The 144,179-nt window shown below is 38.9% G+C and overlaps 1 long non-coding RNA gene across 1 annotated transcript; it reads right to left on the reverse strand.

Moving 5' to 3' along the window:
• Window positions 1-21,034: 21,034 nt before the first annotated feature.
• LOC135314183 (uncharacterized) lies at window positions 21,035-72,199 on the reverse strand. Its single transcript, XR_010373634.1, has 4 exons — window positions 72,043-72,199; window positions 28,110-28,233; window positions 24,360-24,563; window positions 21,035-22,627 (listed from the first exon to the last, which is right to left on the reverse strand). It is a non-coding gene; the product is annotated as an uncharacterized LOC135314183 (long non-coding RNA).
• Between the last annotated feature and the right edge of the window lie 71,980 nt (window positions 72,200-144,179).

Below are 144,179 nucleotides of genomic sequence, written 5' to 3' on the forward strand. Positions count from 1 at the left end.
TAACTTCATTTTTTTTTGCCATGCCTTTTTTCCCCAAGTACTTCTCACCATGAACCACATGATAACACATTATCTGACATATGCTTTGTATCTAAATCAGTTATTGACTCATGGAACACAAGCACAGAAACACCTCAGGCTACAACCTGCATGTAGTCAACAGAGGTTAGCAACCAGCAGAGCCACCAGCAGAGCATCACCAGGAGCATGCCTAATGTCACACAACAGTTTGACAGGGTCAGCGCAAGAATTGTCAAATTTTGGCTTGCAGCTTTGTGTGGTTCCATTAAAAAAAAAAAAGATATTGTTACTTCATATTTTTCAGCTGATAGAGGCAGAGCCAATAAAAATGAGACAATCCACTTTTCCATAAAAGCAGAAATATGCACTCCCTTAATGCAGCTATACTGTATTTGCACTACTCCCATCCCAACCATTTTTTTAAGATGATGCACACTGCAAATAAAAAGAAAAGGCAGAATCCTAAAATTCACCATCAGCTTTTGAAGGCATAGCACATTATTCTTACTGTTTTTTAAGTACTGAGATGTTAGATTTGCTCACAATAGATGGATTGTGTCTTGTCAGAAGTCTTGGTCTACTTTTAAAAACACTGTTGATTAGAAAGGGACGACTTTAGGTTTTGCTTCTAGAATGACCACAGCTGTGGCCTAAAAATTAAATTAATTTTTAACATGTTTCTTTTCCATCCCATCTACTATTGAAGATCTCCTTTCCATTACACCATCCTGCTCATCCTGTTTTCTCCATCCCTAATTTCTTTCCCCATTTCCTTTACTGTTTTTTCTCCTCACAACATCCCCTTCTTGGCTAGATAATCACCATTTCATTTCTCAGTGACTATTTCCCTGAACATTCGATGAGGCGATATGGTGAAATTCTCTTCCCAAATCCTTCCCCCTGGGCTTTGAGCCACTTCCACTTTTTTTTTTTCTTCTTCTTTTCATACTGGCCTTCTCCTAAACCATCTTCATGGCAGCACTGATTACTTAGTCTGTCCTTCCTAAACCTTTCCATCAATCAGCCTTTGAGCTGTCCTCAAAGAGCAAACTCTATAGTTGAAGCTTTTTTTCTGCTTCTTTCAGGCTTTATATCTTGTCTGTTCGTCACTGCTTAAGGCAGTGCTTTCAACTACATTTTTTCCTGAACTTCTATGCTTGTTTCAGCCCGGCCCATCAATTTTATGCAAGTAATGTAAATGTATTTATAGTCCTCAACTCAAACCTGGTCTATGTTATAAGTTGTGTACACGCAACTAAGTTAGTTCAGGAATGTAGGAAAGTGAAGCTACAGTATATTGTCTTTTGCTATAAAGCAGTTAAAAGGTAGAATATTCTCCCTAATTCTGCTACTACTTTCTTCAAATAAGAACTCAGTTTTACTACTTCAGGAAAAATCACAAGACACAGACCTTACCAGGAAAGACCACATTTTAACAAAGCAAAAGTGGGATAAAGTCCCATGATGGGGACCTCCACTTTCCTTTTGCAGTGCTGGATACTGCAGGTTGGGAGAAATGGCAAAAGTCCCATGTCCTGGATGAAAGACGTGAAACAATCTGGGAGTAAATACCCAATCCAAGATACCTAGTCATCTCACCATGCTCCTATATTTTTATTTCCCACGCCCCCACCCATCCCCTGCCACAAGGCTTACCTCTATTTTCTATATTGCCACTATGACTCTTGCTCAGACCAGGATTAATTTTATCTAAAATGACCCTTTAAAGCTACCTTTCTTAATTTTTTCTTCCTTCACACAGTTTAATCAAGCTATGCCTTCAAAGCCTCTCAGTAGAAACTCCCTGTTTGTCACCAGGCAGGTGCTATCACAAGATTTTTACTTTTCCATTCTTATATTATTTCTCCCATAAGCAACAAATTTCAAAGTATGCTGTTCAATCCCGATAATACAAATTCCTGTAATGCAAAATATTATTTAGTACAAAGTTTCCTCACCGTATATATAGGAAAAGCTTTATTCTTCTACTGTTGACTCTTAATAGAAGTTAACATTAACACAAACCTTATACATACACCCTTCAAGTGTATGGAAAGTGTGTTGTTCTGTCAGAATTGCTCTGTATTTATATTACTACTGCTTTTAAATTACAGCTCTGTCTTGTCTCACTCAAGTCCAACCTCTGCCTTGCTTGCTATCTATATGCAAGTCACTTTACACAGTTCTGTAAAGCATTATCTCATTATTCTGTCTCTCACTGTTGAGCATTTTCAGACCCTCTGTGTGAAAGATGAGATATAAAAATAAATTGAATTGGAATACATGATGCTAAGTCCTGAACTTAAACAGACTACACTCACAGTGCATATGTAATTTGACAGCTACAGGCTATACTTTCATGACATGCATCAAAAGGATTAATGCAAGGGAATTAAAATTCTAACCATTCTGGGTAGTCTGACCTAGACATTAGACTCATGGCCATATAATCCTGGGTTGTTATTAACCAATCTGACAAAGAAAAAAATGGGGTGATTATTACAATGATTACCGTTACACTGTATGCCAGAGCCAACCTTCAAAGTTCATTGCTTCTGTAAATGTTCATGTCCTCTGTCCACCATATCCAGGTAGCATCCAGGCAGCTTTCTTAGCTGCCTTCATTAATACAACATAAGAAAGCATGTGTAAACTTAGAAATTTCTGTCAAATAAAAAAAAAACCCAAAACCAACAAAACCAAACCAAACCCCCCAAAAGCCCTTGCCCCCTGCAAATCACCACCACAACAGGATGTTTTAGAGCATTTCTAAAAGGAAAGCTATGTAGTAAGGAGCTTTGGGTGTCAACTTTGATAAAGCTGGATTGAGTAAGGGAGAAACAATTCAAATTTTCATTCTAAGGAGAAACAGGAAAGATGGAAATACTGAAGATGTAATTTGACATAAGGAAAAAGGGAAGGCTGTGTGGTTCTTAAAAAATCCCAAGAATTTTCTCTTCTCTTTGTTTTCCATTGGTATTTCAACTCACATAAAATAGGGAGAACATAGAGATATAAGAAACTTCATGGATCAAATCCTGCAAATATGGTAACTTCAACAATAGAAAACCAGAAAGTTTTACACCCCATATCAATATTTACAGATTTAAGATTTATAATCATTTCACTTTGAGGCAAAGCAGTAAAAGAATACATCATGCAATCAATATAAGTAATTCCAATTGCTCTAACTTCAGTTAACTCTCTCTGTGCAAATGCTGTGGCTTTTAAACTGCATTCACGGTACCTCTTTTCCTGCACTGACTGTAATAAGATTTAAACCTGCATGCCTGCTTATTAGTCTGCTAAAATTCAAGCCCTGAGATCTACATTAATTCTTGAGTATAAACTTATTTTTTACTGCAGTGAAGCTCAGAAATGTAACTATGCAAGGATTTTTTTATTTTTAAACACTGTGAAAAAACAATATTAAGAAAGCCTTTCCTTAGTAGAGCTGAGGCATGTGTTGTATCTCCCCAAACCAAGCAGCCTTATGAGTCTAATGACCTGTTGCACACGGTGTGGTCCTTCGTCATTTCATGTAGATCAAAAAGTATGGTTGGGAGTTATTCCATTTCAGGATTTAGATTGTAAAACAGATATTTTTATGCAGAAAAAATCACCTGTTTCTAGTTCTTTGTTCTTACTCAACACAGCATCAGCTAGTGATGTTTTGTTTTTGTTTTTTTTTTCTCCCTCTAGACTCCCGTAACATAATATTGGTAAAGCTGTCTAATAGTGTAGGAGGAACTTAGCTAAAAGCAACAACCATTTTGAAGCGGATTCAATCTTTCATTGAATCTCCACTAAAAATAATTTAACTCAGGTAAAACTTGACATTTTACCTCAAGCCTTCATTTAGAAGTTAGTTACCCACAAGCACATAGATTTGAAATCCTTGTGGTATATATTGGACAATCTGAAAGAATAAATGTTTTTAAAGAGAAACAAAGGAAGATTATATACAAGCTGGGAAAGTAGGAACATTCTAGGAATATTTATTGTCATTACCAGCCAATTTTATGTTTTAATGATCTAGCTTTAAATTAGAGAGAAGCATAGAACACACGCTATAAAGAAGCAATTCCATTTATTCCACTAATAAGTTGCAACCTGCTTCCGTTTTATGAGCATGCACATAAATGTATTCAGTTAACATGAATTATGTATGCATGCCTGGATATTCACGAACCATTCCTAATGGCTTTAGGTTATTGCAAATCTGATACCACAAAAGTAAGATCTCCGTAAGTATGTATGGAAGCAGCAAAGTCAGCCCTGTTTGTCTATTTCTGCTTAAGAGTGCCAAAGCAAAGCAATTTGAAACTTAAATCCTGGTGCTGCAAATGGGTGGCCTTTTAGTTTGCCCAAGGGTTTGTCTAACCAAGATGGGACCCTGTCTTCAGTGTTATGAGTGCCACTGAAAAACCCGTCCTGCCTGCTGGATTTACATAACCATCCGACAGTTTCCCACAGAGAGATGACAGAATCTGGGGACACTTAGATAAGAAGGAAAGATGGTCTGGGGAAAGAACATGATAAAGAAGCGCTATGATGCTTGGATTAATTATGTTAAAATATGCCTGGGATTTGTAAATAACAAAGCACAACCTGAACTAGTTAGTTTCTAACCACAACGTATTATTATTGTTATCATCACCATCATCTCCCTTTTTAAAATTCTGCATCATTTATTTTGTAACCTGAGTGCTGAAAAGAGAAAGTTTAAGAAATTAATCTCTGACATACGCATTCAAGACAATTTACACATATTCCTAGTCCTCTACAATGACTTGGGAGGTAACCCTAACCTTAGTTTTGCTCTGTGCTGCACACACCTTACTCCCATTCACAGAGCTGCTCTATCCTCCAAGAAGCAGATTGACAAGAAGTGTTCACAGGTAGCACAAACCAGAGGAATACTATTTAACAGTAATATTATTAACAAAAGGCAAACTGATCTAGATGATATAATGAAGCTATATCTGAATGAACACAGGAATGACAGTAAATTACCTGGATTTACACCCAATCTGTGGCCAAGCCATCACCTCCTGGGAGTAACATCCCCACACCCTGGCAACTCCCCACTGCAGAAGAGGTGGGCAAGCCTCAGCTCCCATCTCTCCTCGCACCCCAGACACACTGGCTGGTACCAGTCACCGATCAATTACTGCTCCCATGAGCAAAGTTGAAGGAGGGAAAGATTTCTGTCAGAGGCATTTCTCTGGCTTTAACTCTTCCTGGACCTTGACCTAAAGTCATTGCCCCCCCCTTTGTTTTTTTTATTTCACACTCTGATAGGATGAATAGTGGAGTGTTTTCTCAAAGCTAAGAAATACCCACTCACTCTCAGACAATGATGAATACAGAAGTGAAAGTCAAAAAGTATCAAACAAACAGTTCCCACTGCAATCCTCCTTGCATTCACAAAAAATGTGGGCATGGGGAGTATCCCACTTCTAGAACTTTTCTGCACAACAGGTATGTTTTCTTACGGCTTGTCCACATAATATCAAAAAACTTATCACTGCTAATGAAATGGAATAGCAGTACAGAATAAACTACTGGAGATGCTATTGCAACCAATGTGCTTCCTTTAAAACACAAGAGCCAACTCCTTTATATATATATTTAAAATAAAAATATTTAAAATAAAACAATAAATAAAAAGAAATTTTAAAATAAAATACATTTTTTAATATATATTTAAAGAAAAAAAAAGAGCCTTGATCCTCCTACACAACTTGTCACAGGCCAAAACAAGAATATAAAAGAATAGTCAGGAATTTGAATTATGCAAAAGATTATTTGACTGGTGTGTGGGTGTGACAAAAAGGACAACAGAAATGCCACAGATGGCAGAATTTTAGAAAGAAAATCCAGATGCAGGCTGGGCAAATGTGGGATGCAGCACTGAGAAAATCCTAGACAGAGCTTTGGAGTCTGAGTACCAGCTGAAAGCAATCTCCTGTTGTTTGATCCTCCTATGCTCAAGGAAAAGGTACTTGGCACATCTTTTTAAATAAACAGGATTACAAGAAAGACATTTGTCTCCAACATTGAATTCTCCTTCTAACTGGAACAAACTTGTGAGACTGAATGCTTGACTAACTCAAAAACAGTTATAATGTTTTTCTGAAAAGCCTTTCAGTATTCTCATTCATGACATATGCACCCTGGAAATAGGTGGTCACTGTGTTTTAGCAGTTCAAAAACATAAAATTTCAAATTACAGTTTTACCAGGAAGCAGTGAAAACACCCATTTTGAAAGTAACCATAAAGTTTGATAACCCATTACACTAAATAGCATTTCTGGGGGGTTATCCATGCTGGTGGCTCAAGACAGACATTCTCTCTCCTGAAAATCTGATTTCTGGCACTGGAAATAACTGCACAGCTCTGGGATATACTGACTCCAGTATTAAATGTCAAGAACTTTGAACACAAGATCTCAGTTCTAATCAAGCAGCTTTGTATGTTTAATGTAATTCTATCTCTCTAAAGCACAATCTCTCCTTTCGTTGAGGAATTTGGATGAAGGAGAAATCCAGAGCTATATTCTAAGGAACAACTTGTGATACTTCTGTGTAACATGATGAATTATATAACCAGATTTCTGAATTTCTTGATCACATAACATGAAAACAGAAAGCATATTTAAGGTCATGAACTTTTCTTGAGAGGTCAGCTAGCAAAATGTGCTGGCAGGTGCATTTTACTATGTAGAGAATTTCTCCAACCATCTAGCTGTTATTTTTAATTACCGCAACATGCATATGAATGAAGACAAATATAAGAATTAATATCAACAATGCTAATGCCTGGGAGAAGACATGGCTTTATGTGTTTCCGGGAAAAACACATGACTAAGTCAGCAGCAGCAGCAATGCCAAACTTTGTCAGCTTAGTGAGGGCAAGATAGGAACCGCCTAGCTGAATAATACCGAAAGTTCACCTAATTCATTTCCAGTCTCCAGCTAGGCCCATGATCATCTGCTCTGGAGGAAAAGATGAGTATCCTGGCTAATTTACTTTCATGTTAAATCTCATCTTCAAGTCACATAATAGCCAAGAGGAATGACAGCGCCCACACCATACGTATCTTCCCTGTTGAGCAGCCAGGGTCCTCATTACACTTTCCAATGGCTGAGCTGGACTCTACTCCACACAGCTGCACACATTCCTTCCTTTTTCTCAGCTTCATATTTCTATTTGATTTTGTTGACTCTATGGAAATGGAGCCAACATTTCTGCCAGTTTTAATGGATTTCACCCTGAAATCAATTGAAAACTGCCCATCTATAAGAGCTGCCAATTTAGTTCCTAATCTGTATTATGCCAGACAGGAAGTTTCTTTGGCTCTGTTACTTTGAGGGAAACAGTAGGAAACACAGAAATGAAAAAGGGCAAGATTTATCTAGGCGGTGGCAGCAGCTAAACTGCTTCAGCTAATGCAGCTGCTGACATTTCCAGCCATTCAGTGCATTCCTCCCTAGGGAGAATAAAGCTGAAAGAAACTACTTAGTATGAAACTACTGGATGTCCATTAAAAATCATTCTAGTGGTGAAGATGAAGAGGCTCACTAGCAAAATACTCCTTTTATAAATCTAAAAACAACATTAAAAGTAATCCAAAAAGCAGGCAGTTAAATAGATTCTTTCACACTGAGAACTAGCAGTACGGGGGACTAAAATGGATTTTAGGAAAAAAAATTACTTTTGATTTAAACCACTGATGAAGAGATTTCCCAGTCAATGTCTGCATAATGCTGAAGAGAATGATCTCTTGCACAAAATCCCATGAGATGCTAGAAAATATGATTCAAAGAAAAGCTTTAGAAGGAGAATTCAAAGAATTTGTGGGGATGGCAGATCACTTTCTTCTATTACCACCTGTTATACAGGATAACAGAAAGAAAAAAGCTTTATTCTAATGAAGGATGGGATTTAAAGGTTCTCTCTCTATTCAAACAGTATGGAAATTCTGGGATCTGGGATGGTAGCAACATCTGATCCAAATGAACTTATTAAGAAATTAATGGAGCCATGGTCATTTAAACTAATCCAGAATGAAGTTTCCTCAAAATATTTTGAAAATAACTAACCTATGAAACATGGTAGGTAGTTTTAAGAAAGGAAGCTTTATGAGGTAGCTGCTAATGACCGTACCTTACTCCAGTGAATGGGAATATACCAGATATCTCTCTGGGCATAAAACTCCCTAGAAACATTTAGTAGTAATTCCATAATCTTATTTCTTTGCGCACACAATAGTTCTGTATGGTAACCCCTCAGGATCCAAATCAAAGCCAATACTTCAGTGACCCAGGCTCTGTGCAAAACAGGTTCTGTACAAAATAGTAACAATTCCTGCCCCCAGGACTCCAAACTTGCAAGCAAACCTATGTATTAGTCTTGTTTGCAGTTTAGCTCTGGGAATGGGCAAAGACTGCATGAAATAGGAATGGACAAATGCTCCAAAGAAGTCCTAATTAACTTCAAAGCAGGTCAAGTCTATAATTCATGTGTTTTCTCCCCTCTAGATACTATAGACACAAACAAGGCAAAGCATTCCCTGATTTAAACAGATTTTCTAAGGGTATGGTTTTATGTGATGCTCACTGACCTCCCTCTCATTTACGTTCACTGCATATAGTAAGGTTATGTGAACTTCACCGTTAGATTTAACACTTTTGTTTCAGATTCATCTCCTCTGTTCACCACCTCCATAGCTTGACAGAAAGTCAAGACTTTTACCTCATTACAAAAGCTGGAAAGAGAGAGGAGTCTTCTACCTTGTTATATAAGCCTAAAGTGAAAAGCCAAAAGAAAAAGACATAAAAACTAAGTGGGAATCTTTGTCAACTTCTGTGAATGCCATTTAAGAAAACTGAACAGAAAATAGACGTACATGGAGAAGAAGGCTAAGGAAAACATTTCAATTCATTTTCAGCAAATCTGGTTTTCTACTTTTCTGTTGAAATGAAAGCACAAGTGGCAACAACTCCATGCCTACGCTTGTTATTGCCTACTCAAGAATCAAGTGCTCTTTCAGTCAAGACTTGATTGTTGGAAAGAAAACTGTCAACTGGTGAGGCTTGTTATCAAGCTGGAAAGTGAGAAAGGGTTGCTTGCTGCTGCTGCTAGTTTTGGGATTTCATCAAAATGGCTTTTAGAAGCACATTCTTTTGCTGTAATTCTTGAAGTAGTTCTCTTGGAGGAATAGGTTGCAATGAGGTCAGAGTCAAAGAGTAGCCCAGGCTTGGTTTTCTTCATGTTCTGATCCCTGTAATTGAGAAAACGTGGTCCAGCAGAGAGAAAAAAAATGGGATTCCAGAAGCTTCAGCTGTTCTTTCAGCTCTTTAAGTACCCTGTTTTTACACCATAGGAAAGTCACTTAATCTTTCTGTTCCTCAGTTTTCCCATTTGTAATTCACAACTGATATTACCCTTTTAATGACACACTAGGAAGTATCAGATTTCTATTTATGCAAGATAACTTAGGACAAATTAATTTGGTATTTGATCAAACCTCACGTTCTCTGAGCTGTAACCTGCTTCTGTTTTCTGGGCAGCAGTTGCTCTCTGTGTTTTTCACAACACCAAGTCTAGGATAAGATAAATGAAGAGGGGGGTTGGGTTTTTTTTGGTATCTCAAGTTTTCACACGTCACCATATTTGTAGCCTTCTACAAACATTATGAATGTGCCTGATTTTTCTGACACTGTGCAGCTTTAAAGACTCTGTGAGGTTTCCCTACGTGTTCAGAAAAGATCGTACAAGAAGTGTTTCCTTCGGCTTGACAGTCTTCCAAGATTTTCAAAAGCGAATGCTAAATGTGGGTATTAAATAAAATCTAGGTAAACCTCTTCCATGCTTCCAGAGGTGACGGGGGGAGGGCAATACACCCCCTAAAACAAAAGAAAAAAATGCAGAAAATCCCAATTTCTACACTTGAAACACAATCTTGGTCCTGCAAAGTGGGCTTGTATAAGTGGCTGTCCCAACATTAACAGAATGAAAGGAGTAAGAGAGAAACACAAGTACAGGCAGCTCCTGCAGTCACTCATGAAACTGCATAACGAGTAATTAGTCTTAGTAATCATCTGAGTTACCTTTTAGAAACTGAATACCTTCAATCGCTGCAATTTCTTCTCTAACAACATAAATCAAATAAGCACACAGAAGACATCAGAACCAGTACCCTCCTGTAGCATGAGTTCACAACATATACTTTCAGAGGAAATAAGTTAAAAAGAAAAGGAAACAGGGGGAAAAGAAGGAGGGAATGAAATGGAAATAGTCCCAGAATTAAGAAATACATTCACTCTCTTTGATGACTGAATTAGAGCTGGTTAGGGAATTCTAACGGGACATGCCTTCATTGGGATGTGCCAATTTGTTGAAATAGAGTATGTCATGCAAACATTGATTTCAAGAAATCTCTACTGAATAACAAACAGACACAATGGAAGACTGTCTGATTTTCTACCAGATGACCTCTCTGAGTGCTGCAAATCTTGAGTTTCCATGGCCTTAAACTCTGGGATTGCCCTATTCTGCAAACAGCACTATGCTTACAGACCCTATAGCCTTTGGGCCAAACACCAGGAAGCTGGGTGCTCTGGGAGCTTCAGATCAATATGGGATTCATTCATACCAAACAACAATGGACTATTACCTTGATTCCTCAAGGATCCTCATGCTTTCCAGACTCCTGGGACATAGAGTGTCCAAGAAGTCAGGATAACTAATTATTCCTTTGAAAGAAATGACATATTTTTATTTCTTGTATTTTCAAAACACTGGATTCCCCCTCCCCCTCAACAGGAATGTAAAATTCTGCATATTTTGAGTTGCTTGTAAACAACCCATTAAATGTAGCTAATGCAGTAAATATACCTGTATGACTCCAGGTTTGTATGAGCAATTCTCCAAATTGATTCACACTAGAAATAAAAATTTAAAATGGTATAGATAAGACTAATTCACTTTGCACCAGTAAGACTGCTAACCCATATATACTAAACATACATAGGGAAGGGCAGATATTCTCCAAGGAATAACATTCAGAGGAAATGCCACCCAAACTTTAAGCTAAAGATAAGTTTGCATGCAGAATGTTAAACAAAAGCTTCTTGGCCTGCTAGAGACTGCCACACGGGTATGAAAATCTTCTCAGGGTAAACCCTAGAAAAGCTACAGAATGCATACAGCATCCCACTGTGCTTACCACTTAGTTCTGCCTCTCTCAGCAGTACTTCAGCAGGAGACTACAAATATTGCTAATATAAAGAAGGCAGAGCAATGGGGGCTGGAGCAGAAGCTATTTTGAGTGATGCGACTAATAACTCCAAAAAGATCGTAGAAGTTCCATTATACTTCACTTAGTTGCCTGTGGAACAACCTTCAGTGAGACCTGTACAAAAGGGTCTGCATATTAGTTAATAATTTTCCAAGGTTATACTAATACTAAATACTAAAAAGAAGCCTTCTAGATAATTAAAGGTAAATTACCTAGGTAGGTGTTCTTATTAAACATCTACAGTGAAACACTAAAGGATGATTTGCATAGACCAGATTAACACACGTAGTATGAACCAGTAACAACATAACATGATAGACAGAACACATTGCAGAACATCACACTGGGAACAAAGAGGCATAACTGTACCACTGGATTTAGCCCAATAGATTGGGTTTTATGCATGTGATTAAGTAATACTGTAAATGAAAGAATAACGTATGCAGAAGTTAGAATTCTCAGGCTAAATTTAATCTGGTCTACAGTATAGACACTTAGTGCAGGCCCTTATTGTGTAGTTCAGCAAGAAGAAAGCCATACAGCAGGCTACATCACAGATTCATTTAGCCTGGTATCCTGTCTCTGATAACAGCTAAAACAGATGCTTAAGGGTATGAACACGGGACAAATACAGGGATTCCCTGCCAATTCTCAGCAAACCTGCAGTTTAGAAACTTCCTGAGCTGGAGGCTGGCCCTATATCAGTGTCTTTAATGGCTCTTTATGAACTATTTTTCCATGAGTTTATCTAATCATTTTAAGAAACCATTTGTATTTTGGCATCTCCAACATCCTGTAGCAATAGCTTCCACAATTAAATTATGTGTTGCCTGATAATTTCACTTGTTTTTTGACAAGTGAGAAATAATAAATAATGACCACCTTTTCACTTTCTTCATGTCACTCCTGACTTTATGTAGCCCCAGTATATCTTGCTTCCTCCTTATTAGTCACATTTTCTTGAAGCTGGAGAGACCTAGGTTACCGACCCCTCCCTTGCACAGAAGCCATCAGATCCCTCTGATCATGTCACTTTCTTTTGTACTTCTACAGCTTCCGTCATATTCTTGAGATGGGACAGCTGGAATGGCACGAAGTATTCAAAATGAGGTTACATCATTTATTTTATTCTAAACATGGAAAACATTAAGAACATCATTTATCACCCCTAACGTGTTTTATAGCATGCCCCAATTCCCCCTATTCAATTGGTACAGTATGTCTCTCTGTTCTTTACGTGTTTTGTCCTCAGCACAGCTCTATGCTTTCTATCATCCCTGCACCTATGCTTTGACAGCACCACACCTTTCTCCTCCTACCCAGTTTCTTCTGACCTCAAATATTAGACAGCAATTTCCCTGACCCTTATCTCTGCAAAACTGGAGGATTTGTGGATCTTTCCCCATAACCAAGCTTCATGTACTTTCCAGACTTACCTGCTGCACAATATCTATTGCTGACTTCCTTTGTCCTGCCCCTCTCTGCCTTAGCTTAGCAGCTGAAGCCAGAATTTTAGCTTCAGAAAGATTCTCTGCACACTTTTCAGATATTTTAAGACAAGTTTTTATATATCAAAATACCACAAGACATTTTGCCTAAAGAAGTAAATCTAAGTAAGACATACCTTGTCAAGTACAATCCTAAACATAGCTACATGAATTAGGCTTGCAAACTGTGAGTCTAGTCATAAGCACTGCTCACAATGATGTGGACAAAGAAAAGTTACCTTTGGGGCAGGTTCAGCTCATGCAAGGGTCAAATTACCCTTCAGAGATACTTATATCTCATTGACTATATTGAGAATCTAGGACACATATGATCCTAATTTTAACATCTAAGTTAAGTGAGATGACTCTGGGATTTCACATTTCTAGGACAAAACAACCTGGGGTTATATGAAAACAGAACAGCAGTTAAGAATCCAAGCCAGACTCCCTCCACCCCAATATCCTAATCCCTATAAACAATAGCTGAAGTCTTAAAACCACTTTTTCCTAGGTAGATTTTGCATAGCTAAAGTCAGGCCATACAAAATTTGTAGTGGGCTGTGCCAAGAAAAATTCCCAGGGCGTTGGTTTCTGGTGGGAATAACTGCCAAATGGTGCAATTCACTGAAACTTCAGCTATTAGGTTTCTTGCTTTCCCTATAAACTTTTACAAAATGGGCATTTCAAAATGGTCTAATTCATGTCCAAAATGCTTCTTCATGGCAAGTATTTCTTTTCAGCAGCACACAGTTGGAGCTCCAGGAACAAGCAACAAAACCACAGCATCTGCAAACTCTCTCCTTTTTCTGAATGTTGTGCAGTCCTTACATTTGAATTTCCTTTCTTTCCTTGGTTTCTCAGTCTTCTACTGTTACTTTAATGCAATTGCCTAGTTGTTAGCAGAACACTTATCGCCAACTTTTTCCTTGAACCAGCCTCATGCTTCAGACTGACACAGTAAAACCAAACCTCAAGACTCTCACACGCAAATGTGCACAGAACAACTGGCTCCGGTTAGTGCTTGCTTCATTTTTATTTTAATTTCATTTTTTCATTATAACTGTAAACCAAAATAAACCAAACAAAGGGAGTGAAACCACAAACAGCAATGTACATGTAAGACTTCAGTTGATGTCTCCAAGAAGCAAAAGTACTGTTTCTCAGGGGAACCTAATCTTTCAACCACATCTCTATAATCCCACAATAGCAGAGAATGCATTTGTCTGCAGAATTTTATCTATGGATCTACAGTATTAGTTCTTGTATAAGGGTGAGGATCCATAGCAAAACTAAGACACATTGTTTATATCTCCCCTGTAAACAGGGCATGACAGGAAAAGGATGAAAAAAAGAAGCCTAAACTGATCAAAGCAGGAATCAAGGAGCTTAACATTGCAATACTCTATTTTGGAGCACAACAGTGTTCAACATAACTTAAAATCAAAGCTATTAATTGAAATTGCTTTTGTGGCATTTATGGCATTTTATGGCAAATGCTACATGAGAATGTTTACTTTTCCTGTATTTTGGATAAGGGTGGACAACTAATTTATTCCCTAGCTACTCTAGGACTACCCTTATCCATCTGCTACTTGTTTATATTGTAGGTCTTCTTGCCATTACCATGTGCTCCACTTGATTTACTCAAAGATAATTACCATACATCCTAAAACTTAATTCAGGAAAAAAAAAGAAACCCAAAACCTTAATGTGTTTCAACATTCCTTTCCCAAATAGATTTAGTTAATTTTTTATTCTACTATTGCTTTTTGCCAACGGAAATTTGTACTAGAAATGTGTATAGAAAAGAGACTGAATTATTCAGTTTATGCATGGAGCGAGCAATTGCAATGCAAGCTTACTCACTACACCGATCCTATGAAGACACTTCCTCAGTGCTTCTTCAACTGCCCTGATTGCTGTGACAACAAATGGTCGTTCTTGTGACAGGTGCAAACATTTACTAGAATTTAATTCAAACTTATCACATCACATTGCATATTAAAAAGGAAGAAAGGCAACATTGCTGGAAAGCACTACCCCAAACTATAATATATTTATTAATGTTTCCATGCCATCAGACATAAAACAAGATAAGCTTTTCACTCATACGAAAAGACATTATTTGCTTTGCTAACTAAACTACCGCTACAGTGGCATTTATTTTAGAATAACAAATATGATCAGAAGAGAGACGTGAAAGTGTGACTCCAGATTTTCTCTGCATTAGTCAGAAGGGTGAACACAGAGACCAAATGCCAGAGAAAAAAAATACTACAGGCTCACAATAAAGGCCAACTATATAGGATACCTCTGAATAGGCAATCAATGCTTTGTTGTAGAGCATGTGTGAGGTAATCAAATCTGTGATTTTTACAATCAAGCCAGAAGTGCCTTAATATGTTGGACAGGTAGCCCTGTGCCCTGTACTCAGAGATTCAGGAAATGAGGAGAACTTGTTCTGGGCATTGAGGACACGTATGATTCCCCTGAGTAACAGCAAAGAAGCCAAGGTTGCCTCTAGACAAAAGTGTTGCCTGAAGTGGCTCTTCTTTTAACAGTAGAAAAATAGTTGCTTCACACAGTAATTGTCAGCACATATTCTTCCCAAGTAATATCGGTATATGATCTCACCTCTTGGACTCTTGCCTTCACCCTGAACAAGAGGGCACTGGGACCACAAAACAAAAGAGGAAGCGTTTGCCCTTTTGTGAAGGTTGTTTTTTTGCCCTTTTTTTTTCCTTGATAAGTAAATAAATAACAATAATAGAAGCAAAACCACAGAATCATAGAGTCATAGAATCATTACGGTTGGAAAAGACCCTTAAGATATCGAGTCCAACCGCTAACCTGTCACTGCCAAGTCCACCACTAAACCATATCCTCAAGCACCACATCTATCCTTCTTTTAAATACCTCCAGGGATGGGGACTCCACCACCTCCCTGGGCAGCCTGTTCCAATGCCTGACAACCCTTTCGGTGAAGAAGTTTTTCATAATGTCCAGCCTAAACTTCCCCTGGCACAGCTTGAGGCCATTCCCTCTCGTCCTATTGCTTGTTACTAGGGAGACGAGACTGGCCCCCACCTTGCTACAACCTCCTTTCAGGTAGTTGTAGAGAGCGATAAGGTCTCCCCTCAGCCTCCTCTTCTCCAACCTAAACAACCCCAGTTCCCTCAGCCGCTCCTCGTAAGACTTGTTCTCTAGACCCCTCACCAGCTTTGTTGCCCTTCTCAGGACACGCTCCAGCACCTCAATGTCCTTCTTGTCCCAAGGGGCCCAAAACTGAACACAATATTCAAGGTGTGGACGCACCAGTGCTGAGTACAGGGGCAAGATCACCTCCCTGCTCCTGCTGGCCACACTATTCCCGATACAAGCCAGGATGCTGTTGGCCCTCTTGGCCCCCTGGGCACACTGCTGGCTCATGTTCAGCTGGCTGTCAACCAACACCCCCAGATCCTTTTCCTCCAGGCAGCTCTCCAGCCACTCCTCCCCAAGCCTGTAGCATTGCATGGGGCTGTTGTGACCCAAGTGCAGGACCCGGCACTGAGCCTTGTTGAATCTCATACCGTTGGTTCTGGCCCAATGATCCAGCCTGTCCAGGTCCCTCTGTAGGGCCTTCCTGCCCTTGAGCAGATCGACAGTCCCTCCCAACTTGGTGTTGTCTGCAAGCTTACTAAGGGTGCACTCAATCCCCTCATCCAGATCATCAGTGAAGATATTGAACAGGACCGGCCCCAACACTGAGCCCTGGGGAACACCACTCGTGACTGGCCACCAACTGGATTTTACTCCATTCACCACAACTCTCTGGGCTCGGCCATCCAGCCAGTTTTCAACCCAGCCATAATCACTTCCATTCCAGTTTGGGCAATTCAAAGCCTTGGCAGAGCTAGCCTAAGTTGCAAGGCATGCTATTTTATGGGTCTTTCTTCCTGCCCTATGCCATCACTGACAGCCTCTCTATTTTAAGGTATTTGTTCTCACTCAGTTTTTCAAAGCAAAAAGATCTCTCCTTCTCCTTGCTGTTCCCCAAGTCCCCTGGTGCCATTATAACAAAATCTTGGGAAGACACTGTCTTTCCCCTCAACTTTTCTTGGCAGGTTGGCAATACTTTAGTCTGTTTAGCTTTTGACAAACAAAACATGTTCTTCCCATTTGCCACTTTGGAAAGGGGTGTTTATTTGAAGGAATAGAGCCAGAGATGGTATTTTATGAAATGGCTGCTCACGTGGCTGTAGTATAAATGGTTCCTTCCTTTATTTACGGACTTCCCACAATCACAGTGTAACTGGCTAAACAGATTTGGACATGGCTTGACAGGTGTCTGCATTAGTGCTGGTCAACATTATGTAAGTCTCACCCCTCCCAAAACAAGCCAAGCAAATTCATTTCTCCATACTCCAAGCCCCTTGTGGAAGAAGTATAAAGTCCTAGCCTGAAAACACAAACTCTGACACGCAGCCTTATTTGCTGCTCTCACAAACGAGGTCCTCTCTCAACACCACACACCACTAGACAAAAGCTGGATTCTTGACTGAAAACAGAAATTAAGTTTTCAAATCAATTCCCCATCTACACTGACTCAACTATCTAAATTTAGATTTGAAAAAGCTTCTCAAAGAGAACTAATGAAAATTATGTGACTTTTTACACAATCTATTGATTTGCTCTCTTTTTATCAAAAGGCTGTTTCAAAAATGGCTAGGGATAAATTCCAAGAAGTATAAAATCCTACAGTAGAAGATATGCAAGGATAGCACAAAACATCTTCTATAAAAAGATTTATAACTGGGAAGGTAAATGTGTCCATTTACCAAACACACTAAGCTTGCAGATAAAAGGGCCTTACTAAAATAATTGAACATGTAAGCAGCATGACAGAGTTTGGAGCAGAGCTTTGGGCACGCACTCTTCACAATGATTACAGCCCTGGAACTGTGCCCATCATAACAATAACTGAAGTCAGATGAGGGATGCATGTAGACAGGCCTGCTCCTACAGCCTGGCTCTTGCACGCTGCAGTAGATATTCGTTCTGATCTCAGCGGGAAAGCATGTGTTTGCAGAGCTGGCTTGGGCTGCACAAAGTTAAACTCTTTATTAAATTTTCTAGTTGGCAGTAGTCAGCAACAACTTTCAAGCATGCTAAAAAAGTTTATTTCTGAAATCCAGATTTATACATTGGAGTACAGCACATGTTTTCTGCATCAATATTTCCCCCTCCTCCTTCCCTGTGGATATCAGGGCCGCAATTTTTCCAGAGCTGTTTAAGATTAAGACTGTAGTCCCCCTTTCAGAAATTCCAGTTTTCAACTGGCTATGATCCCTGCAGTGTAACCGTTTACTACTACTGGCACTGTTCTCAGTCTAAGTTTTTAGTTTAGATCGGTTCATGGTCAAGTGATACTTCTAATTCTGGATGAAGAGGTCCTACTTCATAAAGGAAAGGTACAAGCAAAGATCTGAGGCTAAAGCTACTTAAGGGCAGGCTGCTAGGGTTAATTATATCTACAGAAATGTTAATTGTTTCACATCCCTAGTCATTTTACATCAGAAAAATATCTAACTGGAATTCATTATAAAAGGACATTTGCATGACAGAGGCATTCAGGTTGCAATGCTTGGGCCAAAGTCTTTTTGAAATTGCCACACTGGGTAAAGGAGCACTCCTCTGTGAAAGCAGCAAGGCTGCTCTGTACAGGCACTGGCTCTCCCTGACACTTATTGATTTTCATATTATTTTGGTATGAAGGCAACAAAGATCTGGCCTGTGGCAAATAAAGCCACACAGGTCATAGTCCACATGGCCTGAAGGCAGAGGAACTAATCAGAGCCTTGGCAGGTTAGCTTTTTAGCTCAAATTTCAATGAATTTATTTTGTAATTTTTTTAAAACCATGAAAATTTGATTTTATTTGGAAACAACCAGAACTTCCACAATCATTTTGCCTACCTCAAAAGCAGCTTTTTTTCAAATACCTGAACACCATAAATTTTTAAACTATCATGAAATGTCAAATTCACATTAAAAAAAAATATCCAAAAAGTATTTACCTTACTAACTGGATTAATCAGTAAAAGCATAAGCTAGCTCTTACGACACGTGAAAACCACAGAATGTCTAACTTCATAAAATATGGTGTTAATTGAACTTTTGAAAGCTCAGATTTAACTAGCTATTATCTAACTGTAACACACTATGCATCGATAAAGCCAATTTCTGTCACAAAAATAATGGCATACACTTACAAGTTAACAAGAAAATCTTTGGCAATGGTGTATTTTAGAAAACACTGCCATGCAATTTTGAAACAAGCTGAATTAAAAATAAATCTCGGAAAACTTGTCAGCACCTATAAACATAGACAAATTGACCTTTCCACCACCCCCTGCACGCATTCTTGCCAAAAGAAAATTACACGCAAAAATGAATCAACTTTCAAAGCTATCTGCCAAACCCACAAGGGGAATTCAGATCACTATTTCTATCTATAAATGTCCATTTCAGCCACTAAAGCAGGAGCTCCAAATATAGAACATTGAATGCCAGTGTCAACTTTTAAAATCAGCTCCATAATTTAAGAACTCTTTCACTCCACTGCTCAATTATATATTGCAACCAAATCCATTTTCAGCTGAAACCCTGTGCATCATACTGACTCTTTTTTGTAGGCTGGGACACTGAGACATTCCTGGTAAAGAAAAAGGAAGGACTGTTGCTAGAGTAGAATGAAGCACCTATAGCAAGCAGCCAATTTAGTTTCCACACTATAATTTTGTAAGACAAAAGTGTTGTCTTAAAACACACAGCTTATGTTTGCAGTTTGATCAATCATGAAGTGACAAAATATATTGACAAGATTTTCAAGAAATCACTTTTCATAGCTGTGCCCTACTGGGTTACACAACATAGTGACACAGCGTGAAGAGCTATAAACTTTACAACCTTTTAGGTTGAATGCTTTCTGCCAAGCACCACAGCAATATACCAGAGAAGAGAAAGAATTATCCCTGCTGCTTGTACAATGTTAGTGTGTCTCTCTGGAACAGTGAATCTCCTCTGTGTCTCCCCTTTTTTCCATCACAAGGAGTGTGATTAGATTAGTATTATGTGCAATCATGTACCTGACAACTTAAATCTCACATTCATTGTACTCAATGCCCCTCAGGGTGAGTTTATGGCTAACCTATGTAAGGGAACACTCTTCTCTTGTGTGGAAATTACTTTATGCAATACACAGACTTTACCAATGCACTGAGAAATAACGGAAGAGTAAGTGAGACCCTTGAGAGGATACTTCATCGCCCTCCCAAGCACCATGGAAAGAACTATTTACTGGTTTCTTGGACAGTGCTGATACATTTCCTGCTCAGAATAAAACAAACTAAGGACCTAGGCCCTTACTTTCAATCAGGACATCCTTTAGTTTGCACTAAGGAAAAAAAAAATCAGGCATAAATGATGAGCTGTATTAAATCAGTTCACAGTTGAAATTTGGTTATGGTTACATAACCAGTGCGAATGGGGGAAACAACCAAGATGCTGAGAGCACAATTGAAGAACATTCATCTGAAGAAAAAATTGCAAACTTGGAAACCTCTTCCAAACTATTTCAACTGTACATATTTAACATTCTACATGAAAAACAAAAATCAGAAAATAATTCCAAAGTAATTCTTCCAAAAAGAGAAAATAAAATAAAGTAAAATTAAGTCTCTACTGAATCAAGTCTAATTGTAGCAATGAATCATGAGAAAGGAGAACAGTAAGTTTTATATTATAAAATTTGGTTGATTTAAAATGATTTAACACTCATGTAGCTACAATAGAATGCTACTCTCACTGGATTTCCATTGCACTTCTGCAAACTTTTGCATGTAGATATACAAAATAGGAAGTGTTTTTGGATGGAAAGCATAGCTTTTCAGTTAAAGAAATGTAGGAAATTTTCATTAAAAGAGAAGAACTTGTGATAAGTACAGGGACTAACATTTGGAATCAACGTAAATATGCCAAAGTGTCAATGACAATGGAATCAGTCCCAGAAAATCCCTTTTGCTTATGAGAGAGTATAAGGGGCTCCACCTAATACTTCATTTGTAGAGAGCTGATTTCAGGGTATATCTCTTTGTTAACTTATGAAAAATGAGCCTTTATGAGAGAAGTACTATGTTAAAATTTAGCCTTCCCTTTTGTGTCTTTATCACTTCCTAAATATGAATAGAGGATGCACAAAATGTATTTGAAGAATGAACATGGTGAGGCAGATGCATGGGATGGGATCCTCTGCTATGCCACCAATGCTTGGCAGTGGGTTTGTGTGCAAAACATTCTTAAAATGGGAGGAGGAGGACCTGGGATGTTTATATGCCTACAGGGTGATTCTTTCATGGCATAAAGGTATTGCATCACTAGGAGGATACTGGACTCGTTGCCAGTCCTTGCATGACTAGGTATCCTGGTATTGTGGTTCAGCCCCAGTTGGCAACTAAACACCATGCAGCTGCTTGCTCACTCCCCCCACCCCTGTGTGATGGGGGAGAGAATCAGAAGAGCAAAGGAAAAGAAAACACTTGTGGGTTAAGGTAAGAACAGTTTAATAATTAAAACAATAATGATAATAATAATGATTATGAGAAAAACAATAATGATAATATAATAAAAAGGAAAAGGGAAAAAGAAAAAAAACAACACACAAATGATACAGCCACTCACCACCCACCAACTGTTGCTGCCGATCCCTGAGCAGCGATTGCTGCCTCCCTCCCCTGGCCAGCTCCTCCCAGTTAACATACTGGGCATGACATCACATGGTATGGAATATCCTCTTTGGCCAGCTTGAATCCACTCTCTTAGCTGTGCCCCCTCCCCTCCCTGCTTCTTGTGCACCCGGCAGAGCATGGGAGGCTAGAAAAGTCCTTGACTAGTACAAGCACTGCCCAGAAACAACCAAAACACGCGTGTGTTATCAACATCATTTTCATACTACGTCCAAAGCGCAGCACTATGCCAGCTGCAGTGAAGAAAATTAACTCCATCCCAGCTAAAACCATGACACCTGGTATTCTCACTGCCACCAGGTCCTTACTGGTCTTGGAGCACAGACACCAACTTGAACAAATCCAGATCCTCACTCTTGCTCCAACCCTCAGAAGAGGACTGAATCTGCAGAGTCATTCAGATATCAAAAAAGCAAAGAAGGCCTACCAAAAGCCTAGTACATCTAACGTGTTTTGTAGTTAAAACTAGGAAATTGACATCACAGGGAAGATTCATGTCCTCACCAAGGACCGTCAGCACCAATAATTATCTAGCAAATAACAATGCACTGAATGCACAAGAAGGAAAAGAAGGACAAAACAGAAAAAGAAGTCTTTAAAAACATGTAACACCATTATCTTAAAACCTTCTTTGCTGCACGGGACATGACTATGGATTGAACTTTGAGGAACACCCCGGGATTCACAGCACATTCATCTTTTGTTGCCTTACATCACACTTGAGAATGTTTTGAGGGATGTTTTATTTGCAATGTCTTCACTTGAGATCATCTGTCTGTGTGTACCCCTGCAAAGCAGCTATTTCCAGGAGCTGCCAGCACTGTCCACAGCCAACTCTTTTCAGACTAAGTGGATTTTCCCATGTAGTATATCTCCTCTTAACATATAATTTCTCAAAATTCATGGGAAAAAAAGCACACACCACACACTATGCAGACAGATTGCTATTAAGCCAGTGGGTGCAGATAAGGGCAAAAAGCAATTAATGCTACAAAGTATCCAGGCACCATGTTCCATATTTTCCCCTAAAAGAAGGAAGAGGAGAGGTTAAAAACAAAACACACATAAACCATTACTCAAATACACATTATGCCTGCCCATTTATCCTAGCATGAGTAACTTTTCAAGGAGATACAAATACTGTAATATTTAGGCATATTTTCTTCCTTGGCACAGGTGGCTGCTGGAAACTAATCAAGTAATGAAATGCTCCAAGTTCTCCTGCCATTCTGGTGGTTTCTTTTATTTTTCCCTTGCCCTTAATATATGCTTTAAAAAAATTAATCCAACAATTTTGAACTAACACACGTCTACAAAACAAACTCTAGAGTTGGCTCATAAGTAAACCACTGCAATTACCTCTGTGAAATAAGTTGTTGAATTTCTCTGGTCATATTTGAAATATAACAAAAAAAATATTTCTCTGAAAACATGCTACTTCCCTACTTTCAGGAGAGGAAAACATTTCTTGGAAACTCTGATTTTTGTTGGTTATGTATGGGCAAATCCAACAGAAGCCAAAGAGACTCATGAACACGGCAATCTATCTGCTTCTTACAGAGCAATTTTTGGGATAAGAGCACACAGTGGGAAAGACAAATGACAGAAGTATACCATATTAGCAAAGATATAGCTGATCAGAGGCATATATCTCATTAGAGACACACCAAACTATCAGACTGTGAATGTTGTCAGAAATAAATCGGTATGACCTAAACATTTCAGAATCAGAGGTGGGACGACACCATTCTGGAACCTCTCAACTACTTCTGAGTAGGGAAGCATGGAGTTCAGGTTCCAGTACAGTGCCATTGCTTGGAAAACAAGCTGTAAAACTCCTTTAAACCATTCAGGTTTCTTCTGATTGCCAAATTCAAATGGAATTTTTACAGGGAAATACTTTCCAGTCTCATTGACATCAGAGACCAACTTCTCTAATGCTCAAATAAGGGTGGTGATGAGCAGGGTATAAAATCTGAGAAAGGATTAGATAGGCCAGTCTTGCATAACTAATAACAAAACCTCCTTTAATTTGGTGCCAAAACCAAGAGAACCTGAGGACCAATGCAGTCAGGAATATCATAAGGAACAACATTTCCAGAAGAAAAATAGACCTCCTACTTCTTATTAAAAACTAACATATACAAAAAGAAGTATTACAGCATTATTTCCTAAAACAGCAACTAAGACTGCAGAAGGTCATTTGCTTTTAAATAGTTTTATCTCTTTGGTCCTCTGGGACTTCCAGACATATTGATAAATGAAACTGGTCTGACTATTCTGGCATCTTAGCATGTAGTCATTTAAAACAGAGACGCTTCCTAACTTGTGCAAAATTGAAACATTTGTTTGAGAATAATTAGTGCCTTAGCCCAACAATGCTTGGCAGACTTTTCTAATTAGTTGAGAAGAATGATCGAGGCAGGCAAGCAAGCAAGCAGACTTTGTCAAGCATTCTGTGAAAATAATTTGGACCACACACTTGGCTGCAGAGCCAGATAACGTATGTCATTCTTTGCTATCTTAACAGGTAGGATTAAAAAAAAAAAATACAAGAAGAACAAGAAACAAGCATCTGGCACATGAAAACTGAATTGAGAGGACTTTTCACATTTCCTAGTGTAGCTCTTCTGTGTTCTCTGTGCGAGCCACAATGATCAAGTCATACTGTGTTAGGGCCCAGCAAATTACTTATTTTCTTTTGTATTTCCTATTGTACAGTCAGAACCAGAGCTGAAAATATTCATTGTGACTCACAGGCTGTGCAGGTCCCAGAACAATATTTGCAGAGTATTCATGCTGGGATAGCCAACTGTGCTTTCCTTCTCCAGGGACATTTTAACGTGCAGAGCGTGTTCAAGGCAAACCAGATTCAGGACAATATCAAATCACCACATGGTTTTGTAGGCTGTACAACTTCCAGACATGTTTCCTTCTGAGATCCTTCCAGAAATTAGCGTACTAGCAAATGAAGGCAAAATTCAAGGTAACTTAACTATACCAAATTTCACATAATTAATTTAATAAATATGAAAATGTAACTATTTGCTATTTCAAGGTAGGCATTCATACATTAATGTAGCTAAATTAGACATATGATATAGTTAAAAGCTTTCTGACACCCAGGCGTATCAAGAACTTCTCATCTCTGTATTTTACATTATTTCAGTTTAGGGAGCAATGAAGAGAAAGCAAACTACAAGTTTTAAACATTGATTCTACATGAATCTATAAAACAAATCAGCTGGTCAAACCATTAGATGTAAATGGATATGCTGCAATTTATAAACTTAAATTTATCAAATAATTGCATTTGCCAGCAACATTTACATATTTCCCATGTCTGCAGCCTTTAAGTGGTAGCCATTTGGCCTATTATGCTTAGATAACCACCTGGAACTCCTCCCTGGGAAAGTTCCCAAGTCTAGACACTAGAAATCACATATGCTTCCAATTATAAGAAATAATTACTATAAGGCCAACATAAATCTCCTACATCAACAATCAGTTGCCAATTATATCACATTCCACAATAAGCCTTCTTACTATAACTAGTTTATGGAATGCTTGGCTTAGAAAAAAATCAATAAAATTAAGAAAAAGGGAGAGGTAAAAATATCAGACCATGACATCAGGGTGAACATTTGAACCCAAATATTAGTTTGGTGAGGCAAAAAAGCTGCAATGAACTGGATCAACAGAATTATAAGTTGTACAGTATAAAAAGCTTCATTGTGCAAACAATGATGGCTGTGTTCCCCATGCATTCGTCACAGTCATTCCTGCATGATGCGTACAAGATTCTGTGAAAAATATTTAACAAAGATATTGCTAAATGTTTTCTTCTTTTGCTATGCTACGCATCCGCTACAGAAGAGGCCAAAACTGCAGGAAGGCTTTTTGAATAGTGTAACAAAATCCAGCGGGATGTGTTCCACTTTCTGTTGATAACTTTTAAATGTTTTTGCCATATGATTTTAAATAGCGACTGTGTAAAAATCAGCTGATTTTTAGGAAACTCTAGAAAACAAAGATGATGCAAAATGAGATTAGTAGGAAAACAGCCTTTACCAAAACAAAATTGCATATAGGAAAAATCACATTTTATACATACACACAGAGAGATCGCAATTAAAAGGACTAGTGAAAACACCTCAAAGTCATCTAAGCCAGTAGAGCATTTGTCCTTTGCATTTCCCACTGAGTGGAGTGACTGTATTAATCTGCTGTCTATAACCAAGCAATATTAGCTTAATATTTATCACTATTTAATTTAATTTAATTTAAGTGCAATAGAATTCTCTATGGCAAATGGCTAAGTGTTTAAGTAGAAACACCATAATTTGCCGTTTTAAATTGTGAACTTGCTTCTAACGATGATCATTTCCCCCACTTTACAGAGGGAAAAAATAACCAGCAATTCAAGGATTAAAATCTGTGTTTCCAGGACTAGTGACTTCTGAAGATTACAGCCTCCCTTCCCAGGCAAATCAACATTTTCAGGTTAGCAGTTCTCAAACAAGTTGGTCTGGTTTTTTGGTAATATCTCAGAAAGAAAGCACTAAATGCAAGCAACATAAAACACTGCTTTTTTTCCTACTTGTCATTTGACATTACGTTTTTTTCTGACTAGTAAAGTTGATCAAGAATTTTTGTGTCTATCAATTCCAAAAGGAAATTCCCAGGTCCAGCCCAGGTATCTTCATGACAATATCAATTTCAGCACAAAGTCCAGCAGATATTTGATCTAAACAGGAACAAGAGCTTCAGGACCCTCCTTTGCTGGATTCAGATTCTTTTGGTTGAGACCTGTGCAATGTTTTCTACTGGAATGTTCCCCTTTGCACAAATAACCAATATTCAGTAATGGAAATAATAGGTCTGACTACATAAACGAGGGAGCTAGTGCAGTCAACTTGGATGTGGGAAGCCAAGGCTAAACTACTGACTGAACGGATATTAACAAAATGGAACATCCTAGAAGAAATGCAGAAAGTCAGGCTCAGACTCCATCAGCCAGTAGGTAGGATGCTTAGGTCACCTACCTGTACAGCGGAAGTCCATGTGAGAACCCTGGTCAACAGGACACTAACTAACCAAACCCTCCATTTTTCAACTGAAACACTTTTCCAATACTTCTATCCTTCTGATATTTAGAAACCTCAAGGGCATGAACACAATTCCTCTCTCAGAGTTTTCCTAATGCTAGAGATATACACATTTTGGCATATACCAAGATCAGTAATTTGTTATTTGTAATACTGTTTTGCCATAAAGGACAGCATTTTAGGATTACCTCCACAGTACAATTACAAAGATACAGATGACAGTGTATAGACCTGTAATTGAAGGAAAAACATGACAAAGGTTAAGAACTTGAACAATCATTTGAAATCTAAATGGGACTATTCCTGTGTGTTCCTCTAGACCTCTGCTGCTGTACTGCTTCAGCATCGACTGTTGTCATCACTTGTATAAAAATTAAAAGAAGAAGGAGAGCAAAACTTTATAAAGCTGTCTCTTGAAATTGCCACAGAAAAGTTTAGTACGTGATTACATTTATTTAAGTTCAACAAATTCTTGGCATTCCTACAACTGTACAACATTCTAGGAAAAAATTTATAGTTGCTAAATTACTTAGAGTATTTTTGTCTAAGTACCATGAATTGAAGTGAAAGTTGGTCAGAATTTTAATTCCAGCAACAGTTAAGAATCAGAAATGCTTCTGATAGTTGGAAAATATAGCATTAAGACTGAAGTTTTTCTCCCTCCCACTCATTAGAAGTTTGTTCCTTGGAACAAAGGAGTCACCATAATAACACATTGGCTAGGAATTACCTGTCACAAGACTTAAAGTCATAGTAACAGGAAGAATATTATCTTCCATTATGAGATTTTCCACAAGTTAATATATGCAGCAAAGCACACTGGTGTGAGAAAAAGGGAATTTTGGCACAGGAGACTCAAGGTCAGTCTATAATACTCCATATTTGAGGTCTTTAATCTTCAGAGCATGGAGGTACGGCATACACATTTTATTTAAAAGGTGCATCAATAGCAAAATACCGAGTGTAGTCATCCTCTTTCATACCTCAGAACTGATCTACATTCCAAAGAATTCTGGACAGCTCAAATGTTGCTGAGACTACAATAATAATGCAGTTAGATACATTGTGCAACCATTAACTTTGGAACAGCACACATTCAACCTGGTCCTCCATTCTTCCTTTTAAAATGGAGTACGTTATCTTCCATGTTAATGTATCTAGTTGCACAAGTCAGTGGCTCATTCAAAGTTTAGCAAAAAACCCCTAGAAAAACATAGATGCAAATGAATCATGTCCAAAAATTAAACTATTCCCCCAAACAAAGGACGGTTTAAAAAGCCACAGCTTCTCAGTATTATTGTCAAATTAAACTAGATATAATTACAAATAAAACAATTATCAGAATAATTTCATGGACAGCACATTAATTTATCTCTTTTCTAATTTCTTAATTACTCACCTTATAACACCAAGTTATGTTACTCTCTTCCTTTAAGCAATTCCCAAAAAATACATTGTGTGAGGCAGAGGTACTTTGAAGTGGTTTTGTTGACATCTTCAAAGAGTAAAGATTTGGCTCAGTACTGAAAAAGAGGGAAATTCATGCTTAGCCTGAATTTTTTTTATTTAATCATTCAAAAGCAAAAAAATACCTGGTTTTTATTTTCTTAAGAACATTATATACCTGACAGTTTTGTACTGATGTGCCTCACTGCTGGAAGAGCTTAAAAACTTTATGTACTTTGAGTCACTCCAATTAACTTTTTTCAGGTTTGGGTTCTAGAGAAAATCCCCTAAACATCTGAACAAAACCCACTTTTCTGACAAGCGGCCTAGTACTTCAAAATTATTTTTTTAGACTTATATAGTGCTTAATACTAATACAAAATCACTAATAGCTAAATCCCATTAACTTCCAGTTAAATACAGGCTTCCCACCTACCAGTTACTTTCAAAAGAATACAGATATCCAAAAATACAGATCAGTACCTGGTTGGACTTTCAAAAGTACATTATGGTTTAGGCCCTGGTTTTGCTACATTTCAACAGAACCTAGACACTTTACCTAGTTAGATCCATCTGAAAATCCCAGAAGATGCCTGCCTGCTTTGAAGGAATTTTAATCCTGATGCTTCCTAACTCTAGAGTGCTCAACTTACATGCAATTAGCCTTTAAGCACTATTACTCATTTTTTGAGCATTTAAATTTGTAATTCTACAGTACAGATGTCCACATATACTGTATTACTGCTGTACTATGCACATGCGATTCATTAGTTTTTTTAATATATATGAAAAATTAAGTCATGACACACAAATAAAGCAGCAAAATCTCAAAAGCTTCCATTGACTTGACAGAAAGAACTGTTGAAGGCAACCAGACCAACAATCCTTAAAATAAAATTCACAAATAGGCCATGATGTAATACATGCTATCAACTGAATAAGGCAATCCACTCAACTGGGTCAAATAGTCTATGGATTCAGGATCCCTAGACACTGTACATTACAATGATGGGCAAAAACGATGTGTAACACAGCTATCTTTGCAGCAACTTTTTCTAATAAATGACAGTATACAACTTGCCATAACTACAGGGCAATTTTTCTTTTTTTTTTCCCAAGATGTCAGAGACAGGTTTAATTATAAAGCTGCAGTGAAATAAATAAAAAAAAATAAAGACACACAGAATAGACTATCTAAAAAGAATATAGGCTTCTTAGCTAGGATTTGATGTCTCTGTGTATTACGCATGGCCTGTATTGCAGTTGGTAATTTAATTGAGATCAGATAGTCTGATATATTGAAGAATTACAAGCAATCCCATAATATAGTCTTTGAGATGCTAACATGACAAGGACTATCGTTACAGCTCAAACACAGATCTCTGAGAACAATGACAGCTTGTTATCTAAGCATGTTACATCCATACAAATGCCATGAGTTCTCATTTGTGGGTGCAAGCAATAGGAAAGAAAATCTGAGAATAAGAGATTGAGGCAAAATGAGCACTGTGATGTGTTACTTGAGGAACAGGGAGCTCCTGATTACATGGTGAAATCACACCAAGAAGTAAGATAGTTACTGTGAAACGCAGGATTTTTCTTTTCCTGAAGTAGGTTCCATCTGCATTACCTCTGTTATTGAACAGTTTTATTTCTTGCTTTGATCTCAGGAGTAAAGCCCATAATCTTACTGAAAAACCAATACAATAAAAAAGAGCTAAAAAAATTGGGAAAACAAAAGAACGAGAATTGTTTTACCTTTTTGGCCTTCAGAGCAGCAAGGACAAACAGTAACCTTGGCAGCCTGTCAAATGCTTTTTAAACTAATATTGAAAGAGAACAGCAAAAGTAATAGACAACAGCTAAGGCAGGGCATGGAAATACAGTAGCAGAGGAAAGCTCTCACACTCACACTGTTCCATGGTCATTGAAATGGCACGACACTGTCCCAGAAAGCTTGTCCAGATAGTTTTCAGTGACAACAGTAATACTTTATCCTCTGCTTCAGGCCACAGATATGAAAAACTGGAGGTACTTGAAACTTCATCTCTCAAGAGTTTAGGGGGATGGAGGGCCACAGAAAGCTGAGGGATCATGAAGAGATAGAACTCTTTGGCCAGATACTTCTTTTAAGGTTTCCATAAACATCCACACCCTTCAAGCTGCTGGCAACCGCCTCAAGTTTGAGGCCACAGGGCCACTCAGCTTATCCCACTACTTCTTGCTTCTTATATCTCCCCCTGTCTTATACCATCCTCGGACTTCAACTAGACCAGTGTTCCCACATAAGTCTGCTGCCTCCCTAGAGCTTGGGTCAGAGATGTTACTAGGAAACTCCCTGGTCTGGTATGGCCCTCTGATTACTACCTGTTATTAGTTGTGCAAGTGGGCAGTGATGAGGTTGTGGAGAGAAGCCCAGGAGCAATCAAAAGGGACTTCAGGGCACTGGGGTAACTGGTTGAAGGATTGGGAGTGCAGGTAGTTGTTTTCCTCAATCCCGTCAGTGGCAGGGAATAATAACACTGAATGGAACAGGAAGACTCATCTGATTAACACATGGCTCAGAGGCGAGGCTGGTGCCATCAGTGGAATTTTGGATTTTTTCATCATGGGGAGGTTTACATGGCACCAGACTTGTCAGGCTGGCCTTTGTACTGGGGAAGGTTATGGAGAGGTTCGTCTTGAGTGAGCTCACCAAGCATGTGCAGGACAACCAGGGGATCAGGCCCAGCCAGCACAGCTTGATGAAAGGCAGGTCCTGCCTGACCAACCTGATCTTTCTATGATGAGGTGACCTGCTTAGTGGATGCGGGAAGGGTTGTGGATGTTGTCTACCTGGACTTTAGTAAAGCCTTTGACACTGCCTCCCATAGTATCCTAGAGAAGCTGGCGGCTCATGGCTTGGACGTGTGTACTCTTTGCTGGGTAAAGAACTGGCTGGATGGCCGAGCCCAGAGAGTTGTGGTGAATGGAGCTAAATCCAATTGGCAGCCAGTCACGAGCGGGGTTGCCCAGGGCTCAGTGTTGGGGCCGGTCCTGTTTAATGTCTATCAATGATCTGGATGAGGGGATTGAGTGCACCCTTAGTAAGCTTGCAGACAACACCAAGTTGGGAGGGACTGTCGATCTGCTCAAGGGTAGGAAGGCTCTGCAGAGGGACCTGGACAGGCTGGATTGATGGGCCCAGGCCAATTCTATGAAGTTTAAGACGGCCAAGTGCTGGGTCCTGCCCTTGGGTCACAACAACGCCAGACAATGCTACAGGCTTGGGGAGGAGTGGCTGGAGAGCTGCCTGGCAGAGAAAGACTTGGGATGTTTGCCAACAGCCAGCTGAACATGAGCCAGCAGTGTGCCCGGGTGGACAAGGCGGCCAACAGCATCCTGGCTTGTATCAGGAATAGTGTGGCCAGCAGGAGCAGGGAGGTGATCGTGCCCCTGTACTCAGCACTGGTGCGTCCACACCTTGAATATTGTGTTCAGTTTTGGGCCCTTCACTACAAGAATGACATTTTGGTGCTGGAGCGTGTCCTGAGAAGGGCAACAAAGCTGGTGAGGGGTCTAGAGAACAAGTCTTATGAGGAGTGGCTGAGGGAATTGGGTTTGTTTAGTCTGGAGAAGAGGGGGCTGAGGGGAGACCTTATCACTCTCTACAGCTACCTGAAAGAAGGCTGTAGTCAGGTGGGTGTTGGTCTCTTCTCCCAGGTCACTAGTGAGAGAATCAGAGGAAACAGCTTAAAGTTGTATCAGGGGAGGTTTAGATTGGATATTAGGAAGAATTTCTTTACTGGGAGAGTGGTGAAGCATTGTAACAGGCTGCCCAGGGAGGTGGTGGAGTCCCATCCCTGTAGGTATTTAAAAAACATGTAGATGAGGCACTTCAGGGTATGGTTTAGAAGACATGATAGTGTTGGGTTGACGGTTGGACTTGATGATCCCAGAGGTCTTTTGCAGCCTTAATGACTCTATGATTCTATAACTTGTCTCCTTTTTCCTCTCTATTAATCCTTCAGGAGCTGTGATGATCCCAAAATAAAAGCCATCTCCATGCCCCGTGAGCATACACAATAATAGGAAAGGTAGTAGGCATGGGTTCGTCTGATGAGGCGGCAAAGGCGGTTGGAAATGGGGAGGGAAAAGCACAGGGAAAGATGTTGGGGCTGAAAAGCACTAATTCTGGAAACAATCGTGTCCTCTCATTAGGGGGTTACTTTTCTGACTGCATCTCTAGAACCTAAGACACAAACCTATAGCAAAGGAGCAGGAAGAAAAGTTGTGTGAATCCAGTAGAACACCCCTCCTTCCCTTATCAGTCAGTTATCAGCTAAGAGCAACTCCAAACTGACACCTGGAGACAAGTAAGGTTTGAATGTTATTCTTCAGAACCAATCATTATATTCAAGACACAAAATCATGTATTTCATGTTAGCTATATTTTGTGACACCAAATATGCTGCCAAAACCAGTGCAAACCTAAAAGCAGACTGTCAATTTTTAAAACTTCAGCCATGTCTTTCACTTGTTCAACAATAGCATAAAATAGCAGTAACCTCATTCAACATACTAATCATCACCTACTATAACTTAGAACAGAATTTTTCACTTTTTAATAAAACTAACAAAAGCATTGGCTCAGTATAGTATTCACAGAGCAAACAGAATTCTCACCATATACAAGCATAAAGCATACCTTAACCTACCACAGAGATTTGTTTGCCTGATTATGAAGTTAAGCAGTGAAAAGCCATTTAAGGGGTGAAAAGCTAGAGTCAAGATAAGGCACACAGATTTGATAAAGGATAATAATAATAAAAAATCTACAAGGAACAATTACAATTTTACAATTTTTCTACCAGAGAAAAGCAGAGAAGGATCTCTTGACTACTTTTCAAGTAGACTTGAACTACTTTTGCTCTCATTGCATTTTTACACTGTGCCTTAAAAAGGAGGCATTGATGCAATTTCTATATCTAACTCATATTGGGAGGCTGTTGTAAGGTTGTTCTGATTCTCTGAACCCACAGAACTGCAATATTTAGTAACAGCATGCGACAATTGCCTTGGCAGTATTTCCAGAAACTGCAAACATGCCCATACCCCACCCGTTGTGTCATACAACACACACAGCCCTCCATCCTCAAGTGTGGAGAAAGGACCACAGACAGAGACAACTCTAAGGATTGATCCTGTGCCCAGTGGAGGCAGCAAGGATTTTGCTACTGAATTACATGTAACAGAACCATTCACTGCGTTACCTGCAAGAGAGAGGATAAGAGCTGTTAAAAAGAAAGGTGGGATGAAATAAAAAAATACAGCACTAATGCATACAACAGTAACATAATACAACCAGGGATAATTTGTGTCCTAAATAAGAAACAGAGGTAGGGACATAAATTTTTGAAGTGCTGTGTGAAACATTAGGTGTGCACCTTATTAAAGATTATGGGATTTGCGTCTCTAATTTGGCCTGAAGTGCACAAAATGTCGTATCCTTAAATATTTCTGCAAGTACATTTTTCAAGTTCTCCACAAGGGAAGATGAAGAGGAGTACTGATTACATGGCCTGGGGTGAAATGAGCCATTCATCAAGCAGGAAAGGCAGATAAAGTTAGCTAGAATAGGGCATAACTAGCAAGTAAAAAGATAGAAAAAGGCAGAAAAGGTGATGGTAAGGATACAGAGTTAATCCAAGACAATATGAATAATAAATTGGGGGAGGCACAGACTATAAAAAACAAAAGTGCCATTCAACAGCAGTGACACACTAACACACATTTCCAGGATGGATGGACTCGGGGATCAGATGAGGCTCAAGGAACAGCTGCATGTGTATGTTATTGACAAAACAGACAGTCTTTATAGAGATGACAAATGAATATTGTCCCAACATTAACAGAGAGGGACAGATGACTGATTCCTAAAATAGAACTATATCTTCCCAGAGAAGAAACTCAAATGCTGTGGGAACTTTGACTAATATAGCTGCAGATGCTGTTTTATTCTAAGAAATGATACAACATCCTAAATTCTCAACAAGAAAGAAATTACCTTCCAAATCTGCCAGAAATTAAGCTGGGGAAGCAAACAGATAGTAACATTCCTGGTTAGACTCGGATGCGCCTAGGATGAGAGTGGTAATGAAGTACAGAGAGGCTCCTTTTTCCTAGAGCCATATCCCAACTGAAGATGGACACATCACACTTCAGAGACCTGCTTTGACCCAGCAAGGAAAACAAGCAAATCCATATCTTTTGGAAGAAAGTAAAATTCTAATGAAAAATGTAATGTCCAACTCTTCTGGTTTTCCATGTCTTGCAAGTAAACCTCAACACCTCAGCTACTAAAACTGTCACCCCTAGGGCACTCCTGTAGCATTGTTATGGCTTAACGCCAGCCAGCAACTAACCACCATACAGCCACTCACTCATGCTCCCCTGGTGGGATGGGGGTGAGAATCAGAAGGGCAAAAGTGAGAAAACTCGTGGGTTGAGATCAAGACAGTTTAATAGGGAAAGCAACAGCCACGCACACAAGCAAAGCAAAACAAGGAATTCATTCACTGCTTCCCATGGGCAGGCAGGTGTTCAGCCATCTCCAGGAAAGCAGGGCTCCATCACGCGTAATGGTTACTGGGGAGGACAAAATGCCATCGCTCTGAATGTCCCCCCCTTCTTCCTCCTTCCCCCAGCTTTATATGCTGAGCATGACATCATATGGTGAGGAACATCCCTTGGGTCAGCTGGGATCAGCTGTCCCAGCTGTGTCCCCTCCCAACTCCTTGTGCCCCCCAGCCTGCTCGCTGGTGGGGTGGGGTGAGGAGCAGAAAGGCTTTGACTCTGTGTAAGCACTGCTCAGCAGTAACAAAAACATCTCTGTATTATCAACGCTGTTTTCAGCACAAATCCAAACACAGCCCCATACTAGCTACTTTGGAGAAAATTAACTCTATCCCAGCCAAAACCAGCACACTCATCAAGCCAGCAGAAGTCTTAATGGAAGAAAGCGAGAAATGTCCCATCTAACAGAAAGCAGCAGGAGCTAAGGACAGATGGCCCCCAAGTCACTAACATGACAGAGGTGAGAGAGAAGGGGACTTTGAACCACTCCCAGTTGGTGAAAACAGCATCCAGAGACCACCACCACCCAAGGCTTGGATTCAGTGCTGATTTCAAGAAGTGGTATGTAGCTTTCTGAGTGGCTAAGACATGTCTGTTAACTTCCATGTAAAATAAAGAGGTAGGCAACCCTTTTAACTGTCACAGTTGGAGTTTAGCAGTGGGTGGATCAGGCTACACGCTTAGAGAAGGGGAAAGCTAAAGGCAACAGCAAATCACCCACATACTAACAATAAGAAAAGCTGAACTCCAGAGATGGGTCCATTTTCACCCACCTTCCCTAAAAAACAGTCCTGCAGCTGGAAGTAGCTATCTGAACAGGAAAGCAGCACCAAAATGGGTACCACTCACTAGAAAAGAAGCTAGGGGACTAGTACATCTGACCATTGTTGACAAGTGAGGTAAGACAGGGTTTAATAAAGTATGAGATCACAAACCTGCTGGAGAAATGGCCTGATAAAATTAGCTTCAAATGGTTTAAGAAAGCAAATATTCTCACAAATATCATGATATTATTATTATATTTCTTTTTATCAGGCTAATTGTCTGAACAGGCAAAAGTAAAGCCATGAGCATAACGCTGTTTCAAAAGGTATATGAATTTGCTGTAAACATAATAAGACTTGGAAGACAAGCTGGATGCCATCTTTGATTGGAGTTGGTGGAATGAAAGAAAGTGGTTTCCAACTGCTAAATGTACCAGACAGTTCAAAGGAAAATTAAATGTGTGTTCGGTAAGAAAGCACTGAAGGGCCACATCAGAGAGCTCAGAAAATAAATTGTCCTGTTGCTGAGGAAGCTTGAGGTTGGACCCCATCCCCAAATACAGCTATTCCCTCCTGGGCACCAGCTTCCCCAGGCATCAGCTGGAACAATTGTCCCACTTCCTGACAGCAAAGACAGCGCTTGGGCAACTGACACAAAAGTCCCCCCCCCAAAATCCTCTAGCCACTGAGCCCCCAGGTTGCTTCCTGAAAATGAAGGACAATCCATACCTTTATATGAAAAGCATAAGGAGATGGGTATTTTTTAGGACATTGTAAGGAACACTGAAAAGGAAGAAGGGGAAATCATGGGGCAAACACTGGGTTTTATTAGAAAGTTGTAAGTTAGTATAGTAAGAAAGTTAGAAAGTTTAGTAAACTATATCAAAATATAGGCTTACCTTTTAATCACCAATAAGATGTACAAATTTGAGAGAACATGCAAGTAAATGGCTTTTACAGCATCCTGTATCTTCCAATGCCCTTTTCAATTGTTTTCATTTTAGTGCAGAAAATTTCCCAGGCTCTGATGGAGTACAGGTCCACCTTTCAGATTACTATACACAGAAAAAAACCCCAAACCCACCTTGTTTCAAACACCCTACAGACTAAGGAAGACAACAAACAGGCAAACAATAGGACCACAAATAGATGCACCAAGCAGAATAACTTCCCCAGAGTAATGCAGCAGGTTGCACCCCTCCCCTTCCAGGGAAAAGGCCTAAGAAGTCTTAACTTCCCACTCAGGGAACTGCCACCACTAGATCAAACAGACATTCTTGACATACTCTGTATTATTCATAGTCAGATTAGAAAACTTCTGGGAAGAGATGTGTATGTCATTTGTCTGTGAGATCCCCCAAAGACTTGGGTGCTGACACCAGAGGAATGTGCACTGAGCACTCAGCGTTGGCACATACGCTGGCAGGCTAATTGGGTGGAAAAGCAAATGACACTAAGAGAAAGGACCCCACTCAAATGCGCTTTGTCAGGTTAAGGCTCAGATGTGAGTTCATGCAGTTCTGAGATGGGTGCAAATGTCTGTTAGACACAACGGGTTCAACTCACTGATGGGAGGCAGCTTCTTTAAACTGCTCCAACACTGTAAAACGGTTTTCAGACAAGCTTCAACTCTTCTAGGAGAATTCCCCAAGGGTGAAGAGACCATCACATGACATGTCATGGTATTAGATCACCAATTCACTAGTCCTTGTCTGGCTGTTGGTACAGGAGGGTATGGCAAGAGCCAACACTTCAGTACATGAACAATATCTCAAATAGCTAGAAATACACTACTGCAGCTTTTCATCAGCTCTATTCTTATACCAGGATGAGGCATGGACTGTATTTAGCTGAGTATAAAATGGCCGACAGGAATTTTTTCCTTCTAAACTTGTATGTGCTAGATAGTCTGGACTGGAGATAGAATAGATGTTAAGGAAGTACAGTGCAGGCACGTTCTTTAGGCAGGATGTACCTACTATTTACAGGAATTTGAGAACATTTTGAAGCTCAGGATGGGCCCTGTAATAATCCTTGACATCTGGTTCTGTCTGAGAGTCCTAACATCACTGAGGTCTCAGCCACTGGGATTTTCACAAAGCAGCTGCAAAATATTGTCTGGCTGCCCTCCAGCTACTGAGGCTCTGAGGACTGTGTCTGGCAGGACAGAAGATGTGATGTGTCTTCACAAAAATGTGTTGCAATTATGAGAAATCACTCACAAGGTGGCAACATAAGAGAAACGAGGAGACATGCCAGGACGATGGTGAGTTTCAGGACCATATGAATACATTCATCAGGATAAGGAATGAGCTTCAGAATTAGTACAGACAAAAAACTAAAGCAGTCAAATTATAGCAGGAAAAGCATCATTTCAGCTGCTATAATGAACTTAGTAACAGCTCTCAGGTTATAATCATAGAGGATGGGTGAACAGCTTTTGATATCAGCCATTACACAGATCTCTCCAGGTGAAGAGTTTCTTATCTCACGTGTTCCTGTTTGAGGGATACATGCCAATAAATTGTGGCAAACATTTCCATAATCCATCTTGCCTTTAAGCACACCTGAAAGGCCAGTAAAGCTAAAATTAAAAACAAAGAATATAGATACAGTCATTCTTTAAATTTTACCTGCTAAATCTGTCTAAAGTTAATGTGTCCACCAACATCTGTTTAATCTTTGGCATTGAAAATGCTTCTGCAATTTTAATTACTAACATTTAAAAAAATCAGTGACAGGGAACCAGACACTTTAATTTACCCATGAATGCAAGTAATGGGCAATAACATGAAATAATTTATTTCAAGCTTAATCCTAGGGGAAACATTTATATGAAAAAGAACAAAACCCATAAATTTTAAATTACTGATATTTACTAGTGAGGCAGTACAATTTAAACATGGTTAAAAACATAGACTGAAAAATATCTTGAGCACTATGAGGAATTCAAAACATTTTTTCAAAGACACCCAAGCTCACTTAGAACTTGCGATAAAAAATTGCCTGAACAAGTACACTAGGAAAATATATAAAAGATAAATTACCTTGTCAGCCATACTCTAAAACTAAAGCATGAAGGTTGTTCCCAGCTTCATCAAAGGGGGAAGGCTAGAAAACTGCTGCTCATGTGGTGTGGTTTGCTCCAACAGAGACAGTGCGCTCAGCTGTGGCACAAGTCCCCAAGCAATTGTTGAAGGCTAAACTTCCAGGAGAGAGGAACACTATGGGACAGAAAAGGCCCAACACCTTTTCAAGGCCAACCTGAGAGAAAGTATTCTTTTGGAAAGTACAGGCAATGGTATTTGCCATTAGGATTGGCAGTTAAATAAAATGGTGCTGCCCAGTCATATTTGCTTTAAAAATCACTAATAGTGACCAATATCAAGAGCAGGTTTGCATACTTAGCTCCATTTAATTTCATGTTTCCATACCTGTTCTTTTCTTCTGTCACTCTTACTAATTACATCCTTGAGAATATTCTTGCCAGGATAATGTTTTTGTCTTGCTGCTCATCTCCTTTTGGCCAGGGAATGTTGAGTAAATTCCTAATGCTTGGCTTGTGCTATTATGGTCTTTCTTGGGACGTCTCTCCATTGTGAACAGATTCCTGCTGCCTCTCAGCCTGAGCACACTTCCTTGCAGGCCATGGGAGGAAAAGGCAAAGCAGGATAGTGAAGACAAACAGTACCATTTGCACAGAAGTAGCAGAAGAAAACTTCTTGACAAGATGAAGTGACCTCCTTTTATTTGGGGGGAAATGCTCATACAAGACAAGCAAGCCAATTTCTGCTTAAATGGGCCTTGGCAAATGCGTAACATGAGACATGTTTTAGAAACACAGACCATCTGAAAGGTAAGCATTTAAGTCACCAGGGCCTATTGATTTCTTGCTGGAGCCTCAGTTCTGCAGGTGTAATGGAATTATAGTAACTCACATTTCCTCAAAAGCCTGATGCTCAAAAATAGATCCTTTTGTGAAGGATCTGGACTTGGCCAACACCTGCAACACCTGGCATGGCTGAAATACTTAATGTTTATTGTTCAGTTGGGTTTTGCCAGTAAGATGCAATGCAAGCATTTTCTAAGCATTTGTAGTACGTGCTATTTCCATGAGACCCCTTGTTTCAATGAAAATAAAAAATAGATTAAAATAAAACAGAAAAATATTTTCCTATGCCATTTAAAAATTGTTCTGATCCTTGCTATTTACCGCAACAGTTAGGACAGGCGTTCCAATTGCTGGGGAGGCGGACTTTTTATTTTTTTTGTGCATGTGTTTTGTTTTGTGTGGAGTTTTAGGTTTTGAGGGGTTTGTTTGTTTGTTTAAAGCTGATCTCATTGGTTTCCTGTGCCAGAAAGGTATAGCACAAGGTAGAACTAACTCTATCAATCACATGGTACTACTGCAGTTTAATCACACTGTAGAATGCAGATAAGAAATGTGATAACAATCCTCAGAGTCAGCTTATCAAAGTACCATTTCATCTAACATACATTAAACATCAGCTACTGCACATAAATTCGTGCTAATTTCAACTTAATTGGAATCACATTGCAAATGCTGGCTTCTCTACCTTACTACAGGCCTTCTAGCTACAAAATGAAAGCTGCAGATAAGTATGTTTGATTAATCAAATACACCAGAAGAACAAATACGAATAGGTCCTACTCTGCCCAGAGCTCTACATGGGTAACTCCCTGCTGAAGAGAACAAGGGCTCTGGGCAGATGATGAAAGTTGGCTCAATGGACTGTCCCCCCAAGATTGTTTACATATAACTGGATAGACAGTTCCCAAGTAACTGGAGCCAGTATTAAAGACGACTAGATCTTCAGGTGACATAGTCACATTGCAATTTTCTTTGGTTTTGGGTTTGCTTTTTTTTTTCCCCTGATTCAGTGTGAGGCTGGTGCAGTGCATCAAGGTCAATTCACACAACTGGAAAGGAAAATATTCTAAAATACTCTGGTGGTATTAAAAGAAAGAACACTGATTTATAATTCATTTAAGTAAACATGAGTTGAGAAAAATATATTTAACACCTCAATCTAATTACAAAATTAATTGAGTGTATGAAGTATGTTTAGAATTTCTCAAGGTTTTAATAATACATTTTTTAGACTCTATATGAACTCTCTCACCCAGGAAAGCTGAAAGTAGTGCACACACCATGAGAACAAAAGTTAAAAATGGCTGCAAAAATTCAGTCAAATATTAATTTAGTACTAACTACAGTATCACAGAGTAACATTAAATTCAATTTACCCTCTATACAAATAATCCTAAAGGAAGAGTCACTAAAACTGCATCACTGAACAACGTAATCTGGATATATCGCACAAGTTGGAGTCAGCAATAAAATCAAACCTATATTGATTAATAATAATTAAAAATAATAATGGGCAGGACCTGACCTATCAGAATTTATCTTAGAAAAATTCACCTCAACCTAAAAGATCGTTCTTGTTTCCTTCACCTGTACTGATGTATGAATACCTAGAACTGTCCCGCAGACAGAGTGAACTGCAACAGCACAGAGCTGACATCCTGCCACCCACCCCAGCTGACTAAAACCTCCTGAAAGAGAAAACTCAAACAATCCCCAGGAATTTCCAGGCGCACTTTCTAAATCTTCTGTGATCAGGCCCTTGGTCTGTTGGGGTGGCGATTTGTGATCTTAATGCCTGAGAGTTATTGCAAGTCGTTGCATTTGTGACCTAGCACAAGTGCTTATTTAGGACCTGCTCCAAATCAGTGAAAATCCTAAGGAGTTACACTGGGTACTGTCTGAAAGACTAGGAACACAAGGATAAAATGAAGTACATTTTACAGTGCATTAATAACGTACTTAATTAATCCCTTATAACACAGTCATATGCGCTAGCCACTGCTTTCCAGTATACATGCCAAAGAAACTAAGTGTTACTAATAGGCTATTTTACTATTGCATCTGGTTTAAACCATTGCTGGGAGGCAGAAGGAAGCTTCTAATTTTTTTCCTTTCCATGAATTATAAAATCTGCAAATTATTAGAGTGCAAATTAACAAGTTTCTACTGTGTCTAGTTTATGTACACTTAAATCCCACTTTATTGGCACTTAATTAAATACATATAAGGAACCTTAGTTGGAAACACTACCACACTGTCCTAAATTCCTTCATTATTTTCTCTTCACAGTCCTTTTCTGATTTCCCATTTCAAATTGTTTCCTTTGTGAGCATTTTAAAACTAACTTTTACAATACCTACTTAAAACTAGTAAAGGGCTTCTCTTATTGCAAGCACTCCAAGATATTAATTTATCCTAATAAAGCTCCTTTGCAAGTATTGTTTTTAAGTACATGAGACCTAAGGTGAAAGGCATACAGAGCTTGTTATATACCATTAAAGAAGCTTGCATTAGAAGCAGAAAAGAGCTCAGATGGGAAGGGAATTGATGGCTTTTTGGTATGTTTGTTTTGTTTTTGTTTGGAGAAGGAAATGAGTTTCTTAGCTATGAAAAAAATCATGTTCAAATCAGTCATAAACTATGGATATAATTTAGTTCCAATTGAACAGACAACTTTGGCTTAAGAAAAACAATGAAGAAAAAGGCTCAGAAATAACAATCATTAAACAATATTATTATTTCTGAAACACCTGCATTCTTTCAGGCTAGACTACAAATAGATGTTGGTCTCTTTTGTATAATAGAAGGCTTCCTACACTCTGCCCTAATTGCCCAGACACTCCAAGGGCAGGTGAGCAGGGCTATACTGTGTGCCAGGATTCACATCCCACTGAGCCAGAGTCAGAACAAGGTGATGAACACCCATAATCTTATTCCAGCTGTAACTGTTGCTTCAGATCTGCTAGTGAAGCTGCTTATGTACATAACCATGTAAACAATTCAAATAACGTGGTTTTGCCAATCTGTTCAACTTTGCTGGAAATGGATTGAGGAGTGGCTCATGAGGAGCTCCTCCAGCAGCTCTAAAAGGGGCATAATGTCCAGGCAGGGGAAAGGGACAAGGCTGCTGGAAGCAATAACGTTTTCAGCCAGCAGAGTCGCAACTGTAGGAGGATGTTTAAGGACGTTCACCTAGAGCTTTGGTATGACTGCACAGATCAGCAGCTAGGAGAGTGCACTCAGAGATACATACTCTGTTTGCAGGCCTTGTCCTAATGAATGCATACTTTATTTTCTGAAATAGCAACTGCTAAATTTGGTAAATCTGTATGTCACAACATTTTTTTTTCTTGCATTTCATGGAATTGTTTTTTAAACTGGAGAAGATAAGTTATTTCATGAATTAAAGCATTATTCTATTCCTAAATTATCTATGAACAGACTGATTTTTATAAACTCATGGATTATTCATGCATAAAAATCCTGTATGCAAATATGTTACTGCCTGCAGTCTGTTTGTTTACTACATGCTGCTCTTACAACTTCAACTATTTATGTCATATACAATTGTAAATCACATGGTATTGTTTCTGATCCAGGGCTGGATGAATGAAAATGTTATAAAGGAGAAGAAAAATGAGGGACTTTACAATGAAGATGCAGCATGTTCAGAACCTACCTTTCAGAGAAACTATACACTTAAAGTCTCATATAAGCAAATATAACTCAAGAGAAAGTCTAAGGTAGGGTAGGAAATCCTCAATCATTCAGACACCATAATATTAAAGTTTTTGCAGTATTCATTTAAGTCCAACTAATTTGCATCTTTCTAGCAGGGAACACATATGTTGAAATAAGCATAGTAAAACCTAGGTCCCTAGAGCTCAAATATAAACCCTTTACAAACAACAAAAATAAAATGGAGACAGAAATGGGAAAACTGCAGTCTGTTCGTGGTTTGCAGAAGCTTCTGTTCAATTCATTTACTGAACAGTGAATCTTCTGCACTACGGCATTAATAAGAACAGATACAAAAAGCTTTCAAACTTAAACAAAGAAATGGCTGCTACTTTAGGGTATTTTCAAGCATTTTCCCCGAGATTAATGTATGAGGCAGATACTAGAATACCAGCACACAATACTTTAATTTAGTTCAGTATCTCTGCAGGCAGTGGCTTCTCTATTACTGTTAGTTCCCAGAACACAAGAGAATGTTATTGCAGGGCACTTTTAGATTAAAATCCCCAAATAAGCTGTTAGACTTTACACACATCAATCTTTTGTAAGTACAATAAGGCAAATTTAATTGGTTTTACTTTCAGTTTATAACAAATGTTATTATCAATTATATAAGAAAGCTATTTAAAAAAGACCCATGAAAAGGATTAGAAAGCAATTCCATAGCGTTAAAGTAGGGGCAGAGAGTTACTATGGAGGAATGTCAGCAAGTGTGTAGCTAAGGTTGTTTACTCAATGCCAAATAATCACCTTTGGAAGCTGAAATAATATAAACTTAAATAGTTTCAAGTTAAGGCTTGCAAAAAATTGAGGAGTTATTGAAGAAGGAGAGAAAATTGGAAAAAAAAACGTAAAACAATGCCGCGTAACAAATATTAACATGCTGATGACAAATGTTTTATCTAAGCTAGTAGGATGAATAATGTCTGGCCAATAACTTGGCTGGCTTGATCTGTAAGGCTCAGAATGGAAACCAGCTTCATGGAAACTGAGGTATTTGAACACATGGTGCCAGTTTGAACCCATCAAGCCTGAAAAAACATTTACAAGCTGTTCGTTTTCCATGAACATCAGCTTCAGATGTTGTGAATTTTTAGAGTTAGAAAGGATGTTTGACAATGTGGATGAGTGAACATGGAGAACATTCAATCTTATTTACAGCTGCGTAATTATTCAAGACTTTTACACAGAACTTTATCCTGCTGTACTGCTAATGCCCAATACAGTCTGTATTTGTAACAATACCCACACATCTACCTATAAAAATACTTCAGTTCAAAGCCTCAAGCACTTCACCTAAGGAAGAAGGTCTGTCGCCTCTAAGTGACCTGTCCTTTTCCCCAGAGGGGCAAATAATACACAGGCAGATATATGCATGCAGCCCACCAGGCTGCATTTTTGTTAGAAGTGTTTTAACCTTTTGTGTGTTTCACTGTCAGTTACAGCTTCTGAGAACATTTTCAAGTGGAAAGATATTAATTTTAAAAAAAAACCCAAACAAAGAAAAAACCAAAAACCACAAACAAAAAAAAACCTAAAGAAACCCCCCCAAAACTGCCAAAACCAAACCATCAAAACCCAAACAAAAACAACAAGCCCCCCCCTCACCAGTGTTAAAAACAAAACTGTATTAAGAAGTAGTATACATTTCAACATCTTTCTACCAGAAGGTTTTCAAGCTTTCCAGCAGGACTGCTGGTCAGGTCCAGAATGTGCATGGAGATGACAGGACCTGAAAGTCTGAGCTTTTACTTCAGTAAAGAAGTTTCCATATAATTCTGTTTCACCTAATTGAAGACTTCGGGCCCAATGCAGAAAAAATTAGCATAGCTCTGTAACTTATTGGAGAGCTGACCTTCCAGTGACCTACCAGAGCAATATAGTTTCAAGAGTGAAATTTTCTACACTCAGAAATCCATTAAAAAATAAATTAAATTCAGAAGGCTTCATCTACATGTGTCCATTCTGTGTCTGAAATTCTGACAATATTTTTAAATTTTTCACCTTCTGAGGCCTAACATAACTTTTGCTGACTTCTGTGTCTCTGGCATGTTCCTCTCCCAAGCCAAATGGGTCACCTCCTCCTCCTCGCAGAGCTTACAAAGATGTCTGTGCACACTCTTCCTCCCTCTTTGGCAGTTCTGCTGGGTCTCATTTCCATAGCAGGAAACTCACCTCACTAATAAATCAAAAAGCTCTGGAAGAGGTGACTCAACACCTTCCTGTAAGTGGTTAAAATAAAAATGGACTATGGTTATTTCTGTGGTCTCCACTGCTCTTTAAGCTCTACTCCCTGTACCTGCATGCTGTAGATTTTATCATCTCCCTGAGTGATTTTCAGCTTTTAGGACAGTATATTACATCTTCTCTGCTTGCCTTTGTCATGTCATTTGATCCTGCTTTCCCCATGTGCTGCATTCACTGGTCTTCAGTATCATTAGTCTCTTCCTTTATTGCTATCTGACCAGGGGTCACATCACAGAATGGAATGTCACCTGGAATGTCCCTCTTTATTCAGATGACCAGATTTGGATGTTTTATGCAATAAAACCCAAACATCCCCAATATATAATGAATTTTCTTCCTTCCTTATAACAGAAATGCATATGCTTCCAGATGTGAGCCTATCACCTCCAAAGTGCATTCATATGAAAGGTATGAATCCATAGCAGGCTGTCAATCCTGTACCATTACATGCATGCATATATGCATACTATTATCAAACTGTCACACAGCTATGGGAACAGAATTGCTTTTTGGTCACGTTATAGGCATAGGTTTATAGCATCTGGCCCTTGAGGACTTCCAGAAAAGGTTCTATAGCTGTAGGCAAAGAGGGCAGGCACCACTGTTTTACAGAAACAACAAAACAGCTCTGTATTTCTTCCATAAACATAACTCCATTTAATTTCCAGATTTAAAATAGAAAGCAACTTTTTTATTATTATTTAAATACAAAAAACCAGCAGATTTAACAAACCATCTTGATCCCGTATTGACAAGGCAGACTCCTGAGCTGCTTCACTGGCTATTTAATGGCCCCAGATTCTCTCAGAGTAAAGCTCTGCGACTACAATACCATCTGCTAGTGCAGATACACCACAAAAATTCCCCGGGAAATTAGCAGAGCTACCTCCAAACACAAAGCTCTGCGCTCATGGATTCCCGTGCAGAGTGCAGCCTAAGTTTGCACTGAGCTGCGTACAGGAGCTTTGATGCACTTTCTCATGGTCAGGCTCAGAAGAGCAACATCATTAGCTCATTTCCAGCATACAGACCCCATGTTAAAGCATAACCAAACAAAACTCCAGCATATAAAAAGGGAAGTTTACAACAGCACAGCAAAGATTTTCTGCTTGTTTGTTTTTATTGAACTGAGATCAGGATTTTGAAGTTGAAACATTGTTTTTCAGTGAATGAAAGCCAAGCCAGGCAGAAGAGATGTTCTTAACAATAGAAGTTATGGGCCAAATCCTTAATGCTTCTTGGCTTTGGATTCCAGGAAAATGAAACATATCCAGCCAGGCAAGGCTTCACCCCCACCTTACTCAGTTTAGCCAGGACATTGCTACCCTTGGTTGTCTGTGTTTCCAAACAGAAAGCATGACTGCACTGCGCAGAGTGGTCTCAAGAGATAAGGGTGGTTTCCAGGAGCCAGAGGACAACAGGCGACTTAAGCAGGCCTGGGACTGTACTAGCTGTCATGGGGCCGACTTGCGGCCTCAAAGCCAAGGGCACAGAAAAGCAGTATGAAAGTACACCTGCGCCCTTCATTATGCAGTGCAAACTCCCTGTTCAAACCAGGATGTGTCTCTCTGCATCCAGTCCTGACACTGTTGGTCCATCCAGGTTCTCTTTGCTTTGGGGATTTAGCCAGCCCTCTAATATTTCTTTGATCTGTGCTTTTAAAGCAATACCTTAGCATTCCTTTCCATCTTTCCAGACTTGTAGGGTTTTTACTATTTATCTTTTCCATTTGATTAACCAGCTGAAAAGACAATAGCAGTGCATTTTATCATAGTTTCAGGGGAGCCCTCTGTTGTGCTGTGCTGCTATTTTAGGAACTAGAGAAGTTTGTGAATCTATACAAGTAGTTTGGCAACCTGCTCTTTCTCCCTTTGCCCTCCCTTTTGTTTTGGACACAGCACAGGAATCTTTCTGTGGCTCTGCATGGTGAAAATTGATATAAACCAGCTTTGGTCAATTTTATATACTTATCTTTTTTTTTTTCTGTTCAGAAAGTTAATACCACAGAAAAAACTGGTCAGGAGGATCAAATGTTTATGCAGAACGTCATGCTGCTTTGGTGTGCCAACTCTCCAAGAGTCTACAAGGAAGCAAGCCAGACGGGCTCTGAAGCCTGTGCCCTGACCCCAGTGACCTCTTAATTTTTCAAAGTTTATCTAGCCCCATCCCAGCAGTACTTGCCTTGAAACTGATCCCCCTGCTCCTGGATTTTTGGCAGAAGGGGACTTCCTTCATATGGAAAAGAGTTTAATACTAATTTAATGGTCTGTCTAGCCACTGTAAACCCCCAACCCCCTCCCCGAATCTCCCACTGGCAAGAAACAGTGAAATAATATGCTCGAAATAGCCCTAATTCTTTTTCTCAGTGTGATAGTTGTTTTTCTAATAAGCAATTTTTTGAAAAAGCCATAGAAGAGAAACTAGCAGCTACAGAGTTGAGTGACATCTTTAATAAATTCCTTTTTTTCTCCATAAAAAAGAAGTTTTGTTCATTATCTCCTCACTTATACATTTGCACAGTCAGGAATGGGCAGAACCAAAAAGGCATCCATTTTAAGTCACCAGACTTGCTAGCACCAGAAAAACAAATGACATTTATGCAAATCCACTTTTATGCCAAAAAAATCTAAGTAACAAGTTTATCTATGGTTGTAAAAAGACAGACCTTCTTGGCACAATGCCAACAAAAGCCTAACAAAGTTGCTAATGAAAAGGAAATTGAGAGATGCCATGGTTTTCCTAAAGCAATCAGTTTCTTTGTTACTGTAAGAATGGTGTGGGTTCAAAGGAAGCTGGGACTGTTCTTTGAGATACGGAAAGGTCTGAAACTTTGCAGCAGGATGGCTGTGTCAGGGGAGAAAGTACAGTCTCATGCATCCCCTAGTGTCAGGACAGGGAGAATTTCAGCTGTGGAGCAAAATGGCAGGCCAGAACCAAACGACAGATGCAACAAGTTAGCTTGGCATGACACAAATCTTTGAAGAGCTTTAACATCATTTCACTCAAGTCATTACATTAGAACAATGCACCCTTTTACATCCACAATACACTTTATGGATGCAGTTAAAAAAATTATAATACTGATTTGACTTCTTTCTGTCTTAAAAACAAAACAAAAAACTCCCCCAAACCTCATTCCCCAATTCTGCACTCCTTCAAAGGTGAAAAGCCTGTGAATATCAGCTACTTCCTGCACCTTAAAAAGAAATGTCAGAGAAGTCCATCTGAGAAAACACGAAGAAACATTACAATCTGCAGTCTACACATACTGCCATTTGAACTTAAACCACTTAATTTTCTAGGAAGAGGAAGGCACATTTAGATTGGAACATAGAACAAAACCCCATCGTTTAATGGCAACAAGCTGCACTGTGTTGTGCTGAAATGCCACAGGGCAACATTTTGCATAGGGCTATGAAGGATTCTCTGTCTTACACTGCTGCAAAAGGTAATCTCCATTACCCATTTGCAGCAATACAACATATAGAAAATAATGGAAAGAAGAATGAAAACATTCTTATGGATTCTGTTTATAACATTATTTAAGTTAATGTTTTCTTGAGTAAATAAAAAAAAAACTAACAGAAAAGATGAGTCTAGATTAATCTAGAATGACTGCTGATTTTTTCTCTCTCTAGAAATACATGTTCTAATAACTTCAAAAGCCAGAGTGTCTTGTGCTGCCAAGTCAAATAACAGCAAGGGAGGTACTAAGTAGGATCTCAGATAAAGGCTTACAATTCCCATCACCTCCTGCACTGCCACCCCACTAACATCCATGGCACCTTCTTGCAGTTGAAAAAAATCCCATCAGTTGACAAGAACAAATGGTTGCACTCCAAAATATTATGTTATTGTGCCACTTTTTCAGCTCTTTGGGAGTGGTCAAGAGGGAAAAGTACCATATCAGCCAGTTCCATAGCAGTCCCAGGGCTGACATCTAGCCCACTGGACTTCAGTCTGAGTCCCAATCTCAGACTAAAGCCCAGGGATCAAAATAAATATTATTCCCTTTCATGTGCTGCCAGAAGGGAGAACATTTTCAAAAGTAGAGGAATTAGAAAGATGGGAAAGGGAGGAGAGCATGAAGAAACACAAAGTTCACATGGAGCTTTCATGGGCTTTCTGATGTCTTCAGAGGACATGTTCTACACAGCCCTGGGGAAGGCCAATCTTCAGCTCTAAGATCCACTGCTGTATCTCATGGTTTTGAGCTCCCAAACAGTGCCAACACATCAGGAACTCTAGCTTTCAGGAAGGAACTCAGACTTTATTCCTTTGGCAAAAACCAATATGCTCATCCCTAATTCCCTTTCTATATACCACACGGTGGCACAGCCCTAGAATTATGTCAGTCTCAACACACCATATGTGCTGTTAAACACAGCACAGCTCACACACACTGTAACCACAAAGAGTCTAAAGAGATGAGTGTGGGATCTTTTCTGAAAAATGGCTCTGAATGACCAAAGAAAATCAAAGTTTCTTTGGAAAAAACAGGTTGCGATACATCATGATGCAAGTTATCCAAGACTATGAAAATACCCAAATAACTCTAGTTGTGCAACTGTGTCTTTTGGAATTTCTTAAAGTCCATTGTATTGGGTAACTAATGAAACAGGAGAAAGGGGGTGAAACATTATGCATGAGGGTGGTTTGGAAGCTTATAGAAAAAATGTGCAATTAATTATCATATGTTTGTTCAATACTTCTGAAACATGGTTATGGTACTATGTAATCATAACTACTATGCTCGCTTCTTTGGGGTCCTACAATTTAGCTCACAAATAGTTCAGCCAGGCAGTTTTCCCCACTCCCGTCCTTTCACTCTTAAGTGCTCTTTTCTTACCCCCAGAGATCAGAGAGACATTTCTGTGGTTTCCATCCACATTCCTGCTCCCTCCTTCCTTCCTCTGCCCTCACAGCAGCACATCACCCAGCAGCCTCAGGCATGAATCACTCACACGAATGCACACGCACACAACAGCTGCCAGAGTTCGGATGAACTCATGAAGCCGGTATCCTGCTCTCGATATTACCTTGCTTTTCAACAGCTCCCTAGCTCTCACTTTTGGTGCACTGAATTCACTACTAGCTTGGTAATTTGTGCCTGGGTGTTTGTCTAATTTTAAGGTCTGACTTTGATTCTAAGTCAAATCAAGTACCTTTGAGTACTTGATAAAACAGATAAAGATTAATCTAGTAGGTAAATGATAATTTAGGGAAAAGTCTCCAGATTCCTTTTTTCCTGGACTCTGCTGCCACCTCATTCCCACATTGCCTTGGCAAGGCTGAAGTTACTTGTTTGATCGGGTCAGAACAGCAGTTTTGTTTTCCAAACCAGAGGATTCCGGTGCCGCTGGGGAATAAGAGGACTCTCTTCATTTTACAGGGGCATCAAATACAAAAAAACACTTCTCAGAGTGGAATATCCTCCCATTAGGCTAATTCAGGGAAGGTTTTACCAAACACTTTAAAATAAATGGGTTATAGCTTTTTTTCCTGGCATGTTACTGGATAATGGTCAGCTGAGAACTTGGATCAAGACCACCTACAGCAGATCATGAAACTTCTCACCTATTGCTTCTTTTCTTTTTATCCCATCACACACAACAGGCTTGCACACTGTCAGAAGTTTCCATCAAAACAGGTTTGCACACTTAGACGTTTCCTTACAAGCATTTTTTTTCCATGCATTAATATATAGACATCTTCTGTACTGTTTTGCCTATGAGGTTAGCCGGTCAAAAAATAACATACTCTAAGCAAGATATTTGTCTGCCTTTTCAGGCAGGTTGAATGATTTTTTGAAAGGCACAATTAAGTATTACTTGTAAACCACTCCATAAATAATGGAATACTGTGCATTGCAGTATTGAGTATTCAAATTCCCAGCTATTCTGGCTGGGCTCTAGGGTACATGGTATGTTATGGGCTTCCCGAGAGGACAAGCAGAACCTTCAACTCCATGGTGAATATTCACAACTGCATATTTCAAATTCAGTCACAAATAAGTCTGTTATATAATGCTGTTGATTTTATGTCAAAGTAAACGGCAGTATTGTGACCTTCCCTTGCATCTTTTTAATGCAAAATAAATTTTGAGGAAGGAGACAGAGGAACAGGGTTAAACAGAGCTAACGGTTAAAAATATGTATTTTAAATATCAGATTTTTTTTTCAGCTTTTTATTAAAAATACCAGAAAACTATAGTATGTACGAAGACAAGGACAAATAACTCAGAGTATTATCAATAAATAAACAACTGAGTGTGTGTAAACATCACCTCTCAGCCCGTGTGGAGAATACATGACTCTACTTGACATGAAGAGGCTTGATGAGAATACAGTCACTCCCGTTGGAAGTCCTTCAATTCTGCCTTCAGGATTTTTCACTTTACAGGAGATGTGGATAACATTGTCCTGCTCTACAGCTTGCTTGAAATTGTTTACAGTGTATTATTACTTCACTGCTAATAAAGGACACAGTAGAAGAACACTGCCAAACAGTATTTTAGGTGGGGCAGAATAGGCCTTAATTACAAACATATGGGAGGAAAAAAGAAAACAAGAAAAAACCTACCAAGGGACAGGTTTATTTTCCCAAAGGAACATCTGTTACTAACACATCTAATGAAAATACATATATTAAACCATAAGTCCGAAACAGAACCTGTCTTCAAAAACTGCTCAATAAAAGTCTACGATCCCTGGAAAACCTCTTTAAAATCCCCAGCAACCCATAGGCTTGAAGAGACCATTTCCTCTGTATACAGTTCAGCTCTTCAGAACTGCAGCCATTTGGCAGTGTGTTTGCAAAGCCACAAAAGAATGGGAATTAGCCATGTCAGCATCTTCCCTGGCTGCTGAATGTAGTTGAGTCCTTCAGCCTGCCAAAAATTAGTTGTAAAAGCCAGCATGACAGCCTAGAGGAAGGTAATCCTCGCCAGCTGTTTCTGACTGAAGCCAACCACATCAGTAGCACAGCAAGCACCAACATGCATCAGCTAAGAAGCTACCTGAGAAGTGGTAAAGATGAAGTCTGATTCCAGGATCAATAAAATGCCTCCAGGATGCTGACAGTATTTAGTTCACTTCGGCTGGCTGATTCAGTAGGGATTGTTGCACTGTGCTGGCCACACATGGCAGCAGGTTACTAAGGCCTTCAGTACTGGGAATGGGAAATTCTCAATCAATCACTTTTGGAGAGTGAAGAAAAAGCCTGACTATCCTTACACAGAACTGCTACCTAAAGTAGCACAGCCTAAAGAGGTTTCAAACCTTGGTTAATCAGCAGATTTTATTAATAGGTAGGCAAAAGGGGTCCAGGTTTTTTCTCCCTTCTCTTCAGTATGTTTCAGCTTCTACCTACCCACACATACTACGAGGCATGTGCAGCCTGTAGAGAAATACTGACTGCGGCACAACAATTCACCAATAATTCACACCATGTTCAGTTAAACTTGGAGGGGCTGAGACCAAACAACCTGTCATGTCTTTCCAGTGCTTTTGCTGATAGTAACTTTAAGGAAGTCAGATCTGTTCTTACTTGTTCATCTTAACTCCTTCCTTTACACATACTGAACCAACAAAAGAGTTCTGTAACATATGTGTAGAAATGATGACGGCTTACAGCTGTCATCTAAATATTTTTGTTGAAACTATAATTAACTGTTTCTAAGAGCTTGGCTTTACTACAAAGGCAGTAAGTCAGAATAAGAGTATTAAGTTTCCTCTGTTATCAATCAGCAATTTCTGTTCTACTGCTACAAAGTGTACCTTTGAGGCACCCTCTCTTTTTACTGCTGTTTTGCTCAAGGGAAAAAAGTGATGGCTTTTTATTCCGTTATACACCATTACACAACACAGCTTAAGCTACATGCTTATGCTATACTAAATGCACCATTCTGCTAATCTACACAGATAACTAAATTTAATTACGTTAATAATTGTTGTGGTTTAGCATGGTGCCAAAATTTACCTCTTAGCTTGTTAGGCCTACAATTTAATTAGTAGCAGTGAATACAATCTTAAATGAGTGATATTATCTAAACAATTATTTAAGAGGTTTTGCTGTTGTTGTTTCTGCACCATCTACACAAATTGAGCTACTTTCACTGCACTTGTGAGAATAGCAGCTGTAGCCCAGACACATGTGGCATGAAGAGTAGATCTCTCTGCCTCCATTGACATCAGTCTTATGGTCCAGCTACAGCAATATAGTAATTTCAATAAATGCCAACATTCAAGGTTCCTGGAAGTTTAGTTTTATCTGATTTGCGCTAAATCTCCATTAGTCCGCATACCTCAGACAATGTCCTGGGCTGAACGTGTGTATTTACCAACACTCGCTCTTACCTTGAGCTTCTTGTTTCTGATACAGGACAGACAGAAGTCTCTGTCAGATTCTTTCCTCCCTAATATAAGAAAAACCAAATCTCCTTAATTCATTTAAATTCAAACTAAATCCTCTTTGTCTCAGACATGAGGATGATAATGCATGCTTGTCACCCCTTTGCAAACAACACAACCTTAAGCACAAGCAAGCCCTGATTTTATCCAACAGATAATCATTATTCATTCCTCTACATTTATTTTAACTATATTAGCCATATTTAATATATATCACCCTTACAGCCAGGAAAAACAAACAAGCAAACAAACAAACAACAACAAAAAAACCCAAAATAAACCACCACCAAAACACCAAACTCACGAAGTTCCTTAATCTCATCATTCATCTGATTTTGTTTCTGTTGGTTTTGTTTGTGGGGTTTTTAATTTGGTTGGTTGGCTTTTTGGTTGGTTGTTTTTTTCGGGTTCTGTTTGGTTGTTCTTGGAGGAGGAGCGAGGTGAGGGAAAGGGTACCCCTATTGTAGCTTACAGACCTATGAACAGCTTATAACATCTTCCAGGTTAAAAGATATCTGTTCAAAATGTTTACCAATCATCCTTATGGCACTACATCGTGCTTATGAATGTTTTCAGTTTTGCAGAGTGAATAGTCTGTAGAATCAATAAAGCAATCCACCATGAAGCTTAATTAACTGTCTCTCATAACTGCACTTAAAACAACATCCATGCATCAGACAAATAAAACTAAAGAAAAAAAATCAGCCTCAAATGTTCACACCAAAATTTATAGGAGTAGTGAATTACAGTGAAGTACAAAACTAGTATTCTGGATATGGGCAAAAAATAGATTAGGAATTGTTTGCTATGCTTAAAAAGGAAATGTATTGGAAAACAAATAAATGGTACAAAAGCAGCCATGAAGCTCTCCACTAGTACGTGTAGGTGATATATGCCTGAACCACACTGTTAACGTCTCTCCTGTAAGCATGCTTCTTTGATTCCTGCAGTGATACCTCAGTTTGTTTCTCAAAGTGAGACTTAGTAGGAAATAAAAGGAAGAAAGAAAAATGTTCTTTGCCAGCAGAACAGTTGTGATTTCTCACTGTGCCAACATCACATTAGCTAATATTACTGCAAGTGGCTTTTCAGTTCTTCATTGGCATTAATATATATCTGACAATAGAAAAATAACAGAAAACAAAGCCTGAAGCCCATACGTGGCAAGAAGTCATCTTACTCAAGCCAAAAGGAGGCATGCTCGCCAAATTAACATCTTGCTCTGCCTCAGCTGCAAGTAGTATGTCATTTCTGGGAGCATTTTAAAGAATATATGTAACTTGCACAATGGTGGCTGGAAAACACAGCTCCTGTGCTTTTTGCATCATATCCCGCTACAGCCCATACAACAAAGCTATCTGGATTGCTACATAAAGTAATGACAAGGATATTGAACATCTGGAAGACTGCAGACCTTGCAAAGGGTTGACATATTTTACATTTCAAGCTAATGACCTGCAGTTTTATGTGCTCTCTTATAGCCACTACCTAATTGCTAAAGACAGAAATACGCCATCACCCAACATGCCTCACCAGTTGTGATTATAGGAGGATTTCTCAAAGGAGAATTTCTTAAGATCAAGAACATGATTTATTGAGCAATTACAATAAAAAGTAGTCTCCCTATTTTCAGGTTTGAATTCAACAATGTGTTATTTCTTAGTAGTGAACATTCAGTACTAATGATGAACCTCTGAGGTTCCACAGAAATCCTCTTTTCAGAAAAAGATCTCAGCTGGCTTTGAAATCACAACCTTTTAATATATCTTAAGTTGGACAACCAAATACTACTAGACGCTTCTGAAAATCTTGTTTCAGTTTCATGATCACACTCATAAATAATCACATCCAACTGCTACCTCATACTGTGTAAACAAAATGATCATTAGTAAAATATCAGTTTCAAATCAAAACAGATCAGAAGTAGTATTCTTATAAAAGTAAAACAACACATGAGACTCTATGCTTCTCACAAGGTTAAAGACTTCTCTCATCGAAGAGGCTCATCTGCAATTTAAGCAAGTCAGCCAGTTGAAAATCTTGTACTGGTTATGCAAAAACTGTCAACTTTGAGAAAAAAAATGCTGAAATGTGATGTGCCTGAATAATTTACATGTTAGAATCTGGGGATTTATTTAAGCTGCAACTTGCACAAAAAACTAAAGGAATGCAAAATCACTCAGGTACCAACTGCAGGATGAGTTTCAAACAGGCCTCTGAAAAATAACATTACTAGAGTGAATCATTGCCTAAAGCATACCATTGAAGACAGGGCAAAAGGTAATCCATGAATCAGTAAATCTCACTTGAATACCAATTCCATGCACTTTGTCCAACTCCTACTTCTTTTTCGAAAAGGAAAGTAGGCTTATATGTAATCACAGTCACTGCGCAGTATCTCACAGGCTTATCCAAGACACATGTTCTGAGTAGACCAAGCTCATTACAAAATAAACATACAGCTGTGGGTACTCAGCCTGCCTTTTACCATAAAAGCTCAACTCAACCAAAATACAGTAAAGGGAACTAAAAATTCAAACCCAGGTGTATACCTAAATGCAATCCTGCTTTTTTTTTTCTAATGTGCTTAAAAACTGCATGTTGAATGTTCTTGGAATCCAGATGAGCAAACATATATAGCAAATTTTGCATTTTTGCACTGTCTTAAGTCCGTTTACCAACATACAAAATTATACAAAGGTTTCTCACAACCCTCTACCACACTGAAATATGTTCGGTATAAAATTCAGGTTAAGCAGCTACAACTCTCATTTAATTAAAGGAATTTCTTTTCTTGCAAAAACTAAGGTCTGTCAGTATTGTTTGGATAGATTTTCCATACCCCCACAGTGTTACATTAGAATAGCTTTCACCATTTTAAGTGTGCCATTTACCTCATAGAGTTAAATAAATCCACCAACACACTATTTAATTAACAAGTTTTCATTATTTGTGCCTTATCTAAATTGAAAGAAAAGCCAGTGTAATGAGGATCAGCTGCTGCTCACTCCACTTAGCTGATCTTGTGGACACTATTTTTATATTCATTCTTACACCTCATTGTATCACTGCAGAGCTCAGATACATGCAGGTAATGTGCAACTGCCAATATTCTCAGCATTAGTACAGTGGCAAAATTGGTATTCAAGTGTTTCTCAACAAAGGCAGAGCAAAGAGATGATTTTGACTGTATACTTCTTAATTAGAATTGGATCTCCCAAGGGAAAGTACAATCCCCGACATTTCACCTGAAGGCAAATTCCAGGATCCTGTACAGAAAAGCTCATCAGGGGAAATGAGGCACATCCTGTTTACTTTTCAGCTCACTTAGCTCATTAACAGCCACACACACACACGCCTCTCCAAGTTAGGGGTGCTTAACGTATTTCTGCAATACAGGTTTGTAGCCATATTAATTAACATAACTTTTGGGGGTTCTGGGGTGTTGCCCTGGGTTTCTCGTTTCTTGGCTTTTGAGGGTTTTGAGGTTTTGTTTTGGGTTGTGAGGTATTTTTGTGGTGGGTTTGGGTTTTTTTCTTCAATTTAATGCCTATGCTCTTTAAATAAGTTTATGTCTCAAAAGAATATGTGATTGTTATTCAATAAAAGGTTTAAACCACAAATGAAATGTGGAACTCAGAGGAGTGAAGTGGATGTTGCAACACAGTCCTTTTTCTAATATCCCTCTAGATACTACTGACAATAAATGACTTGCTTGTAGCAAGAATTCTATCTTTGTTTGTTTGTTTTTAAATAATGATCAGTTTCAGGGTATTTTTTTTAGTGTATCCTGAAGAGGCACATAAGAAACTAGGATGCTTTAACATCACATTAGTTAGTGCAACAAATCTTGGTTACATTCCATTTTAAATCAATGGCTAGCCCAAGATCCAACACCAAAAAAAAAAAACCCAAAACAACCAACCCTATGAGAAAGATGATTTATTACATCTTTTCTCCAGAAGCAGTAGGCCCCTTAAACATGTCCTTCTTGATCTCAATTCGGGCAAAAAACTCAAACAAAAACCCCTTTTGAAAGGAAAATATAGCAAACACACAAAATTTAATTATTACTACAGAACTAACACTCAGTATTTGAGCACCATCAGTTTAGAGATTATGTACTCCTGGACTATACCTCAATCCTCTCTCTCTTTTCCCTTCTTGTAGCCCTAGTGCTCTAATGAAACATGGACAATTACAGAACTGAACATACTCACGATTTCATTTTACCCAACAGACATGAAATATGTAACTGGAATCACTACCCTGCTTCATCAGTTCAGACGACACACGCAGTGTTACATTAAAACCAGCTAGTGCAGCAGAGCCTTGGGGAACACGCTGCCTGCATTAAGGTCACTGAGACAGCTGACAGTAACATGCAGTGCAGCACTGTGAATAACAGGTTTTGTAAACTGGTGAATAAATCCATTCACTAATCTGCCACCATGTAAATTTTTCTCAAAGCTGAATGAAGAGATGCTTTGCTTTCCCTTCCCATCAAGTTTTATTTTGCTGAGGCCCACAGCATACTCACTAGAGTCTCATCAACAGCTGTTTTTTCTTTCAAGCTTGCCCTGTCACTTTTAGGATGTGAATTTTTGCTGATAAAGTATAATAGAAGCTGCTTCCTGCTACACCACAGTGAAACAGATGCTGTTAAAGTTGTGGTAGCCCTAAATCTGCTCTCTGTAGTAAAATCTGTTTCAGGCTAACTTTTCTTCTGTCACAAAATTATACATTGTTTCTGTGTTTCTACTGGTTGAAGTAGGCATCAAATAAACATTTTAATTGAGATTTTTTTTGGTGAATGGGGCCCGCAGAAAGCAGCAGTGTGATAATGAAAATACAAACTGCATATCAAAGAAACTAGGTCAGGAAGGTGCTCAGGCACCCCGAGTTCACCTGACTACTCCCAGGCACAGACATCACTGCCTATGGCACTCCTGGCAGGTGTTTGTCAAGCCTGTCCTTACAAAGCTGAAGTGATTCCATAGCAGCCCTAAGCAATCTATTCCAGTGACTAATTATCCCCACAATTGCAAAGTTTCCTCTCATATCTTACTTCTAATCTCCTTTGCTTTAATTTAGGCTCATCAGTTCTTGTCCTGTCCCCAGCGGACATGAAAAACCAGATTATTCTCTTCCTCCAAACAGCAGCCTTTCGCCTGCATCTTCTCAGCCTTCTTTACTTAACCTCTAGACTGAACAAATCCTTTCAGTTTGCTTTCGTAGCTAATGTTTTCTTTTACCATCCTTATTGCTTGCCTTTGGTCTCTCTCCATCTGATGCACGTCTTTTTTGCTGTGTAGCACCCAGGGTTGGACATGCAGTCTAGCTGACGCGTGAACCACCAAGTAGAGTAAAAGGCTTTCCTCTTGTATTTAACATGCATTACTTCTGAAACTCATGTTTTTACAGAGGATTCTTATTGACTTTTTTTTCCATGGTTTTCATTTGGACACAACTAGTCCAAGATTTTAAGCTAGCTGAACCGGTTAGATTTGATGTGCAGCTGAGTCAGAGCCTCAGTGAATATTCCTGCTCTCACTGCAGGTACAAGAAGCCTGTGGACCCCACCACATACACAGGAAGTTTTAGGGTCCTAGAAATCTCTGAACAATATGGAATCTATTCTCTACACACACACTTTTATTTATACATATTTCAGTTCTCTAACACATGTTCCACTGTTCTGTTCTGCCACTGGAAACAGCCTTAGTACACTCTTGCAATCTGCAAAAATAACCATCATTTCTGTATTCTGGAGGCCTAGACCTCAAAGGAGCTCAGCACTTCCAGCTTCTTGGTATGCAACCACCGATTTATGCTCAGTATGGGCATAAAACTTTTTAACTATGGCTTTATATAGGCAGATACATTCTCACACATTGATGAGTTACATTTACTAGTATACATTATTTTTCCTAGCTTACCCACTTTGGGATGATTCCTAAATAATTCCCCAAGATGTTGCCTAGTATCTCAACAGCTGGTGAGCTGATACTAACAAGCTTTTCTTACCAACATTTTTCTGTATCTGCTCCTCTGTGTTCACAGTACTCTTGAGATTCCTAGTCCTATTTCCAATCACTTTATCTTCCCACAGGGTATTCCACAGTAGTCAAAAAGGTTAGACTCTCAAGGTCTGACATTTCCTTATCTTGTCCTACTCCTTCCTAAATTTCTCTCTAAACCGAAAGCTTTGGAGAGGCTATCACATACCACGTTGCACATCCTTGCGCTCTTCATGTCCTCTGCTTTGGCTTTCCCACTGTTATAATAAGGTTTTCTGCATCAAATGTGTTATTTGGACACATATGCACAGTAGACCTTCTGGGCTTAATTTTAAGAAACGTTGCAAGTTCTACATGGAAAGCAAAGAAAGGATCCCACAGCAAGAGCTGTCCTTACAGAAGAGAAATAGCTGCTGACCCATGGCAGCTGTCCACTCTGAGTGACCAGATCTCCTTACCCAAGCAGAGGAACAGCATCACCATGAGGGCAACCTCCCATTTGGGATCCACTATACCAGCCAGCCAGAGGTGGATGCCTGCCTGACATGCTAAAATAAAGGAAACTTTTGAGCAGTACGGTAACAATTCATGCAGTCACAGAGCCCTTCTTTTACTTTAGAGGGAGACAAACTCTCAAAATATAGTCTAAGTGCTGGAATAAGCAGGCATCTGGATCTGAACATCATAGGAAAAACTCTATTTCTCAATGCTGTCTTAATAACTTCAGGGAGAAGCCCCTCAACTTGTAGTGACATAAAAGATCAGAAGACGCTAAACAAGTACGTGGCACATTTGTTGTTTTTAAGTCATTTGCATCAGCATAGGTGCCCCATGAGAAAAAATGCATAGCAATGTGCATTTGGTATAATCTAAGTCGTGAACCAGGAAGGACAGAATTGCATAGTTCCATCCTGATACAGAAGTGGAAAATAGACTAGTCAATGAGAAGAAATTCCTAAATTATAATTCAGGACCTGAAATGACATCTTAATGTCTGATTGGAGAGATCAGAAAGGAGGAAAAAATGCAGCTTAGCTTATCCTAGAACTGGGAGAGCCAGCCAAAGCAGGCATCTTCTAAAGACCCTCAAGAATCATCTCTGTTTTCCTGTTTATGCTTCATCTATTTCATTCTCTCCCTCTTCATGTTCACTGTTCTTGTATTAGAGTCTTGCAGGTGAACCGCTTAACTCATATATGCTGTGCATATTAAAGCAAGGCTGCAATTCCATCGCTGTCATATTTTCCACATGCTTTCTCAAACCATGGCATGAATAAGCTTTTTGCAATCATTTACTGTTAAGAGAATTAATTTCCCTTTATAACCAAGAAAACAGAACAAGAATTATTCATCTGCTTTCACATGCCAGAAAAATGTTTCAGTAAGATATCCATCTACATGAATCAGAGATGGAGATTCTTTGAAGATTTACTGTAAAAATCTGCACCATATCACACTACAGCTAAGTGTAAGGCCTGTCAGACATTGTTACCACTTTTGAAAAAATATTTCTGTTACAAAAAGTCAGTTACCTGGTACAGTGTTCCCACCAAATACTTCTATTGAAACAGCCTCTGTTACAGAAAATAAACAATTACATAAAACTGAGGATAAAGCAAACAATTCATTAATCTAATGCATTGACATAAAAGGTAACATGAACAACAATTACAAGATTTGTAGTTTGTAACTCAAAAGACCTTTGACAAAATACCATGCATCCCTATATATGGCATATACATATATATTATGGCAGGTGGGTAATGAGGTCCTATTTTTATGAAAAAGAACAGACAGCCTGTGACCTGTGAGTGTACTAGAGAGACCAAAGGGCCTGTCTTTGCTACTTTTCAACAACAGGAATCGTAAAACACCCAAAGGCTGTATGGCAGGAGGTAACCAGAGCAGCCTGGTGAGCGTCCAGCTGGGGGGAGTATTCCCCCAGCTGTGTGACAACGTGTCTTTATAAATGACAGCCTTTCATGAAGTAATTACAGCAAAAATCTAGTCTTGCTGGAACAGTCTACTACTGTAGCAATTCCCGAGTAAGATAAAGAGCGCTAACTCTACTTATCACTGACACTAAAACCTTGGTCTAATTAGAGCAGATGGACTAACACAGATTAACACAATTGGATCAAACTTATCCTGTGGAAAGCAAGGCCTTTTAGAGGTAACATGTGGTTCACTTCCAGGGAACAACATGTAATTAGACATAGCACACTAAAACTGCTAATTTTTCACCTGACAAGGGAGTTCTGGGTTGAGCACAACATAATTTTGATGTACACAGGAAGAAAAAAAGGGGTTCTCAGGATATTTACTACTTAAGTCTGTGTACATAATTTTTTCCCAAGTCCTTAGTTATTTTAAATGATAATTGTATGTTTCAAGAAAGTTTTAAAGAAGGCCACGTAAAAAATTAAATAAAAAATTTGTCCTCTCATGTTTAACTTTTTTTTAGATATACCAAAACTACTTAAAAATTGTACACGTAGAGTGGAAAATAAGATCAAGAATACCAAGGCATTTTGGTTAGACTTTTCAAGGGCAGATTTGCTGAGAGATACAAAACCTTAAACAAAGAATTAAAGGATTGCAACTTGGATGCAACAGATCCTGCTCACAGGTTAGTAAAGGCATTGAATCTGGTACAGTAATCTATACTAGCTGCAGTCTTCTCCCTTTCTAAGACACTTTACACTTGTTTAAAGCACTTCTACAAAGCCTCCCTTAATACTTTTGCCAGTGAACATGTTACCATTGGTGCCAACAAAAGGAATTCCTTCCAACTTTTCTAGCCCTCAAGGTAAAGCACACCAGTGTGCCAGAGAAAGCATATGTATAAAAGGAGACTCAGCCATCCCATGAATTATCCAGGCAGTATTCAATGATAGGTTAATGTTCACCAAAAAGTCACTGGGTAAAACCTGATCTTTTCCTCATTCTCTGAAGTGCCACTGACTTAGCAGCCATTACAGGCACAATTTCAGATATTTCACATGAAGGAAGACTATCACAGTGTTTTCATGTTGTACTGTGAACCTCTTTCTTCAGGGTCTCTCAAAAAGAAACTGGGATTGAAGATTTCTTTCATGAGGCTACAAAGATCTGTCTTCCAGCACTGACCAGGTGGCCTTGAGAAGTATTAAGATCATTCTGACCTACTTGCCAATTTTTATTTTATTTTTAATTAACAATCCACATTTTTCCGGACATATCACAATTCTCTTGAAAGTCATGGGATTTACCGTCAGGCATTAACTTGGGCAAGCAGAAGTAAAGGGGCTGATTAACAATTATTTCAGTTTTAAAATATCGAGGAAAGTATGAGTTGTTAAATTCTGAGATCTCAACACCCACATGGAGACCTGTCAGCCTTAACAGGGCTTTGCAAACTAGGTAAGAGGAACAAGTGCTCCCCTAGGCACAGCCACTTTCAGGTTGTGTCCCAAGAAATGACAGGTTTCTGAAAACATTGGTTCTGCTCAGACCTGCTGTGCTTTTCTATCTTCTTGCTCATTTTAAATTGCACTTAAAATTTTAGCTCAGGTTAAACAATAAACCAGAACCCACTGTTATTCCTTAATAATGTGGACAATTTCGGTCATTATAAAAGTGATAGTCTAATACAGGCAATGGCAGCCAGGCATAGCACAAACAGGCAGGTGCTGAATAAGTTTTCTACCATAGGCAGCTTTGCCAACGTATATCTGGCCTGCAGTACCCTTGCTATTTCTGTCCGGAATATCTCTGGAGGAATGACTGCCAAGCAAAAAGTACTGCACCAATTTGTGGCGTGTTTTTGTGATGTGCATAAATGAGTTCTTGGATAGGCTTAAATTCATACTGACTTGTGATTTAAGTGCAAATTTAAATTCTGCTGTGTCTAAAGAGGAAAAGTTTGTGCATGGCTATGTAAGTCTGCCAGCTGGCCCCCACTGTGACTTTGTTCCTTTGTTTTTAAAACTAAAACATGAAGCTTAAAACGGTTGTTTTACTATTTAGCATTATAGAAGGTCATGTTCATACCAGGGCCCTGGAAAGAAAAGCTTTGGAGCAACTGGGGAAGTCACTAAAAGTAAGTATATATATGACAGATCAATTACATTACTTTTGTATCTCACCTTTAATGACAATGCACTGGGACCTGTCAGGCTTGGCCAAAGACTGATAAAGAACAACTGGTACTGAAAATTAAGTTAAACATTAGATATTAGGTTGAGTATATGAATATTCTTTGATAAAACAAAGGAGCAAACAAGACAGTAGTGGTCCCTTCTAGCTTTAAAATGTTAAGGTGATTTTAAAGTGGAAAATTAAGTTCCACGTGCCAAACACCTGATTCTTATAACTGTACAGCTTCAGGGTCTTGTTACATATAACTAGTTGAGCATTTAGCTACTAGGTAATACACACCTTGCACTTACTATGTTGGATACTTATCTCCTAAATCCACTCTTACAAATACTTCCTTCTTCAATAGTCTGTCATCTACTGCTTAAAACTGCCAAAGAAAGCAGAATGAGCAGTATTAGATGTCAGTCACTATATTCATCCTAATGTGGCTTTGTGACCACAGAAACTAGATGGAAAATTCCTTCAATGCCCATGTGAACACATGTCACACTACATACCTTGTTACTATAATGACCCAGGTGATGATCCTGCAGAAACTGAGAAATATTAACCCTAGTTTCCCCATAAAGCTGGTTTAACAGCCACCTGTGAAGCAATAAACAGACATATAGCAGGATAAAATAGAAGCCAGCTGAACTTTCACTCAATATTTTTCAAGATTAGTACAGCACACAAGAATGGTTATTCTGACCAAATATTATATAAGATGTTAAAAGGCTCTAAAGTCAGAGGCACTTGTTTTAAAGTGCATGTAAATATTTACTGTGTATGTTGTGACCTCTCAACTTGGTGCTTGGCTTGGATCTCCTGTAACAGATACGGTACTCTTAACTCTTGGAACATCTGCCAGAGCCCAGGTTCTCTACTCTTATTGGAAGGAAGAGAAGTTAGAACAAAACCACTCAGCTTGTACCACAGAGTCATTCAGTTGGCTTATTGCTTCCATAAACTTGCATTAACTATAAGAAACAAGAAGCAATTAACTATTCCCCACTACCAGACTTTTTTTATTTAATTTATTTTGGAATTGTAGTCTCATTTTCTCTCTCAATAAATCAGGAACAGGTTAAATTTCTTCCCAAACTTCCACATAGGTGTAATCCACTCTCCTAGTACCAAATTAGCATGACAAGCTATCTTGATATGGGGCATGTTAACAGAAATGTCTACATGCTTGCTTAGTAATGAAAACCTGCCCTTACTGTTGTCCTAATAATCAGAAATTCCATCTCTTCCTAGCCAGCTGCCAAAATCCTTCTTTCCTTAAAATAAATAATGTCTAACCTATACTTGTATATTATACTTCTAGATCCATGCCAAAGTTCATGTCACAATGACCTTGTGATTGAAATGCATCATGTGAGCCACAGCACAGTAACAAAGCAAACAGAGTAGGAGAACAGGTTTGAACATGACAATGTAACAAATGGTTGTCTAAGAAAAGTTTGGAAGAGGATTAGGAAACACACACTGTTTCCTAAGGCCTCTGTTGCCTTCAGCTGCAGTGGCTATTTCTGATTTGTTCTGCTGTGCAAAGAAACACTGAAAAAAACCCATGTTATTAAAATACAGATGTGTGGAGAGAGCTTAATTCCTTCTAAATATGTCAACATAGCCTTAGCTATACCGTCTTTCTCACAGCCATCAGGAAGGCTGTCTGCACAGCATCCACACAGAAATAGCTCCTGCCCTACATATGGAAGAGAAGCATTACAATTTTACTGAGCTGAAGATAATCTGCGCTTATCCAGAAACTTGATAAATGTAACTGATCACTTGAAAATGTGAAAAACACAAATTTAGCAAAGATTTATTTTCCCTGCTGATCCACTGGTAACAGCTACAAGCAAAAATCCTCCTCACTGGAACATGAATATGCAGCGGTCTTCTAAGAAAACAATCCTGTAACCACAGTTGCTCAGACTGACGCAGAGTGGCTGGCGATAGATAATGGGAATATTAGTGAACAGGAAGGTGAGTTATTCTGTGCTTGCTCAGCATATCCAGAGCACAGACATTTTGTCTCCAAGAGTTTTGGCGTGCCACACAAGTTGCAAGGAAAGAAGAATATGACTTTAAGCATCTTTTCCACTTAATTACAGAACATTATAGTTACTTGCAAGGCCATTTAATTTGCAAGATATTGCAACACCTTCTTCAGGCATTGAAATGCTAAACACGGCCACTTTACCTGTGGAAAATATTGTTGATACTTCGTGCCACAGCACACTTCATAGCTAATTGGCTTATACACGCAAACACTAGTAGATTGTTCAGATTATAAACAGTCAGTGCTACCATACCTATTCCTGAAAGATAATGGTGGAGACAGATAACAAAGACTTGCATACAGTTCCGGGTCACCAGTGCTATGCCAGGCTCACCTAGGTGCATACAGCCATTATGGAAACCCTACTCAAGCTACCACATGGCTCACTGCTGTTAACCTGTTGTACAGGTGTTACAAAGCACATGTATTCTGGTGTCCCCTTACTCCACAAGTACAGTCAAGGGTGGTACTGAGCAAACATAACCACTCTGACAGCCCCAAACCTGGGCTATACTACAGTTACCATCTTTTGTTGAAGTGATTCATGCACAAAACACAGGTTTGTAATACTGCTATATCCTTCTTCATATTATGTTTCTCCTTCTTAGTATGACCCCGTGGTTCAGGTGTTCTCCAGCAGGCTACACAACAGGCAGCTGCCTCCAGAGTAGAGCCACATGTTCGGCAACTGGTGGCACTCCTGTCGGACTGTCCTGAGCAGATCTGGTGAACTGTGGAAAAGTCCCCCACAGAACAGTGAAAACCACTGGAGGACAATCAGCATTCAAACAGCTAACCCTGTTCCTTTGCCAGCTAAATGAATTGTTAGCCTAGGTAGCTCTCATTTCTTCTCCCCAGCACCTCTGAATGAGGAGAAAAAAAATTAAGTTCATGAGCAAGAGTTAGGGACTGTTCTGAATTAAAAATCCTGGCTAGTGTTTAAGAGCAGAAACTTAAGTTACCATCTGAACACATGAAATGTAATAACATACAAACACAAGTCCTAGTGAAACATAACACAAGTAAGAAGAAATACTTCAATTTAGTTTGGTACTTTTCTAGTTCACAAATAGTTGGTGAGCCAAAAGAGCCAACAAATCAAGCCAGAGCATGATCTAAAGCCCAAAAGACAACCAGAGTTACTAAAAATTACTAGTAGGAAAAAAAACTCCAAATCCTTTAAAAGGCCAGAGCTGTTTTTGACATCCCTTTTAAAACATAGAACATGCAATGCTCAGGTATCAAACGCTTCTTTTCCATTTCATTTTTTTGTAACTGGCCACTCACTTTTCTTTCCTACCATCCACAATTGTAACTACAAGAATACCCAATGAAGTTCACTCCCCCCTAAGCACAGAGCCCCTACTTCAAAACAAAGCAAAAATCTGGTTTATTGAATGTAGAACACAACAGCAGCATTTCAGACGTCAAACATCCTCATGTTAAAATATGTATATCCTTGACAAACTGATTGTTTTTCTGTGGCACTGTGACCTAGACGAAGTCTGAACCTGCTCTGAAGTCCTGATCAGGGGGCTGACAGCAGGAAGAGTGATGGATGGCAAAGGCAGCCACTTGCTCTGGCTGAGCAGGCTCCACTGTACTGCCCATCCATCACTCTGACAGCTAAAGAAATTCTGTACAAATTTATCTACAGGGCACTAAGCAGGCAGAAGGCAGAGCATATATCCCACCAGCTGAAAGGGTAGATAACCAGAGAGGAATATTAGGCCATTTAGTTTCCAGAAGTAAATTGGTAAATATCATTTGGCTTCACTGACTAGGCAAGTGAGAATATGCCAGGAAGAAACACCATGGAATTACAACTGTGAAAATGATAATGATATAATGACAAAAAAAAAAGTTGCTGGAAAGATATTTTCCCCTACCTGCCTCCTTGCTTTTATTTGAAAAAAAGAGCACAAGGAAAGAATAAGACAATAAAGAACAGCCTTGCCACTGTGTGTGATGTAAAGAGGAAAAGATGAAAGGTCATAACATAATTGCGTCCTTAAATACCGACAGCTGGAACTTTAAATCAGGACTCAACTGACACAAAGATTTAACCATCTCTGTCAGTTTTTCAAGCTATAAATAAAGCAATACTCTGCATTATTTTGCTGAGGTTGATGACAATATTCTCTTTTGCACATACACTCCTTCCCAAGCTGACACAGCATGTGCTTGTATCGTATCCATCACATGCTCTCCCGTTAATGCAATTCAGCAGAATCATCTTTGCCTCATCTAATAATAATGCCTTTTAAAGTTCCATATCTAAGGATCAACAAAACTGGCGTTTCTGTTTCGTACTTAGAGAGGAAACAGATTTGCCTGGGGCAGGTGAAAGGATGCATTTTAAAATAATTAAGCTGTAAGTCAAGGCGGAGTTAGGCAGAAGAAATTTAGACCCCTCAAAGACGTCCTTTTTATTGCCTCTGCCTTTCACTTTTCCTGTTTGAAAGGTAGCAGACTGCAGCTTGATTGTACCAAAATATGCCACGGAGTATTTATCTTGAAAACTTCCTGCAGGTGATACAGTGATTTTCTATAGATTTGAAGATTAGAGGAGAACTAAATACTCATATTAAGTGAACAACTGCCTGTCAGACTTTCAAATGTTTTCCTGCAATAAGGGGGAGAAGCGTAATTGCCCAAATTGCTTTGTTTGCTTTTCTTTGTAAATGAACATCCTGCTTTAATCAATCCACACTCTCCTTTAATTAGCAAATTGGTGATGTGAACAACATCTCTTGCTGTATTTTAATAAATTCCTGTAATTTCTGGTGCTGCATCCACACACTATGCTAAGTAAAGATTGTAAGGGTGTTCTCAGAAACATCTCTATCCTTTTACCATTATATAGGCATTGACTTTCAAGTTAACAGCTCTTGAAATAAATATTATTTGTTCCTAAGCATTTCCTTTCAAGAAGGCAGATATTAAAAAAAAAAAAAACAAACCCCAAACCAAACCACAAATGAACCTACCTTACCTTAAGTTACAAACTTTTAAACATGTTCTTTTGACAGTGCAAGAACACAGACCCTGGTAACTCATCTCAAAGTCACCGCTTGTGTTCATACCAGCCAAATTCCCACTGGCTCATGAAGCAGTTTTATCAGGCACAGAAAGAGTGACCAATACAGCATTACAGTAACTGTAATGATGACATGCACATCTAAAACCAAGATGTCAGTTTTACATTTGAGCACTTAAATAGCTGGTGTGGGCCATTTAAAGAATACCTGACTGCAAAAACCTTTTAACTCTTCTGGCTAGCTAACTCCTAAATCCAGAGAGTCACTGGTTACTTTTTAGGGAAATTAATTCAGGAAGTTAAAAAAAAAAACAAACCAAAAAAAACCCCAAGACACCACCACCACCACAATTTAATTTAGCCAAAGAACTTCAGGTCCTCTGTAGAAACATAATTAGCATTTCTACCCCATGCTCCCTGAAAGCTCCAATCCTACTGTGAGCTTACTTTTGTAATTTCCCCTGAAAAAGGAAGTAGTAAATCAGAATGTTATTAAGGCAACCTTATTAAAATTCCCTAAGCCTTTCTGGGTCAAACATCATTTAATTAAATTATTTGATTTCCATTCTTAAGTTCAGTGTTATTATTCAAAATAATCCTTGCTATTATATTAATAACACCAAAGAAGTCACACCATGCAAAAAGCATTTGGTTTAGGAAAAGGTTTTGACCATGAAGAATGGTAATCAAAGAAGTGCACTGGCATTCAAGAGGCAAGGTAAAGAATAGACATCTCTTTAATACTGCTTAAACTGTCTACTCCAGATCACAATGCTAGTGTTGTTCTTGCTTGGCTGACCATATGGAAATTAAGCTTTCCCCCCATTCTTCACTGCTGTTTTCCTAATGTTGGCTTCTGAGCCATTTAATTACACTCTGTCATAAAACTGGGTGCTCAGTCTGACAGGAACAAGGATCACCTAACTGCTATTGTGATCACCGGAGCACTTGTATAGGCAACGGCGGTGAAAACTTTTACACTTCAGAAAGAGAAGAAAATGCATTTCGTCAGTCACAACACAATGGCTCTTCTAAGCCTAAACAGTTGCAAATGTACAGGCTCACGGACATTGCCATATTCACAATAAGGCCATTCATATAGACTTCGCTGAGGCAAGTTAGGGCAAAAGGGTCAGAGGGCTATGAACTTTGATCTATGGTTTCAAATTTGGCAGCCCTTAAAAAACCTCCTGCTTCAGTAAGTTTCTTGATTAACCTAATAAGAATTACACAAGAAGTGCTGTGATCTTAGCACTGCATCGGATTAACTGCCTAGACGGTGTTCTGTGAAGCCTAAAAATCTCATCAAGAAGCATAATGAGAAATAGACGATGGAAGTGTTGAGAAAAAGGTCTCGAGTTTGTGTTTTAATTAGGCAGGCAAGAAATTGAAATGAAAGTTACCTGAGAGCTGCGTTTTCTGAAGAAACAGGGTATTTGTATGTAGAAAAATATTATTTCTTATACTCTGTAGAAAATATAATTAACAAAGAAGAAAGCTCAAAAGTGTTTTCAAGATGAACCTTCAGTAATCCAGAAACACTTTTTCCTTCTGTCATCTTCCACACAATAGAATCTAATACCAATATTCATATTTACAATAAATTACACAAATTAGTTCAACTAAAAGTGCCACCATAAGCAGTAAGAATCTCTACAGCTACCTTATTAAAACCACATCAGGGAAGGAAGAAATGTGAATTGTTACAAAGGCAAAGGCTTAGCAATTAATTCCTAAATTAGGCCATTAGTATATTAAGAATTTTGTCCATTTAATTAACTACCACTGAGTGAGACCATTTTAGATTATATTACAATCTAATTAAATTTATTAAAGTAATCAAATATAACTCATCTTTTGGATTATCAGCATTATTCTTTTGCTAGGGATATGTTTTGAAAGACACTGCTAACATATAAATGGAAATCTGAATAGCCACAGCAAGCCTACTCTTCATAAATACTAAGAATTGCATGAAAAGAACTATATGATTAAAACAAACAAACAAAAAGTCATAATCCAGCACATTTAGCCCATCCTTACAACAGACCTGCAGACTAGGTAATTATTAAAATGATCAAGTTTTTGTGTCCTGGCTTATAGCGACTCACACACATGTAAGGAAAGTCAGGCCTAGAAGCTGATTAAAGCAGGAGAGTTCTCTGTCTGCTCGCTTCTGGATCAAGCGCCAGCAAAGGCAATTGGGTGCATGCCTTTAAAAGGAATGGGAGAAACAAGTCTTCTGCTACATGATTAATAAAACAAAACAAAACCCACACCACCATCTCACTGTTCTTTTTTAAAAGACTTCTGGTCCCATTTACAGTTTTGAGCCCCCCTTTAAAAGGAAGTGCTACCCAGGATTGGGCCCCCAAGTTTCCATGCTGAAGCCTGGATTTTAAAAATCCAGAAACAATTATATCTTTGAGCCTCACCCAGCTCCATGGACAGGAGTTGTTCAGAAGGGCACAAAGCACTCCTGTAAGAGTCATGATACACTGCAAAGTGACTGTGTAGCAACACTAGGCAGCTGCATTAATCATTATGCTAATACTTAGCCACAAGTTTAGATATATCTTTAGCATCTTACACTGCATGCTCACACATCAACAGCAAAATGTTCCCCAGGAAAGTTTCCAAAATTTTTTCTTTGAAAAGTAAAGTTCATTTGTGGGTCAATGGGGTAATTATGGCAGAATGAGCCTCCCTAGCTCCAACAACAGTTTCACATTTCAAGAACGCTCCTTCCCATGATCCCAAGCTACTAATTTCTCCTATTCCATGTGCTTCTCTGCTTATGAAAATAGTAACAATAAAAGAAAGCTAATCAGTACTATCAATTAGGAATCATCTCATAGAACAGGATTATACTGTGAAATTGGAAAAGAAAAACATTTTAAGTCTGCATTGGGCTTGCTAGCATTCATATTTGTATTGCTGTTTTGCCTAAATCCTCCTATATCACTTACCTGCTGTGAAGAAGGCTGCAAAAATGCACAATGAAGAAATTCTTTCAAGACAGTTTATAATTCTCCACATCACTGAGTTTTCTGTGGAAGAATTTGAAAAAGCCTGATATGATATCTTGTCTATATATCAAGGAGCCAGGAGAACCAGGAGGGAAACTCCTCCAAGAAGCTTTTAAGACACAGTAAAATGAAACCGGCTGCCAAGTCAAAAGCAGCATGTTGAGTTGAGTTGCTGATCTTGCTAGGAAGCCGTTTACATATACAACCCACACTAATTGCAAGATAATAAATTTGTTTATCTTCAATTAAGCAAACCTCATAGAATAAGCTTACATGTCATTTGTGCTATCTTGCACACATTTTTTATTACTGTTACAAGAACATTTTTCCAATCAAGTACGTTAACAGCAAAATTAAAATGTAACATGAGTAAACTATCCTTTATAGTCAATAAAGCATAGGAAGAAAGTGCCAATGATTAAAAAAAAATGTGCAGCACGTTGAAAATAATTAAGAAATCTGTGTGGTTTAATAAGTGGAGGAGTGATGTCAGCTCTCCATTTGCTGTGCACAGAAACAGAAAGCTACGACCAGCGCAAACACAGCTACAGACACAAAGACATGCCCTGCATGGCAGTCCTGTAGTCACTTGGGACAAGGAACAGAGTAAGGGTAGAGCTCTGGAGCATGCTGTAACAAACACAAAGTAGCCACAAAAACCCCCAAAAATTCACTGACATGGTAACAGAAAAACCATAATCAAGCCTTGGAGTCCTGCTTGACTTTTCACCTGTGTTTTAAGCTCACCAGGCCACCCCCGAGGTAGAAGCTGCCCAACAGAGCCCTGTAGGCTCAGCATCGATATTAGCCATGGGTAGAACAAGCTCATAGCAGCTACACCCAACCTACAGAAAGTCCGTGTAAGTGCTTGATCATGATTTCTCTCTGGAGGTTAGTTAAAAACTTTCACACTACCAGAATTGAAGTTTGACCCCCAAAAGACAGGACCAGGAGCATTGGCAGTAAATTGCCCAGGGTTTGATAATTCAATCATTACTTATCACCCAGATGTATTTGCCTTCTGGTTTGTTATATATATATTTAGTTCATTAGCAAGTCTGAGCAATTCTAAACAATTAACTACACAAATTATATTTAAAACTCAGTTTGACATTATAGCTCAGCTGCCACAAGCAGAGAATGATAGGTCAGAGACATGAACTGCCACGCAGTTGTGGAACAAGGTCTACAAGAGAGAAAGAGTTTCAGTAAGTTTTCCGTACACCTAGGAGTATCATACTTACAAGTCTCCGTAAACTTGCACACCAGGGAGAAAATTACCAGTGTGGTAGAAGAGGTCAGCATCAGCTACAGCTTTAGTTAAAACCAGTAGTGTTCTGCTAAATCCATGGTCTCAACCTTAAAAACCTTAAAGGCCTTAAAACTGGTCCCTTCTACCGAAAAAGTACAGACATGCTGTAAACTGACAGATAAAGTACTTCACCCAAATCAACAGCACACAGACTTGCTTTCTAGGTTAACTGGAAACACTCAAACATAGGGAATGGTGAGGCACAAAGTCGTGGTAATACAGCTCTTCTGCTTCCAGACATGAACCATGTATACCCTTGTACTGTGCAAAAATGTCAGATTTAGGCAGAGCTTGTGGGGGAGAGAGGTCTGGGGTAGCATTCTCCACATAAAATTTGATTTAAGGTAGCTTAGATATTTTCAATAAAACTGAAGAAAATAATACAACTTCTTAAGAGCAGTGAAGTGAGGTTTGCAAAACTTTCTGTCAAGTATGGGATAAACATTAACCATGGTATTAATGTGTTATTTCTGCTTAACAATATGCTCGCTGCCCAACAATAAGTTTGGTGTTTAGGCGTGCGTATAAACTTGATTCAAAAGCCCAACACTTTCATGGGTGCTGCACTTTGGTTATCAATGAGAGAAGAAAAGAAATTCAAAAGATTAAAATCCATCTGAAAACAGTTTGTCTTGCAAAATAAATACACAGCAAGTAATACAACTTTTGTATATATTTTGAAATTCAAAACCTTGATCCTGAAAAGATTTGTCTATATACTATCACCTAACTGAAAATGTTTGTTTAAACTCTCTATCAAGCTGCACTGAAAATTACCCAGAAAGGTTTAATGTTATTTAGCTATAGAATCATCTCAAATGCCTTCAGGAGAAAATACTGTGAAGATATTTAACAAGAAAAGGAGACCAGAATCCTTTCCTTCCATGCAGGTATGAAAAAAACATCCATTTAGAAAAAGATAAAGCCTATATTCACTGGTTTCACTTCTATTATGACAGTACTTCCAGATTTATAACTACTGAACTGTTGACTAAACTGCTTTTGCTTCCTCCTTCACTAAATACTTTAGCCTAATCTTACAGTGCCTTCACAGAACTGACACCCTGCCAAGCAATGTCTCCTAAATCAAGATTAATCTTCAAATAAGTGAGCATAAGGAACAAACGTGTCTGCAGCATCTCAACATCCGTATGAGAACAGTTCAAACACATTTGAGGCATTAGGTTAAACTGTCTTGGCAGTGGTCTGTACCATATCCCCAAGGCAGATGCATCAGTCATGAAAACCAGTACGTTGTGCCTATTTACCTAGAAACACTCCAATTTTAAATCTAATGGTCTAACAGGATGGCAGGAGTTGTGGCTGATAAACAGGCAATTTGATTCTGAAAGCAGAACAAAAAAGTCAGTTCAAGCTCTGCTTGTTGTATGTCCCTCCCTTTAAAAAAAAAAACAACAAACAAGGCAGGGATTTTGCAAAGATTAGTCATCTAACTTGTGAGGACTACATGATGTAACAAGACTGATTTATTGCATTATCACTAAGCTTCTCACAGGCTCTTTAGGAGAGTTACTAAAGATGGTTCTCAGTTTTGGCATGAGAAATGCAGCTCCCAAGTAGGAAAACATGTGCTTATCAACAACTCGGCTTATCTGAAAATATTACTCAGTTGGAAAAGACTATTTCTGTCATTTGCACGTAATATATATTTTAATTTTCAGCCACATCATCTTCTTACTCTATACATGATTATTCGTATTATTTGTGTTATGCCTCAACTTGGTGATTGTAGCCATGAGCTAAGAAATGCATGAATTCATTACAGTACCGTTGCTAAAGAGCTCAAATCTAGACTTGAAACAAGAGGCAACAGATCATATATGTAGACAGACAACACAAAAACACATCAGCAACCAAATCAGTGTCCGCTTTCTGTCAGTATCTGGGAAAAGACAGTTCCCATTTGAAATTTTCATTTAAATCTTTGAAAATTATTGCCCATATGCATCTTTTCCATTAATACTTAATATTTTAATATGTACAAGCACATTTATTAGTATTATCACACATTTATAAGTATTATTGTGAAGTTGTTTAAGAAAAGGCAGAGGAAATATTAATATATAAGTTCAAGGGCATGCTCAAAGCAACTTCCTCTTCTGCTGGATTTATATCAAGGCATACAAAGAGGTATACACCTAGTGCTGTGCTGGTCAAAGAGGCATTCCAACAGCTGAATTCAAAAAGAGGTTATAACACAAAAGCTTTAGCTTAATTTTACTCAGTGTTAAGAGGTGAGATAAAACATAATTCACAAATTCAAAAAGATCAAGTAGGGAGGAAGATCAATATGAAAAGAATTAGTGCATAAGTTTTCAGAGAGATGTGCCAGCATGTTGCTTGGATTTATAATTATAAAGCAATTATTACTTAGCTCAATAATAAATTATTAGCTGCCATGGCAACTACTGAAATGCAAGGCAAGCTATTAAAGGCAATGAGATGGTCTGCAAGAGACAAAGGGAGAAGGCAGTTTATTTACTGGGCAGACTGTGCTCTCTCTCCAACTTATGCTATCACATACCACTTTGGGATTGCTAAAGAAAAAATTGCAAGATGCTTGGACTTACACAGAGCCAACTGTCAGGGTTTAGCAGGTTTGGTGTTTTGTTTTGTTTTTTTTTTTTTTTCATTAAGAAGATAATTTATTTATAGAGTCAGATATTTTTCTGGTGTAATCCTAGGGATATTGTACATCTCATTTTACCTAAGCAACTAGTTGAAGCAATGATTAGCAGTTGTCTCTGAGCACTTCTGGGGGACAGGTAAGGCCACTGAAAAGCAGAAAAGGATAGAGTTAATGCCTATTATCAAAAAGGATAACTTGAGGTTCAAGAAAATTATAGGCTGGGCAGCTTAACTGCTGTTTCCTGGAAAAATCCTGGAACAAACAGATCATTTGCAACCACCTGAAATATAACAAGGAGATTACGACCAGCCAACATGGATTTGTCCAAAACAAATTATATCAAACCAGTCTAATTTCTTTCTGTAACAAAATAAAAAGCTCTGACTTAAGGCATTTAATGCTGCCATGATGTCCTCATATGCAAACCAGGGAAGTTTGGTCTGTGTCAAACTACTATATGAGAGAAGCAAAATTATGACTGCAGATTAGTGACCCACATGCTACCAAACTGGAGAGATGTATCAAACAGGGTTGCACATGACTCTTTAGATGCAACTGCCCTTAAAAACGACCACTGATGACTTGCTAATGGAAGAAAGTGTGCTATTAAATGCAGGTAATGCAGATTAGAGAGTCTGCAACTACTTTGGAAGACAGGGTTAAAATTCAGAATGTTTATAGGGGAACCCAGAATGAATATGAATAAACAATGCTATTCTGTACTTTAAAAAAAAAAAAAAAGGCAAATATGACACTTGAAGCATAAACAGGCTTCAAGATACATGGATACATGCAGCAAAGGTTTAGGTCCATCCCCATCCCTTTCTTTTTTGTCATCTGTTTTGTGTGCTTGACTTCAAGACAGATAGATCTGGACCAAATAGAGAGAAAGCTATTAGAATAATCAAGCACTGGAAAATGTGATCTATGAAAACAGGTTAAAAGTGGTTAGAGTTAGACTTTAGGGAAAAAACTTTCTAAATTAAGGACAGTGAAACATGGGAATGAGTTGCCCAGGGAAGTCCTATATAGAGAACCTTTTCCTGGAGGTCTTTCAGAATAGGTTACAGAAACATTAATTAGGAATGTTGTAGGTGTACCTGATATCATTTTCCATCCAGGAGGCATACCGGATAATATCTTCAGGTCTCCTGTAGTCTTATTTTTCTAAGAGTTTACAATACTTGTTTTTTTCCCCCTTTCCTAATCTCATCTGGATGAATTGTAAGGAATTTGTCTGGGGTTTCCAGACATGAGGTAGCCTTTTCCTGGCAAAAACCCTAGACTGACTGCAGACATGCTATACCCTCACAGGGCACATATGCAATATATTGAATGCTTCTGCCAAGGACTGTTCTATATCCAGAAATCAACAGCACATGTATAATAATCCATCACTTTGGGGGAAGAATCAGACTTAATTGAATAGTCACAGCAGTGCAATATCCAGGAAAACTGGCACAGGATTACTGAAGTCCCAGAAATCCTTCTCCTCCTTGAACACAACAGGAATGAAACAACAGGAGAAATATTCTTTGGTCACAACTCTAGGCCATCCCTTTACCAAACAAGTGCTCACTCTCTCAGCTACACGTTTCCCTTATAGTTTTGATACTAGAGCTTGACTGGCTGCATCTATGATTCCTTTACTTCTCTGAAACAAAAAAATTCCAACAATCTATGCTGCAGCTTTTCTGTTTACTAGTCTCCAGAACAACTCCTTCCATCACACAGCTGAACCCTAATACTTATTAGCCTTCATAACAGAGCACAATGAGCGACGGGGTGGTAATTTTTTCCCAATTTACCTTAAACCAGGGAAAGTGGTTATATTCTCTGCTTTCAGAAATACTTTTAGCAGCATAACGGTATTTTCTTTAATGCTTACATAATTCATAAAAGCAAAGATCTGCACCAGAAAAATCTCTTTAGGAATCTATCCTAAATAAAAAGAAATAAAGGAATGTTACTGGAGGTGGTTGCCACAGGACAGGAACTGCGCAAATAGTTATAAGAATAAAGAAAGAATTCAAGGATGGTAAAGTCACTGAAAATTCATCCTGAACCATCCTAGAACCGTTTAGTTCAGAGCAGATAATCAAATCAGCATATCTGTTCAAATTACAGCCCTACACTAGCAACAAATGCATTAGGTGACAATTCAAGCTCAGACAGCAAGCAGTAGTTCTATCACTGCTTTTGCCACGCTAAGCAAAAACATGGAAAAAATCTGTGACTAATTCCAGTAAATATGGTATATTATAATTACTGTAAGCACCCTGACTAGTAATATAATACAAAAGAATTGATAATTGAAGCTCCTGAAAGAAGTTTCCAATTATATTCATCCCAAATCTACCAGCAGAAATCAGCAGGTAGGTCTGCATTCCAGTCTATAGGAATGGATGGTGTGCACTTGTGTGTAGCACCCTGAACTCACGAGGGTCCCGTAAATTCTCAGAGAAGGATGGGATCTAAGTTAATATAGTCTCATCATATGCCTAGATCTGAATGTATTTGATTTTTAAAAAAATATGCTTCCCGTGAAGATATCTTGTCCTGTGCAAACAATTCCTCCTAGAATTAAAACAAGCAACCCTTCTATGTATTTGCCAAAGGCTTTCATTGGCTGCTTATAGTCAAACCCATGTTTGTTTACTTAAGATATTCTTTTCCTTCTCCTTTTATGCTGGCCAACTGAGTTTGAAAACAAAGAAAAAAAAAAAACAAAACAACAAAACAACCCCAAAGACAGCCCACCTTGTTGCCCTGCACCAGCAGGAATTATCGTTGCGTGAAGTCCTACCTGCAGAGCCTCATCACAACTGCTTTCTGCTTCTCACAACTGAGACAGACAATATTGCTCTCCACAAATAACTCAAAATGCTTACTTGCACACATAATGCAAGCTAATGCTTCAAAACAATATAAATATTTTGAAATAGGGAATCTCCAGCCCTGCAGCTCTCTCCTATTCTCTGCCTTATGGCTTTTTCCCCAAAGCAAATATCAGAGTACTGTACAGGGTACAAACACAAGGAAATATGCTAACAAAAGCCACCAAGAGGGCTGGTGCATTTCTATTAGCACATGGTCAGGGTGCTTTGGTTCAACATGGCTAGTTTCAACACGCAATTGTTGTGCCATCCAATGGCAAACATGAGCCCAAGTGGATCCCATGGATGGGCTGGTAACAACTAGTAGCCCTGACACTAACTACAAAGTAAAATTCATCTCAATTAGCATAAAATCACTTTATGGTATAAGATATCTTTCAACATGAAAAAAAGCATAAGAAAAGAGATGACCAAGCAGAATGGAGATCCTTGTCTTTCAGAAGTTCCTTTTTTTCCTGGTTATTAAATTGAATCTGACCATCTTCTAAATTCATTTTATCATCTTTTATTGAATTTTTATATAACATTTTCCATGGCCATATTACTTCAAGTTTTTCATTATTGCTGCCCTATTTTTAACCTTAGTCTTCCCAGAACTTGGCTCACAGGTGTAATGCATAAATCACAAGACTACTCTAGCTAATCTTGTAACAAAAATATCATTTATAATACTTTGCATAGACAACAACAACATTTGCCACAAATGCTGTAAAACTGAAGTATTAACAGCCAAAGATGGGGGGAAAGCATGTATCTTATCCTGCTACTAGTTTGCTATGTGACTTTGCAAAGACTACAGTTTCCCCCAGACTCCAGCCTCTCCACAGATAAAAAATATTTAATCACCTCAAGGGGAGCACTGTGCAGCTTGACGCATTAACGTATTTCTACTGAAGGTATATAACACAGTTATGCTAGGGTGTAGATACGTGATAGATAAAACAGTTTAAAGATTCAGCGTTGATCTGCTAGTTTAGCAGATAACCAGTCCTCATAAATCAAACAAAATCCAAGCAAAAGATAACAGCCCAATAAGTGAGCCTCACCATTTCTTACTGAACTCTATTTCACATTCAATTCAAAAGACTGTTACTCTAACACAATCCAATTGTACAAGGTTCCAAGTTCAAGTCAGAAAAAGATGCCAGATGTCCACAAACTTGCTGACACAATAAACAATAAAGAAGGTGCTGAGCACTTTACCAGATCCGGGTGTTAATCGTCATCTTTCAGCTCCTACAGACATCGTTTGACAACTACATTCCTTTTATCTGAAAGCATGAAAAGGAGGTAAGAGGAAGAGCATAGCTCAAGTTGCTACATTAAATAATGCTTTGTGCCTGTAGGAGAGAAGTGATAATATTGGACAATTTGGACCATTTTGAAAACATGCTATCCTATCATCATGAGACAGAGCTAATGTGGACAGATAATTAGCAACCTTAGATTTACACTGTAATTCCAGGACTGCTTTATCTCAACAGCAACAAAAACAACCTCACTAAAACCTTTACGAGGCATCAGTACTCTGATTTGCACTGCTGCCTGCTTTACAAGCAGATCATCTTTCTTAAATCACATTTTTTATAAAAGTGTATTTTTTTGATGAGCATTGGGTAATATCTGTAACACATTCTTGATATGAAAGATGCGAAGCATCACGATTTATTGCCCTCCTCCCCCAGCCCCAGTAGGAGTGACAGATCTTCGAGCTGATGCATCAGCTCAGGTTACATTTCATTTCATTACACGGCATAATAGGCCAATATACACAGTTCCAACAGGCCCAGGCCAGGAAATTCGAAGTGCTGCTGCTTGTTAAATATCATGCCAGAAGCATTAAAATGCAAATAAATACAGTTGGGTCACTGTTTAGACTTCTTCTTAGCTCTTCCTTAAAGTGGTTTGAGAAATCTTTTTGCAAATACCTCAGTGAAGCAGCAAAGTTTCTTTAGAGATATTTGCCTTTGAAGATCCAGCTGCAATAGGATTAAATTTACTTCTGCGGCAGCCTGTGGTTACAAAAAAACATCCTCCCAATTGAGAAGTGTATGATACCTAGAGTGCATCCTAACAACTTTCAAATCATTGGAGCCAACCAAGACAACCATCTGTATATATATATACCAAGGGCGGGGGGGAAATAAAATAAATTTTTTTTTAAAAAAAGTGACAACAGCTTTAAGGTCCTCCCAGCATCCATCCTATACACAGAAAAGGTTAAAGAAAATGTATATTCTGGTTTCATCTCTGCTACCTGCTGGAAGCTGGGGATTAGATGCCCTCTCCCCAGGCCACATCAGAGTATGGGGGTGAGGGATGTTTATTTTTTTCATATATTTGCGTATCTTAGACATATGATCTGCACCTTAAATGCAGCTTTATTCCAACTGAAGTTACTGACATGTCATAATTTTTAAAATACTTTATTTACAAAAATCGAAGCCCAGGGCTGTGCGTAGGGAAATACCTGAGTGAGTGGGAAGCAAGGGTATCATTCCTTTGAGGTTAAAAGGCCCTTGAAGATAATTGCACCCTGTCCCTTCACAAAGAGTACTGATGGCGGAAGTATGGATCCCATCACAGGTACTCAACAGATTTGCACATACTAATGTGCAGAGAGCCTTTGATAAAGTACATAATCTGGGTAGCACAAATGTTTGTGCTGTTGTTTTTACCAACAGAACTTTTACCCAGTAAGTCCACTGTTAGACAGGCCTTCCATGTGGGACAAGTCAGTAGCAAGGTTTGCTCAGCACTGTGAAATCTCATGATTATTAAGCTACAGTAACTGCCCTTTAACTAATGCTAAACGCTGAGTGTGTTTCCAAAAATGCATGGCTCATTATTTTAGCATGGTGCACACTACATTTAACCTCTGCGTAAGATTACAGTAAAACAACTTAACCAGGTATTCTGGGGTCAAAGAAATACATTCTGACCATGTAACGGATATTTCACGTACCCTTTAAAGCATCTATAATACATTCATTCTTGCATTTAAAGAGAGGTTTTAATAACAATTTCATTATGCCTCATTGTATCTCTGAGATTAATATATCTGGAAAAAGCTTAGAAAAGTGCAGGAATGATATTTTCATTTATTTAGTGCATTCCTCGAATAAGATATCGCAGCTCTCTCTGAAGTCACTTTATAATTAGGTAAAGAAAATGGACCACAAGGAAACACAAAAAGCTCAAAGTATTGAGCCGATGCCCCCAAAATCAAGGAGAGTCTTTCATCAAAGATAATGAGCTTCAGATCAAACTCTGGAAAGAGTTCAGTACCTCCACAATGTAAGCTAGAGGTTCACATGGAGTGAAGCAAAATCATGGATCCCTATAAATTAACATAGCTTTATTTGATCTTTACCTGAATGCCATGGAGAATTGAACAGCTCCTTGTTCCCTATTGTAGAAGATGTCATGCTAATAAATAAATGGGGCACCAGCAGGTCAAAATAAAATGGAAACTTCCTTGTAGTGTATTCTCAGGTGTGTGTGTTTGGACAGGGACAAAAATGTGTTGAGAGCTAGGCTGAAATAAGCAAAATCTTTGGGTCCAAGGCCTGGAATATAATTTTATCCCCACCTGAAAAAGTTTTTGACATTTAGCAATGCTTTTTTCCTACCAGTAGGACATTTGGCGTTTGAAATTCAGCTCTGGTAGGCATCACACATGTGATTTCAGAATTTGCTTTCCATTAACATCAATGTCAATTCAAAAACTTAAATGTTTATAGAGGGAAAACAGGCACAACTACATCAAGTCACTTGAAAGGAAAGCATGTGTGTATTCAAACTGTTTTTACAATCTCACCCCCATTCTGATTTTCAACCAATCAGCTTCACAGTGGCTGTATTTTATCTGTCTCTACAGGTATACGCTTTTTATTTTTCTATCACTATTAGCATTCTTGTTAAGAATTAACAATTTTAGAGGTTCTGTAATGACATTTTCATCTTGAACGTGTTAAACCACAGCTGCGGAAGTCAGCAAGACTAAATCCAGTACAGTGGGTTTTTAGTCACAGCCAAGAAGCTTTAAACAGCATGAAAGACAGAAGCTTAGAGGTTCAAAGCCAGCTATAAAAATTCTCATTTGACTTCTCAATACAAAGTTAAACAGGCCTACTATAAAGAAATATGCTGCTGCCTTGGATTTCAAGTTGCCTTTTAATTTCCACAGTGTACTCTCTGGTATCACAAAACATTTTCTTTACAAACTGTCTCAGTAATTCTGTGCCTCAGTTGGATGATGATGGTGCAGACGGGTAGAAAGAGCCATACAGATGTGTCTGTCAAACTCCATGTATTGAACTATAAATTTAAGAATCCAGAGCTTTTTGAGGTAACTTCTGTAAAGCAAACAACATACTTCTGTGAGGAAAGCTGATCTGGGAACAGATGCACAGAAAGTAGAGATTAAATGCAATTGCTCCAATAAGATCTTTGAAAAAAATTCTTATAAGAGACAAACATAGCAAATACTGCCTGATAATTGGCTTAAACAAAAGTATTTATTTAACCATTTAATCCTTTTCACGTAAGAATTGCTCATGGCAGTTCATTTCTAGAGGTACAGTAAACACACTTACTCATTCAAATGAAAAGAGAAACAGAAGTAGAGAAAAATATGTGAGAGTTGCCCCAAGTAACACAGTGGTGAAGCTGCAAGGTGGGGAGGGAATCTATTGAAACCTGTTCCTATTAAAATCAAAAAGAATTTTAAGTTGACTTAAGTAAAGCCTGGGCTTTACTCAGGACACCATGATTCTTGCAATTCTATAATCCTTATGCCACTAGTTTTCAGCAAGACTTGAGGTGGCTGTCTGAGCCCCAAAGGCCAACAAGACAAAAGCCTCTCTGATTTTCCCCCTTTTGCTTCCATCCCAAATTCCCTGTATGTTTAGGTCTGATTTGTGACACAAAATCATAAAAGTAATCTGCAGGAACACTTGCAATATTCCCTGTTATTATTATAACCATTTGACTGCAGAAAATCATAGGATTTTTAAAATCTTTCTTTTTAAATCTTTTTAAATCTTTTTAAAATCTGTCTCAAGTTCTAGCATTTGCAAAACCGTAATCAGGCCAGCTCACAAATCTAAGGGCGCTAGAAGCCTTGGAATTAATCCCTTGTACATTCAATACAGTTCATGATCCTGTTATATATGTTTATTCATTTGTTCCTAGTTTTGCAATGGTAATGAAAACCAAACCCAAGCAAGCTTTATTAGATTTTCATTGCAAATATTTGCAACTGAGTGTGGTTAATTAAAATTAAAACAAAAAAAAATACCTTGCAAAGCATGTTCACTATGGAAAATTATTTATGTACACTCTCCGTTGATCTCTTTGGCAAGGTCTGTGTTAAATCAGGACTTCAGAAGATGCAACTGAAATAATTTAGGACAAAACCACAAATTGGAAACTCGCTTGAAATTTTCATCATATTGTGGATAAAAGAGATCAATTCCAAATGAAAATTTAAGACATTTGTTTCTTTTCCCAACCCAGAATCTACTTTAGCTAACTGATGCGTGAAACTTGCGTAAAAAACTCCTTATCAGAAACCAATAGCAGATAATCCCATATGACTGCCACAATAATATTGTTTATTCCTACAGAGATAGTACTTTCATAGCTAACAACATTGGCATTTAATAATTAAACACAAAAATTGCTTGCTACAAAGGAATTAAATTATTTTTTCTCACTGAATTGAGAAAGTGTGAATTTTTATACTAACATTAGTAAGAACAGAAACTGGCCAAGTAACTGGCTGACAGCACATGAAGGAAAACAGACTGATCACAAGAAAGCTTACTTTAGCAAAATTTTGTATTCATGTTTATTATCTGCTTACCCCTTTATCTTATGAAATAAAGCTGTGTATGCCCGTACATGTCTTCTTATTCTTATTGTTGGTACGTAATGAGATTAAAAGACCACATTTGATCTAAGGCTAGTTCATACATCATAAAGGACAGCTACACAGAGAGGATCAAGTTACAGCTCACAATACAGTTAAAAAAGGGCAATTTTTTTTTTTAATGTCCCCAAAGAGTGCAGTGCTCACTGGAACTAGCTGCACCCGCTGCCGCTTTGAAGAGTTTGCCTGCACGCACACAACATGCCCAATACTCCAGCACAGCTTCCCTGCAAGCAAAATGGCTTAGCCTTTAAAGACATTTGTCCTAAAACCAAGATTCAAACTAGGGTGGCACACCTGCAGTGGGGTGCTGGTGAATAAGCTACCATTCTGAGCTAAATATAAAAACATAGGTTACCTATTTGCAAAGCTTTTGGGGCAGCCATAATTTAAGCTTAAAACTAGTGACTTATTGGAACAAAGGGAAGCATGACATGTTTTTGCGATGCCATTTCAGCCAGCAGCTGTTGCCATCTCTTCCTCTGCTTCTCACCCAACAGAGAATGTGTGCCAAGTGGGGAGGTAGAGGTGCCACCAGCTGCCTGCTTAGCAGGTCTGACAGCAAAGTCAGTGGACATCAAGAGGCCATTCATATGGCCTTACTTGGTTCTCTGAATGTCTCGTTTGGGTTTTGGAGTGTCCAAAAGAGCTGCTAAAGGTCTACTTAAGAGAGGTTTCTAATTCCTTTGCCCATTCAGGGAATCTATACAAGCCAGACATCATTTGGACCAAAGAAAAAAACCCAATCAACCAACCAACCAAAAAACACCCCAAAGCAAACCACAAAACCAAACCCAAATACCACCCCACCCACCCTCCAAAAAAACCCAACTCAAAATCTCTTTTCTGTTGTTTTGGGAAAAAGCCCTAACTACTACCACTTGTCTATAGGCTTGATGCTGACACTATTCCACCCTCAAATGTCTCAAATTTAATCTCTAATTCCTCTTATTTTTCTTGCTTCAGATTCCATAAGTACTGATGCGTTGCACTAACACAAAAACCTTTTCTTACAACTAGAGATCTTTTCAGAAATCTTAGTATTTCTTCTATCACTCATGAAGTACCTTTAATAGAGCATAGCAAACCCTGTCATGTTAGCTGTAGAGCATTGCTTCTTTTTTTTGCATAGTTAGAAAATACTAGAAATAAATTCATGAGCCCTCCAGAGTAGCACATTTACTTTGTGGTTTTTTCACAGACTGTGTAGGACAAGTACAAGTCATGTTTCAAACTCAAATAAAAAGACTGATTTAAAGTACTTTTTCCTTTGATATCAAACTGAGATCACTTCATAGGAATATGATTATTTTGAAAAGAGGCTGACTCATATTTTAATCTCTTTAAAAGCAAATCACAAGAATTAAAGTTTATGGCACCATTTTAAAGCAATTTTAAGGGTGAGACTAGCTAACAGAAAATACTAACATCTGTTAAAAATGTTCCAAAATTAAAACTTTAATTTACTGCACTTAGGGTTACATATCTGTTTTTTCACACAGATGTAAAAATACAGTGGACCTAAATATAATACTATGGCAATTAATATGGGCTTTACTTATGGATCATATTTAGCTATTTAAAAATTAATAGCATTGTAACTTTCAAGGAAAATGGCAGGATCTCTGGAGCAGCATAGCATAATGGCAGTTCAATTTATTTTTAAATGTTTGGTTAAGGCTGACTCTTGGAAACAGCTAGACTGTAAGTCTGTATGAATACAATCTATCAGTGCAGGACTGAGTAATGAAATCCTTTACCAGACCTAGAAATGCAAAGCCTGATTTAGAACAACTGTTTCTAAAGGTGCTATCATCTGCTCAGAAGAGTAAAATAACAAATAAAACCAGGGCTTATTTTCTGAAATCATGGAAGGTATCCTTATTCCACTAGGTGGTTGTGGTTTTTTCGGGGGTTGTTTAATTTGTTGTTGTTGTTGTTTTAATATATCTCAAGTCTCATCTATCCAGTAGGATTTCTGGAGGGGATCTGTCTGCTTGCAATATCTGTTCTTTAGTGTTCAGCTCCCCTTCAGTTTAATATATTTTCTCTCAGCTACTAAAAGTCAAGGTGCCATTTAGGACATGGCGGTGCTAAAAAGAGAGCAAAGTGTACCAGGTAGGTTAGCTAAAATAATTTGCTGCTTTGTGATACATCTGTCCACCAAGGACATGTGGGTGATGTGATGGTTGGAGGCCATCTGGGGCACAGCAATCACAAAATGATAGTTTATGCTTCTTGGAGAAGTAAGGACAGGACTCAGCAGAGCTGCTACCTTGGACTTCTGGAGGGCAGACTTTGGCCTGTTTAGGAGACTGTTTGACAAAGTCCCTTAGGACGCAGTCCTGAAGGGTAGAGAAGTCTAGGAAGGATGGATATTCTTCAGAAGGAAATCTTAAAGGCATAGGAGCAGGCCATCCCCATCTGCCAAAAGACAAGCCATGGGGAAGACCACCAGCCTGGCTGAACAGAGAACTTTGACTGGAACTCAAGAAAAAAAACAAGAAGTGTATATGACCTTAAGGAAGAAGGGCAGGCAACTCAGGAGGGCTACAAGGATGTAGTGACGTTATGCAGGGAGAAAACTAGACGGTCCAAAGCCCAACATAGAACTTCACCTGGCTACCACTGTAAGAGACAATAAAAAATGTTTCTATAAATATAACCCCCCATAATCCAAGGGGAAATGGTTAGCGACCTGCTATCCCACTTAGACACACAGAAGTCTATGAGATTGGATAGGATCCATCCAAGGGTACTGAGGGAGTTGTCAGAAGTGCTCACCAAGACACTTTCAATCATTTATCAGCAGTCCTGTCTAACTGGGAAGGTCCCAGTTGACTAGAAGTTAGCTAATGTGATACCCATCTACAAGAAGGGCTGGAAGGAGGATCCAGGCAACTACAGGCCTGTCAGTCTGACCTCAGTTCCAGGGAAGGTTATGGGGCAGATATCCTGAGTGCCATCACATGGCACGTACAGAACAACCAAGTGATCAGGCCTAGTCAGCATGGTTTTATGAAAAGCAGGTCCTGCTTGACTAACCTGATTTTCTATGACAAGGTGACCCACTTAGTAGATGAGGGAAAGGCTGCTGATGTTGTTTACCTGGACTTCAGTAAAGCCTTTGACACCATTTCCCACAGCATCCTCCTGGAGAAATTGGCTACTCATGGCTTGGACAGATGTACTCTTTAATTGGTAAAAAAGTGGCCAGACGGCTGAGCCCAAAAAGTCATGGCAAATGGAGTTAAATCCAGCTGGCAGCTGGTCACAAGTGGTATTCTCCAGGGCTCGGTTTTGGGGCCAGTTCTGTTTAATATCTTTATCAATGAGCTGGATGAGGAGATCGAGTGCATCCTCAGTAAGTCTGTGGATGACACCAAGTTGGGTGGGAGTGTCGATCTGCTGGAGGGCAGGAAGGCCCTACAGAGGGACCTGGACAGGCTGGATGAATTGACCGAGGCTAGCTGTATGAGGTTTAACAAGGCTGAGTGCCGAATCCTGCACTTGGGTCACAGCCACCCCATGCAACGCTACAGGCTTGGGGAAGAGTGGCTGGAGAGCTGCCCAGCAGAGAAAGGATCTGGGGTTGTTTGTCAATAACCAGCTGAACATGAGCCAGCAGTGTGCCCGGGTGGCCAAGAAGGCCAACAGCATCCTGGCTTGTATCGGGAATAGTGTGGCCAGCAGGAGCAGGACAGTGATTGTGCCCCCGTGCTCAGCACTGGTGAGGCCACACCTCGAGTACTGTGTTCAGTTTTGGGGTCCTCACCACAAAAAAAGACATTGAGGTGCTGGAGAATGTCCAGAGAAGGGCAACAAAGCTGGTGAAGGGTCTAGAGCGCAAGTCTGATGAGGAGCAGCTGAGAAAGCTGGGATTGTTTAGTCTGGAGAAGAGGAGACTGAGGGGAGACCTTATCGCTCTCTACAGCTACCTAAAAGGAGGTTCTAGTGAGGTGGGTCTTGGTCTCTCTCCCAAGTAACAAGTGGTAGGACAAGAGGAAATGGCCTCAAATTGCACTAGGGGAGGTTTAGATCGGATATTAGGAAAAATTTCTTCACCGAAAGGTTTGTCAAGCATTGGAACGGACTGCCCAGGGAAGTGGTTGAGTCACCATCCCTGGAGGAATTTAAAAGACATGTAGATGTGGTGCTTAGTGGTGAACTGGCAGTATTAAGTTTACAGTTGGACTTAATGGTCTTAAAGGTCTTTTCCAACATAAATGATACTATGTTACAGGTTTTCTCCTGGATTGAGATGAGGTTGGAGCTATTTATATACAGATGAATACCAGAAAGTTTAGAAGAAGGGATCAGAAACAATTTCTTGGTTAATCAAAAAACTAAATCCTTAGCCCTTTAAAAAATGAACTGAAAATGAGATATACCTCTCCAAGTGACTTTAGGTTTTACATTAATCAGGATATCCTCCATATAACAACCTTTCGGTGTCCCCTATTTACTGGAGGAAACTGTTATTGGCCAACGACCTGTACCACAGACTATGGACCATTTCACCTCCAGATGTATGCCTTGGCCTGGCTGTCAGCATCTAACAAGGTATCTGAGCTGCTGCTGTTATAGGAGGCCTCCTCCTGTCTTTGAAATGTGAGCCTCTCACTTGCACACAATTCAGGGAGTCTGGTCACAAAATTCCCACTTGAATAGACTTCAGGAAGAACAACAGTCTGGGAGGGAAAACTACAAAAAACAAGTTCAGCTTTGTCGTCTTTGAGATTTATCTCTATTACAGGACAGAAATCTCTCTGCTGAGGTATTTGCAAACTCAGGAATGTCCTTGTGCCCCGTTGCTCCCCAGCTCATGCTCCCATGTCCCTCACCTGTAATGACCATGGGTGGTAGCAGCCCATGGGTTCCTGCAGGGTTAAACATCACTGTTTGCCAAGAGAGGGAACAGCACCCCAGTGAGGATCAAGTATAAGACAGTGGGGCATAAGGCAGGTTCTGAAATTAGCCTGTGACTAACTTATTTTGTCACCTCTTAGAGTGGCACATCATCACCACCATCTTAAGGAATGTGGTTTTTTCTGGCAGAAGAAACAAACACTCAGCTACTCCTCAAGGCATTTTCAGATATGTTTACTGTTAACTCCTGGGTTTCTTCCTTTTCCTCTAAGAATCTTCAACTCTAAAGCCTGAGGAAAACACTTAGGGTGACTCACACCTGTTCTTTACTAAAAGCATAAAACCCTGTGATCTTGCAGACACTCCTTATTTGAAACAGACTTTTCCTAATAAGTTCCCAGAAATAAAGATAAGAATTGCAGAAAATGGAAAACCTGTGCTCATCCCATCTCTGGATTTCATAATGTACCTTTTTGCACTTCTGTCCTAAATACACTCCCCTCAGAGCTCTGTACCAACCCCACCAAACCACTATCACCTCCAAGAGGATGATGCAGTTTTGTGCATACTGTACAGCTTCGTGTGTACTACTGCTACTGAGATTACATTTCATTTTAAAAATATGTATACTTCCTAAGAAAGATGGGTAAAATGTTTAAAATTTTGGCCTGATTCCCTTGAAGGTTAGCCAAAATAAATTAAATAACATATTTCTCTTAAAACTGCCATAAAGATTCAATGAATCACAGTCCTATAGGTGCCTGGGAGGCAACCACAGCAGGAATAACTGTTTTTACAGTAAACCATAAAAATGCATGAAGTTTCAGAAGTAAATATTAGTTAAGATGTTGAATGATACACCTCATACTGAAGTATTCACAATGGTATGATCCCCTGAGAATTTACCTTTTAAGTTAGAGCTTAGATGTGAAGCCACAGAAAAAAAACTAGGCACTACAGAAATAAGTTGTAAATTGAAGTGCAATTCTGCAACTTAAACAGCATTTACTTAGCTGCAAGAATAAAGATTATTCCATGTAACTGATACAGAATCAGCCTCTCAGCAGGGGATACAGTAGTTTATGAATCAGTAACAAAGCACTACCAGAGAAATGTATTAAGGAACAATATTTGAGATTTCATTGACATACCAAACACCACAATGTTCCATCATCCTTTGCTGTTACGTTTGCCACCACTTCCACGATTGAAGCAGAATCCCTACACTTCTGGAAGCTTCATTTAGGTCCTTCTATTATGGCCTGACCTGCAAAGTTTTTAAGTTGCTTTTGCAGGAACATAGCTCCATCACAAAGGTAAGAAAAGTGGTGCCTCTGGTAGGGATTTAATCAGTGTATACGGTTCAGAAGAAAAATATACGTAAAAAGCCATCCCACTGGTGCCTACTTTGAATAGTACTGTTCATCATAACACACAGAATCACAAAAGAAAAATTAGCAGGGTCCAGCAAAATATGTTAGATTATTTTATTCTGCTTCTCTGGCAGCTTGCAGAGCTCCTTCATAACATAATCTGCTCTTGAATCATAGAATGATACTGGTCTCAGCTACTTCTGACAAGCTATTCAAGTCCTCATAAGAAAGAAACTATGTCCAAAGAAGATCACTCAGAAATTTAATTAAAGAAAACTTCACCCCAAAATTTGCAGATTTCCTCATTTACTGCAGTTGCTAATTGACACAACACATATTTTGAGCTATCTTGATATTTTCAAGATAATCAGTATCTGTGAGTTTGCTTTTAAAGACACAAGCCTTGGACTGTGTGTTGGCTGATAGGCTTTGACAACACAACTCAGCTGCACAGATGTCATCATTTCAGCACAATTTTACAGGAACTAAAGATTTCTTTTTATACCATGCTGAAGTTCCCCTACAAACGCTGGCTTTTGACAGATCATTCACCAGAAAGATGCAGAGGCAGTCCCCAAGACAAAGAAAGGACTGAAAGTTACTGCAAATAAATTTAAGCTAACTGCACAACCCTGGAACCCCATTGTTTTAGAAGTCATCAGTTGCTGTTAAACTCTGTTAAATCACCATCAAAGCATGTCTAAAGTTAAAAACAAACAAAAAACCCACCAAAAAGCGCCCCCACAAAAAACCACAGAAAAAAGTAGCTTCTTGCTTTAGATAAGATTTCTGCAGAGAAAAATATCTTAAGCAAACAAAAGAGATGGTATACGATTCAAATTATTCCTGTACACGGAAATAATTTAAAAACCCTTATTTATCCTAAAAGAATGACTTGCACTCCAGTAACCTGAAATCTAAATTACAACGCTCAATTTTGTTATGAATCCTTTCTCTTTGCTGCAGCTATACCTGTCTGTCTATACCCCCTACTCCTAAGCTATTCCTTTTAAAATGCAAGAATAAGTAAAGGTATTTCATGCTAGCTACTTTTTAATCACAAAATGCTTCTAAAAAAACCCTTGTCTTTGCATCTCACAGTAATAAACAAGTCAGAAGGTTCTTTTCCTGACAAATTTATTTATTATGACTTGCAGGGATCAAAGCATAATGTATTTCCTAGAAATGGAACAATTATATTTTGACAGTCATTAAGCGTTTACAGGCATTAAGACAGCAATGTCTCAGAGGTGTTTATAAGTCTTTGCCATAACAGGGCAGAAAATGGATTCATACAACCATACAGATCACAATCTTACTCTCACTTGCCGCATTCTTACCAGTGCATTTCCCATCTTCCTGATATTAAATCATGAAATGCGTACGTAGATCTACCAGAAGCATAATTCATTTTAACCCCAGGCTGACAATATTCTGCTGGGACATCTACAGCCCCCACGCATGCCCCTCTCCTGCATTTCAGGACTGTGCTGTATGGCTGTGAGTTGGCAACTCTGCCACACCACCACACCCTCCCCAAGCAGCCACAGCTGGAGGGCAGGCTTCTAAAGCAAGGACCATGAGACACATCCAGCAAAAGCCTGTGGTCCACATCTGTGAGCCCTAGAAGATCTGCTTATGTCTGGCAGCAACATCAGGTAAGAAAATTTGTCAAAGGGGGAATTACACTCCTTGGGAGTAAAGTTTATTGACAGATGCATGACTTTTTATTGAATACTTTGTGTTGAGGGCTGGTCAGCCTTGGAAGATTATATGGTAACTGGAGAGCTAATATATGAAAGAACACAAAGGAAGACACCAGACAGCAAACAATTGATTAGGAGGAAGAGTCAGTGACCATCTCAAGCTTTAATGCTTTTCTTAACCTGGATTCAACTTTATTAAAGACTACTTTAAAAAAAAAAATTCATTCCTGCTATTTATCTATTTATTCTTATTACTGCAGTGCCTGAGCACCTCTGCCGGGCTTCTTAAATGTGTAAGACTTCCCATACTCGGTTGTTTTACAAGGGGCAGACACCTGGGATAATGATTCACAGACTAAGGAGGGGTCATCATACTGCTGTTGCTGCCAAGAAACACATCATCTGCTGAGTCCCACCAAGAGGTTTCAGAAAGCCTGTTAGCTTATTCCAGCTATGTTAAGGCATCTAACACCACACCTTACCTTCTCCAAAGGACTTTGCTTCTCTCAGATGCTTACAGCCACAACATTACTACCTTAAGACTAGCAAAAAGTTTCAGCCAGCAAAAAATGCCTGGCTGAATAGGAGTGGACCCAGTAGTAGATTGACTAAATTTATTCTTGACAGCTTGAAATATTTACCCTCTCTCCTTCCTCATTCACAAGTTGTACTGTAAGAAAGACAATGGAATCCTTCTTCAGTATCTGTGTAAAATTACTTTACTCATTTAAGCATTCTATGAACAAAATAATTTAAGAAATCATTATGCTTTGCCTTTGGGTAAACAGACTAGCAAAGTTGAATAAATATAAGTACTTGCTTCTTAATTATTCTTCAAGATGGATAAAGGTTTTGGGAAAATTATGACATTGTGTGGCAGAACAATTAGATCTACCCTTCATCTCTTACATTACTTCCTACAGAACCTTATTCTATTACTTTAATCTGAGATTTAATTCCTCCAAGATTTCCCACCCATGCAATCATGGCAGAAACAGTAAACTCACCAAAGCTAGCCCAGGCATAGTGGTAACTGTAATAACTACAGTGTCACCAAGCACTGCTCAAACTTTTTATAAGACAGTTAGCAGCTACCAGCATTGGGTACCCAGAGCAGCGCCTGACATTTCTAAATCAGCTCATTCAAACTACCGAAGCAGAGCAGCCACATTAGCAAAACATTTCAGCTTGGCTTCTCCAGAAAAGTGGAACACAAGTTACAATTGCTAGTTGCAAGAATGCAAAGACCTAGCTGGAAAGTTCTTAACTGGCCAGATTTTATAAAAGAAAATTTATCTGGGCAAACAGTTTATAAACATTCCTTTTATCTACTGCTGGGGTGGTTAGATTTTTTTTTTCTTGAAACAATTAAGCTCCTCATATAAATGAATTAAAATCTAAATTTAAAAGAAAACAACAACAACAAACCAACCAAAAACAACCAACCTGCTTTCTGCTTAAATTAACATTTGCATTGGAAAAATGTCTTTCAACTTTTGTTTCAAATGAAAGCCATAAAAGAAAATAAAAATCATTACAGCATTTTAAAATAGTCTAATTCATTATATGAAATCCAGACAACTTATAGTGAGCTATTCCATAACAGTTCAGTGAGTGCACTTTTGGAAAAGGGCAAAAAAAGAAAAAGTGGTTTTATTTAAAAATTTTGCACTAAAGCATTTGAAGTTGGATAAATCCTTACTCAATGCAGCAAGCACTTGAGCATACATTTAAATTTCCTCACATGATCCCAGGAAGACAAACTGTAAAAGTAAAGTAAGTCTCATGTGTGTTTGCAATATTGTAGCATTGGGCTCTTAACCACTCAAACGTGTAGGCACACTAAAATGACCACACAGTATGAAAAAGTACAGAAAAGACCAATGAAGCCAGATCTAAGCTCCCACACATGAACTGTTATTAGCCCTCAGTTAACACTGTTAACAATTATATTTGAATTGGCAACCCAAATTTTTCCTTAACTTACTGGTTTGAAACACACACAATGGGATTTGAGGCAACAACGTGATGCAGTGGGATGGTGGGATACATAAATGAAACAGAGAAAGCTTTTATGCATATCCTGTATGCCTAATGTTGCTTGCAGGAAACCAAGCTAATATGTTAAATATCAATAGCACTTCAGCACATGACATCATCCTTCTCCCTCTGAGACAAAGGCAAGCACACTGACATGGTCCATATTGCTGTAGTTCATCACAGTTATGTATTGTCTAGCAGTCACCATGTTGGAACCAAACAGTTTACCTTCCCCGTGCTCTTTACAGAGGAAAGGGAAAAGAAAACTGAAAGGTGAAAAAAGAAACTGCTTCTGAACGAAGACGTTTGTTGGTGTTAATGTCCCTTGTTATATTTCTGCAACTTGGTCAACAGACTCATTTCACCCACACAAATCTCTTTCAAAACTGAACAGAAGGAATTAATGAGGAGACACTGGCATAACTGCATCTGTTGACAAATTTAAAGCAACAGTGAATGTATTTTAATATCTCCTGGTCATTTCTGGTCTGGTTTGAAATTTCTCCGGCTTTTGAAAACAAAACAAAGAGAAGCATAAAACACTGATTAAAAGCAACTTTACCAGTCTTAAAAAAAAGGTAGCACTCTTTTCTTCATGTGTACGCTCTTTGTAAACAATTTACATATGCAAGAAATTCTTGTGATTGGTTACGATTAAGTCACTTGGCCCAACGACAACATTGTATTTTTAATAAGAAAGAAATAAACCTCTACATATATGAAAAGACCAAATCTGAGACCCAGATTTATAAAGCACACAGAGCAACTGGAAGGCTACCATATAGCAATCAGCCAAGAACCACCAGTAACAAAAGTCTTCAGGTGGAGCAAAGCCAAAACACCTTCTATAACACACAAAACCGACCATCTCATTGTTTACTTGGGAACCTTTTCACCTCCAATCCAACTAAAATCAGGAGAGTAGGAAGATGATCGAAACTGAATTAGCTTTTTACCTTCATCTGTACCTATGAAGTGTTTGAAGACCAAATGATTAAGGATTTAACTCAGAGTGCAAGCTTAATTTTTCTCAATATACACCAAATACTGAAAAACTGTACGGTATACTGAAGTATTGATTTGATGTGATCTAATTTAGCGTTGTTAGGCAACTCCAAGACTAGTTCACTGAACACAAATCCCACTGTTTTAATATGTGAAAGGTCCCAGAATTACTGGGGAAATGCACTGAACAAAGGGAGGTGGCTCCCTTAGAAGTGAGGAGTTCAGCTGATGGATTTTAATAGTGCCCATTGTTTGTAACTGCTGGCTGCATTTTGTCACTGAAAGTGACTGCTTTGAAGAAAGACAACAAAAATAGGAGCTTTTATTATTGGGTTAGCATAATTACTTTTACTGTCTGCTGTAACCATGAATCTGTTGGTTGTTGGTGATGTTCTGAAAGGACGAGAGCACAAGAAAGTTTATTACCTTCCCCTTAGATTTCCTTCTTGTACACTGCAAAGCAATTATAATAGTGCTATCTTGCTTCTTGTTTAGCATTAAGCCATTTAAAAATACTGGTTGTAAATAACAAACTATTGTTTATAAATTGAGCATTGATATAAACAGAGAAACATGGGGGAAAAGATGCATTTTGGTTACATATTAAAGAGATGCTATATTTTCAGGCATAAGGCTTCCAGGATTATATTTTAGAAGTGCTATTACTGTAGCTTGATGTAGTTCAAAATGTCTGCTTTCCAACTGGCATGGCAAAAGGTTCACAGATACCCTGTCTTGGAACAAACCAAACTGAGGAATATTTCTCCTCCTGCATATGCCCTGAAAGAAATAACCTAAAATCCTTTATTTTGTCTAGAAATATAATAATGCATACAAGCCAGTGTCCAGAAAGTGCTCTTTCAACTTCCCAGGGTCTAAAAGCTCTTTTTAATCCTACTATCTCCCCAGTGCACCAAGAGCTGGAAGCAGACCAGCCTTTTGGCTACAACAACAATTATTCCTATTTACAGAACACCAACAGCATGCACAGTGCTTAATGATGCCATGGAAATAACTTTGAGTATAGGAAATAAATGGATCAAGATCTGGCCCATAAAAGGTTGCTTGGAAGACAGACTGCCCCAGCTTAATCAGGTTTTTATGCCATAATGTTACTCATTCTTTGCTCAAAACTACAATACAGGCTACAGAGCACAAAGATTCTTCTTGTTTTCACTTTTTTTGTTTCTAAATTTTTTTTTCTTTTCAATAAATTAGTCTGTCTTCTAAATATTCAAGCAATGTAATGACTCTTTCCTCCTCCTTCGGTTTAACTTCAGAATGGGTATGTCAGCCAAAAAAACACCAGCTGGGGGTATTGATTTCTTAAAAACTCTTCCTGGTCTGACCAAGCTCCAGGACACCTAAAAAAAAAAAAAAAATCTCCTCTTACATTAAACTATGGCATTGCATGTTCAGCACACACCACTAACCTTGCCAAACTGCTGAGCAGTAATCTTCATGCTGCAAAGGGCTGCTACTTCCCTTCCCAAGGTGCCAGGGAGTTCATACAAGTCAGCAGCTGTGCAACCTCATTCATGCTGGATTCAGCTCTTTTTCCTTTGGAATAAAAGTCTGCTTTAGTCTGCCATTTTAACAAAATACATGTCTTCCCCAAAGGTAATTACTGAATGGAAATGTTGTTTCTCCACACCTCTCAGTGGGCATCGACCTCAGCTGAACCTTTCATGACTCACTGTTGTCCAGAGAACGCAACCAGAGACAACATAAGTCATCCACTAATCCTTTTTCTCAAGCACGTAGAGAGGTACATTGTATTACCTACCCTCCTAAGCAAAATGTGGTTCAGCAGCTGCACTTGTTTTTAAGCTCCATCTTACACCCAAACTTACAAGCAATTGGTAAGAGAACAGAGGCAACAAGGCACCACCAACTCAGCACAGCTCTCTCCTCCCCACTTCTTTCACCAGGTTGGCTCTCATGCACACGTTAGGAGCAGTAGCCTTGCCACAAGCACTCCCTCAACTGTTGAAAAGCACACCGAGAAACAAGTGCCATCTCCATCCTGCCATTGTCCTCACGTTTGAAAGACAGAAGTGACAAGACCCTACGTAGTCTGGGATCTGTTTTCCTGTAAATTACTTCTATTATGCGTTACCGCCTCAGATGCAGTCTACCAACAGGCTTTAGTTGTCAACCATCTGGAATATAAGAGAAGGGTCTACATGTAAACGATTTCCTAAATGGGCCTTGTACCAAACTATCCCTGGTGGTCCATCATGTTCCGAGCCTGTCAACCATCAATGCTCCATCACTCCTGTAAACTGTACTCTAGAGACCTGGAAAACTAAAAGCTTCCAAGTCATTTATTCAATCATTTGTATTTCATAGCTCCAGCAAAGTCTGTAATGATCAACTTTACTAGAACCCACAACTTGAACTTGTCTTATAAACACAACTCATTAAGAATGAATAATAAAGTCTAGCTTATACTGTTCCCCTATAGGACAGTATTTCTCCTGGCTTACAAGATACTTGTAGCCTTGATCCTGTAAACACAAAAACACGTGTGTGTGCTTAGCATTAAATGTGAGAATAAGTCACTTACATACACACATACAGGACCATGGCTCAAATTTGGTATGGAGCGCGCACCCAAACTGTGTTGATGGGGGTTGTCCACCATAATACAAGTTCTGTATTCATGCTCTGCACAGCTTTCCACAGCCCCAGGTAGGCATGCAATGCTAAACTTTACTTATTTACAGTGCTCAGAAGCTTCATCCATCCCAATCCTATGCCCAACAAGACCATATCCCTCACAAATGTGCTTTTCAAAAAAACATCCTGCCCCTAGTTTGGGCTCCAAAACATCTAGGGAGGGCCTCCCACAGGATTTACTCTCAGGGAGTTGTTTCTTTTCCATTTATGGCCACTTAATGTTATAATGACAGAGTAAAAAACAAAAACAAACAAAAAAATCTCTAGCATACCTAAAAAACAGACCCATTACACTGGGGAGTTTTAATATTCACCCAGGGAAGTGAAAGCAAATAAACCAAGAGGCTAAAAGCAAAGATCCAAGACTCTGAATGTACTGTGAGGAAAAAGCTTTTCCCTTTGCCATTTCATAAGATTCCACCCCCAGTTTGGGGCAATGCACTGCAGCTGTAAAATGGCCATAAATTAAACATATGCAGACAGCATTGAAAAATGCTGAAGACAACATTATGAAAACTAAATACACAGCAGTAACTCTAAACTGGAAAGAGATGTAGTCATTTAAAACATCTTACGCAAGATTGAGAGTTCACCAAATAAGGAAGACCCCCCTGCAGTTACGGGATTTGCCAGGTTGTCTGCATTAACTGGCTTCTTGCCATTAAAATTGAAGTGGTGTCAGTTTTTCCATCTATGCTTTAATTTCCACATTTTATAAACACTATTAAAATAAAATACTTCAGGGTGGACCTTGACTAACAAGTTTTGGGTTTGTTTGGGTTTTGGTGTTTTTATTTTTTTTAATGCTTTTTATGTTGGCTTGGCCACATATATTGCAGGGCAGTGTGAAATAGTTCATTTCAACTGAGTTTTTCTTCCTTTCTTTTCCTTTTAACACTCAGACATTTATGAGTTTTAATTTGAACATTTAATTTGAACAGTCATGTCCCTTTTTTCTACTGAAAAAGGGTAAACTGCCATCAGCATACAATGCTGTATGATTTCAGCCTTTTAAAATAGCTTGTGGTCTGATCCTCTCCAACAACAATCTCTTGTGTTAATTTTTAAGCCTAGGAATCCGGGACAAAAGCTATCACACTTTTCCCATCCCTATAATTGCTCGGCACCTTTGAAAATCAGGACACTTTCACTGAGATGTCTAAATATAGTTTTAGATACTTAACTTTAGGAGCTCAGATTTAAAAAAAAAAATTAGGTCAACATGATTAAACTATGTCTCATTACCTTTCACACTCATAATTAAATGAGTATTAAAGTGGGAGTACATGATTAAGACTGTTTGTATTTCTTTTTGGCAATACTCCGTTTTGAGTATTTTTGCTTATTTGCAATACTTTATGCCTTCACTATATAGATAGCTTGCCCTCAGTGTCTGAAATACAGTGGTACATTCCAGCAGGTTTGCAAGCTAAAAAGCACCATTCTGCCACCTTTCTGATACAAATGACAGCATTATGAGTGCTTGAAATGGCTCAGCAGGAGCTGCAGAGACAATATTCCAGCAGGGTCACTAATTTGCTGAAACACAAGGCAAATTGCCCCCATACCACAACAGGAAATGATAGGACCTGGAAACTTCAGTCATTAAAAGCTACAGATTGGCAACATCTTTCTTTGAGAAGCAGAGATCCCTTTTCCTACTCTGTATTTTGCTCTGCAGGAGCCAGAGCACTGTTTCTAACAAGGTGTGATACTACTGATCAGCTGATAGATAGTTCCTTGTCCTGTCCAGACTCTTGAGAAGTTTGGAAGCATGCCTTTCTTTTTCTTTCCTCACATTAAGCCATAGTTCACACTTTTGACAGCTCAAGTGACACAATCATGATCAAACTAAGACTGCATGTGTCTTGCTCAACATCAGCACAAGAAAAATATACTTGCAGTTCAGCAGCTGGGCAGCAAAAGAGTGACCATTCAGGCTTATGGAATCCACTACGCAGAACAAGAAAAGCTCAGTCATAGGTTGTTTTTTTTTTTTTCTTAAATCCCACCGCAATTCTCTGCAGTTATTCCCACTGTTAGGATGATTCCAGCAAAGATCATTCTATGTGCACACACTGCATACACACATACATAGCAGCACAGTGCCCAAAGAGTCATCTGTAAAATGCAATCCCTAATATATAGCAGATGAAGGAAAAACTGCATTTTTCCTTCTGCTTTGGATCTACTTGTGGTTAGGCTGGAAGTCTCAACCCAATTTTCCTAACTGACATTACATTACTCTGCAGTTATGTGTTTGCACTTTAATGTTTATCTCATAAATCTTGAGCCATACACTTTGGTCATGTCTGCGGAATATGTGATGTAATCTCACTAGATGTGTGTAATTAGAAAGATATAATCAAAAACCATAACCCGAAGGAGGAACTTTTCCAGTCTTTAAATTCATAAGCAATGTTGAAAACAGTTTGTAATTTAATCCCTGTATGCAGCAGATCACTGAAGTATATAGTGGATAAAGTGAAAGGATTTTGTTTGCTAAGAAAAAGAAAGGGAAAAAAAAAGAAAAATGGTTCACAGTACTCTCTGGTTCACAATACTCTTCAATATCTACAGCATGCAGAGAATCACTATAAACAAACAGGTTCTACAAAAATAGATTGCAGTTCCCCTTGCACATCTACAGGACCTGAAGGAATGTGTCTACCTCTTATTACTATTACTCAAGAAAAAAGTCCTTAAATTCACTTTCTTCTCCAGTTCAACACGATAACACAAAAGTAGGGGTAAAAACTTCTTCCCCATTGTAATTACAAGATTAAAATATCATTAAAATATGTAGCAATCTCAGTGACTGATAATTGCTATAATTAATATTAAAGAGATTAAATGAAGGGGAAAAAAGTTTGGTCTGTGTATCAGGAAAGAATTCCTAAGGGTAAGATCTGCACGGACAACCCTGAAGGCTACATTGGCAACTCGCAAGGAGCTGGGCCTAATTTGCATATAGCTTCATAGCAGGCTTTCATCAGAGCTAAATGTGCAAGGCTTTATTTATTTATTTATGCTGTTAAACATACACAATGCTCTTCAAAAATACATGGGGAGACGAAATACAGCTCAAGAGCTTCAAAGGAGAGCTTTATCAGTGGAAAAGCTGGTACTACTTCTCTGAAACCAGCTTCTTGATGTGCAACTTTATCTACAATGAGGCCACCCGCAGCACAGAACGCACTGGAGCAGTGCGTGAGGGCAGCCTGCAGGATTCGTTCAAGTCCCTGCTTCCAGGGAGGCTTGCCCAAATGGCAGCCATCGTACACAGAGGCAGCAAACCCAGATTTGAACAAAGTTTAACCCTTGTTTAAATATATTGTTTGAAATTAACTTTAAATGAAAGATATCCCTTTTTCTTTCTGAGCAATTGCAGAGAACCATTTCTTTTAAAGGGGAAACAAAAAAAAAGTGGGTTCACTGTGAAAACAAAAGGCATTACACTGATTAAAATATATTTTAACTTTGAAAATGTCAGCAGGTCCATTATTTACCAAATCTTTTCTTCCTATTTTTAATTTCTGACTGACACTCATGGAGAAGAGTGCAAAAAAAGAGTGTAAATACGAACATACACACTTTAGCCCAGTGGAGCCTGATGGGTTACCCTGGGCTATTCCTCTGTTCCCAAAGGTCAGGGACCTGTCTGGCAGCATCCAGCCTAGCTGGATCTGGGAACCAACTCCACCAGCAGCAGACATAGCCAGTGGATTATTCATCCCCCGAAGAATATATCTATCGCATCTTTTGCAATCCAACAGCATCAAAACCAAATTAATCACAAATAGTTTTCTAATAATGCTTATCCCACATCCTGCACAGCACAAGGCAAATGTGTGAAACAGACATGTTGAAATCTGCCTATGACAGTTGTATTCCTTCCTTTGTTTTAAGGCGCCTGAAATACATGTTCTGAGCAGCTGAATTAGTTAACTCTGCTTTGACTGTGAATTGCATCATCCCCTTTTATGAGTGACACAGTCACTTAATAAAAAATGTGTCACGTGAGATGTTTTACAACACATTAATATCTGCTTCTCAACTAGCAGACATCTTATTAAATTCCCAGCATGTTCTCACTTTGGAGCCATCCAGATAATATAGACAGCAACATTAACAGCAATAAGTCATTGCTAGATCTAATGTAGTATCTAATTAACAGTGATCTCAGTGGGGCAAGGCCAGGAGAGGACAACTGAATAAAAATCATCTGCATTATTTAAAGTTATTGGAATATACAATTAATGCCAGCAGCACCAATTTTAATTAAAACTTAGAGGTGGTGATCTAAATTGGCTAAATCTGACACAGAAGTAATGGGCCTGATCAGGTTTAAAGCAATTAGCCGATCTCTAGCCATCCTTCTCTTGCCTTTTCCACTTATTTATGGTTTAATATCTATTAAATCCCACTGTCTCCAGTTGGAGCAACATACTTTCCTTGTTGCCATGGTCATCGCCAGCCACCCAAATTCAGTACCATGAGAACACAGGTCAGGTCTTCTCCCAGCTCTTACACCCACTTCCTTTTATGTCTGCCAACCGATAAAATAGGGATAAGGGTTAGCACTTCTGTGAGCTGCTTGTTTAAGATGCACTGGGCATTGACAGGATGACCAGAAGACCATACATTCTACGGCTGGCAAGGTGTCAGGATTTTCAAGAAATCAAATTGTTGCCCATGAGCTCAACGATAAATGAAATGAATCCATTTGTTAACATATGCCTCTATTTTAATCTCCTGGTTTTCTTCAGTGCCAAAACAGTGCTTTTACTCCAAACTGTAATACAAACTACGTTGTTTCTTCAGTTTGCTATATGCTGCCTCATGGGTGCTTTCCAAATACCGCCACCTGTTTCCCTCATCATTCCTCTGACATTGTATGTTAGAAAAATGTTTTCTATATTAGTATGGGGGGAGCATTTCTGCAAGTTCACAGTTTCCATGGTTGTAGATGTTGATCTACTTTCACTAAAGCCTCCCCAAGCCATGGAATATTGTCATCTGCTCTCAAGCAAGAATTCAAATTGAATGATCATTGATACACTGTGGTTTTTTTTAAACTCTGTTTTAAAGAGGTATTTTGTTCCTCCTTTCCAGAGCAGCGCTTCCCCCTCAGCTTGTGAACCTTTTCAAGTCTCGTCTTCTGTCTCTCACAGCATGTCAGTTCCAACACTCTGCTTTAATGAAAGACTTGGCAAGCCTGTACAGCTTTCTCACCTGTGTTTTTTAAAATTTAGTATCTTCTCATGGAGCACATTCCCTTATAGCCCACATCAAGATAATGCTTCAGACATATGTGGCTAAAAGCCTCTCCCTCCTTGTCACAGCCAATCCAAATTTGGGCAAACACTCCCAGGAAGCCACTACTAACATCTTTCCTCGGTTTCCTTTTTCAGTTTCTCTTCTTCATTCATTCTCCTGAACAGGATATCGGAAGTTTTCTGAACTTTATAAAGGTCACTGTATTAACAGACAGCAAATCCTTCCCTCAGACTTGATAAGGTATTTTCTTCTTACAATTTCAATCTTCAGGATAAACTTTTTAGCTAATTAAAAGCTTCCCGCAGAGATCTCTTTCCAAAGTATTTACATCCAGCTCCACTCCAAAACTTTAGTTAATCACCAAGAAATAAATGTTGTTCACTACTTTGCTATTTACTTCTTTATTCCCCAAACAAACATGCACTGTATGTCACTCAACACACATGTCCCTAACTCACCACTCCGTTGTCAGAGGTCAAAAATAAGTCTTGGCCAGATTGGTTAGTCAGGTTAGCATGACAAAGTACCATCATCAATGATGTTCATTCTGACATCTACTACTTAGTGTTGTGAGTGGGAACTGTTATTTTTAATGGTAACGTACTAAATAGACATTGTCAAGGTACTATATATTTCACTTGAAGGATGTTTTCCTGCACAACACATGCCATGTTTTCCCTAAGTGGCGGACTAAAGTTGAGTTGGAACATTTCTGATTTTGTGTTGTTTTTTATTGTTTTCGGCAGTTGATGCTTAGTATTTACTAGGTGAAGTTTTACACAATCTGTCAAACAGCTGAATGCTTCTAGCTGATCTTGTTTCGAAATTGAAACTCAATTCATATGCAGAAAAACACACTTTTAAAATGTCTTTATTTGTTAAAATGCTTTGTTTAAATGCACGAGTTATCATTCAAAATAATGAGAGTTATCATTTAAAACAACAAGTATGGCTGTAGTTAGTGAACTGGAAAAAAGCCTTTAGATCAACTGAAGCAATTTTTTACTTAGAAATTGGAAGAGGGTCTTTACCTGGTTTTATAAGCTCAAACTGGTTTCTGAACAGAGTATAGACTATTTAACTGAGCTAAACTAGGTTAAGTTAATTAAATATTCTTTCCATAACTGCCAATATTAATCAAAGACAGATTTATTGCATTAACAAAGCCTAGTGTCTAGATAATAAATGACCTCAGTTTAGCTTTCCCTAAGACTGTCAAAATACAACTCCTGTAATTTTAAATTACATTTTTGTTTCCACATCCCTTAATGCAGTCAAGTTCACAAATGTACAGATAGAGGGGAAAACCCAAGAAGTTAGGTAGAGGGGTTTGAAAAAGTATAATCAGCAGAAAAGTTAAATTCTACTAGTCATTTCATGTTTTTAATTATTTGCTGTGTTTTAATTTCATGCCAATAGCTATCATCTTTAGTGCTGAAATTGAGCCCTGACAAACTAGGACTTTTTTTAAGCTTTTAAAACTTTGATGTTTTAATGCTTACAAAAAAAAAAAAAAATAAAAAAGAAAGCAGATTTCTAAGCACTTGAAGGGGCAAAGTGGAAGAGGCCAGAGCTTCAAGTAGCATCAGGGCTCATCTTCTGCCAAGACCTTTGGCCTCAAGGACTGAAAAGCTAATGCCAAATATTGTACTGCCAAGGCCCACTGTGATATTCCTCCTTTCTAAGTCTTTCACTAACATATGTTAAGCCAGCATCAGGTTTGACATGCACACATCAAAAGTTCTACAAAGGATGAAACATGGGCAAATGATCTCATTCTGAATCCAGCACAGCTTTCATTGCCTAATCATGGATGTGGGAATTTCCCGCCACTTCTGTCACAGAGTTTTTCTGGGGTGCTCTGAAGACTGCATTACAGAACAGATAACCAAGTCCACAATTGTCAAGTATATCAGGATGGTGTGCCAGAGCTCACAGGTGTCTAATGAATAACTTGCTAAAGAAACACTTCATCCTATACAAGATAACACCCAAAACATTATGGAACATCTGATACTTGCAGCAGTCCCAGACTCAGCACATATCTAACATTACACTGCTACATTACAAACTTATGTCCCATGTTCAGACCCCTAATCAAAGAGCAACAGCAAGTGAATTGCCCTCTAGACTGTACACAAAACATCCCCTTTGGAAGCAATATCTAATCCCTTCAACTACCTCTAAGAACACAATTATCTCCAAGCAATATATTATTTCTGAGAATTGCTCACATCAAAGCCCACTGCTACTAAATTAAACTACCAGCATCCCTCAAATAAAATGAAAGCTCAGAACATCAATTTCCACCTCATAATCCTTTGAGACATTTATAATGACAAACTGCCACAATGCAACCATGTGAAAATAGGTTCAGTCTTCTCCCAGCCCTGTATAGTAGAGGTGTATGGTTTCTAGAAGTCAAATTAAAAGCAATATTTTGTCTTCTCTGCTTGTTGTCTTTTTTAAACAAGAAAAAAATACTGAACTGAGGCTTACATCTAAGTTTTAGTTTAAATATCTCTACTTTCAACGCAAATATTGAGAAAATTCTTCATTTCCCACTGAACTGGCCTATTTGCCATCAACTTTGTCACTTATAAGCCTCCTACCACCCTTGCTTAGGCCACATAACCATAACCTCTTCTGTAACCATTCTTGTGTCCAGCAGCAGCTTCCCAACGAACCTGAAGATGAGCAAAAACAGAACAAAACAAAAAAGCTGTAAAAAAAACAGGAGAAAGGAAGAGACGGTCTGCAAAAATGGTGAGAGCACATAAGCATTTTATGTTTTCCTGGTCACCTGCCTCTCACAAGTGCAGCTTTCCCTACATCTAAAAGCAGCTACACTTAAAGTCAGACAAAAAAATACCATGTTTTACATTTGCTCATTCTTTCTTGCAGATGAATACAATAGTCTGTATTGTACTAAAAAAAAAAATGGCTTTATGCACTGCTTTGTTAGTAAAATGAGTAAATGAATAAGAATTCCATTCTGAACTGACATGCTGAGAATATAAATTATGTTTTATAAAACCATTGTACATAACTGCAATCTAGATGGGCGCTGCTCGCATGAGCTATTAGACAACACTTTAAAAGCTGCAGTCTAGTTTAGTGGAGATAATTTTAATTGACTCAAGGGTGTATCTCAATGGTCCTGAAATTGTTAGGAAAATGTATTGCAGGGAAAGAGCATTCCCTCAGCTGTGGGGAGCAGAGTCAATGCAATCTAATAATGCTCTGGGTTTCCAACTGCTAGATGCATTTTGCGATTGGAAGTGATTGCATTGAGGATGTAGATGGGCCACATAAATGGAAGCTTTTATCGCTGGTTAGCATAATTACTGCGACCGTCTGCACTGTGTTTGCATCTGCTGGAGCTTGGTTAAGATTTTTGGAGAGTCACATAATAGGAGTTGTTTTCACAATGAGCTGTTTCCGTGGCTATTTACATGAAATGCTGACTTTTACCTTCTTGAGGTTTTCTGCTTGTCTTCTGAAGAGGACAAAACACATGGAATGGACAAGCTTCTACCCCGCTACCTGAAGAGCCACATTAAACTGTTGGAAATCACTGGTGAACAAAGAGCTCAAAACAAGTTATAATGAGGCATCCCCCCCATACACATGAATGTTATCTGGGAATCTAGTTAAAGAAACAGAATATTAAAAAATAGAAATAAAAAAAAAAAATCTGTTCCTATCTACTGACTCCCTAGCTTGGGAATACTTTGCATCTTGAAAGAGGTCTCAAGTCAGAAACCCCAAACTAGAGACAGCATTTGTAAATCAATCACCACATTTCTCTCTTTTCCCATTTTTTGTGTTCTTTTTTTTGTTTGTGGGGTTCTTTTGCTTGTTTTATTTAAAAACACTCTCACTCCTGTCCTTCCTCCTCTTGCTAAATTTTGAGGCAATAAACAGCTCCTTGTTTTTAAATAAGCTTATGTCAGTGCAGTGCTTCACATACCATCTTTCTATTGAATGTGAAGGGGTTTTGTTTCATCATTCAGTCAAGCAAAGCTCTGCTCATTTTATATATTGCCCATATTATTGCCATAGATTCACTGGGAGTCTCCAAGTGCACATCATGCAGGGCTCCAGGTGCTATGCTGAAAGTTTTCCTTTCAACACAAGTCAAATCCAAAGTTTTAGCCCTGATCTTCAAAGCTTTCCTGCGGGTTTTCCTCAGCCACCCCTAAGGCAGGCCCCTTCCTGCAATACTGCCTTCCTGTGACAGCTTGGCTCCTCAGTGGGGTCAGCCCACAGCTGAGATTCACAGCCATTGGGAATTGTGGTCTCAGCAGCTGGCCTGAACTGGGACACTCACCTCTGCAAGGGCTTTTTCAGTTGGGCTGCGATTCTTACCACTGTCAGAACAAAGAGTAGAACTCACACTTTCGCTTTGGCTTTTCCCATCTAGTTTTTAAAATAAATCAATAAGGGTGAGGGGGGAAGGAATTAGAAATAACAATTGCTTTAAACAGGGTTTTTTAATAAGCTTTGAACTGCTATTAGTACTACCAAGAGATTGTGTCAGCTAAAAGCCTCTCAGTGCTCATACTGCATTTCCCTTTCCTTTAAGGGACACACATGTAAGAATTCATTTTGCCTAGTACCCGAGAGAGAATAAGCAACTAGCAGAGGCCTTTGACAGGTTGTTGGCCTTGGTCTACGTGCCTGCAAAACAGATCAGACCTTATTGTGGCTGAGCCAGACACCATCACACCCCTGGAAGGACCTCAGGGCCCTGAAATGGCAGTCTCACTTGTTGAGCCAAATCGGATCTTTCAGCTTTGAGTCACACCAGTGCTGGAACATGACTGGTGCTAAGCTAAAGCTCCTTATCCAGTTCATTTATAACCAAAGATTTTTAAGATCAGCTAGTCCACCATTGCTATAGCTAAAGATTTAATTGGTCTTGAAACAGCAAGACTGCCATGAATCAGGATGTAACAATTTCATATTAGCCCCAGGAGACACAGCACCTACTTTTACAGCAACAAGGAAGGGAATTTAGAAGCCTTTGATTACATTAACACAGGTCATTTCAAGTAAAACAAATATTCCACTCACCCTGAAGATTGGGACACTTGCAGAACAGGTGTGCTACAGCTGGTGTGCTGCTATCACCTTTGGCATGACAGATTAAGCCACACAGATCTAGTATTCCAGTCTGTAGGTCTAATATATTAAAAGGATTATTTTTTGCTACTAGGTTCCCATGCATACACCGTTGCAGTTCACTGAAAAATTAAAGCAACCATCACAATTCATAACACAATCCCACTGTGTTTACTGCCATGTTGAAAGAATAGAGGGGGAAGCAGGAATCTGATTTATTCATTCCAGTTTTAGTTCACTTGAAACTGGATATTGTCAATCTTCTGTAAATGAGTAAAATTCTGTTCTTATGCAGCAGACACATCCTGCTGATATCAGTTTGATTGGGCATCTCTGATGGCATAATTGAAGAACCCAATCTCTGTGGATGCAGGCATAACACAGCTCACAGCGCAGGACAGCACAGGGGTACCTGCCCTCGCTGTCAGGCTCTGTAGGCACCAGCCCTATGCTTCTGGGGCAGCTGGAGCAGAGCCCCTGTGCCTGCAGCTGGGACAATCCACAACCGGATGCCTCTTTCAGTGATTGTGACTAAATTAAATTAGCAGGACACCTAGCACCTGTGGTTTCATATAAATTGAGATAAAAAATAAAATTTAAAATTTTCCTTTTCCCCCCACTCCTCTCCACTGTCACCACCAGCAATGGATATTGGGCTGATACCAGGTAGGCTGCTATGTCACAGCTACACTGACAGTGGTACCCAGCAATAATTAAAGCTACTTAGGTTCAGATATGTGACATAACTATTTTGGTTCCCTTCCCTCCCCCCAAACCAATACTTCAGTGTGAATATTAGAGATACTTATCATCAAGTGCCAAAAAAAAAAAAAATTCTACTTGAGTTTCTTCAAAGCTGTCTCAGCAAGAAATTTGAAAACAACCACCAAAATCCTACCGAATTTCTTTTGGATTTACAGTACTTCAACTGACCATTCTCATTGTAGAAATTCTGGCATGTTACAGTTTTTTTTAATCTAGCCAGTCAAAAATGGCTTAAAATACACTGTAGGATTTGGGATGCAAAAACCCTAGGATTTGGGATGCAAGAAGCTGTAAGTGCTTCATGATATAGAGGCTACCAATGTAACAAGTAAAGCCTTTGTGTAAGAGCATGTAGTAGACACCAGTCTTTAACCTACCACACTAACCATTTTCTGAAAAACTAAAAGCTGAAAGAGAATATCTCTTGGGTACTAATCGCTCTGCTTTCTGCAGAGCTAGAAACACATTTTGCAGACAGTAATATACTTTTCAAGAATGTTTGGTGCATTAACCACAGAATTACATATAAATAATTCTGACTAAAGCGTGCTTTTAGGTACCAGTACAAAGTGTGCCAGGAGGAGACAAAATGTACTTAAAGACCTATTCAAATTTTATTTGAAGAATAAAAATGCACTTCAGTTAAGATTTTTTTCATTGCTACATCAATGCCAAATCCTTATTTGCAATATGCAGAGCTAAAGTGAATAGAGGGATCTATCAGTTCAAATCCTGACTGTTGGGTACTCTATTATTATTAAGTACAATCTTTTAACTGAATACAAAATTAGTGTCACTCAAGGTAATAAGTTCCAACCGCGTAACTTGATAAATCTATCATCATTACTACCTTGTATTTTTCCTCTTTCAATGCAATTGCACAATATTGGCTGCCATAAATTAATTGTTATTTTAATAGAGTGAGACCAATTTAATGAATTCAAATATGAAAAGGTCTAAATTGATTTTTTTCTCTTCTCTTATCAACCCAGACCACAATCCCTGTCATAAAAGTACAGGCTCTTCAAAAATAATTGTTCAGTACCCAATTTAAAAGATTCAGTGAGAGCTTAATTTGATCTTCCATCTATCCCCCAATTAAAAGAAATACACTATAAAAATAAGGCTGTTTCAAGATAGTGATGACAGCACTGATTTTAATATATTTATTTAAAACCATACAAAAGTAAGTTAAAAGCAAGACTTATAAATCAAAGAACTAATGTTTGATTTTATGCAGAACATTCTTTCCAGATTTTCAAAATAAGTGGCAATATCATGCTGTATTGATCTTTATAATTATAGGTTAACATTTAGTTCATCTACAAAGTAATCACCTTTTATGAAAGCAAAGTGAAAATCACTATTTTTGTTTTTGAAAGCATGTAAATAAGTATCCAAGATTGTCTATTTCCAGCTTCACTTGGTATGCCTATTCACAGTTCACCAATATTTCATATATAGAAATTACAGGGAAACCTGAAAAGCTGAGTGTAACCATCCACCCCAAAACTGGCCCAAAGTTCAAATAGAGGGCATCTGCTGCTAAACACCACTTCTAGTATATCCTCTTCCAAAAAGTAATCCTTTGCATAAGAAAAATCATTTATGAAAAAGTAAAACAATTGATGTTATAATGATCGATATTTCATTTAGGATGCTCATAATGCATCACTGAATAATGCCTTAATGGCTGGAGATGAATCACATCCAGAAAATCTAAAACCAAATCCTGTAATAAATACTAGCCCGCCTGTCAGGCAATCAAGCAGAACATTTCTGATTAATCTTTTCATCGTACACTTGAGTCAAAGCTGTGCCCTGACACTTCAAGGGATAACCAGCTTTTGAGACCTGAGACAGGAATAGACATTTTGTACCATTATCTCAGAACTCCATATAAAAAAAAATCCCATTGATAAATGGAGCCTTAGTTCAATCCCTTTGCAGGATTGTGTGCACTGGACAAGAGCCAAGTGTACTGAGCATTCTGGAAGGTAGGGCCTCTCCAGGACCAACCTGACCAGGGCCAGGTCCCCAGGAAAACCTGTATCCCTGCTCCAAGGCAGGAGAACACACACCTGCTGCTCTTCCTTTGTACTCCCAGCAGTTACAGAGACAACGTATTGCATAGGGCTACACTGTAAATACATGTCTTTCTGATAACATGGTATATAATACCTGCAACACATGCAGGTGAGTCATGCCCCTGCGATGCCTTCTCTAAAATTAAAAGGTATGAAGATGATTTCTTTTGTACTATAAATGACATCTCTCTATAGTTGAGTTGTAGTACAAGTTGTAAGGTAATTTTTTTAGCTACGTACTAGATCTATAAGCTGTGACTTGTGGTTAAACAGTCTCCAGAAGAGCTTGTTTGGACGATACGATTATCGGATTTAAGTATTCAAATCTTCTCTTCACCTGAAAGCAGCACTTCCATTCACTTGCTTAGGGCCTACAGTCCAGGTAACTTGTGAGAATATTTTTCTATTCCCATGTTTTATTCTGTGTTTGTTACCAGCCAGTTGAATCCCCATCAGAAATAAAACACAACTCACTGCAGTTGGTAAGGATAGCTGACCGCTCCTCTAGCTACATGGTTATTTTGGGCATCCTACAGTGTTAATTTGGGGAGACAGGAAAAGAAGAATGTATAGAAGTAGAAAACAGTTAAAAGCAAGAGCATTTTCAAACATTAAATTGTTTTTTCCAACTGCACTCAGAATCATAGGTTGACATGAACACTATTAACATTAAATACTAACACCAGTAACCGAATCCTTAGCCATTTTCATAGTTCTTTATTTTTGTCTGCTATTAAAGAAACTATTACATTCCTTTCTCTCAGGGTCTAGGATTGCTTAGAGTCTTCAAGACTAAACTCATACTGAGAGTAAGATGCCTTACACATTTTATTTTTGGGTTTTTTTTTTAAGAGAAGGTATATTATTCCCTTTTAGCTTAAATCACTGAGTCTTAACATCACCCAGTGATCAGAAGAACCATTAGACAGCGTTGTTCTGACATATTTACAATATACCCACTGCATCATATTGCTTTTTGATATTAGCATGAGATACAGTATTATCTTCTGGCTGATGTTCTTGCAGTTATATCAGTCTTATCTTAGAAAGAAAAAAAAAAAAATCAGTGTGTTTCATTTAATGATGCATTGATTCAGCCCGCGCTGAAACTGGCTACCTGGAGAGGATAATTTTTCCTTCACTTTACATAGGCTGGCTGCCCAAGATGTTCAGAGAAACCTACACATTTTTGCTGATGACCATGCACTTTTATATCTAAATAAATTATAGCAACTGCACCAGACAGTAAGGTAATGTAACAGAAAGAATGCAATGACATTCTTTTGTTTGAGAATTGGTTATATTAAATCATTCTATGTTAGCTGCACAACTGACATTTATCATGCAGGGAAGTCATCTATTGACCTATTAAAACATATTCTTATCATATGCACATTACTCCATTTAGCCTTTGGGGATGTTACCGAGGAACTTGGCCAGAACAGCCCAAATACTGAAATGGCCACCTCTCCTAATACTGTAGCTTAAGATGGAAATGAGGCTATAAATCAGCTAAATATTGAACAGTAAGAATAACCAGCATTTCTTTTAACGTAATAAAATTTAGCTAGGAATTCAACTAATCAACACTGATTTTAGAGATTAAGAAAATGGGAGGACTTCTGTTCAGAACACTTTTGTTACATAGCAGAAGTTCTTCTAGGAATATGGTCTAGTCTGGTATTCACAGTCTCCAACCACATGGTATATATTTCTGCAGTTCTACTGGTATGCTAGATGGGCCTGTGGGGACAGTAATTGACAGCTAGTTTTTCACTGAGCAAACTGGAGCTCAATATCAGAACCAGACATACTTTTTTTCTGAACCACACCACATCACAGTCTGGGAGCCGCGCTTTTGTTAGGAAAGCATTCCCTGCATGACCTCAAGCACAGAATTCCCATCAACTTAAGCTTGGGGCAGCCAAAGAAGGAAAATTCAAACGAAGCACTTCAGCGAGATGATGCAATAGGAAACATTTTAGAATGTTGTCCAAAAATAAATAATAATAATAATAAAATATCCTAGAAACCTCCTACATGGACCAGACTGTGACTTAATCACATGAGCCTTTATGAAAACCTCAAAGTATAATGAGATTTTTGCAAGTCTTTATTAGAGATGACAAGCCTGCTAAAGACACATTCAATCTCATCCCTTTACTGAAGATGTTGCTATTTCCTGTATTCTTCTGATATGAAATAAACCCCTTCAGACTGAAAGTATATGGCTGCTTTTTATTTTAGCCAAATATCAGATACTCTAACATTATACAATATTTCCAGCTTAAACTCAATCTCTACACTGATTCATTGCAAAGCGGTGAAATTAGAAAACCATCTCAGCTGGCCTTCCGAGATAACTCACCAATGCAGGAGAGCTTTGAAGTCCTTTGCAATAGATTCACTGCTAACATTTCCTGAAAGCAGTCCTTCAATTACTGCATCTTTTAAACTTTGCACTGCATAAAAATGACGACCTGTGGGTGGCCCAGATATCGATTTTTGCATTCTAAAGCAAAAGCCTCGAACATATTCATGGGATGATTCACAACTTATTACACAATGTGTTTCTCTAGCACTTCTCCGCCCACTATGAGCTTTAGGAAATCAACAAGGTAACCACAGCAATTACTTACACAGAAAAGTAAAACGCTATGTTAAAGAAGTAACATATGTTTTAGCAACGCATACACAGGGGAGGAGTTAGCATCATGTAAGCAGTCAGGTTTCCATGGACCACCAGTCATTCACAGATCTTTTTTTTGTAGTAGTATAGGAATGAAACTAATCCCACCAAGATTTCTATTAAAGTGTGACACTCCTCACAGGCAATACCCACCACACTCACTTGGAGGAACGTGAAATAGTGTTACTCAGAAAATTCCTACAATTTTGCAAAGTAATCTTAACTACGATGCTAATGGCCTGTTAGAAACCAAATTTTCCCCAAAAAGCAACCTACTAGAATCCCAAGTGAAACAAAGCCAAACAAACAAAAAGTCATATTCTGGCCCTTTAGAAGAGTAAACTGAAAAAGCAAGTGAGGACAGAGAGGAGATGAGGGGGAATTATCAAAGGTGACACTAGTGCTTTAACATAGCTCTGCATTTCTTCCTTGAGGGGAGCGCCTGGGAAGCTCTGAAAGGTCTTCTGCTGCCCACACCAGCCCTGCCGGGCACCTCTGATAGGCTCTGGCCAATACCTCAGCTGGAACGGTGTAAAGCAAGTGACACAGTGAAATGGAAGACAAAAGGAATGGCTACTGAGTTAATTAATATCCTTTTCCTTATGTGTAATGAGACAGTAAGTCCTTAATGCAAACATCTTTTCCTCTTGACTAAAGCTCTGTAAAAACATTGCAGCAATTTTTTTTAAAGTCAAATTCTCACTATGGACCAAGATATCATTTCAGGAATAAAAAAAAAAGAATTACTGAGGTCACAGAAGCTAATGAGTTCTCCCAGCACACATTCAAAAATACTCCGTGCTACATATAAAATCTGTGAGAGATTATTCTCAAGTCATCAAGTCTAAGTTAACTCCAAGGGCATGTAAACGCCATACAAGGCAGAAGAGGGGGCATGGGAAGGAGCTGGGTAAACAGAGGAATCCTGCTTTCATGTAAATTCCCTAGAGTGAATCCGTAAGACACCACTACAATTTTTCCTGAGTGTTTTTATACTCATAGCCAAGGATGTGCTGGAATCAACAAGGAAACAAAGACTTTGTGTCAACAGCTTCAGGTCATCCTGCCACTGAGATTCTTTCAACCTCAGAAGCTGATTTTGGTGCCTGAGCTATTTTCATCACTACTGCCAATCAACTCAAGGAGAAAGGTGATCTCATCTGATTGATTTTTATTGCCCACAGCTAAAATCTCTTTCTTAATGGAGGTAGCAAACTTGTCATCACAGAGCACTGTATTTTCCTTACAGTACTGTGTACACAGTGAAATACTTGGGATGTGGACCAGCCTCAGCCAGCAATTTTTCCAGAGGAAGAATTAATATATATCATATTTTGCCTTTGTGTACCCTCCATAGCTGTCAAAATTAGAAAATACGTTAACTCTTTCATTCTGTTATTCCTCTGCAATGTTTAACAATCCTTATACTGTGTCAAGCTCCTAAGTGAAAGTTTTGGGCCCAAATAATTAATTTCCCACTAGGTTTTAGTATGTTGAAATGGAAAGGAAATAAAATTAGTCCCAAAACAGCCTGTGTAAAAATATTACTTGTACTTTGAGGCCTAATGGAAAACATCAGTAAAGGCAAACCTTTAAGAGAGATTAAAAAAAATAAAAACTTTGCTTCATTTATACATACTTGTCTGCCTTACCTCTAAAAGCAAATTATGTTTTTTTATTCCTACTTTCTAGATGGTTCTACTCCCACCTACAGTACCTCATTTTCCCCAAGAGAAACTGGTTGTTCTCAAGAACAAAAGAGCTGCTGTTTCTAGCATCGTGCTAAGGATAGGGCGTTGTTTTCTGTTTATTTTTAGGTCATTCTGAATTTTCATCATCATCTTTCCTGCATGGAAGCTTTCAGACTTTTAGTCACATAACAGAATGAGTTACTTCTGCAACTGACACAAAAGCATGCAGGAAAAGCAACTCGATTTCAAGCAGCAAGCTCATGTCATCGATAGTCACTGAGCTGCATCCAAACATGCACACTCAGATTAAAACTTGGCCCTACAAACACTGTCCAATCCCAATACTCCAGAGAATCCACTCATCATTTGGGTTTGAGATGAGATTTCTTTCCTCTCTTGACCAGAGCTCTGTGAAGAGCAGATGTTTTCAACAACGTATCCATAATAGTGCCAAGATGTTGTGTGGGTTTTTTTTTCCTGAGTGGTTAATTTCACATCCAGCAACGTGTGCAAGTGATTTAAAGTTGTTCTTTCTGATGCAAGATACCTCACATTTGTCTATAGTGAACTTCATCTGCTGTCAAGCTGTCTGAGCTAGATACAGCCACACAGACAACAGCAACTGTAGGGCTGGGCATAGAAAAGGAGTGTAGCATCTCCCCAGTTACACAGCCCAGAGCATGCACTGGCACGCAGAGGTGCTAAAGGAGAAAGTTGAACTTTCATCACCATTCCCTTCCATGTTAGAAGAAACCTCAGCCCTGTTGCCTGGCTTGGTTAGGTTCTCTTGAACTCCCTCCTAGTCTACATTAACACCAATTAAGCTAAATAGTTGTCACCCATTTATTTTACAAATCTTAAAGTGATTAGTAAGTCTATTAACAGTACTGTCTTTATATAGAAGCTTAAAATAAATAAACACAAACATTCCATTGTTGAAAGCAGATTCATTCCTGTTCTAATCTAAAAGCCTGTGCACAAAAGTATAATCAAAAGGAGTAATACAATTACGTGCCTGCATTTAACAATAATGTAACTTCAGAATTCAAGTGTTCTGCTCCAGTTTATCTAGCAACTTTAAGTGTAAAGACATACAACACAGCCACACTCAAGCTAGCATCTTACCTGCTTAGGTTTCAACAATACAGTTCAAACATTAAGACCCTGGCAGCTCGGGCTACCAGAGCTGCTCCTGTGCTGACAGCTGAGCCAATTTTGACACTACTTCAAGGACCTTTGTGCTACACTGCAGAAATGCGACTCCTGTGTAACCCTGCCCTCTTACAGACAGTAGTCATGGGAGTTGTGGGATTTATCAAAGGTTTTCTGCTCTATCACCATTTAAAAATACAATGGCAGAACTGGGCTAGGTTGCCTAACAGCGCTCCCTCTTCCCACTTTCATGCTTGCTATGGATAAATTCAACTTGGATAAGGTTTGAAACATTTGTCCAACATGTACTCCTATCTATACAAAACCTTTTCTTACAGTCAAAAGCAAGAGCATACAAAGCCAGGCAAGAACGTGGTCGAGGACACAATGTGTTTTGAATATCCTATCTGGCATCTAGTCCCTTGGGAACCACTGCCAGCAAGAACAGATGAGCTACTCTGTGCTGAGAAGGTATAAACATGGCAGTTTTCAGCAGCTCCCTGACACCTCTGCCATCTGCTACAAAAAGATACTAGTGTGAAACAAGAGTCATGCGAGTTTGAATGCAGAGACTTGCACTTGGAGCGAGTCTGCCTGTCTGATGGCTGTGGGTAACAGTTGTAAGGACAAACCTGTTTCATAAACAAAATTACTTTTTTTAAAAGGCTGAATTTTCATTCTTGATAATTTCAAGGTTCATTAATCACTGCAGCACATGCAAGGCAATTGTAAGGAATGGATAATGGAAGATCAAAATGTAGGATCCAAGCCTTAATGGAACTGGTGAAACCAAGGTGGCCTGTCACAACATCCTGTAAGTCTATTTGAAATTTCCACAAAGTACCTGGAGAGGAAATACATTTCAGACCAAGTGTAATCTCAAGTAATTGCTATGGCTGCTTGGAAATTAATGGAGATGTTTTGGCACTCTCACTGCTCCTTACTGCTCTCATCATGTTTCTAGCTTATTAGAAATCAATGTGGAACTAACTAAATCTGGGTGGCAGATGCTAAACACCACCAGAAATGTTTTACTCCCTCTGTATTAAGACAGAAAAGGACCAAGGCAAAAGTCCAGCTTCCTTATGGTAACAGCTGGGGAACTGGTTCCCCAACCACTGGTTCTTAACAAGTTTTGCTTTCCACAAAGCATCTAGAAAAATGGAAGAACTTTTGCAAGCAATTAAAAAAAAACCCCACCCCCAAAAATCACCCCACAAACTACATACAGAGTTTGCAAAGAACTATTCTTTCCAATCAATCCCTTGGCTGTATGCAGGCCTGCCTGCAGCAAGAAAGGAGCCCTAACAAAAAAATCATTCCAACACCATTTGAACCTCAGCCAAGATGGTTATCTGGTCCATATTTTACCTCATGTTTGGGTTGCCTGACACACCTAATCAAATCCACAGTTTTGGTCTGTTCCCAGCCTCCTCACTGCCTCTCCCCACTTCAGATGCAAGACAATGTACAAAACACATTTCAGATGGAATAATTCAACATGGAAAATGTACAATTCATCCAGAAAGACAGACCTCAGATATGAAAAAGGCTCCAAACTTCTGTGTATCACGGATCTCTACACTATATTTCATTTTTGCTTCATGGACGTGCTCATTACAGAGAGATTCACCTTCCATTCATAATATGAAAGTTTCCTATCAATACTGCTTAATACTTACCATCACTGATGAAGGAGCTTGGCATACGTCAATCTTGTGATAAGAAATAGGAAAAGGCAATATAACATTTTGATGATCTGGTAGGTCCCTTGACATTTGGAAAACAACAAATGCCACTGTTCACAGAAAGTCCACTTAGTCTTTAAATACCATTCACATTCCTTCTTAAAAATTAAAAGGAATTGAAGCAGGACATCATGTGTTCTTTACCTCATACTACAAGTTTATGTTAAGAGAAAATTGTGTATTACAGGTCTATTGTCACCATGATTTAGAACCTCGCACTCCATACAGCTATGCTAATGATTTAATTTGCAAAAACTGTACAGGAGCAACATGGGAGCCTGGCAGCCCAGTGTTCTGAAATTCTCACTGATTTGTCATGGGTTTTAAGTCACCACCTTTGCTTTGCCTCAGAAGGCTTCAACCTATTACACATTTGAAAGGGAAACATAAGACCATCCACTAGCTGCTGCTTCTGGATGCTGAGATTGATTCTTGGAAGAAGCATTTTCTTGTTTGTGCTCTAGATTTGCAATCCATAAGAGCTTGTGGCTGTTGTACCCTATTTTTCATAAGATTAGTCAAGATATTTTAAGAAAATAATATAAAAATTTAACACAAAAGAAATGGTGCAAACTAATGTTAGACCACGGTGAAGGGCTGTGTTTGGTTTAACTTGCAGACAATGAGATCATAGAACCATAGAATCATTAAGGTTGGAAAAGGCCTCTAGGATCATCAAGTCCAACCGTCAGCCCAACACCACCATGCCTCCTAAACCATGTCCTGAAGCGCCATGTCTACACGTCTTTTAAATACCTCCAGAGATGGGGACTCCACCTCCCTGGGCAGCCTGTTACAATGCTTCACCACTCTCCCAGTAAAGAAATTCCTCCTAATATCCAATCTAAACCTCCCCTCATACAATCTGAGGCCATTTCCTCTCATTCTATCGCTAGTAACTTGGGAGAAGAGACCAAGACCCACCTCACTACAGCTTCCTTTCAGGTAGTTGTAGAGAGTGATAAGGTCTCCCCTCAGTCTCCTCTTTGCCAGACTAAACAATCCCAGCTTTCTCAGCTGCTCCTCATCAGACTTGCTCTCCAGACCCTTCACCAGCTTTGTTGCCCTTCTCTGGACATGATCCAGCACCAAAATGTCATTCTAGTGAAGGGCCCAAAACTGAACACAATATTCAAGGTGTGGACGCACCAGTGCTGAGTACAGGGACACAATCACCTCCCTGCTCCTGCTGGCCACACTATTCCCGATACAAGCCAGGATGCTGTTGGCCGCCTTGTCCACCCGGGCACACTGCTGGCTCATGTTCAGCTGGCTGTTGGCAAACATCCCAAGTCTTTCTCTCCCAGGCAGCTCTCCAGCCACTCCTCCCCAAGCCTGTAGCATTGTCTGGCGTTGTTGTGACCCAAGGGCAGGACCCAGCACTTGGCCTTCTTAAACTTCATAGAATTGGCCTGGGCCCATCAATCCAGCCTGTCCAGGTCTCTCTGCAGAGCCTTCCTACCCTTGAGCAGATCGACACTCCCTCCCAACTTGGTGTCGTCTGCAAGGTTACTAAGGGTGCACTCAATCCCCTCATCCAGATCATTGATAAAGACATTAAACAAGACTGGCCCCAAAACTGAGCCCTGGGGAGCCCCGCTCTTGACCAGCCGCCAGCTGGATTTAGCTCCAATTATATTTAGCTATGATTCTATGATTTGCAGAATTCCATGAACAGATGTGTTAGTAAAATGCTCTAGTGTATTTCCCTATTAATAACCATATTCCACTTTCTATCTCTCTTATTATCTTGCCTGCTCACATGCCTGTGGACCTAAATTAAACTATTATTGTGCTAAAAGTTGAAGAAATAAACTGTATTAAAATGTTCCTTGAATAAGACTCTGCTATACCAGTGAGGGAGACATACGACTAGGCCACACATGGCTCAAACATTTTCTATGACTCTGTTTCACCAGAAGGCATCCATTGACTTTTTATAAAGCTCTGCATTTGGACCACATGGAAATATCTTGGCATTCCCCTGAAGTCATGAAATGCAGATGTAGCGGTTTGCACTGAGCTGATGCTTTGGAGATGTGCCATCACACAAACTCAACACATTATTAATCTGGTCACAATTTCCATTTAAAGTCAATGACACTTAAAATGATATATTCTTACATTTAAATTATAGATAGGCTTGGAAATATTTTAATCAGTAATCAATTTCTTACCCCACCCAAAACCAGATGGTAAAATATTTCAGTTAATAGCAGGAATGTATGAAGGAAAAAAGGCTTAGAAAATAATAATACTAAGCAACACAAAATGTTTAATAAATGGACAAAACTCTGAGTTCACCAGAGTTGGGGTAAAATAATCTCTACACTCTGATTAAGTCAACGTTAGGGCACTCTGGCACATGTTGGTATTTGCTTATTTTCACCATGTGCTGCATAATTCCAGCAGATGCTTTCAAATGAAGTATTAAAAAAATAATTTCCAACTTGTTAAAAGTAACAAGTCTCACCGCTTCCTTATTAATCATAAATACTTTTTTCTATCAAAGATGAAAAACATATAATTGGATTATCAGTAGAAATATATTAAATACTAAAGCTTCCCAAGGACAGTCATAAAAATGCAGCAATGGTGTCAATTTTTTCTTTTTTTATTTCAAAATACAGTGTAGCAACCCATGTTATTATATACAAATCACATAAGTGAGGGTTGTAAAAAAACAGTACACCATCTAGTTGCCTGGTTAGAACCTCCTACTCTAGCTCCAGTGTGATTATAAGGAATAATAATTAACACTTACCAGCCAGCTCAGTATTTATAAGCACTAATGTTAAACTAGCCTTTGAAAGCAAACTGCTTGTTCCTACTGAGGTAGGAAATTAAAGATCAAATTTTAATTAAACAAATCTTATTTTTCTAGGTGCACTCAAAGTTTGGCCACATTTGACTAGGTTTGTGTAAGAAGAAATACATCCTGGATTGTCAAAAGAAGATCCTATGCCTGGCATGATAAGAATTATTTTTGTAAATAAAATATTTAGAAGCCAATTGCTTTAAAGGGATAAAGGATTTTCTTTTTCCAACCATCATTCTTCGACATGACTACATTAGCGTAAATGAAAGAAAACCTTAAGCTGAAGCCTGGAGAAGTTCACCCCAAAAGCTAGAATTCAGTGAAGTTATGACCTAAAATTAGTTTCTTACAGGGGAAAAAAAAAGTGCTGGGCAACACTGGCAAATGGCACTATCACAGAGCACCTGTAACACAGTTAGCCAGGCAAAAACATCCACAACCTTACCTCTGGCTGTAGCTTCATTCACCTTTCCTTATTAAGTGAGACCATAATAATTCAGGAGACAGAGTTGCTTAACTTCAGAGTAAGTTTCCTCCTTCACCTCACAGATCTTTGCTACATCCTACTCTGCAACAGAGCATCCAAAAATCATTACATAGCCTGCCAAGATGCCCTGTTGCTGCTTTTTGTTTGCTGAAGGGAAAGAGCAGTTGTAACAGGAAAGTTAACACATGCTGTCACTGTACAAAAAGGAAGATACCATCACAGAATACCTATTTTCTTCTAGGACAGGTTCACTTTCTCTCAGCCAGCTGAAGAAAAGTCATTTTCCAGACACCTCTATTTCAAATTGGTGTTTTCTGCTGGTTTTTTCTAGCCCAACCTTCAAACTAGTATTTATCTTGCAGTTCTCAAATATGTTCTCATTGGATGATGGGATGGAGTGTAACCTCAGCAAGTTCGCTGATGATACCAAGCTGGGAGGAGTAGCTGATATGCCAGAAGGCTGCGCTGCCATCCAATGAGGCCTGGACAGGCTGGAGAGCTGGGCTGAGGGGAGCCTTATGAAATTCAACAAGAGCAAGTGCAAGGTCCTGCACCTGGGGAGGAACAACCCCATGCACCAGTACAGGCTGGGGTCTGAACTACTGGAAAGTGGCTCTATTGAGAAGGACCTGGGAGTGCTGGGGGACAGCAAGCTGACCACGAGCCAGCAATGTGCCCTTGTGGCCAAGAAGGCCAATGGTACCCTGGGATGCATTAAAAGGAGTGTGGCCAGCAGATCGAGAGAGGTTATGCTCCCCCTCTACTCTGGCCTGGTGAGACCACATTTGGAGTACTGTGTCCAGTTTTGGGACCCCCAGTTTAAGAAGGATGTGGAACTGCTTGAGCAAGTCCAGCAGAGAGCTACGAAGATGATCAGGGGACTGGAGCATCTCCCGTATGAGGAAAGGCTGAGAGACTTGGGTTTGTTCAGCCTGGATAAGAGAAGACTGAGGGGGGATTTCATCAATACCTATAAATATCTAAAGGGTGGGTGTCAGGATGATGGGACTAGGCTCTTTTCATTAGTGCCCAGTAAGAGGACAAGGGGCAATGGGCACAAGTTGGAACACAGGAAGTTTGACCACAATATGAGAAACAACTTCTTTACTGTGCGGGTGCCAGAGCAGGGGCACAGGCTACCCAGGGAGGCTGTGGAGTCCCTTCCCTGGAGACATTCAAACCCCGCCTGGACGCGTTCCTGTGCCCCCTGCTCTGGGTGTGCCTGCTAAAGCAGGGGGTTGGGCAAGATGATCTCCAGAGGTCCCTTCCAACCCCCACCATTCTGTGATTCTGTGATGTGATCTATCCATAGCCAGAAGAACCCTTTCTTAATTTTTTAGAATTTTTCCAGGATCAAAACTTTTTTCTTTAGCAACGACTGCATAAACCCAAAAGACTTACCACTCATGTTCCAAAGGAGCTGGTTTCTGGTATTTGCTGGTTTGCAACATACTTGCAAAAGTTACTATGAAAATAGCATTTAATGCAGCCTGGATTAATGCTGCTGTAGTTTCTGCAGCATTCCCTGTACTTATAAGGGAAATATTTCAAATCCGTAATACTTATACACACCATAAGTAATCCTGTCTCTAATTGTGTTGTTTTACTATTGTCCGCTAATCTGCTAACTTCTGCTAATTTTCAAGGCATGCTGTTTTATGGGATTAAACTAAACCCAAACCCAATATTGAAAAAATACACTTAAAAAGTGAAATAAAACATGGAGTAATTATACACTTCAGCACAGTTTACCACTGGATAGCCTAAGCAGAGAGTCAAAAGAAGAAAAGCAAGTGAGTTTTACCATCATCTTCAACATGATCTTGCTGTTCTGCTTTAGCTCTGAAGCAGCTACCAGAAAATACAGCAGTGGCCAAGAAAAGAGTGAGTGATGACTTTTCTGTCCAAAAGCCTTGGTCACAGCTAGCCAATTATTTTTTTTTATTAAGCTGTCCCTGTGAGCATCTCTTTCCCAAAATGGTAGGAAAAAAAATAGTAATAAAAAAAAAACCACCTCAACCAGAAGCAGTGATTTGTAGTCCCCCTTGTTGAATCACAAGGAGACAAAGGGTCACTTATATATAGCAAAATATCTCAGGCTCACCAACACATGCAAAGCGGCCACAACCAAACTTTGGCTCTCCTTTGAAAAAAATGCTATGGTAAATGGAAGAAAGTGATCAAATGCACGCTCTTAAAAAGAGAAAATAGTTTTCTTATTCAAAGTACTTCAAGTCCCAAAAGACAACAAAAATCTCCTAGTTTTGGAAAGCAGAAGTGTTTCATAACAAAACAATAACCTTTAGGGAGTAAATGGTATAAAAAAATCCCCCAAAAGCCAGTACCTCTCCAAGGGTGTACCACTGTATAATTCTTTACAAGTCACATCTTCTCTTAAGAGTTTATAAATCTATGTTGCATTTTCAGAGGCAAAGAAAGGGAGAAATACCACTCTCCATGACACCACTGACATCTGAGATTCTGTTAAGAATGCACGCTAGGCAGAACCTACATTAGTGGTTAAGATCAAGAAACAGTCTGCACTTTATAACAGCATTTTTCATTTGTGTGAATTTCTGAATGAAACCCCAAAGCATGTTGCACATGCTGCAAACTTGTTTACAATGCAAGATTTTTTCAGAGCAAGAAGGTAGATTCCCATCCCTCTACAGTTAAACATGGATGTGAACAGGGGCTTAAACCAAAATGAAAGAGAAAAAAGATTACATAGTTGACTATCACAGATTTCTGACCCAAGTCCTTGGTCACACAGAGCAAACTTTCTTCCACGTCATCTGTCAGCATCACTATTTCTCCCAATCTGTACCCTCTCCTTACAATTGATAAATGCTACTTACAGACATATCAGTGTAGCTTTTTGTGATGGAAATATTGAAGTTTTCCATTAATTCATAACCAAAACAACCTATGCCTTTAAGCATCTTTTAACTTTCTTTCATTATTACTCTTTATATTCTATGCTTTCCAAAATTCTGGGACTGCTGCTGCCTTAGAGATGTGATTGGATCAAGTATACTACCTACCATGCAGCCATCATTTCAATATTAAATGAAACAGCCTGTATGTTTTACACTTGAAGATCTTTATTCTCATACTGACCTAAGACTGTGATCCAAAGAAAGACTGTATCTTCAGTGTAGTTCAAAAGCAACCAGATTTATTTAATTAGAAGTTGTCTACACTCCTTAGACTTAATCCACAGAAATCAAAATTTTATTGACCTAAAACCTATTTATGGGTCTCCAGTTCTCAAAAAGTTCTGCTCCAAGAACTAATTTTACTTATTCCACGTAAAGTAAAGACAACCAGTCTTGTCACCTGCAACAGCTCCCTCAAATCTGAACACAGAACACAGGACTATGCGACTCTCACAGCAGAGCTTGGACAGCACACACAATCTGCAGTGGCACCAATTTTTAATCATGCAGTAACTTCAATAACCCAAAACCTAGAGGACTGCACAGCATTATACTGGGAATACTGGGTAATACATGAAGTAGTAGCAAAAAGAAAAAGTTCTTACTAATCAACTATAGGCCCATAGCACAAATTCCAAGGCATTTTATTTTATTAGCTCACAAATGAGTTCTGCCTCAACATTCTCTACTCCATTTTCTAAGATGCTTAACATGTGTTTACAATCACTGTGGCCCTCGGACAAGAGCTGTGTTGTAAGCAGAGTACTAACATTAATCTTTGTTTGGTTTTGCAATGAATGGCAGGATAGTCACTGAAGAAAGCAACAGGATGCAGCATAAATGTCATTGATCTCACAAGGGGACATGATATTTTCACAAAGGTGGTATGAAGAAACAAAGCCAGTAGCTCTGAAGCTGCATAAAGGTCACTGTTCCTCAGGGTTACAGTCAGTGCTAGGTCAGCTGCTGTACTAGGATCCTACAAATGACCTATTCCCAGTGCTTTTAGCTTCCAAGATCTCTTAAAGAGATTTGGGGCTTCAGCTGAAGTTTTATTTGCTTTCTGTTCATTAGTTATAGCAGTAAAAAATGTGCTACCTTATGAAGCATCAAAAGACAAAATCATCATTTTGGCTTTGCGTCATCTAGTTCAAGGAGCTGCCTTACTTCCACAGTGCTCAGCAGAAGTCCAGGTGCTCTCTCTCTCCACCACCTTCTGCCTTCAAAATTGTCATCTTGCAAAACTGTTACAGGTTAATCCCTGCACTAGAGTGGGATCCCCCAGTCACTCCAAGGGGACTCCACTGAACAGGACGGATCTAGGCAAGCAAAGCAGATGCATCAAAGCATGAACTTTCTGAGGGAATTTATAAATCATCCCCAGATTACTTAGTCTACCACACAGAGATTTACCTCTTCAAGTGCTGTAAAATATTTTTAAAGTAGAGCAAGTTCTATCGTTACTCCAATACAGTGGCAAAATATAAGAAATTATAACATAGTAAGACTATTACATATGCATGAAGCGATCCTGCTTGCTTGGATAACACTGTACGTGATGGTTGAAATTAGTTTTCCAACTAAAAGACAATGTTATTCATAAGTGCAGCAGGAAAAAAATCAAATACTTTGATTTAAAAATCAAGTAATGTCTTTGTTTATCAATCAGATACAACTTCAACAATGAGTGTGTTCCCATAGCCCAGGAGAGACATTTTCAAGAGTAGGCGTTTTCAGTTTAACAATAAAAGAAACATTTCCTGACTCAGGGAAGTAAGTGAAGTGGGATTTTCAGAACCAGTCATTTGACACTGAGCAAGGCAAATTCTCAGGGAGAGCCATGTGGCTTCACAGCCTCAGAGTCTCTGAATTTACATCCTATTTGTGTAGGGAACAGTAACACCTTCCTATTTAGGAAAGCAGGTTGTGGACCAAACGCGAAACACCAAAATTTCTCACCAAGACTGGAACCAATGTCTTTTTGCTAGTTCAACCAGCCATGAAAAACATGGCTTCTCCTTTGCCAGTTTGTGCATGGACAACCCAATGCTATTTACTGACCCATTTAATCCCAGCACAAAGGCTGTATACAAATACTATAAGGAGGTTGGACAGAGAAGGATGAAAGCAAGGGAAAGAGGTAACATCATTTAGTACAGCATTCCCATTGCTCAATATGATATTGGCTTCTGATAGGAGCACGTATAAGGAGGGTTGGATAGCATCCATGGGCTTCAGTTCCCAAAGGTCGAAACAGGAAAGAGGGATAACTGCTGAGGATTAAGGAATGACAAAGGGGTAAACTCACTGGAGAATCAGTCACAGAACTACCTCTGTACAGACCAACTACACATTTTTCTGAACACCACGAAGAAGCGCAGGCAAACACAGGTGACTCTTTCTATGCAGTGCCATTCCCAAAAGAAAAATTGCACTCACACACAGCCCATACAACATCTCGCGCTCCCCTCTCTGTTTTCCTGCTCACAGAGAGATTGACACCTATTCACACCTATGCCCACTGCCCTTCAAGAGAGTCACAATTTCTCCTTCAGTTCCTCCAGTGAAACCACCTCATATTGTTATCTGCTACCCAAGCCTTCCTTTCCTCCCACATTCCTCTTGTCCTTCATTTCAGCATCCAGGCCAGACATCTCTTCATGAGGCAAATATCCACTCCAGCCCCAAGCATCTGTTCCACACATCCCTGCTTAGGCAGAGTTTTCAGCCCCCACTTTCTCTGCTTAATGTTTCCTCCTCCTCTTCCTCTGCCCACTCTTGCATCCACAGCCAACCTCTCACTTCCCCTCTTCTTTTAGCATGGTTCAGTTCATCTCCCTGTCTGGCTTGTGTAGAAACTGCCACTCACACACTCCCCGATTCCCAAAGGCACAGACAGACGTTAAGGAACAGCTTTAAATAGAGCAAATCAAAAGGTTTTGGTCTAGTCATGAAGTATTTGAAGTCTGCAGTGCTGCTATTGTTTTAAAGCATCTTAAAATGCATTCCTAGGAAAGCCATGCATTACTGAATATCCTGACAGTAGCTTTTAGACTTTTTTTTTTTTTTAATTCCCAATAGCTAGCATGTATCTACAGCAGTATGCATGTATCTGATCATTTAATAGTTAATACTACTAGCTCCTAGGTACCCACTGGGCTAGTAAGTCATTAGCCATACCCTTGCAAGTGAGAGATGCAATTGAGCATGGTGGGCAGGGAAAGAGAAGAGCCTGAAAATTATTTCCAAAAGAATCATCCTCACAGTATGCTCCAAAAGGTGCTTTTGACTGAAGTAATCTTTAATAAACAATGCAGAAAAATTGTTTACTGTGTGACTGTTATCAGAAACTGCTGTGCACTTCAGAGTGGGCGGACATCTGGTACATCTGTTTCAGTGAAAACCCCCAAGGAATATTCTTCAGCTTGGCATTGCTGTTGAGTGTTATAATGTCAAATATGAAGAACATAACACAGCAGGGTGTCCAGGGACAGGGAAAGGTAATCCAAAGGACTGCCCTAGTTTCTGTTAAAAATAGGTCAAAGAGCTGGTATAATCAAAGTCTGGCAGTGCATACTAATTACTGACAGCATGTCTTACACCTGCATCAACTGGAAGCAACCTGTACGTGATCTTATTAGATAAATACACAGCAGCTTTTTTAGGTATTTAATATTTGCAATAAAAACACAGATTTCCTATCACTGCAAGAAATTGGTTTTACTCTAGGTGACCTGTCAGATTAATTCTCAGTTAAGTTAATAACTAATGGAGACATACTTTCCACATAATGATTTAAAATTCATTAATGGAGATTTATTGAATTAATAAACAAATATGTTACACTATGAATCTCAAAGAGCTTGTAGGTATTGTTAGTTACAGGGCATGAGACTGCTGCACAAGTGCATACAAAACCACCAATGATAACACTGGCAGAGAGGAAATGGAATCAAAGCAGAGAGAAGAATTTGCATGTTTTTAAAGGTAAGATGTAGTAATTAAAAAACAAAGTGAGTCTCCATAAAATAAATACATGTCCTCAACATTGTATTTAAGGCAACTCACAGCTTTATAATTCTCTTTAATTTGTGGTGAGAGTAGCACAGGAGGAAAAAGCTAATGTTACTGTATCCCTGAGACAGAACACCACTAGTTTAGCTGCAATCACAAATTGCTCTACACACCTGTGCTTTGTGAGTTAACAAGGATAACAGAAAAGGGAAAAAGGTTGAGCATTTCATTTTGCAGTTTATATTAAAACTATAAATGAACTGACCTGTTAAACAAAGACACTTTGCAGAGACCTCAAGCAATCTCACAAAATCCTAAATGAACACCTATAATAAAAGAAAAAAAATCTTGAATCTGAAAGTGATGTGATATAATAATGATTTCACATTTAGATACATACATAACTTGCACACCGCAACATTCTTGACATGGATGTATCACCTCTCCTTTTCAATCTGTTCACCCTACCAGAAAAATCTGAAATAGCAATAACTTATTTACTAGGCAACAAGATTGTGGGTCTCTGCAGCTTAAGTAAGGTTGCAAACAAATGCTCTCAGAAAATTATTTTCCTTGAGGACTATTGCTCCATTTTCAGGAGGAAGAATGGGAAACCAGGTAGGTGAATACAACACATTTTTTTTTTCCTACATCATTACTGAATTAGTACCTTTTTAGCCAAACCACAAATATATTTGGAAAGTTTATTTAATTGTGAACAAAAGAAAAGTTCCCTCTTCCTGCTCCAGTGCAAACATTTTGGAGACAGCTAATGTGCAAAACTTGTTAATAGCAATTTGCTACTCGCACAGCAGAGCAAGTTTAAAAACCAGAAAATGCACTTGTCCCTTCAAACAAATGGATTTCCCAATTACAGAGGAAGCCGCACTCAGCAATACAAAGAAACTTTCTGGTTTTCTCAAATAGTTTTAAATTAGGAACAACTATAAGAATCTCATTTACTTATAATCTTTTTAAGGGTTTGGTTTTTTTAATGATTAGATAATTCTATCACGTAAGTTGAAACAAACTCCTGTCTCAGCAAAGGTCTCGTGGTGAAGAGCATTGTTGATTGTGTTTTGCAATCAGTAATGAAGAAAAAGCTGGCTGGAGCATTATTTGTCCAAGAACACATAACAAAGCATAACATGTCAAGAAATTACTGTGTTAATTTAGGGCATTCAAATTGTGTATAGTAGAATTAATGAACTTTCAAAAGTTTATTTTTCCTGTTGTATTAGATAGAAGTTATGTATGAAAATACTAAAGTAAGAAATTTTACATGCATGGGGTAAAAGGTACTGTAAGTACCTGGCACCATAAGTACATTGCAAATTCAGGCACCTGCAGTTTTTACTGACACTAAGCATTTTTTTATTAATTTCATCCTGTACAAATTTAGATGAAAGAAGCAAGACATTTTAAGGCTTTTGACCCAAAAATTGTCAGAAGAACCTGACTTGGAAGCCAACATATCAATCCTGAAAATCCATTCGTCCCTCCAGCAGGATTTTGCTGACAGCATATTCAGATGCATGGGGAAAGATCACCCTTATTATAAGTGGATGCGTATGGATGGATTAAGTACATTTAGAAAATTTACAGAAATGTCAGCAATTTACCTAATAATCAATCTAAAAATTCTGCAAAGTCATCAGAGAACAAGTGAACTTGGTAAGAAACTATTTAGAATTGGCTTTCTCCTTCTCTTCTACCAAGACTCTCATTACTAACTTTGAATTACATAATTTCCAACTAGTTTAATAAATCTAGATAAACTGAAGGAAGGTGAGACAGGCAGAGAAGGCGTAACAGCACGGCATGGCACAAAGACTATGATCAGCACCACTTGCTGTATTAGATGGTAGGTCACAGAAGTTATTTAAGTGTTGAAAGAGTCTAGAGGAATACTGATGAAAATACTCTGCATTTCAGAAGTAGTGAAATATATTTCTTTGAGATGGTTAATTTTGGTGCATAAATAATGGCAGCCTCTACCATTTTCTCATGACAGCATTGATCCTGGGAGGCAAGATCAGTAGGAGATTGATTAATGAGGTATTACAGTTATACACCAATCTATCATTTAATAGAGGTTATCTAATATTTATGGTTGCCAGTCTGTTGAAACCAGCCATCCAGCTAGTAACTACTACAAACTCTCCAGTTCCAACTGTATCAACATGGACAAATTGGTTTGTAACAAGTCACTTGTGAACAGTACTGAAGTTCCTGTAATTCAAAGGCAGCAACTATCCCAACTGCTCATCTCCATGCTTTCAAGGCAAGATGTCCTTTACCACTGTTTGATTGTGCATTGTAAGAAAGATGGAGGAAGAAATCACATCATAGTCAGACTTTGACAATACTCTTCAAATAGAGGATTCTTTCATGAACCGCATATTGTGAGCAGTTAGGAGTCAATTGAAGCACTATATCTGTATACTAGCAAGCTCAGAAAACCCAGTTATTCATGCATAAACTTATTAATTCTCTGCAAGCACAGCCCAGCTCATAAAATAAAGCCTCATGTTGGGGGGGGTTTAAAAAAAATAATAAAAAAACCACCACACCCAAACCAAAAATCTCAGAGCCAGTCTCACACCTGACCAGTCCACCACAGCTTCATGCTGCATACAAAAGTTATTGTATAAACAAAATAGCTCAGTTCATTACTTTCTAAGAGATTACTGGACCTGATATCTAGTGAAAACAACTGTCAGACATTGCTGAGTACAAATACTAATTAAGAACTACACAACATTCTTCACATTTTTTTCCACTTTTATAACCTAGAAATTGCCACAAATGTTTTCTTTTTAAAAAAAATTGGAAATGAGACATGTCCCATAACTAAGATTATGGGAAACTAGTCTCCCCTTTGATGTTCATTAATGCTAAATGAAGTTTCATACATACACAATAAGCAGACATAAGCAACATTTATGTGAAAGCTTCTGGCCAAAGCAGATTTTTCTGTCCAATTTCTCCAGAGAAATAAGTCTTGGGCAATCATGCTACACATGTGCTAGTCCAGTTATCTGCCCTCCCAGCAGCTTTTCAACACACTGACCAAACTTGAGCTCCATTTGCTCTTTGAGAGTATTAACAATTCTACCAGTTTAACAGAGGTTGGCAGCTATGCAAAAGGAGGTGACGAAAGAGACACAGATGTGTAATTTTATTTTCAGACATTAACTCATTCCCCTGCCAAAACCCACTCCCCTATACAAGCATCTGGAAAGCCTGTCCATTGGCTATCAGGGTACAACAGGCACGCAACGCCAGGTTCATCAGGACAGCCAGAAAGCTACTGGCCAGGTCCAGGAGCAACATCCCCACAGCTGTCCATGCTCACTGCTCCCTCACCAATCCCCACACCCCCCTTAATTTCCCTGGGGTCATCTTCAGCACTGCTTAGACACCTAAGGGAGAACCCAGCTCCCCCAGGCTGATCTTGGCTTATTGGTATCTACCAATAGGCTCCTGTCTTAAAGATAATGTCTTTTCTGTCAAGAATCTGAAAAAACAGGCAGGCACAAACTATTTATGTGATTTTTAAAAAATCTTATTAGTATATTTTAATTTACATCCAAAAATAAAAATTCACTAGCCCTTCTCCAAGTGGTATAGATTTTCATATAAATGAAGTAGCAGAAAGACTCTGGGCCTCGTTCGATTTACAAATTCTAACTACATTTTCAGAACTCCAAAGTGTACCAAGCTTCTCTTGTTTCAGTGCATTGCTTAGTTTGTGCCCTGCTTTATTAATTTCTGAGACCTATTTGGACAAAGCTTTTTAGTTTGGTTCCATCATTTGAACAAAGTTCCCTTCAAATGTCAAATGCAGAACAATGCCTCAGTACAATATGTCTGTTAAAATTCAGGCTCACTTTTCAAATAGGTCTGAGTAAAAATCAACAACAAGAACACAGCCTTAAGACAACACCTGAAGTGGCACACAAAATATTGAAATTCTGATAACGTAAGTTTTAAAATAAAAATCTGATGTCTCATAACTAAGTCATGAGACCTCATCAGCTCACTACAACAGTCTCGATGCTTCCCATAAAAGCCAGGCTGTCTCTGGGGAGCCATCTTGCTAATATTTCTCAGTAGAATGTAGTCTGAGCACAATTGCCACTAATTTTACTTACCTCATTTGCTTGGTATCTCAGAGTTTTATAATGGCTGGCACTTCTGATGCATTTTAATATGGTTTAAAAAAGAATCAAGCTGAATAAAGAGAAGAAAATGCTATTGTCTCCTTTTCCTGTGTAGCTAAAATCTAATTGCACTCAATTTCCCATTTTTCTGGCGAAGCGACCAGTTTTTCACATAGGTCTCACTCCTAAAGATGTACATTGCAGTTCAGTACAAGGAATTAACTGGTACCAGGGCACAGCATCCATTAGCATTTTTTCGAAAGCACAGCCAGCCCCTGGACAGCCTGTGGGTAGACACTTAGGGACAAAGATGGTAGGATCCCTTGCCATTGAGGGCAAGGAAGACCCCTGGATCTGTAACTGGGAAGGAGGTAGGATCAGGCAAGAACAGCACCCAGTCTCTTGGGGGATGCTGTAACTCAACCCAAGGGGAGGTAACACAGCAAGGCAGTCATAGCCGGAGAGAGCCATGGCAGAAGCACCAGGTCAGAGTGCAGGACACACCACAGAGGATCACAAAAGGCATGCATGGTGGGGAAAGGTGCAGGATGGACACTTCTGGTTTTTCCCCTCCCAGCAGCCATCAGTCCCTTTCCACTTGACGTTCCTGCTCTAGCAGCAATGGCTGTGACCTCTGCAGGCTGTTCATTGCGCTCACAAAACCACAGGATTCAAAATTAGCAAATAAATATTTAATCAATTAATATCAGGCAAATGTGACAGCCTCAGATAAGCCAGTCTTTTCCACAGCAGGAAATCACCAACGTTTCATTAAACAGCATATTTCCATGCATACCTCATGTAAAACAGAAGTAATAAAACAAAAGGAAAAATAAGCCAATTTCCACAAACCTCTCTAAATGATTTTTTTTCTAAATGTGTAACACAACAGTATTTCAAGGCTTTGGTAGCTATTTAAGAAATAAAAATGGAAATCTGCAGAATTATTTTATTTTTAGGCTCACTTTTACCCCACGACTTTTTCAAAAAAGTCCCAAATTCAGATGTCTACACCTCATACCCCTGGGTAACTCTTCTTCTGCTGTCACTGAGAGCAGCAACAGACATTCTAAAACTGTACAGCTCCATCACCCCACAGAAAATGCTCCATACCTGTATGAAGCAACAGCAATTTCATTACATGGGCAGAACTGGCTGTCCCTGCCCAGTACATACGCTCTGCTTTGATACCCCAGGTTGGAAGTCTCTGGTCAAGGCATTTACATTACCCAGAGAGGTCACCTCCTCTAGGCCCTCTCTTGTCCCACAATCCTTTTCACCAACTAAATTTCCCATCAGCACCTCCCCAGGAAACTCATCTTCCCTAGGAGGGAGCTGAGACCACTGGGTTCTCAATGCTCAGGCATGCCCCTGAGAGTGGGTCTGGGTCTGTTGCAGGCTGTGAACATTGTTCTTCATTCACATGGGGGAAAAAAAAGAACCACCCACACCATAAAAAAACTGTAGAGGCTTCTGTTGACACACACACACACACACTCTGCAGACACAATTACTGAACCAGAAGTAGTATCAATACATTTTTCTGTGAAAGACAAAAATTAATCAGCTCTGCTTTTACACATTGAAGTTTCCACAGAGCTCTCAATGAGGCTAAATTACAGGCTATAAAAACAGGTAAAGGTGGCCTGTCAAGACCAGGTTTTTAAAAGTTTTCAAAAAGGATATAGACCCTTGCACAACAGTTACCGGTGAGCACTTCTTTTCACTCAAGTGCTCAGGGCTTTTAGCTTTTTAGAGATGATAATGGGCTCCCACTCCCCAGAGTGAATTTATGTATGCACATTTCCATGGATCATTTTTTATTCGTGACAGTAATTGCTGCCCTTCCCTGTGTAGAGTTCTCACCTTACACAGCATTAGAAAGACCATGCTGCTGTTAGTGTGACTGGTGAGGGACTGATTTCCCAGACCACCATCTTTCTAGCTCCAAACCCCACATCCTCAAAATTTCTTGTTGATCATGAGCTTGCAGAGACCACCAGCCACCTGTGAGTAGGCTCATCTATTTAATTTACAGCAGAGGGACACATTCTGCCTAAGGAAAGCATCTGAATACTCCCTTTACAACACTAGTTGAAATCAGTAAGATTCAACAGCAGCACCAGCAAATTTAGGGATAGTGAATAGTCACTTTGTCAAGATTTTCCTGCCTTGTCATTCTCCAACCATATTCAAAGCAGTACCAGGGCTGTCAAAAAAGCTCTCAGTGCAACAAAGCTGTCTTATTTCTGTTCCTTATCGGTGTCCTCTATGGGATTCCTTGGTTAAGAAGGTAGGGCACAGTAGAAGGTGAAAAAAAATACGTTCGCTTTGCTTTTTCATCCTCAGGGAAAAAAACTCCTACCCATATCTTCCCTATTGGTAGCTCCTTTTCTTCTAAGAAAAAGAAAAATACATCCCCATATTTAAAATGGCATAACAATCAAGCCAAGAGTCCTCTAAGGCTTTGTGAATGCTCGAAATTCCTCACAGAACCAGACTTTTTATCTTAAACGAGAATTTGCAACCTGTGTCTGGATCCTGCCAAAACATGCGGACTTGTCCCCTTCAGTTTGCATACCATGATAAGACGTTTGCCTGGGAATGAGATCCCTCTTAGTATGTACATAGTTAAGAAAATGTCTATTTTAGAGCAGGATGGCTGCCCTGCAGGTTATGCATCGAAATTCCTCTCCTGCACAGCGGGTAGCCAAGTAGGCTTGTTTTAATAAAATCTGTGTCTTTAACCTTCCTGTAAATATGGTATTTACCTTATGTTAACAATCTTTCAGTGATGATAATAAATGCATTGCAGACAGAAAATAAATACAATTCTATACAGTAGTGTATCTGTATGACAAAATAATAGAACTACGTTCTGTGCAGCAGCATCTGCCAAGTCTGATAAGAGACTGCAAGAAAACACTTTTTTAATGTATAAATCATGATTCATGTGTAACATGCAAGAAAATTTGAGTTGTCTGGACAAAAACCTGAATAACCAATGCTCTGGAATTAAATCCTTGGATGTTATTTACTTATCTGCCTTGCAGTAGGCATAGCATTACCTCCAAACATAGTTTTTGACTTAAAAAAAAACCCCAACCAACCAGACAATAAAACAAATAGAGAAAAAGCTTCTTAAATCTGAGGTTGTGCACAGCCTTTCACTCTCAGAAAATAGACTTCTATTTACCATCCATATATTTGCATCTAAATATTTTCCATGCAGGAAACAGTCATACACTGTATCTTGATATCAATGTCAGAACAAATAGCCTAGAACCCACCATATTACATTCAAATAGTAGTCTTCCACTGAGGGTGGAAGGAAACACCTTCCTGACTGCATTCAAAATCAGGATTAAATCCTCTGAACCGGACTATGTAGAGTTTATAATTAAGAGAGAAAAATATGCCACAATACCACCCTTAAAATAAGGTCAAGAGTGTTTAAGACAGAAGAAACTGTATTTTGTTGGCAAAATACATTATTACCCCTATGCCAAGCCATAGCAATCTGTGGCGTCTTGAAGATTATTCAGCAAGGGGAGGAGATGTCTCTGACACAATGGGAGTGTGTCAGAGTGGGAGACTTGCATTTCTCCCACTCTAATTTTTGTTGTGAACAAGTAAAAATTCAGATTCTGCAAAAGAAAGAGGTACAGATAGCACACTGATAACCCTTTCTTATGGAGACTTTAACCTTATTATGTGAAGAAACAGCAGCTGTCCCATGTGCTCTTGTTTTGGATCTTTCTTGCCTACCATAGCTGGAAAGAGAAGAGAAAGTGTAGTTTCTTCTGGTAAGTGGCCAGAATGCCCAGACTAGTCTTCTCAGCCCTGGGAGGAATAGGTTCACCCAGTAACCAAAAAATAATTAGCAACAGGCACAAAAGAAACCTCAGAATTTTGTAAGCATATAACTTCTCAGGATGAATGTTAGTATTTGTAATTTTGGGGATTGGTAACATCAATCCTACTACTTAAACCTCTGAGTACTTCTAAATAATCATCAGAATAAGCATCCAACAGGTATATACACCCACAACAAATACTTAAACAAGCATAAAATCAGCCAAAAGGGCTCTGTTCATTTACATAATTGCCAGTACCTCTAAAGTATGTGCTTGCAAGTTGTGGAAATGTCAGAATAGACTTTCAGTAGTAGATGACACTGAATATTTGATCCTAGGTCTTTAAATCCAGAATACGTTTATTTTAGAAATAGAGTACATAAAGGAAATGCACCTTTCAGCTAAACATATTTAAACACACGTGCAGTCTATTACTTTAAAAAAATATTTTTATGGGAATACAGCATTAAAAAGTACTAACTATTATCCCAAACTGCTGTGGCTGCACTTCTATTGGAACCATGAAGTTGGGGTATCCTGGCCATACATTTATATATGAAAGATGCACCAATCCCTCAAAGCTAGCTGTTCCAAAATCAGCTGTTCTGCACAAAATTCAAAGCTAGCAAGACTGAGGAGTTCAAGCTAAAGCATTCAAGTGGATGATCAGTGATGACCATTTAATTCCCTATGGTATTGCCTTTGAAAGGCCAACAAGTGCTTCCCAGTCATTCATCTCTCTTGTAGTTCACGTTCAATCACATCAGAAGCTCCTACTTTAATATTTATGACCCAGTCACAGGAGATTGGTGCTCAGCTGGCCATTTCTCTTCAAGTTCCTTCCCTGCTACTGCCAAAACACTGCTAGCGATACAGCACTGCTTCTTTATCTACCTTGCCATTAGGTGGCAATGCAGCAACACGCATTACTCACCTCATGTCATGGTGGCCGAAGACCTACTTATTTGTATTGCTGGAAAAATGGATAGGCATAGAATATTTTGAAAATACCCAGCTAAAAAAAAAAAAGAATATTGTTTGACTTTCTCTCCTTTGCACACCATTTGAGTTTCTAAGAAATTTGATCTACAATTCCCCATCCCAGATTAAAATTTAAAGTACATATTCCTATTTTAGTGTGATAAAGAATCCTTCTGAAACTTTATTTTGCTCAGAAGAATAGCTACCAAATAAGGGCACTCTGATAGTGTGTCTGAAGGGCAGGCAACATATTGGAAGGTCAAACAGGTACCTGACAGCTGGTGGTACCCAGTTCTCCTGCAAACCATGGAAACATGCGGAGTCACATTGGTACAAAACTGGCAGGCTGCGGCCTCAGAACTTAAATCTTTTCACACTCCATTCACATCACTTGGAGAAGGTTTACTGTGAAGCAAGGAGCAGAGGTAATCACATATTACAAGTTTCATCACAGTCTAAGGGTTCCCTCACTGCTCCAGTATGTCACAGGTGATGTACAGGCCTCTCACAAATGAGACTGTTCAGAGCATGAAGCATTGACCTAATCCAACATCTGCTTAAACAAAAGAAGAAGGATCTTAAAGTATTTCTTTCACTTTAGATCTGCTCCTGTTTTGCCTTGATCTCTATTTTTATAGCTTAAAAGTTCAGGAAGGGATGTTTAGGACAGACATGATGAACTTTAAATAAACCTAGGAGACTCCTCTTTTGCTTAGAAACCCAGCAATTTCACAGAACAAAAGGAGAGACATCACTCCACCCTGGGACCAGAAGGATCATAGAGAGGGCAAGAGCACATACCCCTCTGTCCTGCCCAACTACTTAGCCCAGCCCAGATAAAGATCAGTCCCTGAGACTTTTTATAAAGGCCTTATTTCTACAAAACCCAAATGTTGCTTTCCTAAACACCACCACTGTTTAAGCCTCAAAACAAAACAAAAACAAACAAACAACAACAACAAAAACCCCACACACACACACCAAAAAGAAACCCAAAAAACATAATGGATGTACTTTAGATGAATTCTGTAATTATGAAGAAAAATTGCCAGAGATTTCAGGGCAGGTTTAGTTTGACCAGGAAAGCATGTTCTACCCTTCAATTTGTCAGGCTGAATTAGGAAATAAGCTTGTCTTCTATAGGAAAAAAAATTCTCAATGAAAAAATATATTTAAAAAGTGAAAATATTTTACATTTGATTAAGAAAATACTTTTTTCAACTGAAAGTGTAACTCAGTCACATTTGAGTATCCTGGATTTCTCTTTGTCTTGCTTTGTTACATTCATAGTGCCAAAAGAGTAGCTTTTAACTGAGCAAGAGCTGGAGTCAAACACTCTGGGAATTATTGTGTTTTCATCTGCTCTTGGTCCAACTTCTAACCAGACCACTTCCTCTAGAAGGAATCCAAGTCTTTTATGTCACAGGGTCACAAGCTATGACATATGTAAGTGCTCTGCAGGAGTTCAGCAAAAGCATTTGCAAATAAAAAGGAGGGGAAAAATTGCTTCCATTAAGTCTTATTCATTGACTCTTTAAAATTCCTACAAATAAATTCCAGTCTGCTGCCTTTTTTTTTTTTAATGTGGACCATAACATTGGCCTTTGCATTTAGCTTTTGTTATGAAATTCAGCTGTACCCGGAGCAGAAGAGCCAACACTGAAGTGCCAACGAAACAAGAGACGCAAGTAGAAACTCCTTTTCCCTCCTTCAACATCTTTCTGCAGTAGCTGGATACTACTAATTCAGATGAGGGAAACTGAAAATTTAAGCTCTGTATAATTTCATTTTAGAGAATAAGCACACAGAAAAGAGTGCGCCTGGAGAAGTCCAACTTCTACACAACGAAGTTTGAAAAGCTCTAGCCTATAACAGAAATCTCAAACAATCTGGCCTTGCAAGGAAACATAGAAACAACTACAATAGAAGTAGTATCTACATCCAAAGACAACAGCACTTAAACTTTAATCTTTTTAAAAACTCAACTCTCCATCTAGGGCACAAGCATTCCTTTAAACTCATTCCATTAGACAAAAGACAACAGAAGTGTTTTAAGGACTTTTACTGAATCTGCACTTGCCTGGTGTGTCCCCTCCAGGCAGGCTCTTACTTCCAGGTCTGTTTTCAGTTAACTCAGTGACTGAGCTGCAGCAAAACATGCATGCAATATGGGCACACCGATCACATGGGTTCATCTCCCTGTTCGCACTCTGCCACTGGGAATTTTACAGAACTAGAGTGTTTTGTTCCACAGAGCAATGCCTGTTTCCATCCACATTCTCCTTTCATTACCTGTACTCAGGCACCCCACTAGTGGGAAGCCAGTAGCTCCTCAGTATCCACCTCCTCAGTGCAGAGGTTTGCATACGTGGCCATCTGAGTACAGCAGAACAAGTGAAAGACTGAGAAGCCTTTATAGGTTTTCATGCCTCAAGCAGCCTGTGGAAACAAGAAGTGCCCAGAACACATCCCGGTGTGAATGTGCCATTGGCAGAACTTGGGAATTCTTCTTTGGGAGACAACAAACCATCTAAATCAGATGGTGACAGGCAAACAGTCGGGGGAATGTGTCTGCCTCCTTAGTCCTCACTCAAAGTGAATGTCTAATAATCCATAAATAGCTACACCTCCTTCTGAACAGTCTGCTTTAATTACATTTCACCAAAATAAAAATTCAAAATAAATCCTTTAATGGAGACAGGTTGTAGCTGCCTGCCTACAAATACTCTCCAAGTTTTTGCCACAGGAGTTGTAGGAACCACACATGAGCTGCTGTTACCATTTAGTGACTGAGATAAAAAAGAAAGGATAGGAAAAGCCATGGTCATGTAGAAACATACAGATGAAATAGGGCAAATTTTTCAATAGCAACCATTTCATTCTGATGTTTGTTCTCTGTGATGATGCTGTCTCTCAGGAGACCCACAAAAGCTGTCACAAACCCAGATCACCAACTTCACCCTGTGGCCCCACGCGATCTGTCCTGTATCAGCAAACCAACAAAACACAAGGATTTCAGCAAAATAAAAGAGCATTTAATAAATAAAAACCCAGTTTTAATTAGAGTGAAGCAGAAGCTGCATTTTAGGATGCATTTTTCGCTCACCATCTCTGTTATTGACATAATAACAACACTAGTGAAGTGGGAAAAAAGCTTGATATCAGAGAATGACCAAAGAATGACCCATAACACCTTGTTTAGCCTTCATGGTTAGTTATCACATGTAAGATTTATACCTGATAGGGGTTGACAGCTCAGTTCAGGTCACATTTACCACACTTTAAACCAGCAGAAGCACCACACAAGTAGAAAAATCAGCAGCAGTCTATAATCCCCATTTCTCATTGCTCGTTGCGTGGTAATACAGGGTTCTTAGAACTGCATATTGTGACTACACATAAAGAGATAGAGTGAAATAGATATCAGGCAACTCTAAGGGTGTGTATTGAGAACAAAGTGTTCTTCACTGTCAGCTTGAAAGCAGTCATCTTTCCTAGCTCTGAGGTGTGCCTTCATGCAAGAAAGGTGCGAGGACCTTTAGTACACTTGTGAGACTCACAGCATGGCCAAGCACACAAAGGATTTGCAGCAGGCTGAAGCGAGGCACAGATTTCAAAGGCTAAGAAGCACTGCTCTCTGGGAGCTTTCTACTGTGCTTTATAGCTGCTGGTTTTACAAGTATTATTTTTTTAATATAATCACCCTGTGGAAAGCAATGCTCAAGATTAATTTTCTTGCTGGTAACTATTTTACTTATCACTAATTTCTGCATTATTGATATATTTTCATTTTTATTATTTCCACACTATTCCTATAACTCAGAAAATATTACAGGCCTAATCACCCTTCTGTAGGACAGGATCCAGATGACTGCCAGACCAGTGGGCTTGTTGGGTGTTTTTTTACCGGTATGAAGTTCAGTATAAACAATGAATTCACACCACCATAAAATCTATATGAAAGGTAGAGAACAAGGCCAGGGATGAGCAGATCCTACTGTTGATTAATAAAGTTCATGTTCTTGCTACCTAAGAAGCACTAGACATGGCATGCTCTAACTGTTCTACAATAAATAATGATGAGCACAGAGTAGATAGCACAAGCCTGATAATGGCATCCTGCAGTGCTCCCTTAAAAGCAATAGGGTACAAGTTTGAGACAACACTCCCTACTCAAAAATACAAATGAGAAAATGTAAACATTAAAAGATAGGTAAAAACCTCAGTTTTATAGAAAGCACAAGTACACAAAACGGAACCCTGTGTGCAAACTCAAAGCCAAAAATTATAGAATCATAGAATCATTTGGATTGGAAAAGACCTTTGAGACAATCAAGTCTGTCTGTTATGTTACTAAAGTGTTATTTATGAGGCAATAAGACCCTCTATTAAGCTGGGGAATTCAGATTCAGGAAAAACCATGCAATCTTTATACTACCTTCTTGCATGTCTGCTCAATGCACTGGGGTATCATGCAACAAAAGGTAGCTGATTAGAAACAAGTAACTACCACGCTGCATATTTACAGTACTTCTGCAAGACGAAATATAGTTTTTGGCAGCAGCAGAAAGCTGTTATCTGGGGTGGGGAAGGGAGGAAATTTAAGTAACCACTGGGGCAAGGTGACTGAATTTAGTTCCTTAAGACAGCAAAGAACATCTGGCTTGTCTCTACAGATATGAGGACCAAGTGAGTCTGCCAAGAGGACTTGCCTTGGTGAGATCAGACTCTGGAACAACAGATATCATTTTTCAGATAGTAGCTACAGAGTATAATTAACATTCAAAAGCCCTAGGATCACAGCTACAGGGTACTCAAGCCCTAAAATAACTTCCCCAAGGGCCAATCTGTGAAGAGTCAGGAGGTAAGTCCAGCATACTTCTGTCCCTGTCCTGTCACTGACCCTGTGAACCCTGCCAGGCAATCATTCCACAAAGGCAGGCTCTGAGGCTCTGACAGTGCCACAAAACCTGGGTTTTAAATTTTACCACTGAAGCTACAATTTGGTCTGGTGCCAGCACTTTTATTGTACAAAAGAATGCAACAGAAAGGATGTCAAGAATATCAACATCATACATGTGAGCTAAGATGGAACAGAATTTAAGACAACAAAGAAACAGTGCTACCACAGCCTTAGGGCTTTCCTCTGCTGACTTCCGAAGGCTAGAGATACACACAGCAGAGGTGCTGAGCTTCTCTAGATACTGGAAAAATTCCTTCTAATGAGAAGTAGTAGGAAGCCTCTACAGAGAGGTCACTGCCAGCTCCGTAACAAGTTGTAACTTGCTAGAACAGCAGAAAAGCCACTGGTTCATGTCACCCCTATTTATTAAAAAAAAAAAAAAAGAAAAAAAGAAGGCAGCAAGCCAACACTCAGAGGCAGATCAATAAGCCGTGCCTTTGTTTATTGTTAAAAGAAGAACAGACAGCATAACCATAACCTTTGCACCTCAGGAGGACGCATCTCAACCTGAGATGGAGAAGCTCCTTACTTTGTTATAAAGCACTGCACGCAATTTATTCCCTTAACAGACAAGTAGAGAGAGGAGTGGGGTGGTTAAAGACTTTTCTTCCAGGCAGAGAACAGGTAAGGTACTACAGCCATATGGGACCTTCATAATGATGCAGAAAATAGCAAGCTTGTTACTAAAACCACACACACACCACCACTCCATGATCATTACAGCATGCTCCCAACATTTTCAAAACACATCTCCTAAGCTCCAGAACCATGCCTTCTCCTTTCCCCCACACCACAGCAGCCCCAGGGAAGGGGCCGTGTCACCACAGGAAAGGTTGCAACTCAC

This window comes from Phalacrocorax carbo, chromosome 7, assembly GCF_963921805.1.
Source record: "Phalacrocorax carbo chromosome 7, bPhaCar2.1, whole genome shotgun sequence".
NCBI lineage: Eukaryota > Metazoa > Chordata > Aves > Suliformes > Phalacrocoracidae > Phalacrocorax > Phalacrocorax carbo.